Source organism: Mytilus trossulus, chromosome 4 (genome assembly GCF_036588685.1).
Source record: "Mytilus trossulus isolate FHL-02 chromosome 4, PNRI_Mtr1.1.1.hap1, whole genome shotgun sequence".
In the NCBI taxonomy this organism is placed as follows: domain Eukaryota; kingdom Metazoa; phylum Mollusca; class Bivalvia; order Mytilida; family Mytilidae; genus Mytilus; species Mytilus trossulus.
This window is the reverse complement of record NC_086376.1, coordinates 94,644,333-94,776,416: the sequence shown is the minus strand read 5'-3', so window position 1 is coordinate 94,776,416 and position 132,084 is coordinate 94,644,333. Positions and strand designations below refer to the sequence as shown.

Here is a 132,084-nt window from a genome sequence, read left to right as displayed (position 1 = left end):
GGCAATTAAACGAACATGAGTAGAACATCAGTAGACTTTCTTTAGATTTGTCATGACTTTACATGTAATTGTTAAAACTGGATTACAATTTTCAATTTTGCCATAATTGCGTGATATATAATATAATATACTCACCCTGTCGTTACGTCGGGTCTTTCTACGAATGACATGTTTATAAATGTAGAGGTATACCCTGTTGCCGATCGAGTTTGACATGCACATGAGTGCTGTATTTGTAACAGGGAGGCAAACCCTGTCGTAGCGTCTTGTCAATCCTAGTTTGCAGAAGGTGTAACGGGACAGCATACACTGTTTTTTACGTCAGGTCTACCCACGAGTGTTGCGCATATCACGTAGTTGCTTCTCGTATACACAGGCAAAATTTGCTCACATGAATCTCACATGAAATTCACATAAAAAATTTCACGTGAGATTCACCTCAATCGAGCTTATATACATGAATCTCAGGTGAAAATTTTCATGTGAATTGAGACTTACATGAGTCTGATGTGTAATTTTTCACATGAATTTCACGTGAAACTAACAACAACAAAATTTGATATTTTTCATGATTTTGATAAAATTTGAAAATTTGGATGCTATTTGAAATACTCTATTTTAAAAATTCATGTGAATTTCACATGAAAAAATCTAAGTGATTTTCATGTGAAATTCATATGAGATTCACATGAAACTGAAAAAAACTGATTTCACGTGAGTTTCATGTATAAGCTCGTTTGAGGTGAAATATATGTGAATTTCACGTGAGATTCATGCACATGAATTTAAATTCACGTGATATTGATGTGAGTTAATTTTGCCTGTGTTTGCAAGAGTGAATTTACATAACGAGGCAAACATACATAACTCCGCGTTTGTTAATAAACAAAATAGTCACATTTGTACATAACTATTAGTCCAGCCTATTACATTTTCATGAAGTACATGTAGCTACATGTAAATATATACTGCCAATTTCACAAGCAGAGTTGTGTTTTCCGATAAACTCTCTGAATTCTCAAAAACCAAAACACAAACTTTTCTTTCTTATTAAATGTGTTCTTGTTTTCATCTTTACTATTTTGAAATAACAGATGCTTGTATGTTGTTCCTCTGATACCGTTAATTTTATCATTGTTTTATATGCCTATTTTGAGGTAATTGGCGCTCTAAACTTTTTTAGAATGGCCTTATCCAGATGTGATAGACAAATTAATACAATGAGTAATCAGATGTCTACTTCTCAACTGAATAAAACGTCATTTTACTTTCAGACTCTTCTTTGTGCCACAATAGTCCTGTTTATTCCATATTGAATGTAACAGGTAAAACATGTTATGTTTATTGACAAAAGTTCCAACAGGTATTTTGATTCAAGCGCAAATCAGTGAATTAGCTCATCATATATAGCAAGATACAAATTTGTACGCCTTACGTGCGTTTCATCTACAGAAAACACACCAGTGAAACTCGATTAAAACAGATTAAAATGTATAATAAAGTACCAAGCTAAAGAGCATTGAGCGTCTACAATTTCGATAGGTTTAGCCAAATACAGCTAACGTAATCTATTCCTTGGGTAGAAAACCTTTAGTCAGTATTTTTTTAAATTTTTTTTGTAATCATATCATTTATAAATATAAACACATCAATACTAATGCATGCCAACACATACGTGCTAACTACTGGGCTGTTAATACCATCGGGATGGAAACAATGGCACCGACCAGCAGTTGTAAATAAACTCATTAATGATAACAGGATTAAAAATGTGTAAGCCAGACAAATGAACTCGAATAAAAAGATAAAAAGGCCAATCTCATGTGATCTATGGTGGACAGTTGTCTTATGGCCAATCAAACAACACCTTTTAAAAAAAAATATATATCTATTGAAGAGAATTGTCGACCTATAACTAATAACTTTGTGAAAAAGTTCTTAAATGATATTTCTAAACAATACCAATTGGAACTGGCGAAATCAGATAATAATTGATATTGGATCGACCGATTCATTTCCTAGTGCCTATGTTTTCAATAACACAAATACAAAGAAGACGAATGAATGAATAAATGACCTTTATTCTCATAAACCATATACAAAGTTATAGAAAGGACGATATTACGATGATAATAAAAAATGAATATAGTATCTGTCAAATACAAAAGACTGAACATTAGTAATATCCTAATATATATTTAGAGAAAAGATTAATAAACACATAGACCTAGTTTTTTGTAAATTACAAAACGAATTCACTGTTTGTATTCTCTTTATTACACAGCCACTTTGACAAATTGTTCAATGCATATATCAGTTTACATTTTATGTGGGGATCATACTTATCTATTCCGAACCAAAATCTGAAAATTCCATGTGCGAGTTATGTTTTTCCCTTTCGGTTTATAACCTCTTCAATTTTTGAATATATTGAATTTTAAAATATTTTGGCCTGTATCTTCACTTGTCGTATTGGGCACCTGACATTTAAATTAAACCTGACGACTTTGTTAACTAAACGTCAATTTATAATTTGGGGCTGTTAAATTATTCTTATCAGTATTACAACTATTTCTTTCTATTGTTTTATTCCAGGAGTTTCATTCGAAGCAGTTATTTAAAGTGTGGGTTAAGTTAAATCTAGGTTTTGCACCCTTCTATTGAAAACAATAATTATGATGTCTAATTTTAATCAATGTCTGTAAAATAACTGCCATGCTATATTATTTGATTGGAGTTTGACATTGACCAAAGAAACAGTCTCTCAAAGCACATGTCTCTAACTGTATCTGTTAGTTTCCTCTTTTAGAACATTATTGTAATTTTAATTTTAATGTAATTAACAAGAGTAAAGGCTATGTATTTTATTTTCAAGGTTGTAATTAGAATTTGGCTTTACAACCCTAGCATTTTACTTATCGTACACAGCATATTATAATTCCGCTGACTTCCACTGCTATTTTATTGTTACAAACACATTTTCACATTTGTTCCCATGATTAAACTACTGCTTCATTAAGCGTATTAATTACATATTTATCTAGGATCTGAGTTTACTGGCTTTTTTTGTGCTGATCCGGTTTTTTTAAAAGCGTCACTTACCAACCAATTAATCTACCTACGATCGGATGGAAACAAACGACAACAGCATGCTCATACAAAATGACAAAAAAAAAATAGAAAATAGAAAATGAACATCTCATTGTTGTCTTTGAATAAGTTTTATAATTATATCCCTTCATTGATTATTTCTGTTTAGTCATTAACGTCAAATAAAATAATAAAAAACAGTATTTTTTTCAAGAGACAAATCACTGACGAGCAACAACGTTGACGAAGGCGTAACTCAGTAGAAGTATTATATATTGATTCCACAAAGTCGAAACTTTCTACATTCCTAATTCAAAATACATATGGCCTTTGTATTCTTCGTGATTATTTTCATATTAGAGTTTCCATGGAATTTAAGTGTCGATTCTATAAGTTTTGTGAATGACCAGTTCTATTCACAGGAAATACGAAAAGGACGGTGCATGGCCAGGTGTTATGCACAGGTAAGATTGAATTATTTTTAAAAGTATTCTTATTATTGTCAGAAGTCCTTTTATAGCTGACTATGCGATATGGGCTTTGTTCATTGTTGGAGGCCGTACGGTGACCTTTAGTTGTTTTAAAATGTTTGTGTCATTTTGGTCTTTTGTGGATAGTTGTCTCATTGGCAATCATACCACATCTTCTTTGATATATTTGTCATGTGAAATAGCAAGATGAAGGATTTTTTTTTGCCAACTGTTATTCAGATTTTTTTTGTCATGATGTATTGTTCAGATATACGTCAATTCTGAAAACATTCGGGTATTTTATCACCCCTATAGTTAGATAAAGAAAAACATTTCGGAGTCATTCTATTTTTCGAACAGGCATGTAGGAATTCTGATATTTTATTTACTTCTATTACGCACAAGCAAAATGATTTATCAAATATAAAAATTTCATTCGGCTGTTGTATTTTCTATGGTCGGGTTGTTGTCTCTTTGGCACATTCCCCATTTCCATTCTCAATTTTATTTAACGCATAAATCACACGACAGTACAACCTTTTTCTTCATTTATGCATTTTGTTGATATTGATGGGTATTTTTCAATATCTACCTTTAGTTAGGAAATAGTTTTCTTTTCTGAAAATTAAATGTTTTTACTTTATTAAGCACGGATAATGCCATTCAATCGTCATAAATTTTTAAAATGAAAAAAAGTCAATCAAATTCAAAAGAAGAAGAAAAGTCATGTCAGTACCGAAGCACTGAATATTTAATTAAGTATATTATAGGAAATACAAGTTCAAATACATAAGACAAAAAGTTGATGACAAAACTTGAAATTCACGAAGTATATATTAATGAGACATGTTTTTCAATTATACATTTGACAAGAAGCCTAACAAACATCGATCTTCAATAGTTTAGGAATTAACTTTCTAACCTCCTCAACACATATCACAGCCTAAGAATGTTTCTCCACATCCCTTTACCGATAATCTGATGTTATAACACTACATCACTTCATAAACATTGACTCAAATAATGTATAAGAATTTTAAAAGCAAGAACAAAAACACATCTTCTGAAATAAATAATTAATACCATTGATATGTAGTTTTGAAAAAAAAAGATGAAGACACTTTTGATTCTTTGTGTATGAGGCTGAGTGATCTTTATAAACTGTTAAGCTAATGATGAAATTTATCGCTACTTTGACACAAAGGAACAGAATGAAATAAACCGACAATTCACCCCTTCCTCTAGTAAGGATAATGTTGCGTTAAGAATTAGGTATTAACAAATGGTGGCCTTTTTGTACATTTATTTCTGAAATTAAAAAAAAAGTTTTAACTCCCTAAATCAAAACTGACGCTAAATCCAGAAAAAGTACCTCGGATGAATGGAATTCATAACATGTTTTCATTTTTTTTAGTAATAGAGATAGAAATTTGATTATCAACATGTAAAATAAAAATATAAGAAGTCATCTTTCAATCTAAACTTAAGATAAATAGAAAAAAAAATGGAGATCACACACATTTATAGTAAACACTAATTTAAAATTAAATCAGAGTAATTTTTGCTCATATATAAATGAAAAGTAATAAAAATATATATCTATATATTTTCCAAACAAAATACAGTTATTAATGATAACACAATATATATTTTCTTTAAACAATTTGGTTTAATAAATAGTAAAATAACAAAAATACCGAAGTCCAAAGCAAGATCAACACGAAAAGTCCGTTATCAAATAGCAAAATCAAAAGCTGAAAAACATCGAAGAACGAAAAACAATTGTCATATGGATAATTCCTGTCTTGGTACTGAACTTGTTTGCTATCTTTAAAATGACGGACTGAACTTGATCATTTACTATAATGACCATACTATAAGGTGTTATTACGCAAACTAATGATTCCTTGGTGTTGCAGATTCTTATAAACACCGCCGACAGCAGACGATATATTAAAGAATTCTTGATATCGCACGTTCGTCATGTTATACGCTATTTAGTAGACTATTTCAGGATATAATTAATTTCTGAACAACACTATTATTTACTTTTAAATCATACCTTAAGGGTTATTTATGATGTATAATGTATAGTAGGGTCATGATTGTTAAGAGTAATATTTTTATACAGTGTTTCCTGGATGTTGTTTGTCTTTCCGTGTTCTTTAGTACATTGTAGTATATTTTAATTCAAGGGATGGTTTTTGCTCAATTAAAACATTCACGCACCTTGAAACCTTCTATATCTGTCCCCATTAAATAAAGTTTTATTCATCGTCTATGTTACAAAATATCTCATTTAGAAGATAATGCTATATAAAAAAGTGAAATAACAAAAATACCAACTCTGAGGAAAAAACTCAAAACTGACAGTCCGCAATAAAATGGCAAAATCAAAATCTCAAGCACATCTAACAAATGGATAACAACTGTCGGTTTCCTAACTTTGTACAGGAATGTTCTTATGTAGAAAAAGGTGGATTAAACCTGGTTTTATAACTAACTAAACCTCTCACTTGTCATGTATGACAGTCGTATACAATTCAAATATATTGACAACGATGTGTTAACAAAACAAACAAAAATGTTAAGTTAACATATAAAAAATAGGAGTACAGTAGTCAACATTGTGTTATAATCTTAACCACTATAACACAAATAAATATGTAACAAAGAAATACAAAAAGACATTTGTAGACGAGTTCATTTGATATTCATGTATCTAGATCACTGCGTTTTTATACCTACATTTCCAGTGTCAAATAATACTAGTAATTGAACGTTTTAATGGCAGTCTAAGACGTATAAATAAATAAAGACCACGGACCATGTGGTTAGATATAATTAATCATCTTTGTTATATTTCCGAATTGCTCACTTCCTTTCACAAAATAATAGATCCCACCAATGGCTACCTTTTATTGGCTAATATCTCCCGCCAACTTGTCATGTGACACGTGACATTATTACATGTTACGGATTATCTGCTATCAGTGACAGATTTTATTGGAAGCTCGTATTATCCCGCGATTTAGTTTGATAGTTTGTTCGTACGACTTTTCTCTCGAAATACTTGTCTCTCTTGATTCCGTTTGATTGGTTTGCGAGGTTACTGACTTCCTTATTTTAGTGCAGATGTATTGTGTATCTTGTCACTAGTAATGACACATCTATCATGTTATTCTGGTGATCTCATTATTTATTCGGTTTTTCCAATCATGGAACTCTGTGATGACTTTGGATCAAATACAAACTTTCTGCATAACTTCTTTTTTTCAAAATATCTTTATAAGGTTATTTACATAATATTAATAGAATGATGAATGTCATTTCCTTTTCATACCAACGAATTCTTCAATAATTTGTTTGTCTAAGTGGTTCACCAAATCAATGCAAAATAAATAAGGTAGTGGTTATTATATTAGATGTTGTCAAGTGTAGATTAAGGTGCAAACCGACGTACTATTGTATTTCAGAGAAATCAGAATACTACTGTTAATCACGATTATTCTTTTACAATTCATTAAATACCACTGCAATAAAAAGGACTCAGTATATACATTAAGGATGTAACTGTTCGAGTAATCACTAGGGCCTTATAATCTTATTGCACATTGTTGTGTATTTATACATTCTAAACATATTTTCGCCGGTTGGTAAGAGTAGTTGTTTGGAAACACTACATTTCATTGCATGGTTGCAGTCTGAGCAGAAAGTTGAGGAACCAGGGGTATGTCAAAGACCGTTTCGTCCTTTTCCTAAAAAAAAACCATCGGAAGGGATCAAGACCTTGTTAATAAATATTCCGTATCAATTTCACAAATAATATTCGATGGTCTTGGTGTATAGATTCTGCGAACTGACTTTTTTTACCATCTTATAACGTGTTATATTCCTCTTTAATTTGTCTTTGTTCAATTGTTAATATTACTTTTACTATTAGGCCTGGTTTTAGTGGTATCCGTTTGACGTGGCTCAGTACTTATATATATGCATCCCGTCAATGTGTTGTTTGTATTATCTTTCATTGTAGCTGGTGAACATTGTACGTGAGACTTTTTAGTGTTTCTTTGAAACATTTGACGTGGCTCTGTACTTTTAAACATCTCGCCATTATGTTATTGTTCTATTATAATTTAGAAAATACTTTGAACGAAAAAGCGAAAAATAAAAAAATCCAACCACTGAACCAGAAAATACAATCTTTTTGAGAGAAATTAGTAAGAAGTTGTATACACTGAACTTTGGTGGGGTTCTAAAATGCAATTACAGAATGTTGTCAAAATCAGGTGGGACTTCAAATAGGAGAATGAAAAAGTAATCTTAATTCGTTTGAATCAGTTTAACTTCGGCTTGTGAGCTTGAATATCTCTTTGGTATCTTTTGATTCCCTTTTATGCTTTTAACCTTGAACTAGAAAACGTTTCTGAGGCAACAGAACAACAAATTTCAATATCTGCCGGACTCGACAGAGTATGACAAACGGCAGTAATTACAAAACATTATATTATTGTTATATAAAAGATTAATTTACTAATGTATTTATCAAAGTTGTACAAAATCGAACATGTAAAGTTGTTGTTTATAGTTAACACGTGTTTGGGTAATTATAGTAAGGTCGGTTCGATTGGGATATTGAGTTCATGCACGAATGAACTCAGGTGGTTTAAAGTCATTCGAGCCATTGCAGTCAAAGTGTACAGTAGCATTTTATTAGTTTCTCTCCAACTTGTTCTTTTCGTAATATGGCAAGTTTTGAACGTGAAGATCCTCTATGACATTATTGTACTGACTTAATAGATAGAGACATGCTAACCAAAGTTGCAGACATAACCTTGAACAATTTCTTGAGCGGAACAATTTATTACGATTGCTGATAAGTCACCAGCAGGAAGGGATACAGCTAAAGAATACCTGTCATACGAGCTTGCTTAGGTTTCCGATGACGAGAAGAAGATTAGGTCCGCTGCAACACGGACCTTGACGCACCAAGTAAAACAAGTAACACGAGCATGTTAAACATCAAGGTGATAAGTATTGTTTACATAATGTATAGTTTTTCATCATATTGAATATAAAATTATATTTAGATACAATTCAGTACATGCCATTTGAATATGAAAAAGATTCCCTCTTCATGATCTGTTTTGGGAAATGAGAAGAACATATATATATATAATATGAAAGATAAATTATATAAATTCATTCGTTTTAGACAGGATTGATAATGGTTATTGTATCCCGTTTATTATGATTCAACCAGTTTAACTGTTATATTTATCAAGAACTATATAAAAATGCGGAATTTGTTTCAGAAGCTTATCCAGAGAAAGGATTTGTAAAAGGGGATAATTTTTTACCTACATGTAGTTAAACAACACGTTTGGGAATATATAATTTAGTTCTCCTTTTCATGGTATCCAGTTCAGTATACATCAGATTTTTAATGAGTACTAACTATTTAAAAAAGTATAGAGTTAACATGAGCTTTAACTAAAATATTATTATACAGTACCCAAGAGTTTCAATTTGATTATTGTTGCATAATCTACCACTGGGAATGATACTAGTACATTTCTTTTAAGTTATTACTTTTTGAGTAACTATTTTTCTTAATTGCTGAGCATATTTGAGTTAAATCTACTGATAGTTATATTAAGGCACTAGACTATTAATAATTTAATCCACTGGACAGGTTGTTATTTGAGCCGCTGGGTTAGTTGTAAGTGAAGCCACTAGGCATGTCGTAATATTAGCAACTTGGCTATTGTTATTCAAACCGCTGGACTGTTGTCATTGAAACTACTGGGCGGGTTTTATTGAGGCCACTATTCGTGTTGTTATTGAAGACATTGTACAGATATATGTGTTATTGATGTCACTGGGAGTGTTTTTATTGACGCAACTTGGCGTGTTATTAATGACGCCACTGGGTATGTTGTCATTGACGCCGCTGAGCGAGAAATTATTGACGCCACTGTGCGTGTTGTTATTGACGCAACTTGGCGTGTTGTTATTGATGCCACTAGGCGTGATGTTATTGATGGCACTGGACAGGTTGATATTGACGCCACTGGGCGTGTTGTTATTGAAGCCACTGGGCAGGTTGACATTGAAGCCACTGGGCGTGTTGTTATTGAAGCCACTGGGCAGGTTGACATTGAATCCACTGGGCGTGATGTTATTGACGCCACTGGGCGTGTTGTTATTGAAGCCACTGGGCAGGTTGACATTGACGCCACTGAGCGTGTTGTCATTAAAGCCACTGGGCGTGACGTTATTGACGCCAAGGGACAAGTTGTTATTGACGCCACTGGGCGTGTTGTTATTGAAGCCACTGGGCAGGTTGACATTGACGCTACTGGGCGTGTTGTTATTGAAGCCACTGGGCAGGTTGACATTGACGCCACAGGGCGTGTTGTTATTGACACCATTGGGCGTGTTGCTATTGAAGCCATTGGGCATGTTGACATTGAAGTCACTGGGCGTGTTGTTATTGAAGCCACTGGGCAGGTTGACATTGAAGCCACGGGGCGTGTTGTCATTGAAGCCACTGGACAGGTTGACATTGACGCCACTGGGTGTGTTGTTATTAAAGCCACTGGGCGTGATGTTATTGACGCCACGGGACAAGTTATTATTGACGCCACTGGGCATGTTGTTATTGAAGCCACTGGGCAGGTTGACATTGACGCCACTGGACGTGTTGTTATTGACGCCACTGGGCGTGTTGCTATTGAAGCCAATGGGCAGGTTGACATTGAAGTCACTGGGTGAGTTGTTATTGAAGCCACTGGGCGTGTTGACATTGACGCCACTGGGCGTGTTGTTATTGAAGCCATTGGACAGGTTGACATTGAAGCCACTGGGCAAGATGCTGTTGAAGCCACTGGGCAAGATGATTTTGAAGCCACTGGGCAGGTTGTTTTTGACGCCACTGGGCGTGTTGTTATTGAGGCCACTGGGCCGGCTGACATTGAAGCCACTGGGCAAGATGCTGTTGAAGCCACTGGGCAGGTTGTTATTGACGCCACTGGGTGTGTTGTTATTGACGCCACTGGGCGAGGTATTATTGACGACACTAACCGAGGTAGTATTGACGCCACTGGGCGTGATGTTATTGACGCCACACGGCGAGGTATTATTGACACCACTGGGCGTGTTGACATTGACGCCACTGGGCAAGATACTGTTGAATCCACTGGGCATGTTGTTATTCAAGCCATGGGCTAAAAGCTAATCCATTAGGCATGTGGTTATTGACGCACTTGGTTTGTTGTTTTAGACGCCACGGGGCAATTTGGTATTGAAGCAACTGGACAGGTTGTTTGTTACGTCACTGGGCAGTTTGTTAGTTTGTTATAGTCGCCACTTGGCAGGTTGGTATTGAAAACATTGGACAGGTTGTTTGTAAAACCACTTGGCAAGCTGTTAATGAAGACGCTTGGCTGATTATGGTTGAATCCACTGGACTGGTAGTTATTGATGCCGATGGACAGGTTGTTGTTGACGCAGCTGGTCGTGCTGTTATTGAAGACACTGGACAAGTTGATATATAAAACCACAATGCTGATTGTTAAATTAAGCCACTGGGCATGTTATTATTGACTCCACTGGCCATGTTAGTATTTACGCCACTGAGCATGTTGTAATTGACACAACGGGGGAAAATTATTATTAATGACGAGGGAAAGGAGGCGGTTGAAGTCACTCGGCAATTCGTAATTAAAGCCATGGGTTAATAGTTATGTGACGCCACTGTGTAGGTTGTTATAGACGCAACTGAGCGGAGTGGTATCGAAGCCGCTTGAGGTTGTGTGTGAAGCCAGTGGGCAGTCTGTTGGTGAAGACACTTGGCTTGTTCTTATTGACGCCCATGGGCAGGTCGTCGTTGACGCCACAATTGAAGCCATCGGGCGTTATGTTATTGAAGAAACTTCAGTCTTGGCAAATTGTAGTTAAAGCCAATGGGCTGATAGTTAATTAAGCCAATGAACATGTTATTATTGACGCAACTGGACATATTTTTATTTTTACATATCGGCATGATGTCATTTGAGCCACTGGTCATGTCGTTTTAAAATATAGGCTGATAGTTATATTAAGACACCAGGCATGTTATTAATGCCACTGGACAGGTTGTTTGTAAAGCCAATGGGCCGGTTGTATTTGAAGACATTGGGCACGGTTCATTTATTTTACATAAATAAGGCCGTTAGTTTTCTCCTTTGATTTGTTTTACATTGTCTTATCGGGGCCTTTTATAGCTGATTATGCGGTATGGGCTTTGCTCATTGTTGAAGGCAGTACGGTGACCTATAGATGTTTATGACTATGTCATTTTGGTGTTTTGTGGATAGTTGTCTCATTTGTCAATCATACCACATCAGTCTTCTTTTTTATATGTTCTTATTGACATCAGTGGGCAGCATGTTGTTGAAGACACTTGACGGGTTGTTGTTGAATACACTCGGCATTTAGTAATAAAAGTTACTAGGCTAATAGTTAGTTATTTAAGCCACTCGACATGTTGTTATTGACGCCATTGGCCAGGTTTTTATTGAAGATACTGGACTTGTAGTTATTGCAGACTATTGGGTAGTTGTTGTTGAAGACACTGGACTTGGTTTTGAGGACATTGGATTGATAGATGTTGAAGACACCGAGCTTGTTGTTGAGGACATTGAGTTGATAGATGTTGAAGACACTGGGCTTGGTGTTGAGGACAATGGGCTGGTTGATGTTGATGACACTTGCAGTGGCTTGGCTTGTTGTTGTTAAAGCCACTGGGCATGTTGTTATTACAAACACTTGGCGGGTAGTTATTCAAGACACTCGGCATGTCGATGTTGAAAACACTGGGTAGGTTTTCGTTGAAGACACATGGCAGGTTGTTGATGAAGACTCTGTATGTTGTTATTGAAGACACTGCTGACTGTTGTTGAATACTTTGGACAGGTTGTTTAGTTATTGAAGACACTGAGCTGGTTGTTCAAATTCTCGGCTGGTTGTTAAAGATACTAGGCTGTTTATAATTGAAAACACTGGACAAGTTTTAATTAACGGCACTTGGCTGGTTGTTGTTGAAGACACTAAGCATGTGGCTTTTGATGAAGCAACTAGGCTGTTTATTATTTAAGTAACTTAATTAGCATATTATTATTTAAGTCACTAGTCCGAATGTTTAGACAATACTGATTGTTATTGAAGCTATAAGGCTGAATTTCAGACATGTATATTGGTATATTATTTAACAAAATTAATTTCTTTGAATAGTTATATTAAAGATGCTGCTATACACCTTGATTGATATCTAGTTAGAATAGCTTTCAACAAGTAGTCAAATGTTCATAGGTTTCGTCTCTCGTATACAAGAGCCAGTGCTAACACCTGTACTTCTGATAAGATCTTTTCTGAAACATAACGGGTTAAAACAGACCAGAAAAAACGATGGTTACGTTAGAGAAGACGTTCCCGCACAGTCAGTTATCTGTTCATAGAAATTCAAAAATTAGATAAATATTCAATGCTATTTTCCCGTTCTTTGTGTTTCGAGAGCACTTGTCTCTGCAAGTGGCGTCTCCCATGTAAGAGTTTGTGGTTATTTGATAAATATTTTATGTTCGTTTGAGTTTACGAATTAGAATTTAACTTATTATATTTAAAGTTTGATTATAATCTAGAAAATATGTCAAGGCCTCGCTTGAACATTTTGAGATAAATACTGACGTAAACAAAGCAATACATTTAAAAGAAGGTGATTTGGTGTTCAATAGGTATCAAATTTACTTTATTTGGTCACCAGCGAATTAATTCAAGACGTGTTTGTCATTGATTGAAAGTACGGGATTTATATATATATATATTAGAAGGCTATTTAGGAAATGCTTGCTGACCAATATTTCTTCAAACAGGAAATCAATTAAGAATGGCATATGTTTATGTCGAACGCTGGACATTAATCAAGTGTTACTTTCTTTTACAAGCACTTGGTCGATACCACATATGGTGAAATGATAGTTTCAGAGGGTATAACCACAACCAATAATTATGTGCTTCGCTACTGCATTGATTTATAAAAAAGTATTTCGTAAATTCTCCTTTGATAAATTTACCATTGCTGCCTCGTAATATTTAAAAATTTAGCCTCACATGTCTGGTCTTAACCCGCGTCTGGCGTACTAAATTACAATCCTGGTACCTTTGATTAGAAGTATACCAAAACGGTGATTTATAATTTAATGTGTTTTTAAAACCATAGTTAGGTCTAAAATTGGACATCAGGAATCATTCTAGAATACAATTTCATACGTACATATAATTCTTTTTTTTGGAAATCTTAGCCAAAAAAAAATTAGCAAACTATGTGGTTTGTATAATGAATGATCTTTATTATATATAACGAACTGCGTCACTTCCCTGTACAAAAGTAAAAAATGAACCCTCATTTTACATTTTATTAGCTTTTACCGTAATATAATTGGTTAGGTGACATATGTGAACATGCATCCTTTAGTCTTCCGGACGAACTTAAATCAATCTCAGCTTTTGTTTGGAGCTTATAATATCCAAATACTCAGTTATATATTTCGTTTACAAATTTTCCATAATCGTTCTTGTCTCTCTTGATTGGTTTCTTTGGTTTCTGAATGCAATGCATGTTTTGGTGCAGTTGGAGTTTTGTTTTGTCAGCGGCTATCAAAAGTTTATCATTCTGTCCTGCTGATCTCATGATTTATTCAAAAGTTCCAATTACAGATCTCTGTTATAAGTATGGATCAAATTACAAAGTGTTTGCATAACATCTTAGTAAGACAAAGTCATTTTACATAACATTAAGAACATAATGGATATCAGTCCCCTTTTTCTAACCATTGAAAGCATTATTTTGCTTTTTGAGGTACGTCAATTCACTGCGTCATTACAAAATATGGACAAACACAATAGTTATTTATTGGATGGATTATAGAAGTGTGATTTGGGAGCAAAAGTGTCATATTGCATTTCAAATAGACCAGTGTACTGCTTTTAGTAAAATTTATTCATTTGCAAATAATCAAAGAAACGTTGTCTTCAAATACATCTTCAATAAAATCAACGGTACTAATTTTCTTGCACCAGATGCGCATTTCGACAAAATATGTCTCTTCAGTGATGCTCGTGGCCAAAATATTTGAAATCCAAAGCTTATATAAAAGATGAAGAGCTATAATCCAAAGGGTCCAAAAAGTATAGTCAAATTCGTAAAAGGAATCAGAGCTTTGCATGAGGGAGATACATTCCTTAATTTATAATAATTTCTAATATTTTGTAACAGCAAATTTTAATAACACAAAAAATCCGTATTTTCATGCCAGTACCGAAGTACTGGCTACTGGGCTGGTGATACCCTCGGGGACTAAAAGTCCACCAGCAGAGGCATCGACCCAGTGGTAGTAATAAAATCAACGGTACCAATTTTCTTGCACCAGACGCGCATTTCGACAAAATATGTCTCTTCAGTGATGCTCGTGGCCAAAATATTTGAAATCCAAAGCTTATATAAAAGATGAAGAGCTCTAATCCAAAGGGTCCAAAAAGTATAGTCAAATTCGTAAAAGGAATCAGAGCTTTCCATGAGGGAGATACATTCCTTAATTTTTAATAATTTCTAATATTTTGTAACAGCAAATTTTAATAACACAAAAAATCCGTATTTTCATGCCAGTACCGAAGTACTGGCTACTGGGCTGGTGATACCCTCGGGGACTAATAGTCCACCAGCAGAGGCATCGACCCAGTGGTAGTAATAAAATCAACGGTACCAATTTTCTTGCACCAGATGCGCATTTCGACAAAATATGTCTCTTCAGTGATGCTCGTGGCCAAAATATTTGAAATCCAAAGCTTATATAAAAGATGAAGAGCTATAATCCAAAGGGTCCAAAAAGTATAGTCAAATTCGTAAAAGGAATCAGAGCTTTGCATGAGGGAGATACATTCCTTAATTTATAATAATTTCTAATATTTTGTTACAGCAAATTTTAATAACACAAAAAATCCGTATTTTCATGCCAGTACCGAAGTACTGGCTACTGGGCTGGTGATACCCTCGGGGACTAATAGTCCACCAGCAGACGCATCGACCCAGTGGTAGTAATAAATAAAGGCAACAGTAGTATACCGCTGTTCAAAACTCATAAATCCATGGACAAAAAACAAAATCGGGGCAACAAACCAAAACCGAGGGAAACGCATTAAATATAAGAGGAGAACAACGACACAACACCGAAACGCAACAGCACACAGAAACGGACCAAGCAACAGACAATACACCACGAGAATAACAAATATAAAATCAAAACCAAATACATAAATATGGGATAGACAAGTACCGTGCCACGTCTTATCTCAAAAACAAGAGAAAACAGAAAGGACCCAACGTTAAAATGCAACACACACACAGAAACGAACAATATTATAACAATGACCATCTTCCTGACTTGGTACAGGACACTTTTAAAGGGGAATAAAAGTGGTGGGTTGAACCTGGTTTTAAGGCATGCCAAACCTCGCACTTTAATGGCACAGTTAAATATAACATTGAAATGAAAACAAAATATTACAGGACTACAATACAAATAAAAAGCAGAACATATAAGACATAAAAGCATGATTAATAGATAACAAAAAGCATCAGGTTTAAAATTCAATACGCCAAAAACGCGTCTAGTCCACACGAGACTCACCAGTGACGAAAACAATACAAAATTGTACAGCACTGAAGATCAAAAGTTGAAAAAGTTTTGCCAAATACGGCATTGTTTGTATGCCCAGGATAAGAACATTCATATTATATAAAATAATTCACACTATTGCAAACAATAAAATAATAAATAATAATAATAAAATCAACGGTACCAATTTTCTTGCACCAGACGCGCATTTCGACAAAATATGTCTCTTCAGTGATGCTCGTGGCCAAAATATTTGAAATCCAAAGCTTATATAAAAGATGAAGAGCTATAATCCAAAGGGTCCAAAAAGTATAGTCAAATTCGTAAAAGGAATCAGAACTTTGCATGAGGGAGATACAACGTGTATCAATGATTTCATACAATATGTGTTATAAACAAAGTACTGCATGTTTTAAATTATAAAAAAACACCATTAACAATAATCTTATATCAATGATTTCATACAATATGTGTTATAAACAAAGTACTGCATGTTTTAAATTATAAAAAAAACACCATTAACAATAATCTTATGTAAAAATATAAACCACTGTCATAAAATAAAAACATTTTTACCTCATTGATCCTGGATACAAAAACACTCAAGAATTTGTTAGACATCTACAAAAGACAAACATTAACAATAAAATAATAAATAAAACATACTGCGTATTTTCAAATTTTTTGAATGATTTTTACTTGAAATCCAACAGAAAATGCAGTTACGATATTTATAATCTTACTGGACGTGCTTTCGTATTTATAAGCCAAGCTGCCTTTAGTAATATAATTTGGATCCTCAATACTCTTCAACTTTGTACTTGTTTGGCTTTATAATATTTTGATATGAGCGTCACTGATGAGTCCAATGTAGACGAAACGCGCGTCTGGCGTTCTAAATTATAATCCTGGTACATTTGATAACGTTTGTCCGAGGACATCACATTGTAACAACAGAGAGCATGGATGCGTATGTATATGCATCAAAACAGTTCTTAGAAATTTAAAGTTCATAAGCTGAAAGCATCTCTTTTGTCGTAAAGTTTTGATTGTAACGTTAGTCTAGACGTTATGAACTATCGAGTTGACCTCCAAAGACTACTGATTCGTCTTTATATAAGAGTTAAATTAAAGGTCACATGAATACAGATTAAATAAGGTCGAAATATTCACTTCCAAGTGAATATTTTATCATTGATGTTTGTTAGCTTATATTTAACAAATTGAACCATACTGGATGTTAATACCGATTTATTAATCCACTTTCATAAACACTATACAAAAACATATTTCGATTTTTTAAAGATCTTGTAGCTAGTATTCCTTTAAGAATATCGAGTATTTTGTGAAATTCACCTTTAAAGAATTAGGTAAAATATTCACATTTGTTGTAGATCTTGGTGTGAAGATGTCTAATATTGAAACAAAAAAAATGTTTGTCTAATATCGAAAGTAGAAAAGGTTTTTACAGTTTCTTATATTATTCACCAAGTATGTTAGCTTCTGAAAATATGTGAATAAATAAATAAATAAAATCAAAACAGAAATAAAAACATATCTTGTTGAGAATATTGTAAGAAGTTAAAAATTTTAATTTAATTCAGGGACGTTCTAAACATTTGTTATTTGTTTTTTTTATCAACATCATAGGGGACTTCAGATTCCGTTTTTTTTTATCGTAATATGCAAGGATGTATTATTGGAGAGAAAAGTTAAAAAATATTTTACATTGAAAGAAAATCTAAAATCTGAAATGGGCCAATATAAAGGAAGCAGCACTGAACAGCACAGTATAACCTCGATTGATATGAATCTAACAGTTTGTGACATCAGCTAATTTTCCTGAGCAGCTTACAAAACATTATCTAGTCATTGTTTGTGATATAAAAGATTATAATTCTGCTTTTGTTTGTTATCAAGAAAACATGCCAAGAAATGATCGAAGGTATAATTGTATAATTAATAAACTGAAATGTCAGAAAGGCTTAAAACGTTTGTGTGACTAATTCTGATGCAAAAAGTGCAACACATTTAGATAAGAAAATCCAGTGTTGTTTTGGTATTATTTTGTCGTAAAATTCATTATTCATGACGTGTTCTCCGTGAAAGACATGTTATAACACGCGTATGGCGTACTTAATTATAATCCTGGTACTTTTGATAACTATTATAATACTTATTGGCTATTTCAGCAATGGCTTCCAACCATATTTTTAATATATTGTACGCAAAAATTTAGTCGAGCATTATTTTTAGTTACGATACCTAGATCGATAACACTGCTGTTTGACTGGTTGTCTTAAAGGATAACATCAACTCAGAGGGTCAGTGTTTCGCTACTAGTTGGACATACAACTTAGTACTGTGGATCCTTTAAATTTCGTGGGTACCAATTTTCGTGGATTGAGAAAAAAGTCTTTTCGTGGATATTTAATTTCGTGGTAATAGCAAAATCGTAGTTCTCCTGTACCCACGAAATCCACGAAAATTGGTATCCAACGAATATTAATGAATTAACAGTATTCTAATATTCTCAATTCATAAAGTAAGAAAAAGTCAAAGTCATAAAGATACTGAACTCCGAGGAAATTCAAAACGGAAAGTCCCTAATCAAAAGCTCAACACATTAAACTATTGGATAACAACTGTCATTTTGCTGACTTTGTACAGGCATTTTCCTATGTAGAAAATGGTGGATTAAAACTGATTTTATTGCTATTATAACATCTCACTTGTATGACAGTCGCATCAAATTCCAATTATTATAGCCTCAGGCAGTGTAGATCGTAGATGAGTTTAGATATACCTTTTGTTCCTTTTGGTCCTATAGTATTTCACTTGGTTCGATTTTATACATCTTTGACATTCAAAGTTTGGGTTTGAACGTTCCGGATGAAGTTAAATTTCCAAAATGCGTTTCGAACGCACGATATAAATGCAGTTTTGTTTTCATTTCATATCGATAAATCAATGATGAAAACCTTGTACAAAGAGAAGATTTCTCAAAAATGTATTGTTGTTTTGTAACACAAACAATGTTTTACCAAAGTGTTTACACCTGAAATCAATCTGGAATAATTTATTAATTTGTGTCGAAATGGTAGCAAAATGACGTTTCCCGTAATTGTTAGAAATTGTAATTAAAACTAGTTATTGGTTGGGCTTTAAACAATGCTACCTGCATATCAATTTCTTAATTTCTTTTGTTACTTGTGTTTTTAGATGATCAGATGTAGACTCTTCAACTTTGTGAACTTTTGGGTCCTCAGTGCTCTTCAACTTTGTATTTTTTTTGCTTTATAACTATTTTGATCTGAGCGTCACTGATGAGTTCTATGTAGACAAAACGCGAACTTGGCGTATTAAATTATAAAACTGGTACATTTTATTACTATCTAGACCAATTATTAAAGAGAAGTTTAAAGACCGATTCATTAATATATATATAGATAAGGGGCAAGAGTATATTATCGATGTTCAAACTTCGTAAAACTATTTTAAATACTAGTGAACAATCCAAATGACAACTTAATGAGGCTCTAAATGTAGCGCGACTGGATTAGGCGACATGCTAACGTACTCTTTAAAAACAGTATTAAGATTAATTATACACTTTAATTCATTAATAGAAATAGTTTTGTATCAATAGATTAAGATGTCCAAGTTTTAAAAAAACATACAGTAGTTAAACGTAATTGGACTTATATCTTTGAATGCTAAATGTCAAATGGAGTCTAAGAAAGAAGATCGTATGTAAATTTAGTTTGCCAGAGATAAATAGATCAAAATACATGAAAGAACAGCAGAGGCTTGTGTAGGCAAAATGTAGTACTATAGACTATTTAGTTCCTTAAAATAAACAAGTCATCAATTCTTTAACGTCATTTGATGGTATTGAAGACAGAATAGTGACAGCATTTACATAATAACACAGTGTGTCTTCCGCTTACGTTGTTTTTTGAAAGACATAACATACTAAACTAATCAGGTTAATCCAAAGTTTGAAAACCTTAATTACTTTTGCATAATTGAATTTTTGTTTCGCATATACATTTTTTGTTGGTTATTGTGGATATAACAATTTTGTTTCGAATCATTTGTTTCCTTTTTTGTACACATTTGATATAAAACGAGCTTTTTCCAACATTCGTCTTTTGAGTTATTGTATTGCTTTTATCTTGGTCTTGCTGCTCTTCTATCTGGCTAATCTGTGAGTGATCAAATTCATGTTTCACAGTGAAATTAGTATATGACACACTTTTTGTTAACACACTATGTATCGGCCCTACGTATTATTATTTTTTATTGACATGCTATCGAAAAGATAAGACATCAATGCATTTATTATAGAAAATTATTTGAAATTTGTTGATCGGAAATTGTTTTGTGTTTGAGCTTTTGTCATTGCCATTTGATTAGGGACTTTCCTTTTTGAAATTTCATCGGAGTTTAGTATTTTCGTGATTTTACTTTTATCGAATGACGTAGTTACTGCGTTTTATAATGTGGTTAAAAAATACTCAAACTAAATGCGTTGTTGCCCACGAATTATGTAACGGATCTGACTCCGGAAATCAAATAGTCTTATATTCCAAACACTCCTTTATTTCTGCCGAGATGTAAATCTGCTCGCCTAACATATAATCATATCCTCCTACATCTATCCTGCCTGGGGAAGCAACGAAGGGGTCTCGTTTTTTACAGGCTCATTTGTCGGGGAAAACATAAATGAGAAAAAAACCTCCCATTTTAAATAATTATATAACATCTATCTTTATAAATAACATCTATGTACATGTTATATAATCTAAAATGTATACTTAAAAACTTTAAACACGTATACATAATTACGAACTTTAAACACGTATACATAATTACGAACTTTAAACACGTATACATAATTACGAAACAAGATTCCCTGTCAATTCAGTTCGCGACAAACTTGTTGCACGTTCCATCGTCTCCATAAATATTCGGGAATAGTTCGTAATTCTTTTGTTTCTGTTGAAAAAGATATTTTTCATCTTTATATTCCTGTATAATTGTCTAGCAAACCACAGTACTAAGAGTATAGTTTAGCGTGTGACGCTGAAATCGTACTCAATGGTTGGATACTCATTGGCAGAACCTAAATGCCCATAGGTAACACCAACTTTCAGACGACTAGGATCTAGTACCTTTCTGAATCGTGTGTCTATTCTGGTAATTCGAGGATTTACTCTGTTCAAAAAATTACCCTGATCAGCCAATTCGATACACAGCAGTTGGATTGAAGATTGCAGAAGTAGGTTTGCTATGTATGTCCATTATTTAACAACAAGTAGATGTTAGTGCATCCGCCGTTTTCATATCAACAGAAAGTCGTTTTGAAATTTTTGCGTATAGAACGTAAAGTCGTATTAAAGACGGCAAACATTACGAATGTTTTGATCATGTTCAAAGTTGGTCTTTGATCTCTGCATCATAACGACATCAGCTCGCCCTAATTACGACCACCACGATCATACTATGACTTTCACATTTTTTTTAATAATTTCTGAGGTTTAAGGGGGTTCTTTGTCCAAGCGTGATTGGGATATCAAAGATCAAGATAAACATTATCCTTTTAATAATTTAGAATCAAGATAAACCATACGCTTTTACACATAATTTTGGATCAAGATAATCCATACACTTAATTCATACTTTAGGATCAAGCATAATCATTCACTTTTACGCATAATTTAGGAGTAAGATAAACCACTAACTTTTCCACATATTTTAGGAAAAAGATAAACCACATACTTCGAAATATTAAAATCAAGGTAAATCAAATATTTTAACAAATATATTTCCCTAAACATATTATTTGAACACAGAATTAAGAGAACCATACACTAATTCATAAATGGAAATCGTTTTGTATCGATATCGTAAGATGTACAAGTATTTAAAATACATAGTAATTGAATGTTATGGTATTTATATTTTTGTTTGCTTAATGTCAAATTGAGTTTACTAAAGGAAATCGTAGGTATTTGTTGAGGTGACATTAGTTTGCGAAAACTACCAGCACTGGCTCGTGTAGGCAAAATGTAGTACTATAGAGCATTATGTTCCTAAAATAATCAAGTCATCAATTCCTTAACGACATTTGTTGGTATTAAAGACAGAATGGTGACATCAATTACATAATAACACAGTGTGTCTTCCGCTTAGGTTATTTTATGTAAGACATAACATACTTAATTAATCAGGTTAATTCAACAGTTTGGACAGCTTGATTACTTTCCGATAATTGAAATACTTTTTCGCGTAAAGAGTTTTGTTGTTTATTATAGATAAGAAAATTGAGTTGTCGATTATTTTTTTTAATTTTCCGTGCACATTTTATATCTAAGGTCAGCTGAAGGAGTATTATTGTTTGTCTGTTTGTCTGTCATTTAAATGTTATCATATACAGCTCATCTTTGAACACAGTAAAAGTAGGGTACGGCACATTTGTTGTTGGAACACTATGAATCTACTCTGCTTATCAATCAAATTCTATACTTGTGACATCGAACAGATTAGCAATCAATGTAACTGTTATAGAAAATTTTATTCCAAGTGAATTTTATTTATCTGAAATCTTATTAAGCATTTATAGAATTGAACATTTTCGTAATTTGAGTGTATGCTTGTGATACCATTGTCTTTTTTGTTATTTGTGTTATTCTAATTGAACTAGGATGAGTGAATGCAAAATTATCAAAGACTTGTAGTTTCATTTATTTTTTATAACTTACTTTATTGTCATTGATAATTGTAGTCATCGATATTTAAATCACCTTAAATATTTCAAAGATCATGTTATTACAAGACTCTCACTGCCAATGAAAGGAAATACAAAATAACATTTGTTCAATACCCACATGAATTGTGAGACTAATTTACCAATGAATATATTCAATCATTTATAAACGAATTGGTCCTACCGAATTTTATAGGAATTGCTTTTTTGTGTAAAATAAAGACATCAAGTGATTAGAGAATCTCATAACCACAACGGTATCGTGTGATTGAATCAAGGACAGTTTTTGAATAAGCAAATTAAGTCTCAAAATATAATTAAAATTGAGAATGGAAATGGGGAATGTGTCAAAGAGACAACAACCCGACCAAATAAAAAACAACAGTAGAAGGTCACCAACAGGTCTTCAATGTAGCGAGAAATTCCCGCACCCGGAGGCGTCCTTCAGCTGGCCCCTAAACAAATATATACTAGTTCAGTGATAATGAACGCCATACTAATTTCCAAATTGTACATAAGAAAATAATACAAGACTAACAAAGGCCAGAGGCTCCTGACTTGGGACAGGCGCAAAAATGCGGCGGGGTTAAACATGTTTGTGAGACCTCAACCCTCCCCCTATACCTCTAACCAATGTAGTAATCTTTGTTTAAATTGCCTTAATGCTGAATTTTAGATTGAACAATATACATGTAACCTTCAAATCAAATTATTTGATCAGTGTTTATATATCTTAATCGGATATACATGTTTCGATCTGATGATTAAGCCTCTTTGAGTTGCTGTTTATATTTTGTCCTTATACTGTGCCATTACACCACTGTTCAAGGACAAGAGAGTATTATTTAACCCGACATATTATACATGTGCCTGTCTCAAGTTAGAATCCTGTAATTCAGTAGTTGTCACTTGTTTATGTCTGTCATATTTGTATTTCGTAAAATGGTTTTTTAATAGATTTGTTTTCTCATTAAATTGTTTCATATTTTTCATATCGAGGCCATTTATGGTAGACTTTAAGATACAGTGCTTATGTCATTGTTCAAGGCCGTATTGTTGCTCAATTCGTTACATCCACTTTAATTAAATAAAAGAGGACAAAGTTAAATCACGTTACATAATTCCTTGTTTATTATAATCTGGCTTCGAGATAGACCAGATGTGAACATTTTATCTGTAAGAACTATTGATGCTTCAATGTTTAGGAAATCAATAAATCTCGAGCATAGCTGATTAAATTGTCCCGGTAAAACTTGTCATGCACACTGGAATTGATGTCATTCATTATACCTTGACTTTTCAAAATTACACTGCTTGAAATGAATTTTGTTTTATCATTATTTTGATTGTATTGAAAAAGTCAACATAATAATAAGAAACCCTGTTTTGTCCTCGTTAGTGTACATGAAAATAATTAATAACGTATAAACAATATTTATTTGAAGTTTTGAAGTAATAGAAAAAGTGAGCAATCATCATCGGTGGAAACGATTTTTATCAATTTATCAATTGCACACAGTAATAAAATGGATGTTTATGTTTTTGGTCGAACCTCAAAACTAAAAAATCTCCACTAAACATGATATGTCAGAAAGTCAAAAATCAGTCCTCATTTCCTCCGTAGTGACAAAAAGTGTTGTAAACCTTTAGTCATTCCATGTTTCATGTTTAAGCCAGTTTTAGGTGAATCTGACTTGAAAATGATCACTTGAATTTCATTTTAGATTTATATGAAATGAACGTGATCAAACATTGTCCTGTCTACTTTTTGTCTGAGTCTCACTTCACTAGCAGCATGTTTTTGCGGACTTGTATTTATAGATATCAATATATTCGTTTGTTCTGTGATGTTTATGTATTTTGTTAACAGTGAAGAATGAGAAAACATGCTCCATAAAAGAACAAGTGGTCGGTATGCTGTGGTTTCCCATTGATTACAGGGTTGTTAAGTTTGTCAAAGAGTTATCAGCGTTCCAATAGAAACGAACTATATATGCGCTTCTCGTTGAGGACCTCTTCCTATTTTCATATGAGTGGGAGTTCTTCCTTCAAGACACTTGTCAAAAACAAGAAATCAAAGAAACCCCATCACTTAATTTCACTTTCAGATATAGATATATCTATGCTGTTCTTTCCATTAATATATCCCCAAAAACTAGAGTTTTTAGATACAGCAGACACGACTTCTTCCGCCTCAGTTTTCATCTCAATACAAGAATCTATGACAAGCGAGACGATTTTAATTTTTATAATAATATTTTCCACATCTGAGCAGCAACACACTAACTTAACCTGTATACATTTGTATATGATATACATTTGACATTTAATTCTATATTCAAGAGCTTGCAGCTAGTATTCAGACTGTATAAAACGTCACCAGTTTCAAGCAGAAATTTGAAGAGCCACGGTTATGCCAATCCACGACTCGTCCTGCTTCATTGGAAGATATCAGGACCTTTTTGATAAAACAAATCAAAACAGCTTCACACATATTACGTGATGGTTCTAAAGTATAGATATTAGGTAATGACGTTCTTTGTCGTCTTAAGAATTTGTGTCAAATGTTCGAACTCCTTGTTTTTTCCCATGCAATAAAATGTAAAATAATCTGCACCATAACACCAATTTTTTCATCATTTCATATAAGACTAAATACCTCATTAAGGGCCATTTGTCAAAAGGAGAAGATCCGGTAAGACCCTTTTTTGGCCCCAAAATATGGCAGTTTTACAAAATTGTTAAAATGTAAACTTTTAGTTATTTATTGGATAGTAAAATGGTTCTGCTACATAAATATGGTCTGTTTTTGACAATACAATGCACATATATTGGGTACTTGCACCATAAAGTCATGCTAAATTACTGAAATCTTAACAATTCCAGCATTTTACCTAAATTTTAGACGGTTTCCGTGTAAAACGAAAGTGGCCGCATCCGTGTTCATCCAAAATATTGAAATGGAAGTTGTATTTGATGATAATACATAACATATATAAAGGTTGAGGATGAACACGGATGCGGCCACTTTCGTTTTGGACAAAAACCATCTGAAAAGTTACATTTTTTCGCATATTTGGTAGATTTTTCATATTTGAGCTTGACTCGGGTCGTTTTTAATGACGAAATAAGTTAAAATCTTTCACATAAACTAATCGAAACATATGAAATAGACACTTAAGTGTTTAAAAATTGGTCAAAATCTTTCGTCCGATGAAACTGAAATTTGAGGCCAAAATCGGTCCTTACCGGACCTACTCCTTTAAGCAGATTTTTTTTCTTTTGATTTGAGACCCAAATCATACCAATGCAAATATAATGTAAAAGTCTCAGTCGGCTTTTTCCCGCCAAATTATAAAAAAATTCGTATATCAGGATAAGGAGCACCATGACCTATCAATATTTTTAGCCTTTTTTTCTCCCTGCTCTTTTGACTAACAGTATCATATTTAACCTCTTGATTCTTTTTAATTTCAAAAACTCTCACCTAAGTACATCCTTGTATAATTACTTGTATATATTTCAACTTTAACTGTGAGTCAATTTTGGATTACATACTAATGACGTGAATCGGTACTTTCTTCCAAATTAGTTTGTTAAGCTTTTCATTTAGTGAGGAAAATTATCACATTCCAATCAAAATAGAATAGATTTAAGAATTAAAACGGGAAACATTTCAAAGAGACGACAATAAAGGGCCGAAACAGAAAAGGCTACTAACGGGTCTTCAACGCAGCGAAAAATCCTACACCTGGAGTCGTGGAAATATTTCATTGTTTATACGAGGGACTGTATGAAATCAAAACATGAAATCAAGACTCTAAATAAAAGAGGGATAAAAGATACCAGAGGGACAGTCAAACTCAAAGATCGAAAATAAACTGACAACGCCATGGCTAAAAATGAAAGAAGACAAACAGACAAACAATAAAACACATGACACAACATAGAAAACTAAAGAAAAAGCAACACGAACCCCACCAAAAACTAGGGGTGATCTCAAGTGCTCCGGAAGGGTAAGCAGATCCTGCTCCACATGTGGCACCCGTCGTTTAGCTTATGTTATACCAAATCCGGGAAATAGTCTAATTCGGTAGGTCACATTCATGAAAGAAAGAAGATAGTAGTTACGTAGTGAGGAACATATCCGATATCATTTGTGAAACGGTTATTCTATAACGGTCAACAAACTCGTGATGGCGTCCTAAATATACAAAGGAATGATTTCTACTTTATCATTTGGAAGTCTTGGTTTTATAGCTTCCTTGTGAGCAGCACTCCTCTATCAAGAAAATCATGATAGGAAATGCAAGCACGGGAATATCGTGTCAATTTGGAGATATATACACCGTATGCAGGTGCTGGAATGTTGCTACTTAGAAATTGAAAGTTCACAATTGGAAAGCTAAAATCATCTCTTTTGTCTTAAAGTATTGTTTTCACCCGACCCTCATTGTCAATCTATAGATGTAATATATACGTATGTTGGAGGTCCGAACCTGTTTCATGTTAAACCCATTCTGCTGTCTCGTTGTGTTTGAGAATTGAACTTTGTATTTAATCTTGAATATTGTGATAAATATGGAAATAACTAAGAGCAACCTTAATTTTATTTAAGAAATTAAACACAATTAGGGATTTTACCCATTGGCATTGCGTGGTAATTGTCATGTTGCATAATTCCTCTAATATGAATGCTCAGTTTATTGATTGCGATCTAAAATAATCGAATATATGATTACCAGTGATAATTAACACTTAAGGACAAAAGAAAAATGTTAACAAACCACAGGTCACTGAAAACCCAGCCTTTAAATATGAATAAAACATACGGTACAGTAAGATGAACTCGATAAGCCGACCGTGCAAGGGCTGTATAGCCAGTCAAGGTAGTTAAAAACTTACATTGGTTGTTAGTATGTACAAAACTTACACTAGTTGTTAGTATGTTCAAAACTTATATCAGTTGTTAGTATGTTCAAAACTTTCATTAGTTGTTAGTATGTTCAAAACTTACATTAGTTGTTAGTATGTTCAAAACTTACATTAGTTGTTAGTATGTTCAAAACTTACATTAGTTGTTAGTATGTTCAAAACTTACATTAGTTGTTAGTATGTTCAAAACTTACACTAGTTGTTGGTATGTTCAAAACTTACATTAGTTGTTGGTATGTTTAAAACTTACACTAGTTGTTAGTATGTTCAAAACTTACATTAGTTGTTAGTATGTTCAAAACTTACATTAGTTGTTAGTATGTTCAAAACTTACATTAGTTGTTAGTATGTTCAAAACTTACACTAGTTGTTGGTATGTTCAAAACTTACATTAGTTGTTGGTATGTTCAAAACTTACACTAGTTGTTAGTATGTTCAAAACTTACACTAGTTGTTAGTATGTTCAAAACTTACACTAGTTGTTAGTATGTTCAAAACTTACACTAGTTGTTAGTATGTTCAAAACTTACACTAGTTGTTAGTATGTTCAAAACTTACATTAGTTGTTAGTATGTTCAAAACTTACATTAGTTGTTAGTATGTTCAAAACTTACATTAGTTGTTAGTATGTTCAAAACTTACATTAGTTGTTAGTATGTTCAAAACTTACATTAGTTGTTAGTATGTTCAAAACTTACATTAGTTGTTAGTATGTTCAAAACTTACACTAGTTGTTAGTATGTTAAAAACTTACATTAGTTGTTAGTATGTTCAAAACTTACACTAGTTGTTAGTATGTTAAAAACTTACATTAGTTGTTAGTATGTTCAAAACTTATATCAGTTGTTAGTATGTTCAAAACTTACATTAGTTGTTAGTATGTTCAAAACTTACATTAGTTGTTAGTATGTTCAAAACTTACACTAGTTGTTAGTATGTTCAAAACTTACATTAGTTGTTAGTATGTTCAAAACTTACACTAGTTGTTAGTATGTTCAAAACTTACACTAGTTGTTAGTATGTTCAAAACTTACACTAGTTGTTAGTATGTTCAAAACTTACACTAGTTGTTAGTATGTTCAATACTTATATCAGTTGTTAGTATGTTCAAAACTTACATTAGTTGTTAGTATGTTCAAAACTTATATTAGTTGTTAGTATGTACAAAACTTACATTAGTTGTTAGTATGTTCAAAACTTTAACTAGTTGTTAGTATGTTCAAAACTTACATTTACACTTACTGCCATGCATACAAAAACCGTTAGGTATTCATCACATTCGCACGAAACTGTATTCATTACCCCTTTCAAAACTTCATTCTCTGTTCAATTTATGTTTGGAATCCACTGTAACAAACCCTCATTCAAACCAATACAAACTACAAGCTATAATTTCGGATATTGCTAGTCACAGACTTTTCAAGCCAGTTCGCATTGGAAAAGATGAAAAAGAGAAAAGATCTTTTCTAAATCTTTCCTTTGCCAACAAAGGTCTCGATGGCGTCAATCTAGGCAATATCCTTCATCATAAATTAGTTCAATCGAAAATACCTCCTTATTTCAAAGACCAGTCTGTACCAATAATTTCTTATACCTATACCAAACCTATTGCAACTAAAATTTTCAATTACAAACGCGTTTTTCAGGATCTCGATATTGACGACTTCAAGTCTAAACCTCCTGATTGCACTTGTGCTATTTCCCAATTCACAATCCTGCTGGCCACGTTATTACCGGCGACCTAAACATTGTTAATAACACTTCTCTACGAAACGTGTTATCGAAAGGTCCGAAATATCGTGAGCCTAAATCCATCAATTGGAAAACACAACTTTAAAATTTTGATGGATTCAGTCGAGGATTATGCCAGGCAATGGGCTAAGCGCGAGAAGGAAGACGTAGACACTCTATCCGAATGGATTAAGGCAGTGAGGTCGTTAATACAAATCAGAATTAAGAAACTGAATGGGTCCATCAATGCCCATGCTACGTCAATCTTCAAAGATCCAAACGTTACTAAACACCTATCTGACCTCCATGATGAATATGTTGTTGTCCCCGCAGACAAAGCCCCAAATAACATCGTTTTTATCTGTAAAAGTCATTACATTAATTGCTTGATAAACGAATTAGGTATAGACAATTCACTTGGAAACAACATATACCCTCACTACACTTACCAAAGAGGAAATCCTGGATAATCATAGGTCTGTTCTTTGTTCCTTTGGTATTTCAACCAAAGATGAAGAACTGGATCTTCCATCACTGTATTGGATACCTAAACTACATAAGTGTCCTTACAAACAACGGTATATTACTGGGTCTTCCAAGTGCTCCACGAAACCCCTTTCTAAATTATTAACATCCATTTTATCAGCAATCAAAGACGGGCTTCAAAGTTATTGTGAAACTGCCTATTCTAGAGGTGGCGTGAATCAGATGTGGATACTTAAAAATTCCAAAGATCTTTTAGAGTACATACAATCTAACTCTCTTTCATCTTGTAACAGTATTAAAACATTTGACTTTTCTACTCTTTTCACAAGTATTCCACATTCCAAACTAAAAGACAAATTAAAAGAGTTGGTATTACTTTGCTTCATAAAAAAGAATGGCCAACGTAGATACAAGTATCTTGTCTTAGGGAGGGATAAATCATACTTTGTAAAGAACCATTCTGATTCAAACAAAAAATTCTCTGAAACCGATATTATCAAGATGCTTGATTTCTTGATTGACAACATATTTGTTACGTTCGGAGGACGTGTTTTTCAACAGACTGTCGGCATCCCAATGGGAACAAACTGTGCCCCTCTACTTGCTGACTTGTTTCTTTATTATTATGAGGCTGACTTCATGCAGGAACTTCTTAGGAAGAAAGATAAGAAGTTAGCAATATCCTTTAACTCTACTTTCCGCTATATAGATGACGTTCTTTCACTAAACAATTCAAAATTTGGTGACTATGTGGATCGCATCTATCCCATCGAATTGGAGATAAAGGATACTACAGATACAGTTAAGTCGGCTTCATATCTTGACTTACATCTAGAAATTGACAATGAGGGTCGGTTGAAGACTAAACTTTACGACAAAAGATATGATTTCAGCTTTCCAATTGTGAACTTTCCATTTCTAAGTAGCAACATTCCAGCAGCACCTGCATACGGGGTATATATCTCCCAATTGATACGATATTCCCGTGCTTGCATTTCCTATCATGATTTTCTTGATAGAGGGTTACTGCTCACAAGGAAGCTATTAAACCAAGAGTTCCAAATGGTGAAGTTGAAATCATCCCTTCGTAAATTTTACGGACGCCATCACGAGTTGGTTGACCGTTATGGAATAACCGTTTCACAAATTATATCGGATATGTTCCTTACGTCGTAACTACAATCCCCTTCCCTTTCATGAATTTGACCTACCGAATTAGACTATTTACCGGATTTGTATTCACATAAGCAACACGACGGGTGCCGCATGTGGAGCAGGATCTGCTTACCCTTCCGGAGCACCTGAGATCACCCCTAGTTTTTGGTGGGGTTCGTGTTGTTTATTCTTTAGTTTTCTATGTTGTGTCATGTGTACTATTGTTTTTCTGTTTGTCTTTTTCGTTTTTAGCCTTGGCGTTGTCAGTTTGTTTTAGATTTACGAGTTTGACTGTCCCTTTGGTGTCTTTCGTCCCTCTTTTACATTAGTTGTTAGTATGTTCAAATCTTAACTTAGTTGTTAGTATGTTCAAAACTTACATTAGTTGTTAGTATGTTCAAAACTTACATTAGTTGTTAGTATGTTCAAAATCATAGATGAATATAAGCTCAAGACAACATACCGTTCATCAAAGGCTTAACGTCATCAAACTAAAAAACGGGGATAATTACAATTTATATGAGGTAACGTTACATATACGCAAATACTCAAAAATAGAATCTAAAACTTAAGTAAATAAAATGATAATAATTCAGTAATAAAAAATGAATAAAACCATATAATTTGGAACAACATTTCAAAACTAACAATTACGTAAGAACAAATAAAAACCAATCAAAAATACTAAATTTGAGTATCCCTTGATGTTTTAAGTGACTTTTTTCAAAAACAATTGAGAATAAGATATACTAAAAACTAAATATATGAACTGTGACAATCAGTAAAGAAATATTCCCAATTTTTTAGCTTGTCGTATTGTAACTCATCCTCAAGCGAAAAGAAGGGGCAATGTACAGACATTTATGACAGAAAGAATAGAGTATAAAAAGAGCCAATAAATGACCGCTCAATTTCCAAACATAGTGAGACTATACCAGAATTGCAAAAGAAATGTTTATTTTACCAATAAATTAACATGCTAACATAATCTAGAACTGTGAGTGCAAAAAATCAATTTTGAAGTCACTATGGTGTCGTAAACATGTCGAAATTTACTTTACTGTATATTGTCTATTTTCGCACATGTTTTGGACCGAATGGATAAACAAAAAACATATTTTAGTCACATTATGATTTGTGTTAAAAACATATTGCAATATATAGTTTTGCTTAAAGCTGCTGCTCATTTCCAAATATATGAAACAAAACATTAAATAAAGGTTGTTTTCATAAGTTTAAGGATGTTTGCTTGTCAGGTTTTGAAATTTTTGTCAGATTTTCGAAATCCTCTAGATTTATCCATTTGAATGACTTAACAAATTTTGCCAATGGACCTCCATTTTTCTATTCATAAATCTTTTACATGTATAATTATAAGCCATTTTTAAAAGTCTTTTGAAACCTTATTTATTTTTTATTAGTTTTTTGGAACTTTAAATGGCCATTGGTAAAGCTATGACAAATCAAGAGAGAATATTATCCCGATGATTATTTTGATGGCTCATATCTCGGAAACAAACACATTGACCCCAATATATTTTTGTTGCTTTTTTGACTCCTCAATTAGTCCCTTATCAATATAAACTGGTGTCACGGAAATTTATTTATTTTGAAACTGAGCAGCAAACTTCCTTATTTAGTAATTTCAATACTATAAATACTGATCGTTGTCCAACATATCTTACAAACCTTTGAAGGATTTTATTTTGTAGATTATGTTAAAGATTTTTGAATCCAAAAAAGGATTTTATCAAACATTTTCCTTTCCAACTGCCATTGTTGCATTTCATTTCAAACAAGAGTAAGGCCATCAACATGAATGAGAGCATTGAGGTTGACATTTGATCACATATACAATTTATCTTGACAATACCTCGATCCCAACTGTAAAAGTATTATGCAGGTAGAAGGTTTAGCTAGCTGTCATACTAGGTTGTTAGGAAATTGCCTGTAGAAAGACATGAATATGACAGTAGGCTTTCACTTATTCCATTGATTGAGAGCATTTTTTGTCAACTTTTATTGAGTTGTCTCTTTGACAAGCATACCACGTCTTCTTATTTCTATAAACCCATTATTTACACCTAGTTTTTTGGTGGGGTTCCTGTTGCTTATTCTTTAGTTTTCTATGTTGTGTCATGTGAACTATTGTTTGTCAGTTTGTCTCTTTCATTTTAAGCCATGTTTTTGTTAGATTATTTTTGATTTATGAGTTTGACTGTCCCTCTGGTATCTTTCGTCCCTGTTTTGCACCTCTTTCTTGAAAATGCATGTGTAAAGTCAGAGTTATGACAGTATTATTTTCCCTTCGTTCCATTGGATGATTAAGTCTAAAGTTTGATGTGTTCAGATTTTAAATTTTATGTGTTTCCATCGTTTTTGGTTTGTGACCCGGATTCGTTAAATGACTATGGAGCAGCGGTATACAACTGTTGCTTTTATTTATAGACAATTTTTCACTTTGTGAACTTGTCTAGGAATTCGGTAATTTTGTTTCTTACTTACAGTTTCTAAGTAATTTTGCTACATCAATACGATATTATATTTATACAAAAACGGCTCTAAAGATTATCCTTATTAGCATTCTTCTGCCGTTTTCTAGATAAGACAGACACCACGCTAGTAATATAATAATACGAACTTTATATTCAGAAATAATTGTATCAATTTGGAAAAAAATGGTTTTGATGGAACATAATGTTTCCCACTATATAACTAATTGATTGATGAGTATGCGAATTACAGGTAATTTTGAATCTTGCCACTTATCTTTAAAATAGATTTATACGTGTATCCTTTTGTCCGGGGTGGGATAGGGGGGGGGGCAAAATAACTTTAGTAAGTCTCAAGCGACTACAAGTAGACAATATTTCTCATTAATGTATTGATTTATTCATGTCGTTGTCACTTTTTTTCGACTTATAGTTTGATTGTCCCTCTGGTATCTTCCGTATCTCCTTGACTGTAATTAAAGGTCATTGTGTCTGAGTGACATTTTCAAGACCATTCATTGCCTGACATGATTGATCATAAACACTATTGGTTAAGATGTCATAGTGATTTAAGAAAGTACTACGATCTTATAACGATTTACATTATACTTAATTGTATAAGTTTTAAGTATGTCTCAATCTGAACATTTTGTAAAAATGCAATTATCATTATATTGTCACTAAAAAGAGATTTAGTTTTAGTGAGTAATTATCGTTTCTGTGTTTTAAGTTTGAGCTTATTTTCAGAAAATTATTTAAAAAAAACTCAGTAAGAATGGTGTTAAATTCTCTGATTTATATGAAGCTTTTCACTGATGTTCTTCCTCACATTTGATTTCTAAGCAGAGGAGGAAATCACATTGAAAGTGGTAATATCAACCACGCTTTGTCGATATTTAATTACAGATGTCGGTCAAGTCTATGACGTCAAAATGCAGGTTTTTTAAATATCCATAATATCTTGTTGTACACGCAATAATAGATCTAACAATATATCGTTTGTGGGTGTGCACACATGCATTTAAAAAAAAATGCCTTTATTCATTATCAATAATTATCTGAGGGGTTTAGTTTACTTGCTAACAAAATTTTGCAACTGACAACAAAAGAATATTCACATACAAATGTTTTAAAAAATACAAACTAAACTACAGCTAAAGCAACAGCTCCATTCGTTTTTAATCCGTTTAGGTGCAAATCGAGCTATTGTAAGAAATCGGTGAAAGTGGAATTGAATAGGGACATTTAACAGTTCTAATATGAGTCAAATCAACGTTAATTTTTTCCCATAATAAAGTTAACTCCTTCCTATACCGCTGTCTGTCTTACTTTTTAACACTATACAGCCATGGGACAAGTGAGTTCTCACTAAAAAATGTTCTATTATTTCAACTAAAATCGATATTTTTCAAATCAATATTACCAAGCAACTGAATGAGCGATTTTTATAAAATAGATACCAAAAGATGTAAAAATGTCTGAAGTGTTATTGTATATTTTTCTTTATGTTCATCTTGTCAGAAAATGAAAATGAGCATGAAAACTACTATAACCTAATAAACAATAAAACTTCAGACATTTCTACATCTTTTGGTGTCTATATAATCGCTCATACAGTTACTTCGTAATAATGTTTTTTGAAAAATATCGATTTTAGTTGAAATTATCATAAAATTGAGAATGGAAATGGGGAATGTGTCAAAGAGACAACAACCCGACCATAAAAAAAACATAATTTTTTTTTGACTGGGAACTCACTTAAGTCCAATGACTGAGCAACAGAAAACAAAAACAATCATACAAAAACAAGAAAAACACTTATGCCTTACACATATCATATCCTATCAGATTGATGTGTAAAAGGGAAACAACCGAATAAATGTAGAATCAAAATACGTAGAATAATGTTAATATTGCACATTTTTCTAAAACAAAGTTTATACATTTAAAGACTTATAAAACTCGAAGAAAACGTTTGCATTAATAAAAACTGATGTATTCGAAAATAAAAGATCTGTAACAGATATAATTAAATACAAAATGTTCTCCGATATGTTACTAGAAAACAGATTTTTAATTGACGCAGAAATAGCTTTTTCTTGTCAAAACTGATTGAACCGTCGGTTCTATTAGAATTTACAATCCCATTAAAGTTTTCTTAACTGTATTTAAATTACTCGAGGGAATTTTTATTTCTTTGACCTAGAATAAGTTGATTGGTTTATTTTTTATGAAGTGTTTAATGAAGTACCTTCTTAATTAAAAATTATGATTATCAGTATTTATTATAACAGAAACATCGTTTAAAATTTGAAATATATTTCGAAAAAATATAGTTCATCACATCAGACATTCGACAAGAATAGATTTGAACTGTAAATTGATGTACATTAAAAACAAAGCAAACAGGTAATATTGATTTGAATATCAATATCCTGATTATAAAATGTGTGAATTTTAATTTGTTTATTGATGTTGTTTAACGAAATGTTAAGTACTATTGGTTATAGTTTTTGGCAAGTTTTATTGTTGGATTGCCTAATGAAAACAATTGACAATAGGCAGGCAAACTGAAATTCTTTTCAACTAAGATCCTAATCGAACGCATCTACTTAAAATGGAATATTGGACCACACTTTCGTTGCCTTTAAGTTTGTTCATTTTAGGTGATCATATTCTTCTGTTGTAGTTGATGTGTTTTCTTTGGTTTTGAATTGAGACCCTGATTTTATTTTCGGTTAATCGAGTTACGACTATTACACAGCTGTTTATATATAATTACTAATACACTCACGATATAATTATTTCATTTGATAGCACTAGGTCGATAACACTTTTTTTCTACAATTTTAATTGCTTATATCTTTCCATTTTTCACTTCAATTTGAACAAGAATTGGAAAGAAAAACGTGTTTTTTTTCACAAAAAGGACGACTAAAGATATACACAACAAGGACAGGAAAAAGATTACCATGTTTAATAAATCAATTCCAGAAAAAGGTTTCTTTACATTGCCATAATCATTGAGCTTGATCTGATAAGGAACGAAATATTTATAAGGTTTGTTGGACGGATCTTGAATGGACAAACAAATATTTTCTCAAGTCTTTTTTTACAATCCGTATAGGTCAGACTCATATTCCTTTTATTTTATGTACCGGTTTAAAGGCAATACCTCACATTTCGATCGCAATTATTACATACAATTTGAAATATAAAAGAACAAAAATACAGTTAAGAGTCCTATATCAATTGTGATATTCATTCAAAAACTGTCAGCTGTGATGAAGAGAGATTATTGCTTACGACAATGAAGATAATCTGAATTTTTTAATCTTAAAAGAGGGGCGAAAGATACCAGATGGACAGTCAACTTTGCATCATAATAGTAGCATTTGCATATTAGGTAGAAAACTCAGAATTGATATCCTATTCTTGGGCATTATTTTTCAAATACTACTGACATTATTTCACTAAGATCATCGATGATAATGTTAAAGTCATCTGTTCGATAGTTTTAGACATATTCTTTCAATCAGTTTAATTATGGTCTGGACCTGGCATATCAGTAACTGCATGTAGTCCTTTTTTAATTTATGTTTCATTGCCATTTTACTTAATTTCTTTTGTAACCTTTTCTGACCTCAAATCGGACTCATCTTAAGCTGAGTTTTACTGTGTGTATTGCTATGTGTTTGTTTAAACTACATTGGCTTGATGTTAAGATAGGGGTTGCTATCGCACAAAACATTTTGAACCTCGATGCATTCATGCGCCCGTCCCACATCAAGATACCCTGGCCTATGTCAGTCTAATATGTTGTTTTAATTTTAGTTCATTTATATGTTTTTGAGTTCAGAATGACGTCCCTTTTCATTGAACTAATACACTTGTTGTTTAAGAGGCCAGCTGTAGTCCCCTCAATTGATTATTTTCCACACATTCAAGATTAAATTAGGCTATAGTTATCTGCGACCGGCTTGAATATTTTACTATTTACATTTTACCATGGACACTTTAATGATCCTACTAAACAACAACATTGTTGAATTGACCTTATGTTTTAGTTTTTATTTGTTCTACTGGATTATTTCGAATTGTGAATCGATTTATCGTCTCGTTTTCTTTTCTTTTAATTTGATTTATTTAATAAATATGTTCAAACCTCTTGTTTCAATCCAAATTAAAATAAATCAAATGGAAAAGCGATAAGATAAAAGCGAAGATTGAGCTTAATCGTGCTGTAAAACATATATGTACTTTCTCATTTTTTGCTTGATGGCAGATTGTTTCTCTTTTAACTGATTCCAAGCATTTAATTTCGTCTATATGTCATTTATAATACACTTTTCTTTAGCATAATTCGATATGGTATAAATGTCAATGACACAATTTTCTACAAAGTTCAGTTTAGTAAAAATAATAATTTCTTTATTTTTCAATCAATGAATGACAATCTGTATTACTTTATAGCATAACTTTTATTATATTCAAAAACCATGCTATATCTAAAGTACTAGTGTGAACTAATCCAATGGTAACATACTTGAATTGTTTGACACTGTTCTGAAATAGACGAATGAATTCATTTATTTTAAATGGAATTAAAGAACAGACATATGTAAATTCTGTGTAAAAGGTCTGACACAGTGAATTATGTATTTTGAAAATAAATCGCAATAATGACTATAAAGTCTAACTTAATGAAACCTGTATTTTAAAAATATCGCAATTACCAGTATGTCTAACTCAGTGAATAATGTTTTTAAAAAAATGTATTGAATTATTGCATTGGTTGAAATGAATAAAACTGATTTCCCAGTTAAATAAAAACCGATAATTTCACATGTGAAATAAACGTGGTTATTTCAATCTCTGACGTCATACAACAATAAGCGTTATCAAGACGTCGATAACGTCGGATCAAAACATGCGTATGAAAAACAACCGAAAAACACTGATAATTAACTCATGCGCTTCGCGCATTCGTGAATTAATGTGTTGTTCGGTCACTCGTTGAATATTTTTCTCTATTTGAATTCTTCGATTAGTTATTCTATAAATAATGACCTCTTTAGAAACTGGTTGTCTATATAGTTCTGCTATTGACCGAGAAAAATACTCTTAATCGACAAATTTAGTGTACCGGAATAACTCACGACTAGAAATTGTTTAAAATGATATAATATTATCTATTTTTAATTTTTTGTCTGGTCGTAAAAACTGTCTTTTCCGATACATTAGATCCATAAAATATTAACTACAACGTACATCATCGGTTGGAATACTTGAATGATTACACACTTTTTGATTGCATTGAGAATAGTTGTCTGTCTTAATGAATAGTAAAATAGAAATGAAGTCCCATTGGTCTGATTTCATAAAATATGACATCAGAAATCTGTCACATTGATTCATTTAGAGTATTTAAGACCTTCATTACGTTTTCATACTTTTCACATAACAAAGTTGTGAGTTGGCTACATGTATGATAACAATGCTGCCATCTTGAATATTTTAAATTCTACTATTTACATCCGACTATTGAACACATAACGACCCTACTTTATACACCAAATGTGGAAGAAAGATACAGGAGGGACAGCCAATCTCATCGATCGAAAATTAACTGACAATGCCATGGCTAAAATAAAAAAACAAACAGACAAAAAATAGTTCAGAAGATACAACATAGAAAACCCAAAGACTAAACAACACGAACCAACAACATTATTGAATTGACCTTATGTTCTAGTTTTAATTTGTACTACTAGACTATAACGAATTATGAATCGTTTTATGCTTGTTTTGTTAATTTCTTTTTATTTGATTTATCTATTAAACGTGTTCCAAACTGTTGTTTCAATCCGGAATCAAAAAAATAGAATGGAAATATGAGCAGATCAAACCGAAGGTTACCTTTAAACGTGATGTTAGAATTATGTGTACTTCATTACTTTTACTTGATTGCAGATTGTGTCTCTGATTGCTTATAATAACCGTAAAAGTTCGTCTTTAAAATTCCTATTACATTATGAATATGAACATAATAAGAAATGGTATGGTTGTGTAATATCTACAAAAGATTTTATAATTTCTCGTCTATCAAAGATGATAAAGTTACGAAAATCTTAATAGCCTTATTAAATACCTTATCATATGTATTCCAAAACGATTGATAGGTAACATGGTATAAGTGTTAACTAAAGAAAAGATATTGTACTTGACCTGTAATGAATTTTACTGAAATAGGTGAATGTATTAATCGATGTTAAAAGAAATCATAGGACGTCTTTAAAAACTGGTTGTTTCTAAACTCCAGGTTCAATCCACCATTTTCTACATTTGAAAATGCCAGTACCAAGTCAGAAATATGACAGTTGATGTCCATTCGTTTGATGTGTTTTGTCATTTGATTTTGCCATGTGATTAGGGACTTTCCGATTGAATTATCCTCGGAAATGACATTTTTAGAAACTGGTTGTCTTTACAGTTCAACAGATGACCACTTTGGAAATTGGTTGTTTGTTTAATTCTATTAATGACCTCTTTGGAACTGGTTCTCTATAATACTGCAACTGACTTTAAAAAAGGCTCTTTTGAACTAGTTTCAGGTACCATGATAAAAGAGAGACGAAAAATATCAAAGGGACAGTCAACAAACGACTAGAATGTTTTATTTTAATTATAGTATAATATCTATATTTCAATTTTTTCTGGTCGTTAAAAGTTGAAACTATTTAGTACCGTCGATTTCTGGTTTGAGTATTCACTTTAAAATAAATAAAAAATAAATGTTTTATATAAGTACAGACTTTCGATGCTGGATGCACATACCACTAAGGGTACTGGTCATAGGAATGCTAAAATAGAAAATTTAGTGCTTTTTTTTTATAACAGGAAAATATATATGTTTTCTTATTTTTAATGACTAAAATAAGTATTGAGATACTGCATGCATATTACAATGAATTAACTCCGAATAGTTGAAACTTCTCTACTGATTCTTTTAAAAACTTTATTGTTTTCTTTCAATCACTTTTATATGGCTTTTTTTCAAATTTGTATTTCGTTTTCTTCAGTAACTTCTAGTAGTTTAATTAATTCGGGATGATTGTCAAAACGCATTTGTAATGAGTCTGCCAATAGGTCCACTAAAAATCTGCCCAAATTACTTAGAATAAAATATTGGACCACGCTTTTGTGGTGTCTATGGATATTGGTCCTTGTTTTTTTGTGATCAGTTCAACGTTTTTGTTGTTGTGTGGCTTCCTCTTATAAGTGGGTTTAATTTGTAAGCCGGATTTGTTTTTTGTTAATTGATTTATGACTATTAAGCAACGGTATACTACTGTCATGCATTTTTTATAAGCTATTTGGACACTCGATGTTTCTTCATTTACTAGTACTCAAACGGACATCATCGGTTAGAAAATATGTAATAAATACTCAAACAATAAATTGTGTGGTGAATTGTTTGCGTTATACTTTGGTTTAACTGTCTTAGTAATTGATAAAACAAGATTTAAAATGTCACATTGGTATAATTTCGTAAAACTTGACTTCAAATATCGCCATGTGGTGTAATGGCATTTTGATATTTTTTATATACTAAGGCTTTTCTACATCAGGCATATATTACCTTAGCTGTATTTGGCAAATCTTTTAGGAATCTTGTCCTCAATGCTCTTCAACTTCGTACTTTATTTGGCCTTTTTAACTTTTTCGGATTCGAGCGTCACTGATGTAGACGAAACGCGCGTCTGGCGTATATGCAAAATTTAGTCCTGGTATCTCTGATGAGTTTATTTATGAACACAATACAAATATTTGAATACTTTTCACACAATAAAGTTTAAATTTTGCTTGCTTGTATATTTGATATTCCACTCATTTCATCCAACAATAAAATAGAGAATGGAAATGGGGAATGTGTCAAAGAGACATCAACCCGACCATAGAGTTTTAAAAAAGCCAAAGGTCACCAATTGGTCTTCATCACAGCAAAACAATCAGCTGGCCCCTGAACAAAAATGTGTACCAGTTTAGTGTAATGGGTGTCATACTAAACGTATAAATTTAATCAATTAAAAAAGAATATACAAGACTAACAAAGGACAATTATGAATGAAAATGTGCATTACTTTATTACATAACGTTTTATCATATTCCAAAACTATTGCAATTTTTAAAACTCTAGTGTCAACTGAACCAATGATACAATACATGAACTGTTAGACACTGTAACGTAAATGGAACTAAAGAACAGACATATTTGAATTCATTAATCCTAAAGTCTGACACAGCGAATATTGTATTTTGTAAATATATTTCAATAATGACCACAAGTCTAACCTAGTAAATAATGTATTTGAAGAATTCACAATAATAACTATAAAATCTAACTTAACTTAGTAAATACTGTTATTTAAAATTACATCCCAGCTCCTTTGTTCTAACAGGGATGATCTTAGCCAGATTACCCCTACCAGATCACCCCAGGTTTAGATTCTTTGTTATGCATGATTTCCTTTGTTCTGTAACATTTTGGCGGGAATGTCAACTCCACTATAACACTTTTAATTAATTATACGGTAAAGACTATCCATCAAAATTCACGTAGAAAAAATCCAGTGTATATGCTGGGATTCGAACTCAAGACATTTAGCAATTCAAGCCACGACACATACCACTACACCAGATGACTGGATACGAACTAATAGTAATTTGACAGACTTAAAGGAAGCCACATATTTTTATAAGTGGGGCAATTGTCAGACCTTTATTCAGTGGGGGTTAAACCTTTTTTGTTAATAAGTCAGTTTTGAGACTGATTTTCCAATTTGATTTTACACTTTTTTCAAAAGCGGGGCAAGTCGGTAAACAAGAGTGGGGCGATTCGTTTTATAAATTGGCGATAAAGTGTGGGTCGATTGACAAGTGTGGCGAGTTGACATTGTTTGATATCTACTCATCGTGTTTGGGGGTCAAAAAGGGTATACATCATAAAGTAATATGTAATAATAATAATAATAAATTCTTTATTTAAAGAGGGTAAACTCAGTTAGTTACAATAAACTAATCTTCCCTGAGGCCCTCAAATCTTACATCTTATGTAATGGTTGTGTGGCGTTCTACCGGATTTTATGAATTGTAAATGGTTGTTCGTCTAATACAAAACAGCCGGGATGTAAAATAACAATCCACCTCGGACTTGGTGTGTCAGTATTAGATCACCCTCTGGCCTCCGGCCATCGGGGTGATCTATCACTGACACACCGCGTCCTTGTGGGATAACTATTAAAGTTTATCGCAATAATGACCTCTTTAGAAACTGGTTGTCTATATAATACTGCTATTGACCAAAAAAAGAAAGACGCTAACTCAAAGAGTTTAATGTACCGGAATAACACAAGACTAGACATTGTTTAAAATTATAGTATTATATCTATTTTAATTTTTGTCTGGTCATTAAAACTGTCCTTTCCGATCGATTAGAATCATACAGTATTTACTGCAACGTACATAATAAGTTAGTATACTTGAATGATTATTCCACCAGTTGATTGAATTGTGAATAGTTGTTTGTCTTAGTTAATGGTAAAATAGGATGTTTAATTGGTATAATGTCATGAAATATGACATCAGAAATCTTTCAAATTTGTATTACAAATTATGTATTAGCCTTGTATACATATTTATACTTTTCACATAACAAAGTTGTTAGTGGGCTACATGTATAATCATAATGCTGCCATCTTGTTTTAGATTCTACTATTTACATCCTACCATGGAAGGTTAACGACACTAACAATATAATTGCATTGATCGTTTGTTTCTAGTTTTAATTGGTTCGACTGGGCATTACGCATAATAGATCGTTTTATGGTCTCGCTTTTTTTTCTATATATATCTAGTTAATCTGTTCCAAACTTTTTTTTTCAATCCGAAATGAAAGAAATTGAATGAAAATTCGATATGATAAAACCTAATACTTATCGTGATGTAAGAATTATGTGTTCTTTTTAACTTTAACTGGATTACAGATTGTCTTTTCGATTACTGATACTAAGCGTAACATTTCGTCTTTAAAATTTCTATCTCTTTATTGATAAGACAAGAGTAAGATTGCCTATAAGTCATATATCAACCAAAGTTTAGATAGGTGGAATGATAATTTCTCGTATGTCAAGGACAATAAAGTACGAAAATCTTAATAGCCTTATTAAATAATTTATTATATATATATTTATCATATATATTCCAAAACGATTGATTTGTAAAAGGGTAATAGTGTCAACAAAACCAAAGATATCATACTTGAACTGCAAAGAAATGTACTGAAATAGGTGAATGTATTCATTGTTGTCAACGGAAATTAAAGAACCACTTCAGAAAGTGGTTGTCTCTATATTTCTACAACTGCCACTTTTAGAAACTGGTCGTCTTTATATTTCTACAAATGCCATCTTTAAAAACTAGTTGCGCAAATAGTTCTACGAATGATTTCTTAAGAAATCGGTTTTCACTGACCTCGAAATAGGCGCATAATAAACGAGTTTTAGATACCAGAATAACAGACGACTAGAAATTGATAAAAGTTGTAGTATGTTGATGATTTCTATATTTCAATTTTTTCAGGTCATAAAAAATTTAAACTATTCTGACGGTTTAATGGGTATCCCTCGATTTATGGTTTAGGAAGCCACTTTACAAAAAGTAAATGTATTTAATTACAGGCTTTAATCGTTTGAGTGAACATACCATTAAGGGTCATCGTAATGCTTAGATAAATAGATAAACTATTCGTAATCAATTAAAACACTTTGCGTGTCTTTAAGTGTGAAATTCAGCGCATTTGTATTTTCTAAAAAAAACTATTTTGGTAGTTTCGAGTTGATTGTGTACACTATTTTTGATTTATTGAATAGTTTCTTGTGTTTTTGATCATATGTTTCTTTGTTGTGAAGTGTGCGAAAAACTTAAAACACACGTGTACCCACAATATGTGGTATTTTGACAATAACTCAATTTTTTGTGTAAAACAAAGCTTTAAAAAAAGAGATCTAACTACACAAATATTATAATGATGCGTACATGAACGAAATGATTTATCCATTTTAAATATAATTCCGATTGTATATACTTTTGTTAACAGTGGTGTACTAACCTGCATGCATTTAGAAGCATATATACAAAAATCAACACTTTAAACTGAACATGATATTGCTTGTTAGTCTATCAAACATTATGTATCGGTTATTTTTACACAAAAACGCCTCCGCTACGTATCCGTCTGTCGCACTTCGGAGTACCTATCAGTACAATCTTACGAGACTGTGCTCTACATTTTATTCAAAAATGTACATTATCAGAAAATAATCAATAAATGTGTTTTAAAGTTACACCGGATCAATTAAATCCAAAACATGCACTGCTTGTGAACTGTCATTTAAATGTCAATTTCCTACAATGACAAAAGAAATTACATTGTGTACATTCCATCTCTATAGATGTTGTCTGTTTAACGTCCCCACCTAAAATAAAATAAAAAGACTATCTTTTCGTTATTATAAACCCGTGTCACGTGATGTGGCGCGCGCTGTACCTAAAATAAAAGAAAAACTTTCCAAACTAAACATGAAACTTCTCCGGTAACAATAATATAGACCCCATACAGAAACAAACAAACAAACAAACAAACAAACAAACACAGATTTTGCTAATGCTTGTTAAAATGTTGAAATCTTTGACAGAATCGACACGAAAATATTTTTATAATATGCTCAAATATCGATGTAAATTTTTGTCAAATTGTACTTTGCTATCAGAAGGTAAATCCTTACAATATAGAACAAACGTCAAAGCGAGAAAAAACCGTCTATAATTCATTGATTAATCCCGTTTCGATGCTGCATATACGCAGCTGAGTAAAAACAGTCTAACATACATGTTTTTCCACTCAACTGTTTCAAAAATAAATTCTCTGAAGGGGTTGCATGATTTCCCCAGCACAAACGAAGAGGCGTGATGGCGAATGATTCTAACTACAATGATAGCTGTAACGCCTTTAAAAGTAAAAACAAAAAATGGGTCGTTTTGTGATAGTCTCCACAAACATATTTCATGTGTGCATTTTCCCTAATAATAAAACACACACAAAAACTGCGGTTCCTGGACAATAACCAGCAATACACCCTTCTTGTGTACAGTTTTGCCATCAGTTTATGCATTTACAAGTTGTGACACCACACCGTCAATAATTGAAAAGAATAACAATCATCCTTGCTGCAGAGTAATTTTGATCGTCGTTTGATTGATAATATTTAAGAAAACGACGTTGTCAGCAAGATATTCATTGCAAGGCTTAAGAATGAAAGCCACATTTTATCACGGTTGTTGAAAAAAACCTCAAACACGAACAGACGGTACTAGAATGTTTAAAAAGCCCCTATGGAAATCATTTTCCTGCAACGTATTTTGAATGAACTCATCATAGGTACCATGATCCAAATTGTATAAGCCGGACTCGGGTTACGCATGCAAAAGACTCATCATATTTTAAGATTTTTTGCAGAACAGGATTTGAAACTTTTAACAAACACAAACGCCACAACATTCTAATTTCTACAGACCAACCTTTTCATTTCTACAAAATGAAATGCATTGGCCTAGTCTAGAATACGACAATATTTACCATTCGTTTGATGTGTTTGAGCTATTGATTTTTCCTTTTGATATATGAATTTTCGTTTTTGAATTTTCCTTTGAGTTATTTTTAAAATGAATTTACATGTAATAAGTCATTACAAATGATTTGCAGTTTTCTATAGTTTTGCATATGATAACGAGATGATTTGCATCATATAAATATAAAAAAATTTTTTTTATGTAAAATAAATGGCATGGCTTGTCTTCAAAACTTTCTCGCAAATCTTTTATCTTACATTTGTGATGAACTATTTATTAAAAAATAAAATCACAAAACGGAAAGTCCATAATCAAATGATAAAACACATCAAACGAACGGACAACAACTCTCATATACCTGACTTGGTACAGACATTTTCCAATGTAGAAAATACTGGATTATACCTGGTTTAATAGCGCTGAACCTCTCACTTTTACGACAGTCACATCATTTTCCATTATATTGACAATGATGCATGACCAAAATGTCATAAATAGGAGAACTAAACATGGACGTCCCCACAAATTATGGATGATTTCAAGTGCTACTGAAAGGGACAGAGATCCCGCTGCAAATGTGGCACTCGTCGTGTTGCTCATGTTGTTACAAATCCGGTAAATAGTCTAATTCGGTAGGTCACATTCATAAAAAGGGAAGGGGATTGTAGTTACAACTTAAGGAACATATCCGATATCATCTTATAACGAATATTCCATAACGTTCAACAAATAATGAGGGCGTCCGTAATATTTGGATCTCGTGGTTTCAAATTGGACAGCTGAAATCATCTCTTTGGTTTTTAGTTTTGTTTTCAACCGACCCTGATAGTCAATTTCTAGAGTCATATTCCTGACTTGGTACACGCATTTTCATAAGTAGAAAATGGTAGATTGAAACTGGTTTTATATTGCCAAACCTCTCACTTTACGACATTTGCAACAAATTTCGTTATTTTACAATGATGTGGGAACAAAATAGGCATTATAAGTAAAAGAGTCACAATATGAGCTATGTGAAATCTATGATTAAAATCTTAAAACAAAGTCCTTTTGCTTTTGCATTATTTTTCAAGGGCAAATGTCTTCAAATAAGTTATAAGATTTACTTTTACTCGTATATCAATTTTTAGTCTAAAACGGTCATTTTGATCGGACATCTCTTTTAAGACTAAAAAATAAATTATTAAGTTAACGTCGTATTTTGATCAATTTTCAGACTTATCTCCTCCGGTAAACTCAATACTGTTCAGTCATTTGGCTGTAGTAAATTAGTTACGTTTTAGTCTATAGTCAGACAGTTCGATATGTTCTGCATTACATAGACGCGTAATAGATACATTGACGATTTCAGAATGATTCACGTCTATTTTAGACAAATTTTCTTCCCGGTTGTATCATCTACCCAGTAGTCAGCACTTCAAAGTTGATATGAAGTTGCATTGATCTGATGAGCCTTTTTATAGACGAAACGCGCGTTATTATAACATCTAAATATATGATGAGTTTATGGTCATAATTATAAAATATATCATAATACATTCAAACACATTAGTCTAAAATGAACTAAAATGACATGGAAAAAAAGACAAAGACAAAAAGAAAAAGAAAAACATAAAAAATCAAAACACTGAGCAACACGAATCTTAAGACTGAGCAACACGAATCCTACCAAAAAACTGGGGGTGGTATAAGTCAGTGGAGTCAGGATGTTATAGCTCGCTCAAACCCTCAATTATATATTACGTCAGTTATGTTGGTACCAAGCAGGTAATTGATATCCGGACATCCTTTTATGTTCTGATTGTGTTTGGTTTCTTTTCTTTGAATGACTCATTAATTCGTTGGTACATTGAAGAGAACCTAAATGTTGAAATGCTAATCTGGTGCATATTTATTTAAAAAAAACTGTTGTTAATATCACTGCATCGAAACCTCGGCTGAAGACTATAAGTCTCTGAAGACATCACCAGCCCAAGTGGTCAGCAATTATGGACATAAAAATAACTGGATGGTATCTTATTTAATTTGCTGTTTTAAATCTGGAAAAATGTTTTTAAATTTAGTAATGCATAGCCTAGATTCCTTTCACGTGTTTGGCTATACTTTTCTTGTCGAATATATATATATATATGCTTTGTATATTGAAGTATGTTGATGTCGAGCATTAATGAACCGACACAAATTGGTGAAAATTCTTGTCAAATACAGTCAACTATTTAGGATACTATTTGTCTCTTGGTCAAGTTGCTGCGCATTTTTAAAGTTGCTTTAGAGCTGTTCGTATTTTATCTCAATTTCAATTATCATATACATTTTGTGCAATAATGATAGTGATGCCAATTACTGTTTCAGTATGGACAGAAACTGGCAAAAAGTCTACAAGATGAGTTATACCATGTTTACCAAGCTAATGATTGTAACAGTTTGGAATGTAAAAAGGTATGTTTAAGTTTTATCAGTATTCACTCAAAACATCTACACATATATTATATAAATAGTATTTGCGAATACGTTTCCATTCGACTTTGCAGGCATTGTTCTTGTGTATTCATGTAAGCACAGATCAAAGTGTGACTTATTCGATGTATTGTTTGGTAAATGAATAGAGTGTATACCCGGTCATCCTTTCCCCAATTAGGAGTTTTGTATTCTTAAATGAGATAATCTTAAGTAATGTAGTCCTCTTGGTCTACAATATAACACAGTTTAGCAAAACACAACCGATTTTAAAGTATACTTATCCCAGTGCCAAGGCTTTAAAAGGTATTATGCGCTATATGATACAACATGATAAAGAAATACAAAGGAAAACGTATTTGAATTGTTTTATTTGCAAGTTTCCATATAGCAAAGAAAAGATTCCTCAAATATTCAAATTCAAAATGTTTAATGTTTGTTCAATTGCACGTTAAATTTACATCTGTTCTATGCAATAAGAGTCAACGAAAATATACACACCTAGATTTGTGATTTCAACCAAAAGAATACATCAAAAATGATATCCAGAAATTGCTGAACGTCAAATTATATTTGCTGAGTTTATATGATGGATTATTAATTCAGCACACAGTTGATATAACAATTGTGTACACCTACTTTCTTGCTTATTCTTGTGCACGTTTAGGTGGAATTCATCCAGAGAAAAAAGAAAAAAAGCGTTTTGCAAAGTTCTTAAAGTTTGTTTTAACATATAGGAATGATTTTATGTCTCTCAATAACTCTCATTTCAATGATTGTTTATATCTTATCTATCTCAGGGACTTCAAAATAAAGAAAACTCACTAATGTACGAAGGCTATATGTTTTGCACCAGTCCTGTCCTAAGTCAGAAATCTGATGTACAGTAGTTGCCGCTTGTTTATGTAATTGATACGTGTATCTCGTTTCTTGTTTGTTTTATATAGATTAGATCGTTGGGTTTTCGTTTGAATGGTTTTACATTAGTAATTTTTGGGCCCTTGTAGCTTGTTGTTCGGTGTGAGCTAAGGATCCGTGTTTAAGGCCGTACATTGACCTATAATTGTATATTTTTAAAATTGTTATTTGAATGAAGAGCACTCATATAACATCCTCCTATATCTATGTATGTCCTATATAAATATATATCTTAGGGATTGACATATATGGACGATTTCAAACTAGTGTTGGTGGTGGCCTTACGGTGATCTATAGTTATTGATTGTTCCATCATTCAAACTAGTGTTGGTGGTGGCCTTACAGTGATCTATAGTTATTGATTGCTCCCTCATTCAAACTAGTGTTGGTGGTGGCCTTACGGTGATCTATAGTTATTGATTGCTCCATCATTCAAACTAGTGTTGGTGGTGGCCTTACGGTGATCTATGGTTATTGATTGCTCCATCATTCAAACTAGTGTTGATGGTGGCCTTAAGGTGATTTATAGTTATTGATTGCTCCATCATTCAAACTAGTGTTGGTGGTGGCCTCACGGTGATTTATAGTTATTGATTGCTCCATCATTCAAACTAGTGTTGGTGGTGGCCTTACGGTGATCTATGGTTATTGATTGCTCCATCATTCAAACTATTGTAGGTGGTGGCCTTAAGGTGATTTATAGTTATTGATTGCTCCATCATTCAAACTAGTGTTGATGGTGGCCTTACGGTGATCTATAGTTATAAATTGCTCCATCATTTGGTCTTTGTTGGAGAGTTGTATCACTACCATTCGAACCACTTTTTTTTATCTTTATATTGAATATATAACAAACGTAATAATTTCGATGATTCAATTGTCAAAATTGACAAAAAATAACCCTAATTAAAACTGATTACACGACCGAATCTTGTGAAGAAAAACATATGACACCCACCAAATGTGGTTAAACAGATAAAACCGCTGAATCATTTGTAGAAAAAACAGATTACACGACCGAATCTTGTAAAGAAAAACATATCACACCCACCAAATGTGGTTAAACAGATAACACTACTGAATCATTAGTAGAAAAAAACTGATTACACGACCGAATCTTGTGAAGAAAAACAGATTACATTAACCAAATGTGGTAAAACAGGGTACACCACAGAAACTGGTGAGGATAAATATTCATACAACGAATCAGGGGAATTATAAATCAATTTTGAATTTACATCAATAAAAGTGTATCATTATCATTGTCGAATCTGTAACTTTACGGAAACGAGAAATAAGTATCCTGAACTCCGTCGTCGTAGTCGGTGACTTTAAAATTTGAGAACATTTATTGGCACATTTTATAAAACTATATGTTAATCTCGACCATGTTCTTTTGATGGACAATCGACTTTTTTTACAAAGATGTATATAGTTAAAAGTAAATTAGTTTTTCGTCGTTGAAAACGTACGTATATTTTCGGATTACATGTTAAGTCATCAATGCCTTGTTAAAACATTTTCTTAAGATTTGAAGTAGATGATTCCATGTGCTATTTTGATTCATTTCAAATTCTTTGTTTTACTTTGGATTACATGAACGGCAAACCTGTTTGTAAGAATTTGCATTTTTCTTCTTCATAGATATGTTTTATATTCTTGCTTTTTGAAGTCTTAACATTAAATCCCTTTGTGATTTTAATTAAGATGCAATATATTGTTGTTTCATTCAACGTGTTAATTGAACAGAAATCGTATAATCTTTTATTTCGTGTGATTTATTAACATTATGTATTCGTCTTTCCTTTGAATTCGGGATACATGTAATACTATAAACGTTACTAAAATGAAATGGACGCCCACTTTTATTTCATTAATTACTAATTGAATATTGTAGAGTAAAGGATAAATATGTAAATATGCCATTAGGTATTTTATTCCAAATATCAAATTACCATCTCCCAAAGAAACAGAATAACAAGATCTGGCAAAGCTCCCAAGTTTTAATTTCTCAGAACTGCCATACAAAAGTGTGCGTTGGTTTTATATTGTAATTGAAACATGTCAATCGTGCACGTTCATATTACAATGTCTTAAATAACATGGGTGTTGTAAAGAAAAAAAACTTAATTCATTTGTCATGTCGGGTCTTTTATTTTAGCTTGCTCAGTGTTGAAGGTCGCAATCTGACCTATAATAGATAACTTAGCAGAGAGATACAATTGAGAATGAAAATGAGGAATGTGTCAAAGAGACAACAACCCGACCAAATAAAAAACAACAGCAGAAGGTCACCAACAGGTCTTCAATGTAGCGAGAAATTCCCGCACCCGGAGGCGTCCTTCAGCTGGCCCCTAAACTAATATATACTAGTTCAGTGATAATGAACGCCATACTAATTTCCAAATTGTACACAAGAAACTAAAATTAAAATAATACAAGACTAACAAAGGCCAGAGGCTCCTGACTTGGGATAGGCGCAAAATGCGGCGGGGTTAAACATGTTTGTGAGATCTCAACCCTCCCCCTATATCTCTAACGATGTCTAGTATGCAATTATACTAAATCCTTGTTTTTGTGATGATGTAAACTGTAAACTAACATATTATGATCTATTACGTGATGTGCATACATAGTCTAGAGTCATATTGCGGGTATAGCATACGTTGCAGGAGACGCATAGTTTTCACTTCGGAGGACCTCGTGACGTTTCGAAATTATCCTAGTTTTTTTACATGGTTTTCATATTTTCGGATTGAACCATTATAAAACATTGTTAAAGTACTGTTCCATCTGAAGCATGGAGGTATGGCTGTCGGAATTTCATAAAGGTTTCACTAATAAGTCTTGTGAAGACGAAATACCCGTCTTGAGTAAACAATTTCTATCCTGTTATTTATGTTTAGTATATATAGTATTCCAACGCCAGTTTCAGAATTATACGATAAAGTTCAAAAAGTATTCCAATATCAAGGATGCATTACAGAGAATTCGTAACGAGTTTCTATATTTGAACATTATACCAATCAACCCATTCGTGAGTTGTTTTCAATGTATTTTTAACATATTTAAAAACTTATAAGAAGCCAAAAGGTTGCACAATAGTAATGTCTAGGTGTTAGATTATTATGAACAAATAGTTGGTAAATATTAATAACAACCATTTAACATTGTCTTATAATGATGATAACTAGAATCTTAAATTGTAGGATTATTGTGTGCGTTTGCTTTGGAATGAAAATATGTTTTTTTTACAATTTGAGACAAAACTCAGGTTTCAATGCAAAATCTAGTACTGGTAATTTCTATTCTTTATCGTGATATCTATGATGAACTTATTAAGTGCTTGTAACATAGAATATTTTTTATTCCATCAAGGAATTGATACCCCATTCCATCCGTTTCAAAAAATTAAATTAATAATTATTTTACGCTTGTTAGAATATTGTTATACTATTCAGGGAATAATTAGAACATTGAGGCCCGCATTGCTATGTTCTGTCAATCCATTGTTCTGGATCGTAGTTATCCAACTTAACGTAGTTTAAATAATGAAACTGTTACCAATATAGCATTTGCCATTATATAAAGATGAGATTGAACACAAAAAGTGATGGATTGATTTACAGCTATAAGCCCTCATGTGTTGCACAATATGCGCATTAATTACATAATCATTAAAAAACCAATTGAACATTCTTCATGTAGTCGTTACCTGTAGCACGATTTCCTATTTCAATCCTTCTATTTATTTTCATCAGTATGATGCTGTTGAAGTATCAATAACGTAAAGGAAAGTGATTATACAATTAGGGATACATCTTGTCGCTACTTCATCTTTTATATATGCATGTTTACTTTGTCTAGAAATTACATGATGTGTTGAACTAGATCTTTCAATTTATGAAATATAAAGTCGCTCCTCACTATCCTACTACCTGGCGATACATTCAGGAATCTGATGTACAGTAGTTGTCGTTTGTTTATGTAATTTATACCTGTTTCTCGTTTGTCGTTTTTTTATATAGCTTAGACCGTTGGTTTTCCCGTTTGAATTGTTTTACACTGATTATTTTGGTGCACTTTATATATTGTTGTTCCGTGTTGAAGGCCGTACATTGACCTATAATTGTTAATTTTTTTAAATTGTTATTTGGATGGAGAGTTGTCTCATTGGCACTCACACAACATCTTCCTATTTCTATTGTCAGTTAATAAGGTAGTTTTACATGGTTTTGAACAAATTTTCAGAGCTGCTGTATGAAATATAGAATCATCTTTAACCATGTCTTCAAAACGACTTTCGTGCAGTCTTAATATCGCTTCTTTGTACCAAAAAATTCGGAAAAATTTTTGGTTCTATGGTGGGAAAAATTCTTCAATACTTTTGGTTTACATAGTTACTTGGCTACCAACTGTTACAATGCATGAAGTCATGGGGATCTGTATTGATTCTATAATTTAGTGCACTTTTTTGTAGACTAAGTATGTTGGTGAAACCAGACAAATACTAACGACAGAATGAATAATCACTAGTCGGATTTTGATTATCCCGAAAACAAATACATTTATTTTATGAACACTCCCTCAAGCTCGAAGTTTCTATAAAACATAAGATTGTAGTGAAAAACTATCATTAAACAAATAATCCCAAATTAAGTAAGCCATATCGATTACATGTACAAAGAAAATATTCTGTAACAGAGAACTAGGAACAACTATCCTTACTTAACAATTGATAGTGTTGGTAAAATATCTAGTCGAAGGTGAAGTGATATTAATACCTACATTATCTAACACAAGTGTTGAACGCAATATCGAATTCTCATGTCCATCAATAGACAGAATAACTTCTGGTAACTGATAAATGAGTTTGGTACTGTTTTAGAAAATGATTCAAGAATGAGTAAGATAATACAACAATTTGAAAACTCATTCGAAAATCATTGCTATTTGGTCATGAATTCTAATGATGATTCAAATCTTAGATTAACAATGAGGTCACAGCTTTCTGACACTATAAAGAAGCCTGAAGTTATCGATGCTTACCTTTCTTCATGATTCATGATAGATATGTTTTGTTCCAATATTAATTTATTATTCAAATTTCGGTGTTATTTTTAGCAATAAGTTGTTAGAACTTTTTATGCCAGTTTTTACTTTTTTTTACAAACATGACTAGATAAGAGTTTTGTTAAATATCTGTAATTTACGATTAAGTTATTTTTCTGTAATTGTTATCATATAATTTTAATTATTCTCTGTTAGTAAAAGCTATTCTATGATTTTTAAGTAAAACATGTCTGCATTATGTTATGTGATATATTTGAAGTTGATATAATAGATTTATAAAAAAATGAAACAATATGTTTTAAAGTTCATGCATCCAAAGTGCTTTCCATGATTAACCTTCATCAGGAATGTTAAAAGCCGAAAATTTCAAAGCTATGAATGCAGGAAAACCGAAACCGTTGAAGAGCTTTAGAGCTAGAAAAGACTTTAAAAAATATAATTTAAACTTAGGTATATTTTGGCTAAAGAAGTTTTAACCTTAGTTTTTTTTTTTATTAAATTTCAACATTTATTTTACAGTGTTGTCAATAACGGAAGGACAAATACCCTCAACTTTCAATATTTAAAAGAAAGCTCACATTTTTCAATTTCAGTGTGTCATACCGTGTGGGAATATAACGTTTATTGAACAAAGCAGAACCTGTGCGGACGAATGTGTAAGTACTAAAACATTCTCATTTCTTATTTTTACAGTTTGAACATTATTATGTCTGTGTTGAAGTTTCATCTAACATACATTGAACTCACTTGATCTATTATTCTAAATGTTAAATAGTTAAAGATGCGATGATGTCTGATATGAAATGTAGATTATACTCAAAAAACATTATGTTGTGACATTTAAATCGTATACATTTATGAAATGTCAATGAATTATTAGAATTAAAGCATTTAGAAAAGTAAACTAGGACACATGCGTATTATATAAACATGTATGGCACTTAACAACTTGTGTTTCAAAGCGAGATATAAAACTTGCAGCATGAGGAACATCTTTTTACATACACAATCAATAACAACTGATAACAACAAAAAACTGAGAACAGATAGTCTAAACCTTTCATCGTGTTGGGAAGGGTGTATATTTCTATCTAGGGCTAAATGGGTTAATATCACCTGATTGAATTTATTTTAAAAACAAGATAACTGGAGGTCAATGCTAACATAATCATTAGGAGTGCAACGGCTTTACATAATATCCTTTAATAATCTTTTTAAGTTGCCACATGGAATCATCTGTATGAGTAGCTGTGAGTTTGCCCTAACAACCGGAAATACCTCTGTGGTATCTGCTTTTGATAATGGTAAATATATTGTTAATGAATCAAACACTGTGTTTATACAAACTATTTATACTTTATTGTCCAATTTCTGTTTTATTATCATTTATAAGGCTTATTACATTGGTTGCAATGACGTACATTGATTTTCCCGGGACATAAAAGCCATCCATGCACTAATGTGGTGTTCGGTCACTTGTTGAATATTTTGTCTTATTGAATTCTTCGATTAGTTGTCCTATAACTGTGCTATAAATTATTTGTACTGCATTGATAATAACAAAAAAATGGATGGTTCATTATGATGGCAATCCAATGAACTTGAGTAACTGATTGCTATATCCGAAACATATGTTGACTCGAGCGGTCTCTATTTAATAAATGATATCATTTTTGTAATTGTTATAAATATTAAGTCATTGTCTGAAAATAAATTGATATGTGAAAGAAAATCTTGTATTTTAACGCCGTGATTAAAATGACTGAATTTGTTACTTTTTAAAGATAGGCGAAAGATGAAAAAGGGACATTTAAACTCATAAGTCGAAAATAGACTCACAACGTTATGGCTAAAAAAGAAGAAAATGAGACATGCAGGCAAACAACAATACAAAACAAAAGTAAAATAATTGCTGAATTTCGAAGAAAAATTAAAATGGAAAATTCCTTATGTATTAGTAAAATCAAAAACTCAAACATATCAAAAGAATGGATGACAACTGTCATATTTCTGATTTGGAATAGGCATGTTCTTATGTAGAAAATGGTGGATTGAATCTGGTTTTATAGCGCTTAAGGGAGGGGGGTGATGATATCAGTTGGAAAATCCATTGTCTTGTTCCACCGATGTTAGTAAAAACCCGATAATAAGTCTAATTCGGTAGCTCACCCTCGGGGAAAAGGGAACGGGTTCGAAGTTACAATAGTTGGAACATATTCGCTATCATCCGAATAGTCTGTACCAATCAACCAACACGTTATTGCGTCCGTAAAATTTACGAAGGAATGATTTCAACATCACACCAGGGAAATCAAAGTGTGAATGCTTCCTTATAAACAGCAACCCTCAGTCAAAAAAACATGATAGTATCTATGAATTAACACACAATAATTACATAATTCTTCATTACTCATGCCAACGATGTACTCACAACTGTCGCTGACTTAGTTTGTTAAAATGTCATTATATTTTATTACTTTTAAATCTCGTATTATTACGTTATAAAAGCTCCATGGAATATACACAATAAGTTAAAGTACATGAGTGCTACGTAAAATAAAATATTGGTTATAAAAAAGAAAACATTTTCCCTTAATCTTTTCATGATAAATAACTTATGTAATCGTTACTATGGATATTATCTGAGTTAAAGATGATTTAAGGTGTGTTATTCATTAGAGTTTTAATATGCTTTTTCTTCCATCGTATATGCATATTAACAAGACTTATAATTCAGTACACACTGTTACGGCCAGAATCACCTTCAAACTGTTGACAACAAAAGACACAAATCAATAATAAAATTTAAGGATGTTTTTGGAATGAGTGTCAAATGTTCGAACTCCTTGGTGTTTTCCCATACAATACAAGGTAAAATAGTTTGCCCCATAACTCCTATTTATCAATTAACCTAAGACTTAATAGCTCATAAAAGGTCATTTGACAAAATTTGAGCAGATTCTTGATTTGTTTCTTTTGATTTGAGACCCAAATTATACCAATGCAAGTATAAAGTAAAAGTCCGAGTCAGCCTTTTCCGCCCTATTTTATAAATCAAATATCTTTAAAAGTAGCTCCGTGGCCTATTAGCCTTTTTGATCTGTCGTAATACTTTTCCAGCTAAACGAAACAATTTTGAATTCTTGATTTTTAAAATTTTACATCCTTAACTACTCTTTTTATACACAAGTTTACAAGAAGTATTACACAAAAAGAAATTTCAACTCAATTGTCCAAACATATGTCCGATCTTTTATATTTTCTTTATCCGGAAATCTTCTCGGTAATCCAATTAGAATATTACATCCAATACGTCACAATCTAGTATGATGTTGTTTGTAAAATAAAAGTGTTAATCCAACTGCTGCAAATATAAATGTCTATCGATGTCTATCGATGTCACACACAGAAACGAAGAAGTATAATATAAATATTTACAGTAAAAAATAAGTGAAAACAAACGACACAACGTTAAAATGTAATACACACCGAAACGAACTATACTATAAAAATGGCCATATTCCGGACTTGGTACAGGGCAGTTTTTTTTTAAAGAAAAACAATGGTGGGTTGAACCTGGTTTTAACATTTGAAAAAAACTTCTGGTACTGTAAATTCTATTGCACTTCGAATAGTTCAGATACTATGTAGAATGTAGAAGTTTATCATTTTTTTAATTATTTGTCTTTCAAAAAATAGGGGCCCATATTAATTCAATTAGATCAACCTGCCAACATATCGCTGTCAAAGGAACAGTAACTTTGTATCTTTATTGGAATGTTCAGCTCAAATATCATACGGATATTGTTTTTGTTGTTTCTATGATTCGTGGACAATTATCGAAGACATGGAAAACTCTTGGACAGGTAATATATATCTTAGTTAATTTATAGTTAAAATTTATCAATATATATATATGTATACGTGAAATGAGAACGGATAGAAAATACAATTGTAAGACTCCCAACTTTTAAATTTGCCCATCCCAACTCTTAGACTCGTCAGTGACTGCTAATTCTTGACTTGGATGTTTTTTGTTTGAGAAGTTGGTGTTGATGTAAGTTAATTGATATATAATGTTAAATAGATTCCTAATAATTAAGCTAAACAACTCATAAACATGTTAAACCCCGCCGCAATTTTCGCCTGTCCCAAGTCAGGAGCCTCTGGCCTTTGTTAGTCATGTATTATTTTTTTATTTTAGTTTCTTGTGTATAATTCGGAGTTTAGTATAACATCCATTATCACTGTACTATTATACATATTTGTACGGGTGCGGGGATTTACGCTACAATAAAGACTCATTGTGGCCTCCGACTGTTGTCTGCTCTATGGTCGGGTTGTTGTCGCTTTAGCACATTCGCCATTTCCTTTCTTAATTTTATCAATTGTATGGAAACATTGGAACATGCAATTGATGCATTGCAGATGCTGCAAACCACTGCATATTAACAGCAACTTTTTATATTGTCCAGATAACAATAATTGTGTATAAAAAGTTCGAAGCTTCGATACTCCGTCTTCAGTTTAATTGTTATTGGAAACGGACAATACCAATGAAAAACGTGAGCTTAAGAGAGTCAATAGTTATCAAAGACACCAGGATTATAATTTAGTACGCCAGATATGGAACGCCAACACTGTCTTGTTATGACCATTTTTTTTTATATAATGTGCATTTACCTTTAAATGATGTGCATTAACCTTTATATGCTGTGCTTTTACCTTTATATGATGTGCACTTGTCATTATATGATGTGCAAACACCTTTATATGATGTGCAAATATCTTTATATGATGTGCAAATATCCTTATATGATGTGCAAATATCCTTATATGATGTGCAAACATCATTATATTATGAGCAAACATACTTATATGATGTGCATATATACTTATATTATGTGCAAGTATATTTATATGATGTGCATATATACTTATATGATGTGCAAACATTCTTATATGATGTGCAAACATTATTATATGATGTGCAAACATTATTATATGATGTGCAAATGAACTTATATTATGTGCAAAGATCCTTATATGGTGTGTACATATCCTTATATGATGTGCAGTTTTCCTCATATTACGTGCAAACATCTTTATATGATGTGGTTGTGTCATTATATTATGTGCTTATAATCTTATCTTGTGTGGTTAGGTTTACTTCATTATATGATGTCGAAACATCATTATATGATGTGCTTTCATCGTCGTTATGGTCAATGAACATGATTACGATTAGAATGATTACTGTCTACGTCATAACTGATTCCGATCTGCTTCTGTAAACTATTAACCCGGCTCAAATATGTATCTATCGCTAGCGAAAGTGCAATTTATAGGGAAAATGAGACAAAGCAATTTAACAAAATCAACGTTTCAAACATTTCGGTTGAAGAACAAGATAAGTTAATACAGGAGCTAGTTGAAGAAATTCCCGGCTGTGGAGAAAATGATAATAAATGTTAGAGCCTTTTATAGCTTGCTATTCGGTTTAAGCATAGTCTCCGTGTTGAAGGTCGTACTATGACCTATAAAAAGTAAAAACACAAAATACTGAACTCCGAGGAAAATTCAAAAAGGAAAGTCCAAATTCAAAAGGCAAAATCAAAAGTCCAAACACATCAAACAAATGGATAGCAACTGTCATATTCATGACTTGGTACAGGTATATAATTGTTGCCTCTAACAGATTATGACTTGGACGAAGAGTTGTCTCAGTGGCTCTCATACCACATCTGCTTATTTCTATTCATTGCAAAAGACACCATTGAAATCACAGTCTGTTTCAACAATATTTCATAACAATAGCTATAAAATTATCTACTGATGCATAATATGGCGAGATGGTTTGTTTTATAAAATGTTATTGAATAATATTAATCTGTAAATGGTAAGATGTATAATGTAGTATTGAATATGTACAATGATATTAAATCTAGTATATCATATAATCTATGCCACTAAAGGAAGAGACCGATTTCATTGAGCCGCAACTTCTCTAAAACCATACCAAGTAATATTTGTGATATGACGTTTACATGTAGTGTTTTTTTACATCTAATTTGTCTTTGAACCAATCCTTTTTCCACAGAAAACGCCAATTATGTGAGAAAATACTTAATTTCGGAGATTGAAAGCTTAGTCGACGTAGTGCCCGCGAAATGCGCAATGGCTATGTGGGTAATTATAAAAAAAAAAGAAAAAGTGGTATCTTTGCTAATGAGACAACTCTCCACAACAGACCAAATGACACAGAAATTAATAACTATAGGTCACCATACGGTCTTCAACAATGATAAAATTGAGAATGAGCACATATTGGCATATACAGATTGTTTATTTTCAACTTATTTTAATGGAGATTTTTTAATTGCTAATAAAATTCTGAAACATGAGTACTAGTATGTCAACAGATTTGGAGTAGCATCAACGATTTCTGTGATACAAGGCAAGGGGTTGATTCCTGATGAAGTGTTTAAGATTTAATTTTTCGTCCGATTACATCGGATTTTCCCCATTGTGGTAATGGCAACGAATTTTACGTAGACGATACAGTTATTGAGTTAAAAGGGGAAAAAAATACTGAAAATCACACTTTGCCACACTTTTTCCAATTTAGGGTATTTAATATTTTTATTTTCCAACCGAGATGAATGGGGTGACGCCCGTCTTTTGCATTTTGTTCCTCTTTTTCGTCTCCTTAAAAAATAGAATAAAAAGGAATAACTTTGTCATTACTGTGTCAACCTTATTAATATGTCATCACTCTTTGTATCAACACTTGCCCACTCGCTGGCATCTCCGTGTATCATCGGTACAGCGGATATAGGTACTAACCAAGGGGTCGTGATCGATTTTTCGTCTGACACGGTACGAAAATCTTTGTTTTGTTTACATTATATCAATGTGCAATTCAATTTAAACATATTTGTTGTTTAAAGAAATGATTTGGTCGTAGGGTGGTGATTAGAGAAGTCTCATTATTTGCCCAAAACAAGAACCCTTACTAAAAACATGTGCAAATACTTGTCAAAGAAGTTGGCGCTTGTCTCATCCGTTATGATTCGATATTCATTGCAACTCTTTTTCTGATAGAAGGCCACTGTTTGTGCGTAATAAGTATAGCTGTTTCAATAATTGGCATTGAAATATTTTGTACATTATTTATTTTTCGATATTTTATTCCGACAAGAAGCGTTGTGTATAGCTGACCAAATGAATCCTTCTGTACGGTGCATAGTTAAATGAATGTACAGTATATAGTTTTTCACGCTTCGAAGTACCTATAAAGCTATATCCGCTGTACCGATGATACACGGTAGTAATTATAATTTGGAATACTTTGCTTGCTTGTGACAATGGTGTTAGACAAGGAGAAAACTTATAACCTTTCCTATTTTATTTACTTTTGATTGACTAAATTAATTTCTTAGTGACTAAAAATATTATAGGACTAACAGAACCATACCAGAAGATCTGGAAAGAGAATTAGAAATATATCTTAAGTGTTTTGTTATATTGTTTGCAGATGGCACGGTGTTGTTGGCTGAAACAGCACAGGACCTGCAGACTCAACTCAATGCTTTCCACGATTATTGTAAGGCTTGAAACTTGAAAGGAAAGTTGACAAAATTAAAGTCTTTGTGGTTTTTTTTTTGGACGGAAGCCAAAAAATCTCAGATTTTCTTACAATGATACTAACATTAAGATGATAAAACAATATAACTATTTGGGAATTGTTGTTACTAAAACGGGAATTTTAATATGACAATTTTTTTTTATCCGATAGCCATGTACGAAAACATGAAAACAGGAAGGATGTATAAGATTTCTGTAAAATGTCAACTTCAGCTTGTTCGTTTATAATTTTTTTTTATATAAACACGTGCGTTTGTCCTCCTGAGCTGGCTTAGTAATTTTGAAACCTCTCTCTCTTGTTTTGTATATACTGTAAATAGTTATTTTTTTATCTCTGTATACTGATGTCATACATTGACTTTGTGAGACCAAATATATAGATTTAGAGGCTATAAACATACCGGTATGGATTATTGATTGACTGTTATTTAGCGCCACTTTCAACACTTTCATGCTATTTCGTGGCGGTGAGTTTATATTGGTGGAAAAGCCGAAGTGCCCGGAGAGATCCCCTGACCTTCGTTTGGAAAACAGACAATTCTGGTCAATTAAGATTGGAATCGAGCTTAACTGCCACGTGCGGAATTTGAAATCGCACACCTAAGTGTTGACATGCTAGTGATACAGCAGTTCGACTACTTATAAAAAAGAAGATATGGTATGACTGCATTAACAATTATAGGTTACCGTACGGCCTTCAACAATGATCAAAGCCCATACCGCATATTCAGCTATAAAAGGCCCCGAAATGACAATGTAACCACTCGAAAACCGAGCGCCCATCACTTTCACCCGAAATGGATTAAAGGATATATGGAATGAAGCTGAACTCGGTGCATTACATTTACGTGCAGCCTTTTATCATGTTTTGTGCATATATTTCACAGTTTCAACTATAGATGATTATGGGTGGATTCCTGAGGTCCAGCGGCAAATTGATATATGCATATTCGTACAAGAACATGTTAATGTGATATGAATACCCTGTTTTGTACTAGACCGACACCCTGAGCCGGATTTTTTAACATGGTAGTTCAAAAGGTAGCATTCCGAAGGAAGACATTATATCACCTTACCCGGACACATTTTTCTGATTCCGAGCCGACCAGCTTTTTCTCTTAATCCTTAATCCCGCGTGCTTATATAATTAACTGGGAAGCAGCATGTAAATATGAATTTTAAAGTCTTTGGTTTTGACCCGGCCGGGGTTCGAACCCACGACCTCTCTCACTCAAGGCGAACATGCTACGACGAAAAAAGGGGGGGGGGGCAAGTTGTTTTGTAAATGTTTGATTCTAAATTTCTGGATAGAGATTTTATCTATTTCAGAAGAGAAGCGAAATAGTTTGTTTCCATTTAAAATGAGGAAAAAATAAAACAATGATGAAACTTAAAAAAAAAAATAAACCATGTTTTTTGTGTTTTTTTTTTTTTTTTTTTATTAATTTCGAACAAGGAATACACGTGCTCCTTCCCTCAAACTAGAGTCGGTGTCTACCACATTTATTAATTAATATATAATTACAGAACATCTGTCTAAGCTTTGGGTAACTGAGATCTGACAACACGTCATTTTATTTTCTGTCCTTGTATATATTACATCAGCCAATGAAATTTCAGCCTTCAAATTCATGAATGTGTGTATCAATCCAAAAAAACCGGAGAATTGAGCGTTTTTAATCTGGTGTCTAAATGAACTTAAAACACTGCATTTATTTATTATTTACTGAGACCTGTTGTTCTCTTACAGATAGAGAGTGGTGTTTTGAATTTTTCAAAGTGAAGATTTACGGCAGCGGCTTTTAATTTTTTGCGTTTATCCTGGAAACATAATAGATTTTAAAAAAACAAATAGTGCAATGTGTCTGAATTTTACTCTATAGTAAAGGTTCTTTTTGGGCAATTTTGGCTTTTCAGAGTTTTGTTGTCTTATTGGCTATTATCTTGATAACTAATAATAGAGAAACATTTTCTTGCAAGGTATTGACAAGAACATATATAATCAAAGTACTGAAGTATGAAAATTGTTTGCAACTTCAGGGAACTTAGTTTGGATTTGCCGTTTGTGGTTTCATTAATTTTTACCACGCCTTCATTCAATAATAGCTACAGATAAAAAATTCTCTGCTAGAAGAAATTTTTGAAACTAAATTTTCAGGTTTTAACAATTCAGGTGAGCGAAACGAGGCGTAAAGATTGATGCCTACGGTTGACGAAGAATTCGCCATAACATTATACCGCGGCAAATTAATAACTATATAAAATTGAATGTCACTTTTCCATTCCAAAAATGATAAAATGAAAGGCCCCCTTTATTTTTTCCTATCCCCTCTTTTTTTTTTTGGTTTCAAATGACCGGTTCCTTATATGAATCATTACTCTACCAGAGTCCGGTTTTTTCCCAATTGTTTGTGTCTATCTTGAGAATATACAAAGAGAAACTCCAACAGCTAAAATGACCAGAAAGGCAATATTTAAGTTACATAAATGACAATACTAAACTTCGTGTATTATCTTTTAAAAATAAAGAAAAAATGCTAACGTTAAGTATACTGAAATTGACAAATATAATGCCTTCCCTCGTTAAAACGTTCAAAGAGCATGACATAAAAATATTATTTATTAAATTTAATAACCTTAACCGTATTGTAGACTTCGTATGAATATGTTTATTATTAAAGACCCGTCGATTTAAACAAAACTTTGCAATTCATATATATTTTTACAATTTTCCAACAATATCAGATGTGATTTTTTGCATCTTAAAACGAGGTACTAACATGACAAGGGTTATCTCAAGTCTCAACCATTTTCTAAACGGTAGCTACAGATTTGATCCTAATTAGTAGTAACAGTAACTCCGCAGAAGCAGATCGGAATCAGTAATGACGTAGACAGTAATCATTCTAATCGTAATCATGTTCATTGACCATAACGACGATGAAAGCACATCATATAATGACGTTTCGACATCATATAATGAAGTAAATAAAACCACATAATATAAGATTACAAGCACATAATATAAGATTACAAGCACATAATATAATGACACAAGCACATCATACAAAGTTGTTTGCACATAATATAAGGGAAACTGCACATCATATAATGATATGTACATATCATATACGTATATTTGCACAGCATATAAGTATATTTGCACATCATATAAGGAGCTTTCAACATAATATAAGTATATTTTCACATCATATAAGAATGTTTGCACATCATATAAGTACATTTGCACATCATATAAGTACATTTGCACATCATATAAGAATATTTGCATATCATATAAGTATATATGCGCATCATATAAGTATGTTTGCACATCATATAATGATGTTTGCACATCATGTAAAGATGTTTGCACATCATATAATGATGTTTGCACATCATATAATGATGTTTGCACATCATATAAGGATATTTGCACATCATATAAAGGTGTTTGCACATCATATGATGACAAGTGCACATCATATAAAGGTAAATGCACAACATATAATGAAAAATGGGCATAACAAGACAGTGTTGGCGTTCCATAGCCAGACGCGCGTTTCGTCTACATAAGACTCATCAGTGACGCTCATATCAAATATTTATAAAGCCAAACAAGTACAAAGTTGAAGAGCATTGAGGATCCAAAATTCAAAAATGTTGTGCCAAATACGGCTAAAGTAAATCTTATCTTCAGATTATTTATTTTTATTTTAAACTTGTTGAACGGTCGAGTTGACTTAGGGATTTCAAATTAACGGGTACTTAAGTATAAGATAAGAAAAAAATCTATAAACGATTTCAACTGTAGATGAATTTCTTGACATTTATCTCTTAATTGTCACTAGTAAAATGATATTTAATAAAAAAAAATAAAAAAATCTCTTGACTGAGGATTAGAATTTCCACATATATCTGGTTTTAACTTGTTGTTACTTCTAAACCATACATTGATTAATATGGGCGAAAGTATTTCAAAAAGAATATTGAACAATGATTTCTGGAAACACGTGAATAACTTAACCAAATACTTCATAATTCCGCATTAATGCATGCATTGATTTGGCGCCATCAATACTCAAGTTAGTTGATCTCTTTTGTTTGAAGCGACTGAAATATAATAAAAACAAAAGAATCTCATTAACAATGCAAACCAGGATTTTAAACAATTCCAATAGCTTATTTTAGTTCATAAGATAAGTACAGAAGAGAATATATTTAAATCTTGTTTGACTCTGTCAGTCAATATTAAACCTGAAAAATGGAAGACAAAATGATTTCACTATTACAACATAGTTTAAAAAATGTCTTTATCAGTTTTTCTATCCCTAGAAAAAATTAAATAATTTAAATAGAAAGCTTTATGAATGATGTATTCATATACAAAAATATTCAAAATATTATTTAATAAAATCCCTGTGTCTGAATTATAGGAAGCAAAATATTAACTCGCAATAAAAAGTTTAAGTGATGAAGAAAAACAGATTACACAGTTTTTTAATATTAAGGAAGTTTGCTGCTTAGTTTCAAAATAAATAACTTTCCATAAAACTAGCTTATATTGATAGGGGATGAACTGAGGAATCAAAAAAGCAAAAAAAAAATATAGGGGTCAATTTGCTTTTTTTCTCTAGATATTAGCCATTGGAATTTTGGCGGGAAAATCTTCATTTTTCAGAGCTTCATCATTGACCTGTTCAAGTTCTCAAAAACTATCAAAAAATAAAAAAAGCTTTTATAAGACTCTTACACACGGATTATAATTATGCATGTAAAGATTTATAAAAAGAAAAATGGGGGTTCATGGACAAGTCTTTTAGGGCATTCCAATGGATAAAACCAGATAATTTCGAAAACCCCATTTATACCGTGTTTAATCAATAGCACACTATGGAACTGATAATATTAACCACATTATAGAAAAGTCCGTAGTTTTTGTAGTTTGACTAATACTTAAAATACATTATCGATTGCGAACTCCTGTCATATTAATTTGAATTCATGAAAAGATTCTGAGTCTTAAATATCTTTTCTGCGCAATTATAATATGGTATATAGGGTATATAAATGTCGATCATTTAACATCCCACATCATATTATGAATGGAAAAAATCTAAGTCGTACTACGCATTGTTTAATTATTAACAACATTTCTGAAAGACGTAAACTATTTATGCTTCTGTATATTCCTAGAAAATGAGTTCATTAATGTTAGTCATGTCTGAAGATGAAAGAAACATTTAATTAGGTAAGGTAACGTCCTTGTTTCATTTATCACTATACCGCTCACACAATGGTCTTTAGAGTATTTATCCTAGGTACTGATGTTGTTTATCATCTTAATTACGTGTTATTGTGTTCCTGTTTTTATATTTGTTGCTGTCTATCATTAACTTTTACCGTTTAGGTTAGTTTCAACTCATTTTGACGTGAGTTATAATAGTCAAATGATAAAGAAATAATGAATTAATGATAAATAATATATAAAAGAGGGACGAAAGATACCAAAGGGACAATATACGACAAAACTATAAATTTAATCCTGAAGAAACCATGATTTTGAGTGCCTAACATACAGGAATCTTCATTGATATAGCAGTGAAGAAATCTGCAAAAAGCATATTCAAAATTGTTGGTAAAATGTTTTATTTATCCTTTGAGGGATTTCGGACAGAAGAGGAAAAGTCTTTCTACTGGCAGTATAAGTGACCTCACGGTGTAGTGACGTATCAGTATTGACGTTTTTAATTTCAATGAACATAATCTATACACTTGATAAATTATAAGTCAGATTCCGTTACCACACGTTTTTCACAAAGTTCTTCCATAGATGCAAAACATATGTTTTAGAGTTAGGTTGTCCCTGTTGAATTGTCATAACAAGCGAGATATCATATATCATTTTCGGTGATATTTGCTATAGAGCTCGTAAATTCATAAATGTTCCTAGATAACTTACAGTTTTCACATGTAGAGCAGGATCTGATTAGCATTCTGGAGCACATGAGATCACCCATAGTTTTGTTTAGGAAGGGATTTGGGATACTCTTGCTTTAGTTTTAAGTGTTGTATTTTGTTGTTTTTAACGTTTTAATGCTTGGTATTAAATACACCGGTAACATTATTGTCTTTTCTTCCTCATGAACCACGTGTTTCTATTTCAAATGATCACAGTCGATCAAGTAACAGGGTTATACAATTTACATTATTGATGTTTTATTTTGTGATGTCTTACGCTTAGATAAGAGTCAATCGCCTTATCACTTGATATTACTTTATAGCGAATTAAATAGAAAAAACATGATAACCTCTTTTTTGTTGTGCTGCTCAGTCTTAAGATTTATATGTTGTGTGTTGTGTTTAGTAAAAAAGTTGTATGTCGTTTTTGTCGTTTGACGTGATTTGACATGGCATTGTCAGTAATTTTTACCAGTTCTCGCATTATTTTGTTTTGATAAGTTTAGGCATAACTGAATAATAGTTCATGTATACAATCAATGATCAACATACTGTTTATTCTGCATACTCATATTTTGGTGTTAAACAATGCATATTTTTTTCCGGCTGTTTGTGACGTACATACACTTAATCCGTTATATGTGTTCTTACTTTTTTCTCGGAGAAAGCGATCTATTTTTATATTTTAACTAGCTTTCAGTTTACCCATTCACGTCTTTTATCTACATTCTAGTTTTATTTTTGTCTTCGTTATGTCAATCTGATACGTCAGGTCACTTGCATTTGACCCTTATAACTTTTTTTTATTCTAACGTCACTAATGAGTCTTTTGTAAAAAAAAAACGTGCATATGGCACAAAAAAAACATTCCTTGTATCTATGATGACCTAATTTATAGCACATTTTAACAGTCAATTCGTATGGTCCGCTTTTCCAGGTTACAGATTAAAAGCTAATAAACATGTTTAACCCCGCTATATTTTAAGTCTTTCCCTATTCAGGATCATATACATAAGTAGTTGTCGTTGATACTTTGCTGTTAAATTGTTTGTAAGGCATTGTTAGGTCATAAAAACTAATAAAAAATACTAGTCACGTTGTATCACGAGGGGCTTTTAAATTGACTATACGATATGTAATGTAGGTTTTCTATGTTGAAGGTCAAATGGTGAACGTTATTTTCTTAAATCTATGTAAGTGTGGCCTTTTCTCCATTAAAATCATACTACATCTCCTTTTAATGTATTCTTATATATAACAAAGGCTAATTAAGAAAAGTAAACTACTACACTTGCACTTTATACATATCCATTTAATCTAAGGAGACTGCGTAAATCTTCCTTATCCTTTTTTTGCGAATGCATAATTGCATCAACTCTTATACAATTTACGAAATCTTACTATTTCACTGTGATTATTCTGAATTAAAAGGCAAATGACTTTGATAATTTTGTAATGGAAAATATCCGTCATGTAATTAACGTTCATACATAAAAAAAAAATTCACATAATTTCCAGATTAACCTGTTGAAATTGTAAAATTTATTTCGTAAACATAATAAGATTGCATAAACACAAATAGGACGATATTGTTCGATTAACCAAAGATTGTATCGAATGTCACCTGCTACCACCGGTTTCCAGGAAATTCATTATGCCTGGTCTTTTGTTTTCTATGATGTGTATTGTGTAATGTTGTTTGTCTCATAACCGTTTTAATTTTTTTGCCAGGTATTTTCAGTTATTTTGCGACCTATATGTTTTTGATATCCCTTTTATATTTTTTGTCTGTCTTTCACAGTTCAAAATGGTCCCCAATTTGTAAATTTAATTTTGTGAGAACGACAATGAAATCCTCCCTAGGTGGATTTCTATTGATAAAAATGCGAATATATCACATGGTTAAATTATTAGTTGGAATTCCCTTTGAACTGTATTTCATAAACTTGAATTAATTTAAGATGTTTTTAGTAACGATGTTTGTGTATTAGTTCTAATCTTATTTACTGATTTTTTTCTAATGTTATGATCTAACAACACAGGCTTAAGGATTGTTGATAGATCAGTGCTATCAAACATGTTTTGACCCAGGTACATTTTTTATGCGCCCTTCAAATGCCAGATGCCTGTAATTAAGTGGTTGCCGTTTGATGATTTCTGCCTTATTTGTATTAATGGATAGCTTCTAGAGTAAATAAATATTTTGGCAACGCTTCTCGTTTGTTGTTATCGTTAAAGTGTGGGAAAAGTTACATTTCTTATCACATGTTATCAAACAATAAAAGATTTCCATATATATACAGGGCTTTCCTAAGATATATTATATCTTGAATCCTTACTTTGTCACGATACTTTTTCGGCGAACACATTTTCGTAAGTTTCGCAGATTTATTTTGGTACGGTACAACTTCGAGTGGTATCTTTTTATATGTCAGCCTGACTTATAAATTAGCAAATACAATCTGCTTTTAGTGGGGCTATGATTGCAATGTTAGATTAACGCTTTTATAATATAGTACTCTCAGTTTGTCTATATTAGTATTCTATCGAACTTTACTTGATTGACTTGAACGACACGACTGATATAACAATTAGAACAAAACATTTTTCTATTTTAGTTTACATTTTAATGTTTATTGAACTTGACTCAATTACATACTTATAGTCTGCCTAATTCGTGACATGAATTTTTCACCCAAGCCCATCTTTCTTGGCGTTTTTCCATTTCTTTAACAACTAGTTCTCTAATAAATTTGTGGTTTTCCTTTTAAGTTGATTGCGGATGGGTGTGATATTTTAAATTGAAGTTAGTTCATCATTACATGTATACGCAATTAACGTTGCATCTTAATGTATTTCTTTGTAACATATGTTATATTTTACAGATCACACGTTCCGTAGTGCCCATCCATGGGTTATCTTTTGAAACTGATTACAAGTTTAAAGTGACAGCTGTTAGTAGAAATGGTGTTATTGCAAACGCTTCAGTTGCCAACTGGATCACGACTATTAAAGGTAAATGACTTTCAACATATTATTCATTAATATAATAATGCACCCAATATTCCTTTCGTTTGCGTAACTTATTGTCCACCACTATCATGTTTGATCAAAACCTAGATACGACATTGATTTTCAAATTCATTTAGAAAATGACATTTCAAGGACATATCAGTTAAAAAAGTCCTTATCCTATCATTTCCCGAATTGAACTTTGTACATTCATGCATAATTACTAGGAGTGTTTAAATGACCAAAATCAGTCGACTTTGTGCATTGATGTTTTTCCGATGCAATATGATCGAATGGAGAAATTGTATATATGGCAATGGAACAGCATCAATAACAAAATATTTTATAGTGGTAAACACAAACTAAATCAACGATCTACACGATAGATATCAACTTATACAAGATCTCCTCGGGTATAGCAACGTGAACAAATATCTATTCTCAATAATTAATTCTCTAAAGAATAAACATGTAGATGTTAATAAAGAATACTATTAAAAATCTCTTTACTGTGTCTGCGTACTGAGTTTTCCCCCTGATATTTAAATAGACCATTGTTAACCTCTTCGAATAGCAAAAACAAAACCAAGTCATTATTTATTTCCATTGTTAAAGTACATTTGCCACTGTTCGACTTTTCCATCGTTTAATTCTTTTAGCGTTAGCAATTATTCATTAAAAAGAGATTTTCTGAATAAATCTTACCAAATTATCTTCAACTTACAGAATTCTGTACTTTAAGGAACTTGAAATGTGATTGACCGAATGATTTTCTTAAAAAACAATGAGAAGTATTTCCTGAACATTCATACCAAGACAAAAACAATAGTCTTTTTTTTCAATTGACATTTGCTTTTGAGATAGCGTTCACTTAACACTAACACGAGGACTCCTAAATTGGTACTTTTTGTCTTTTCTCAATTGATAGTTGTATTGCGCTTATCATCATTTTAATAAGTCAAGTGCCCAACCTATGTTTCACGTCTGCACATCTAGAATTAATTTACGTTTGTCATCATGTGTCCTATATCGTTTTATTAAATGTACAATATTCGTTTTGCTAACTGTAGTTCATACTAAAACCTGTAGTGGTGTATGTCCCAGAAGCAAGACCAGTCATATTAGTTTTTTCGTTTGAATTGTTTTACATTGTTATTCCGGGCCCTTTTATAGCTGACTATGCGGTATGGGCTTTGCTCAGTGTTGAAGGCGTACGGTGACCTATAATTGTCAATGTCTGAGTCATTTTGGTCTCTTGTGGACAGTTGTCTCATTGGCAATCATACTACATCTTTTTTATGTATTCATTTTCATTGTATACATATTATAAGTCTAATAGATTAGATTTGCTAGTTGTTTAAATCGTAACGGAAGGCTTAAAATGAGAACGCCAGTAAAATTGAAATTTAAATGGGGCATAAAGTATGGATTGCAACAGTTCACTTCTGGACTATACAAATAGCATAATACTCCTTATATACAAATTCAGATTCCCTCGAATTTACTGACGTGAAACAATTTTAAAAGTTATACCTCAAACGGCGCTATTGTGTTAACATAGGTCTGGTTAAATGTCAGTCAACCACTTGGTTATCGATAGAACGTGTCATTCGAACGGAACAGCAACAAAACATATCAAACATCAGAAGTAAAATAAAAACTTTTCAAAAAGATATCAAACAATCGATTCGAATTGAAAATGCTGTAAACAAAAACAATAAAACTCTTCTTTTAAAGGCAACAGAACAAATCAACTGTTATGAAATTTTAACTTATAAAAAATGTTTAGCTATAGACGCATTTTTTAACTTTACATGTTTCGAGCATACAAAAAACTATAGTAAACTATATAAACTATGTTTCCGTGCCTCTCTAATTATTTCATTCAGAAAATAACTAGATAATAGGTGCAAACAGAAGCACACTTTACAACAATTCAGTTCTTAAAATAAATTTACTCTAGTAAACTATTATGATCGACAGCTTCAAGTTCACTACAAAACTATATTGCATATAAAATATTAAAGAATGGTAACACATAAAGTATAGAAGGGTTCGCCATCTTAGATCAAAAGTTAAATAACAATAATACCGAAAATAAGATAAAGTTTTGTAAATAGCAAGTTTAGACGAAATAAGTTTGTTTTCCTTGGACTTTTTATTTGGGTTAATACACTTATCTCGTTTTATTTCATGCCTTTAATTTTCGAAAATCATAAAGCCTTTTTAAAAAATCTTAGACTTGGATTATTAAGGACACTTTTATTTTGACAATGAAATTGTCAAATAGTTTTTGCAGCAAATGGTTTTTAAAGAATTTCTTTAATATACAATGATTTTGTTTCACTTTCTAATAGTACATGCTATGAAATATCAGCTTGTAAATTGCCATATTTTAATGATTCAAGGTGCATGTTTTAAATGATTAATGTCTTTTTCATATGATGAACTTTCAAAACGGTATTTCACAATGTGAACAGGATTGTTTAAGTTATTGAATATTATATTATGTTAAAAATGGGCTTTTAAGTATTTGCGTGAACATGATTAAATGAGACAAGGTCTACGAGATGAGAGAAGCATCACAATAACAGATGATTTGATTGGTATCTTGAACACACGCGAAGACAATGAAACCAAAATTGGAACCTTTGTGATAATATGATTTATTAGTCTGCTTCTTTACTTTTAATAACTCTGGGAATCATGAAAATTATTTTGCATCAAAGAAATCTATAGTCTCAGCATTGTTATGTAATATTTATGTAATAATTTTAAACAACCAACTTATCATCAAAGATGGAATTCTTTTGTATATGTCACACCTTGTAAGGTTTGATTAGCTCACTATCTATAATATAACATTGATAAACTGCATTCTGTAACCACCTTATGTCTTAATGCAAAAAGGTCGTGTACTTCGTTGGTCAGAAATGTAAAGTTTGAATATTGGAGAGGAAACAGAGGTACAAACACATGGGAGCACACCAATATTATGGTTGGATATACATTTCAATTTGTCTGGAACAGTTTTAATCTGAGTTGTAGTTATGTTCACAATCAGTGGTATTGATCCTTTTGAGCGAAACAAAAAATTAAAGTGGAAAACCTGTGTGTATTTTAATGTATCTTGATTTATTCAAGTGTTCAACTGATCAAAATAAAACAGGAGTATGAGCGAAATGTCTCAAAGCAAGTTATAGACGGTCAAATAGATGACATTTGCATGTGTTTGTCTTGAATTCATATCTAAATCAAGTACCTCTTTAGAGATGTAATCCATTATGTTTAAGTCCGAAGTTGAAGAGCATTAATGACCCAACATTTCGAAAGGTTTGGCTAAAAACAGCTTTTAATTGTTCTTTTCTTTACTCACGTCATTTCAATATTTATTCATTTTTTTTCCTTATGGTTGTTGCTCGTAAACATGTTGACCACTATTTGACCTTGTGTGTCTTTTTGGCCTCTTTTCTCCATATTGTGATTTATTCATGTGTAATGAGATTTATATTTCCTCTTTAGAGTTAAACCATTATTGCCTTTTCAGAATACTTCGAAACGACATCCGAAACTAAACATATCAAATAATGTTGTTAAATGTTTCTAGATTGTGAGTCATTAAAGTATGGATGCGTTTATCATTTAGACAAGTATTTCCATCAAAAAAATATTAAGCATGAAATTGTTTATTCAAATTAGTTCAATTAGTTTTTTTTTTATAATTTCTATAAAGCCAGCAGGGATAAGAAAACCAATATATTGCTGTGAGAAAACCATATTTTAATAACGTTTCATGTGTTAATATAAATGTAAGTATAATGCGAAGTTTTAGGATTGTCAATGAGACAACCATCAACCAGATTTCAAAAGGCGTTGATAAAAAAAAACTATTATTGGTCCTTGTACAGCCTTTAAAAATGAGAATAAAAATACTGAACTCCGAGGAAAATTTAAAAAGGAAAGTCCCTAATCAAATGACAAAATCAAATGATAAAACACATCGAACGATACTCAACAAATGTCAAAAATTTCGCATCGGTCTAGAACTTTTTTTTATGGATATATTATCTAAATGTAACACTTTTAAAGTTCGTAAGGAAATGAGAATATTTGGATACAAGTTGCCAATATAAAAATTCTCTTGAAATAACTTCTCTAAAAAGCCTGAAGTACATTGGTTATATTTGAGACCTACAATTACGAAGATCTAAGAAAAGTCTGCTTCATATCGTGACTTGCATTTAGAAATTTAGTTGAGAAATAAACTTAACGACTATAGATATGGCTTCAATTATCCTATTGTTAACTTCCCATAAATTTTGTGAAGGAACAATCAAGCATCGTCTACTAGGGAAAATATATTTCACATTCGATCTAGGCATTTTACGACTTTTTTGCTTTCAATACACGTAAAATACGTATAAATTAAGTTTGGTTTACTTTTCAAAAGGTGACTTCCTGATGTAACACTATAGGATTTGTGCTTCTGTCAGACTATGAGATAACCAAATTTGTTTTTGTCCTGCAATTGGGTGTCTTATCATACATATACAGATATTTATTTACTTTGAGCGATATATGATTGTTTACCATTCGAGATTCATTTCTGCGAACCCGTCTTCATCTGAATGTGTGAATTTGATATAACTACGCGGGCCTCAAGGGAAAGATAAAATCGAAAATAAATGCAATAAATAAGATTTTGTTTCTGGTTTTAAAAGAACTAACAATATACAGAATTAATTGCAGAATAAAGCTCGCATAACACCTGTTTCGCAGCCTACACAAGGAAAAAAGTATTACAACACCAAATTGAAATTCAAATTAGAAAAACAGTCTTTATTTGTGTGTGATATAATTTGTTGAAATAGAGCTAGTTACACATTATTTTAATCTCACCTGTGTTTAATCAATACATATCGACTCGATAAGTTCTTATCTGCACATACAGCAACAGTACTCGTAAACAATAAAACAGATGTTTTTATTCTCCTTGTTTTCAACACTTTAAATAACCAAGTTCATAAAGTTATGTGATTCATACCTTCTAATTGGTCATCCACAACTCATTACTGCAGCAATTTGGCAGATTATCAGCATGAGAGAAGCGGGTATGTCACTGTGACAATTTGCACGTATTGTTGGTCATCACGATTCCACTATAAGTCTTTTTAAGAATAAATTCAGGCAACAAATGATGTTAAAGACCATCCGAGATCAAGTAGACCCCCTAAAACATCTGCTAGGGAAAACCAAGCATAATTAAGGCTGGTCAGAAGCAAATCCATTGCAAACAATGCAATCCTAAAAAAAAGTATGATGCCCATACAGGAGCCTTAAAACAAGAACAGTTCAAGATCGACTCATCGCTACTGGTTATCGTGCGATAAGACCATTTCGGGGACATTTGCTTACGAATAGACACACAGTTGCCCTTATCAAACGTAGTGCATAGCTCACTAAAGTTGGAGATAAGCATCGTGGGGGAAGATATATTGTTCCAATGAAATTCTGTTTATCTTCCTTAACTCGATCAACGCCTGGATTTGCACCATATCGTGTATATATGGAACACAAATATGCGTAAAGTGCGCGAAAGGACACCCCAGTTCAAGTACGTATTGAAATAAACAAAGCCCTTCATGAGGAATGGTTGCTGCTACGTTAGCAACAAACTAGTCGACTTTTAGCAGGAATTAGAAGACGTTGAGAGGCGTTTATCCGTTTGAATGGAGGCTGCGCACTAAGTACTAATTCTTTGGCGTATAACGATCAACCATGATGTAAACAATCATCTCAAAATTAATTGTGAAATGTCTGACATTGTAAAGTTCAACTACAGTAAAAGTTGTAAAATACATTTTTTGTACAAAAACCACTTCACTTTGTTATTAAAGTTGCGGTAAGATAAAACATTTTTTTTCCCATACATTTTGTTGGTGTTGATGCCAATGTTATCAATAACTATGTTTCAATATGATTTTACAATTATTGTACCATATTTCTTCCAAAATCAGAGGCTGATTTTTTAAGTTTTAAAAAATCAAGGTGTTGCAATCCTTTTTACATGTGTATATATTTATATATGAAGTCGAATTTTTACTAAACCTTTAAAATAAACTCTTCATAGATACCAGAATTGAAATTTGTATTTGTATTACAGATACGCATTTGCACTTCCTTGTTATGTAATGACCAAATACCTGTAGTACAAAGTAGTTCTTACTTTGGGTTTTTTGGTGTTGCTAAAAGTAGAATTTCCACACATTGTTGTTTTCATTTCGCTTTTATTTGTAACACTTAGTAGTGATCTCTCCCATCTGGTGACATATTTGTGTTATGTGTTAGGAAAGTTGTTGATTTTACATACCCATGACTTTCATGTTGTATATATATTTGATATATATTGTAGATCTTGTTTTTTCTAAATGAGTGGCTTGGTCAGATATTAAAATTTCTATTTCTCCTAACTGCTATGTTGATTTATCTCTTTACAACTGATACACGAGTTTTGAATCTGTTTTGATAGTACACTCTTTATTGAATGGATTTTATAATGATGTTCTTTAGAGTAGCAGTTAACGTTTTAAGCATATTAACCTGCATTTATTCGTCTTAGTTTGTCAGTAATAGAATGTCCTCAGCATAAGACGGGCAGCCAGAGAAGTGTGTGAACCAATATTCAGAACTACATTTGAGTCTTTCAGTTGCAACTTATTTATATGTACAAGTATTCAATCAACATACAAATTAAAAGGTGCAGTGGTTTTTCTTGATTTTTTTCCGGTGAGTCCATTTGTGTTTTCGGATTGTGCTTGATGTTCGTTCGTGATTGTGGCATATGACTGTTGATTACTCTGTGTATTCCTATATTCATTTTATCACTTGGTCGTTCAGATACATGACATAATCTTAAAACATTATTTGGCTTTAGAAATGAAGTGGTCAGGAGCTTTTTGTTATTTGCTTAAATTCCACTGTATAACGTTTACCTTGTGTTTCTAGTATGGTAACCTTACTGACTTCAAATAGTTTTTTACTCTTTAATTCTATGCAACATTTATAATAGTATTTTACGATTGTACGTTGATGGTGGTGACTCCTTTATAGTGTGTGAACAAAGAGATATATATATTGAGACCAAATTCCTTCATTTTCAGTTATAAGCAAATTGTTATCATTGTATATCAAATGAAACAATTTTCATGACACATGTTCTTCTTAGGAAATAAAGGTGTAACAACGTTTGGGTGTGTGTTATAAAACTGTAAGTTAACATTGAGAATTGTGTTCAACAAAATATTGCTCTTCTTTATTTTTTTTTAAATGTTGTGTGGCTGGAAATGCAAAGAAATTATCTAATAAAATGTATAGAATAGTGTTAAAGTTGTGTGAAAATGGTAATTAAGATATTCTCTAGTTCGATAATATTTAATCCTTATTTGATTAAACGTGTTTTAGTGGCATATTATAATGAAGAATATGTAAATCCGGATTGTCTTTTATGGTTAATAGAATTCAGACTGGAAATGAGAAATGTGTCAAAGTGACAACAACTCGATCAAAGAACAGAACAAATACCAATACCACCTATGAGTCTTCAACACAGCAAGACCACCCTGCACTCGGAGGCTATGTCTACTAATAGCAACTTTTTTTTCTTAATTGAGATATATTTATAGAATTTCTAAAAGAGAGCGAATGTTGGAGTGATACGCGAAAGTCTGAAAATTATGCAATATTTGTAAACCCGCTGTGAGAAATAAGTTGTTTTTTTATGTTCTGTTGTGGTTTTTCCAAAAGGTTGTTAAACTCTTCTAGATTATAACTGCTAAATGCACTTACTTCATAATCTGTGTGCCAATACCAGTACATTTTTATACCACGTGGTGATGTGCATGAATTAAACTGAGTGCACTAAATGCATAATATGGTGATATATCAGTTCGTTTATTACATTTGTGAAAATTATAAAATATAAAGAATAACGACAACAAATAGTAGATATCTGTCAGAAAAAAACTTGAAAATGTAAATATAAGATCATATCTACTCATTCGGTCATTTATCGATAGGCCACATTGTAAAAAACCTAAAATGAGTTAAGACATGTTTAATCAACTCATAGAAAAAACAAGATGTAGTTTGATAGCCAGTGAGATCACTTTCAACAAGTGACCAAAATGACACAGAAATTAACAACTATAGGTCACCGTACGGCCTTCAGCAATAAGCAAAGCCCATACCAGATAGTCAGCTATAAAAGGCCCCGAAATAACAATGTAAAACAATTCAAACAAGGAAAAATTAACGACACTTCTTTTGTCCTAATATAGTAGTCCTAAGACTCCTTCAAAAATTCAAAGTAGACTAATAGTGTTAACTTTCATTTGCAGTTTCGATCATACTGATTGATTCATTGGCTTAGTTAATAAGAACTTTACTTATAAACATTTTCGTTTCACTTGAATATAACCTTGCAGAGGCGGGTCCCTTTTCTGGTGGTTGGCAATCGTGACAAAAAAAAATCGTCTGATTTCCTGCTTTAAAAACAAAAATATATATTAAGAATCTTCAATTACGAACTCGAATTTCTTAAATTGTTTATCACGAGAAAAGCACACGATTTTAATATTTGATGTAGAGTTTATTAATGTTGGTATAATGAGCCCTATGAGTTGAAATTAAAAAAAAAACCATATGAACATCACGAAGCATTAAACTTTTGATGGTATGACCTAAATAAATAAAGTCAGCAAAGATAAACATTGACTGCTTTCAACATTTGTATCTTTGCTTGATGAAACTTTAAAAGTGAACCTTGGTTCATTATAAGTATTTCTAAAACTTTGATTTGAACAAAGATAAATTGATTGAATAAAGCTTATTTTATCTGAGAACCAGCTGGATTTTTATTGGTTTAATGTCTTAAAAAACCGTGATTTTTACCAGTATATTCTGTGATAAATTGCCTTTTGAATTGGGATTGTAATTGAAGTTTAGTTAATTGGAAAGGATTTTCGTTTTACTATGACGTCTTTTTTAAATGCAGTCGCATAATACATCTTTCTGTTTGAAAAAAACATTCATGGTTTTCTTTCTGTGTCATTATCGTTATATTCATGTCAAAATATTGTTTTGACCTTTTAGAATTATGAATATAAGAAAATCAGCATTACATAAATGTTAACGAGAATGCTTAATTATGTCCTCAATGGCAGCTGTTTCGTAGATCATTAAATTTATCTATGAGGTTGTTCTGAAATTTATGATGGTATTCTCAAAATTATAAAAATGCTGAACTTCGAGGAAAATTCAAAACGAAAAGTCCCCAATGAAAGGGCAAAAAAGAATAAGCTCAAACACATCAAACGAATGGATAACAACTGTCATATTCCGGACTTGGTACAGACATGAAACGTTTATGATCTGTTATCGTTAGATTTATAAATATGTTCTCTTATTTTCGTTTCAATCAAACTCTACAATTTTTTAGCTTTTTATCAAAATAGTTTTGGTGTATTCTTCATATAAGAATTTAAAACTTAGTATCATAAATACAAAACTCTCAGGAAGTTCCTTATCAAATAGAAAAATAAAAGGCATCTTGTTCATGATATTAGTTATACTAATTTTGTTCCGCTAATAAATACTTTTGTTGAATCCGCCATGCATTACAATATTTTATGAAAAAAATGATAAAAATACACAGCGAAAAGCCTTTTCATAGCATCAGCCTCACATTGAACTCGGCTCATTAAAATAACAAGACGTTTTTCACATAGGAAGTGATAATAATCTGTGAATTTAATCGTTTACTTTTATAAGCGTTGGTTTTAGAATAATGATTTTAACAACCATGAATAAAATGTAGTATGTTGTGAATTTATTTATACGATGCCAATTGACAAGAATCAAGGAAAAATTATCATTCACATAAAACAGAAAATGATCTTAAAGTGTATTTATTTTATTCACAAAATTTTGAATTTGTCTTGATATTTTCGTCAACAGCAACGGACCTTGTTCAGAGTCCATCAGGCGTAAAAATTGAAGAACAAAAAGTCCACAATGGAATGATGAGTGCCTTGTTACACTGGAATATTGAGAAAGGTAAATCATTTCTGATATCACTAAGAATAAATATAAAAGCAATATACCAATATTCACTTAATAATTCACAAGTCAAGGTTTGCAGAAAAAGAAATAGCTCTTATATTAGGATTGAAGGGAAGAGATATAACCCACTACCCGAGTTATAAAGTAAGAAACATAACTTATAAGTCAGGGTCAAAGCATAAAGGTGGAGAAACAGCTCGAACTCAAAGTCATAAAGAAGCGAAAATAACTAAAGTCAAGGCATAAAGCAACGAAAATGATTAAATTCAAGGCATAAAGAAGCAAAAATAACACGACTCATGGTATTAGGGAGGGGAAATACCTCACATGTCAAGGCATAAATCAACTCATCATAGATCTAAAGATTGAAATTGTATACACTAGATTTGTGAAATAATAGTAAAACATGTCATATTCCATTTTAGAAAAACTTTACAAGCGTGTTTTTTTAATAACATGTGAAGATATTTTACTGTAAAAATACGACTATCCTCTCGAATTCAAGATTTGAATTGAGTTTGTCTTGGAAATTATATTTTTATTAATTATTATTAATATATTCAAAACAAAAGAGAGCTATATTCTTTAATGGTGGAATTTCTTATCTTTAGTGTTGCATTCTTTGTCTCTCGTTTCTCTTAATCGTGAGTGTTTCCATGGCAAACATAAATCAAGGAACTACCATGTTTTTTCACTTTTATTATATATATTTGTATATTTCAGATCCTTCTTGCTTTTATGAACTCCACTTGATGACAAGTAATCCACTGAACTCTGAACACAAAAGTGATAAACTAAGGGTAAAACTCATCTTATATTTATGTATCTGATCTATCGATATGAAAATAAAAAGATGTGGTATGTATATAGACAACTCCCCACAAGAGACAAAATGACAAAAAAATACCAAACGGGCTTTCAAAATGACAAAAAAACCAAAATAGCATAATTCGCTATCTAATGTACCGAATTGACAATTGTAACACAAATCAAACGAGAAAAATAACGACCTGATTATTGTAAAACATCCCATTTTCTCATAGTTATTCCGTGCAAATTCTATTTTAGCGTTTTAATTCAAGATAAAAATAATGGAATGTTAGTACGTTCAGTAACTTTTTCTAAGACAATATGTCTTTTGATTATCCAAAACAGGTTTTATTTTACTTCAGGCACCTCCAATTTCAAAATACTGGATTAATAATTTGCACTTTGGAAGTAATTATACCTTACATATGAGCAGTTATCCCAATTCAGAATTTACCGCCGGAAGTGTGGAGATAGTCACGTGGTTCGTCACTGCTGATTGTCTGCAAGCTACCAATTATAACTATCATCTCTGCGGTATGTATTTAATAAAATAAATGGACAGAAATATAGGTTTAGGAACTTCTAGCTGTTATCTATTAGGAGCGGCAGTAAAGGTTAATTCGGAGGTGCTTGTTCGTGATATGTTTTAATGTATATGTAGCAAAGTAGTATCTTTCATGAAACTTATACATAAGATTAAAAGAGATTCCATACTATGTTCATTGACTGATTTTGATTTATTTTCGCTTCGACTTCAAACTAGGAAATTTGGCTGTGAAGCAGATACACAAAAAAAGACTGAGTTTGATTTTCGTTGTTGTTGAAATCCTTTTTGTTATTTTGTTACATCATGGGCTTGATTTTATTCTCCGTATATTCACCTTTCCATTGGGGTACAATAGAAAATATGGTTTCGTGTGGAACTCTTGTATTGTAACTTTAGACGGTCTTTCTATTTGATTAAGTTATTAACTGCCGAACCCATGTATTAGAAGTGAACGATCTCTCGTACAATGAGCTAGGGCTTTCTGAAACTCTGCATGTCATTTCTTCAATTTCTTTGTGTTTGATTTGTATCTTCTGAACAGATTTTTTATATTTGAACTTCGGTAAACAACTGTTACCTCAATGGATAAATGTTCATAAAATAACTCAGTGAGCTGATGTCGCATATCTGTTGAATTCATCTGAATGCACTGTGAGCTATTTGTTTTACTCCACGGTTATAATATTTGCACTTTTCAACATTGTTCTACGTATGCCGTTTCTTATTCAAGGTCCAGACGAACCCAGAAACGTGACAGGTGAACTCATATTGAATCCCGATAATACATCATCTTGTTCGGTGAATGTATCCTGGATACAGCCTCGTTATGGAGACGACTATACTGAGATGTTCTCATACCTGATTAAATGGTACAAAATAATCCCAATACACCTCAGCAAATACCACAAACCACATCAATCATCTACACAGGTCAAAGGGGTAAGCATGTCATAATTCAGACAAATTGGTACTTTAAAAGATAAATCAACGACTGTTTTAATTTAGTTATATGTATAGTGTATATAGTTATTAGAAGATGCGATATGAGTGCCAATGAGACTTATATCTAAGTCAAAATTTGTAAAATTATACCATTATAGGCCAAAGTACAGTCTGCAACACGGAGCGTTGATTTATATCAGTAGCCTTTACATGATATTCTTATGTATGATATTTCAAAGTAAATTGATTCCATTTTAAGGAGTAACCAATACCTGTTATCTATAACTTCTAATGGACTTCTATCCAGATGTGCCACAATTATAATTTGTAAGGAAGCTTTATTCCATCATAAAATATATCGAAGGAAGAATCCGTTGTCTTCTCCTTATGCTACACTTATCATATATTTTTATATATTTTTTTATGGCCACAGTGTCCACATTTTTGGGGTACAATGTCCCACTTCACCTGGATGGATATGTAAGGCATAAGAGACCGTTCAATATTTACCAGATGGATGGGCCGGTGCATTCTTAATATTGTTTCATTTAAAAAGTTAATGCCCATCCTTTATTTTCTGAAAAAAATGCCCCTCTAAAACTATAAGACAATCAAAAATGATTTAGCTTCTTTTTCTATTTTAAATCTTTTTAAATTTTTATGTCTTGAAATAAAGAATAGACTTTGATGTTAATACAAAATTTAAAATGTTCTAGTTAATTCCATATATATGTATATATTTATGTGTGTATCAGAACTATACATTTTATTGTTTTTTAAAACCAGTATGAAAATACATGAATTGGTTAGATATTATATGTGCAGCTTCAAATACAATATTAATTTAAAAAAAAAAGGGAATAATTTAAATTAAAGGACCATAACTTTTGGACTAGTAAACATATTATCATATGCTGAATTACTAATTATTGTCCTAATAACATAGCATGTTTATATTTCAAATATCAATGTCCCTTTATCTATTCTACTTTTCAAAAAAGAAATTATGGTCTTTTTAGAAATAGGCAGACATGTTTTTGAATTTGATTGAGCCTATTTCGCCTATTAAATAATTTCCTAAATTTGACAGCTAAACACCAAACCATCAAACAACCTGGCGTTCTGTTAGATCAATATATAAATGAGATAGCTGTAGAATTATATGAAAATCTAAATTGATTTGAACAAATTGTAAAATATTAAAGATGACTATCTGAATTTAGCCTAAAATGAATATTTGAGTTTTTTTTCTTACCTATTAACTAAATCCATAAGTTTAACAGTAATACACTAAACTACCAAACAACCTGGCTTTCTGAAAGATTAATATTTAAATGATATAGCTGCAGGGTTTTATTAAAATCCAAGTTTATTTGAAAAATGTTAAAAAAAATTAAAGTTGACCATCTGAATTAAGCCTGAACAGAAAATTTGAACTTTTATAATTAAATTTATAAATTTACCACCAATACACCAAACTATTAAACAACTTAGTATTCTATAAGATCAAAATAACTTAAAAGGTAGTTCGAACAGAAAATTAGAGCTTTTTTATTCCTTGATTTAATCTTTAAAACTGACAGAAATGAACCATGATACCAGTTTGTTGAGACATGTTTTGTGTGCCCGCAAAAAAAGAAATTTCCTACACACCAATAAAATTGATAGCAATTGTTTTCCTATAAAACATGTTGTGACCCCTCCACTAAATATTTTTTTTTAAAAGTTCTCGCACATCCAAAAATTTCCACAAAAAAGTGCTTGCCCCGCCCCATTTTGCACTGGCCCATCCATCTGATAAATATTGTCCCTACGTGAATGATGCAGATATCCAACATCAAAAGAACATACGCAAAAGCATCTGGCATAATTCGTAGAAAACGTATATAGTTTATTGTGTTCATATTACAATAATACGAATGGATAACAAGTGTCATATTGATTTCCTGACTTGGGAAAGACATTTTACCATATAGAAAATAGCGGATTTAACCTGGTTTTATTGTAAGCTAAACTTCTCACTTGTATGACAGTCGCATATAATTCCATTACATTGACAACGATTTGTGAACAAAACAAACAGACCTAATAGGCATACATGTAAAATAAAAATAGGGTACAGCAGTCAACATTGTGTTATAACCTTAATCACCATAAAAAAGAACAATGATTATATATATAAACAAAAATTTACCACGGCACAATAACAAAATGATGGAATTAATAATTACAGAGTCACGTCATTTGTAACAACAAAGAAACACAAAAAGTCATGTAGACAATGCATATTAGAAAAAATGAAAGATAAGAATACAAAAATTAACAGAACAATGAAGGGGTGTATAAGTACAGAGCCACGACATTGTAACAAAGAAACACTAAAGTACTTAACATAAAACAACACTATATTTTATTGAGAATTCGATGTTGTTATATGATTTGTGGCCATGTTGTACAGCAAGCATTCACTTTTTCCAAAACCGACCGATCCTGCTTTTCCGAGAAGGGACTGATGTTCTATATTCTTAATCACATAAAAGAATGTTTATACCCCTATTTTGACATTTTTATCTATCATGTCTGTTTGTTTGTTTCACATCGTTGTCAATATAGTTTGAAGCGAGTGTCATACAAGTGAGAGGTTAAGCTAGCTATAAAACCAGGTTTAATCCACCATTTGTTTACATAAGAAAATGCCTGTACCAAGTCAGGAGTATGAAAGTTTTTATCCATTCGTTTGATGTGATAACGCTTTTGATTTTGTCATTTGATTAAAACAGTAAAACAAATTAAATTCTCTAGGAAAGATATTTGTATCTGTAGATACTACAGAACACCAACAAAATTGTCGTAGTTAAACGTAATTACAATGTGATACGGAAAACTGAGATTAAAACTATTTCTTGATTTTATTACAATCTGGTAAATACTTTTACGAGATTTTAACAAAGATATAGAGATTTTTCAAGGAAAAAAATTAAGCTAAAGTTTTTCTGAAAAAAAACCGTTATGTTAATTACGGTACTATTGTCTACAAAACTTTAAACATTTAGGAATTGTCCATTTTAAAAAATCTTCGTTTTTGGTTTAATAGACCTATTAATAAGATTGTTGTTGTCGTTCAGTTATTGTGTCTTGTATATTTTTGTGTGAAAAGCTGCTATCATTCAATTCGTTAATTTATAGATTGAAGACTTAAGTATATTGTTTTATTTATCCATTCCATTTGAATCTGTACATACAAATTGCTCAATAGACAGATGTATTCTTTTTAATCAATGACAAAATAAAGTACGGAAATGAAGAAAAAATACTTACTTTAAATAAATCAAGATTTTCCTTGGAGTTCAGTATTTTTGAAATCCAAGATCACTAATATTTATTCAAAATTCAATATTTACAGAATAGGACTTGGGTTGAAGTACATGATATCCACTGGGACTATAACTATAGTATCAGCGTACAGGCAAAATCTACAAAAGGCCATAGTAAACCAGTTATACTTATTGTAGCTCATGGTAAGTTCCCATAGATTTAAAATAAACCATTTATACTTATTGTAGCTCATGGTAAGTTCCTTTTGTATATTTTTTTCTGGTTAATAGGCCTGTGTTTGTTAGTAATCAATGAAGTTTTACAGCTCTTTGCAGAGTCCAATAAACTAAACAAATAAAATTAAAAATGGAAACGGGGAATGTGTCGAAGAAACAACAACCCGACCACATTTACCTTATGCCATCTTTTTTATGATATTGAGTTGTATTTTCAACATCTAAAAAGTATATTTCTGATGTTTTTGGATACATTATAGAAAGCACACTGGTGACCCTAGAAACCAGCATGATTTATCATACTGATAAAAAATAAAAACCGTTTTATAATGTGATTGTCATGTTTTACAGAAGGTTGTCAGTGGACAGCTCCATTAGAATTTACAGGAGGTAATCGCTCAAATTTGAATTTAATACTCGGAGGTAAGTAATTCTTTAAAATGACAAGGAAAACTTTGATGATCTCCGGTTGTATAAGGAGCGTTAAGTCTGGTGATAACAGTGTGATTATCATACTGTATTTATACACTAAATAATATACCCTAGCCATAATATTTTGATGATCCACATGTGACCTTTTACAACACGAAGTCTCTGCCACTGTTTCATGGAATTATTTGAAAAATTCAATAGTAAAGAAAAGTCATCATTCTCTAAATTATAAATCATAGTTGCAAAAACTGTACTCCTTCTTTTGGTAAATATTTAAGATTTTTTAGCCTGTTTGTTTAATTCGTATGACAGATTTTTCAGATATAATAAGCCATTTTTAAATTGTTGAATATTTGAATGTGTTATGCATTGTTTTATAGGATCAGCTGGTATATCTGTGATCATCATAGTTCTGTTGAATATTTGAATGTGCTATGCATTGTTTTATAGGATCAGCTGGTATATCTGTAATCATCATAGTTCTGTTGAATATTTGAATGTGCTATGCATTGTTTTATAGGATCAGCTGGTATATCTGTAATCATCATAGTTCTGTTGAATATTTGAATGTGCTATGCATTGTTTTATAGGATCAGCTGGTATATCTGTAATCATCATAGTTCTGTTGAATATTTGAATGTGCTATGCATTGTTTTATAGGATCAGCTGGTATATCTGTAATCATCATAGTTCTGTTGAATATTTGAATGTGCTATGCATTGTTTTATAGGATCAGCTGGTATATCTGTAATCATCATAGTTCTGTTGACTATTTGAATGTGCTATGCATTGTTTTATAGGATCAGCTGGTATATCTGTAATCATCATAGTTCTGTTGACTATTTGAATGTGCTATGCATTGTTTTATAGGATCAGCTGGTATATCTGTAATCATCATAGTTCTGTTGAATATTTGAATGTGCTATGCATTGTTTTATAGGATCAGCTGGTATATCTGTAATCATCATAGTTCTGTTGAATATTTGAATGTGCTATGTATTGTTTTATAGGATCAGCTGGTATATCTGTAATCATCATAGTTCTGTTGAATATTTGAATGTGCTATGCATTGTTTTATAGGATCAGCTGGTATATCTGTAATCATCATAGTTCTGTTGAATATTTGAATGTGCTATGTATTGTTTTATAGGATCAGCTGGTATATCTGTAATCATCATAGTTCTGTTGAATATTTGAATGTGCTATGCATTGTTTTATAGGATCAGCTGGTATATCTGTAATCATCATAGTTCTGTCATTAGGTATTTGTCTTCGAATAAAATTACAACGACAACAGAAATGCAATTCTAACGAAGGCAGAGAGGAGGTATGTGCATTAGACTGGAAAACAAAGTGTAAATAAATACTTAGTGTTATCCCTCCGGGTCTCCCCTGAGAGTTCAAAGAGCGAATACTAAAGTTTTCAAACCAGAATTCTGACCACCTGATACGTTTTTGTAAACGCTGATTTTTGTGAAAATTACTTTAAAGCAAGCTAAATTTCTTTGTCAATTATAAAGAATAATCCATAATGGAAATATGATAAACAAGTTGCTTAAATCGATGTTTTGTATTGTAGTCACTTACACAGTAAATCATTTCTGCTACAACCAGAAATACCCTTATGAATAGCAATAATAAATAATAAATACAAAGAGGATAGTAAGTCTGTTTTATACTCCAATAAACTTTAATGAGACAGTCACAATACGTCTCATAGAGGATAGTAAGTCTGTTTTATACTCCAATAAACTTTAATGAGACAGTAACAATACATCTCATAGAGGATAGTAAGTCTGTTTTATACTCCAATAAACTTAAATGAGACAGTAACAATACATCTCAAAGAGGATAGTAAGTCTGTGTTATACTCCAATAAACTTTAATGAGACAGTAACAATACGTCTCAAAGAGGATAGTAAGTCTGTTTTATACTACAATAAATACGTCTCAAAGAGGATAGAAAGTCTGTTTTATACTCCAATAAACTTTAATGAGACAGTAACAATACGTCTCAAAGAGGATAGTAAGTCTGTTTTATACTACAATAAATACGTCTCAAAGAGGATAGTAAGTCTGTTTTATACTACAATAAATACGTCTCAAAGAGGATAGTAAGTCTGTTTTATACTCCAATAAACTTTAATGAGACAGTAACAAAACGTCTCAAAGAGGATAGTAAGTCTGTTTTATACTCCAATAAACTTTAATGAGACAGTAACAATACATCTCAAAGAGGATAGTAAGTCTGTGTTATACTCCAATGAACTTTAATGAGACAGTAACAATACATCTCAAAGAGGATAGTAAGTCTGTTTTATACTACAATAAATACGTCTCAAAGAGGATAGTAAGTCTGTTTTATACTACAATAAATACGTCTCAAAGAGGATAGTCAGTCTGTTTTATACTCCAATAAACTTTAATGAGACAGTAACAAAACGTCTCAAAGAGGATAGTAAGTCTGTTTTATACTCCAATAAACTTTAATGAGACAGTAACAATACATCTCAAAGAGGATAGTTAGTCTGTGTTATACTCCAATAAACTTTAATGAGACAGTAACAAAACGTCTCAAAGAGGATAGTAAGTCTGTTTTATACTACAATAAATACGTCTCAAAGAGGATAGTAAGTCTATTTTATACTCCAATAAACTTTAATGAGACAGTAACAATACGTCTCAAAGAGGATAGTAAGTCTGTTTTATACTACAATAAATACGTCTCAAAAACGATAGTAAGTCTGTTTAATACTACAATAAACTTTAACGAGACAGTAACAATACGTCTCAAAGAGGATAGTAAGTCTGTTTTGTACTCCAATAAACTATAATGAGACAGTAACAAAACGTCTCAAAGAGGATATTAAGTCTGTTTTATACTCCAATAAACTTTAATGAGACAGTAACAATACCCTCAAAGAGGATAGTAAGTCTGTTTTATACTCCAATAAACTGTAATGAGACATTCACAAAACGTCTCAAAGAGGATAGTAAGTCTGTTTTATACTCCAATAAACTTTAATGAGACAGTAACAAAACATCTCAAAGAGGATAGTAAGTCTGTTTTATACTCCAATAAACTTTAATGAGACAGTAACAAAACGTCTCAAAGAGGATAGTAAGTCTGTTTTATACTCCAATAAACTTTAATGAGACAGTAACAATACATCTCAAAGAGGATAGTTAGTCTGTGTTATACTCCAATAAACTTTAATGAGACAGTAACAATACATCTCAAAGAGGATAGTAAGTCTGTTTTATACTCCAATAAACTTTAATGAGACAGTAACATATACGTCTCAAAGAGGATAGTAAGTCTGTTTTATACTCCAAGAAACTTTAATGAGACAGTCACAAAACGTCTCAAAGAGGATAGTAAGTCTGTTTTATACTCCAAGAAACTTTAATGAGACAGTCACAAAACGTCTCAAAGAGGATAGTAAGTCTGTTTTATACTCCAATAAACTTTAATGAGACAGTAACAACACATATCATAGAGGATAGTAAGTCTGTTTTATACTCCAATAAACTTTAATGAGACAGTAACAATACGTCTCAAAGAGGATAGTAAGTCTGTTTTATACTACAATAAATACGTCTCAAAAAGGATAGTAAGTCTGTTTAATACTACAATAAACTTTAATGAGACAGTAACAATACGCTCAAAGAGGATAGTAAGTCTGTTTTATACTCCAATAAACTTTAATGAGACAGTAACAAAACGTCTCATAGAGGATAGTAAGTCTGTTTTATACTACAATAAACTTTAATGAGACAGTAACAATACGTCTCATAGAGGATAGTAAGTCTGTTTTATACTCCAATAAACTATAATGAGACAGTAACAAAACGTCTCAAAGAGGATAGTAAGTCTGTTTTATACTCCAATAAACTTTAATGAGACAGTAACAATACGCTCAAAGAGGATAGTAAGTCTGTTTTATACTCCAATAAACTTTAATGAGACAGTAACAATACGTCTCAAAGAGGATAGTAAGTCTGTTTTATACTCCAATAAACTTTAATGAGACAGTAACAAATACGTCTCAAAGAGGATAGTAAGTCTGTTTTATACTCCAATAAACTGTAATGAGACAGTCACAAAACGTCTCATAGAGGATAGTAAGTCTGTTTTATACTCCAATAAACTTTAATGAGACAGTAACAATACGTCTCATAGAGGATAGTAAGTCTGTTTTATACTCCAATAAACTGTAATGAGACAGTCACAAAACGTCTCAAAGAGGATAGTAAGTCTGTTTTATACTCCAATAAACTTTAATGAGACAGTAACAAAACATCTCAAAGAGGATAGAAAGTCTATTTTATACTACAATAAACTTTAATGAGACAGTAACAAAACATCTCAAAGAGGATAGTAAGTCTGTTTTATACTCCAATAAACTTTAATGAGACAGTAACAAATACGTCTCAAAGAGGATAGTAAGTCTGTTTTATACTCAAATAAACTTTAATGAGACAGTAACAATACGTCTCAAAGAGGATAGTAAGTCTGTTTTATACTCCAATAAACTGTAATGAGACAGTCAGAAAACGTCTCATAGAGGATAGTAAGTCTGTTTTATACTCCAATAAACTTTAATGAGACAGTAACAAAACATCTCAAAGAGGATAGTAAGTCTGTTTTATACTACAATAAACTTTAATGAGACAGTAACAATACATCTCAAAGAGGATAGTAAGTCTGTTTTATACTCCAATAAACTTTAATGAGACAGTAACAAATACGTCTCAAAGAGGATAGTAAGTCTGTTTTATACTCCAATAAACTTTAATGAGACAGTCACAAAACGTCTCAAAGAGGATAGTAAGTCTGTTTTATACTCCAAGAAACTTTAATGAGACAGTCACAAAACGTCTCAAAGAGGATAGTAAGTCTGTTTTATACTCCAATAAACTTTAATGAGACAGTAACAATACATATCATAGAGGATAGTAAGTCTGTTTTATACTACAATAAACTTTAATGAGACAGTAACAACACATATCCTAGAGGATAGTGAGTCTGTTTTATACTACAATAAACTTTAATGAGACAGTAACAAAACGTCTCATAGAGGATAGTAAGTCTGTTTTATACTCCAATAAACTTTAATGAGACAGTAACAATACGTCTCATAGAGGATAGTAAGTCTGTTTTATACTCCAATAAACTTTAATGAGACAGTAACAATACGTCTCATAGAGGATAGTAAGTCTGTTTTATACTCCAATAAACTTTAATGAGACAGTAACAATACGTCTCATAGAGGATAGTAAGTCTGTTTTATACTCCAATAAACTTTAATGAGACAGTAACAATACGTCTCAAAGAGGATAGTAAGTCTGTTTTATACTCCAATAAACTTTAATGAGACAGTAACAATACGTCTCAAAGAGGATAGTAAGTCTGTTTTATACTCCAATAAACTTTAATGAGACAGTAACAAAACGTCTCATAGAGGATAGTAAGTCTGTTTTATACTCCAATAAACTTTAATGAGACAGTAACAATACGTCTCAAAGAGGATAGTAAGTCTGTTTTATACTCCAATAAACTTTAATGAGACAGTAACAAAACGTCTCATAGAGGATAGTAAGTCTGTTTTATACTCCAATAAACTTTAATGAGACAGGCACAAAACGACAAAAATAATATATCAGGCAAACGCACGGAGAATCATAGGTGGAGCACGATTCAAACCTTTTAAAGCGGAAATAAAGTATAAAAGTAAAGATCTTGATTTACGGAAGGAACAAATTCCCGAAACATTTTGTTAAGTACGGCTTAGGAAAGGTGTTTTTAGTGTAGAACATCCTTTTTAAAAGAAATTTAGAGGTCAAATCAGTCTTCTTTTTAACAAAAGTTCATATAGTATAAAGACTATTAATACATGTTTTGTTTCAGGCTTACTCGAACAGTTTTGTGCATACATGTTTTTTGGTTTTTTGTTTATTTAGGAAATGAATCCTTTGTACTATAGGGGTACTGACTACATTACAAAAGTTGAATCCGATGACTGTTACGAAATAGACTTTTCATCTCTGATCCTACTAGAAGTACTAGGAGAGGGTGCCTTCGGAAAAGTTTACAAGGCTAAGTTGAAAGACAACAAACTCTCTAAAGAGAAAGATTTTATTGTAGCAGTCAAAATGCTAAAAGGTATTTTTTTCCCTTTGATTGTAAACATGTCGATGGTTTCTCTGGGTTTTTTTTCTAAATAAGAATTGTTTTAAGACAACATTCTTGGAATTTTAAAATGACTTATTTTTATATTACATATACAGAGCTGATTAGATATATCTGATAAAAGGCCAATAAGAAAGATGCACAAAGTATATATATTTAAAAAAAAAAAAAAAAAGGAAAAAGGAAAAGCGTAAAATGCATACAAAACCTGTATACAATCTTTAAAAGCATTACTTAGCTGGTGATACTTTGAAACGGAATAAATCTAAATACATTGCTGCTCTCAATGAATATATACTGGCACATCAGCACAATAAGTAATTCATCAGAGTTTCTATGGAATTTTAATTGTTATGTAGAAAAAATATCAGAATAAACAAAGTTGGGTTCAAACATTGATATATTAATGTAAAATAGATAGAAAACAAGTAAATTTATACTTATGAAGTCTTTCCCATAATATGAATATGAAAACATACAGTAATACCATAATGACCATGCATACAAAGTAAAGTTATCAATTCAATATCATATCAGCTATAGATATATATAAAAGAGGCGTATATTTAGAAGTCATACAATTAATAAACAAGTAAGACATGACTTACAACTGGTCGATGCCTCTGTTGGTGGACTAGTAGTCCCCGAGGGTATCACCAGCCCAGTAGCCAGTACTTTGGTACTGGCATGAAAATACGGATTTGTTTAGTTATTAAAATTTGCTGTTACAAAATATTATAAATTATTATAAATTAAGGAATGAATCTCCCTCATGCAAAGCTCTGATTTCTTTCACGAACTTGGCTATGCTTTTTCGACCATTTGGATTATAGCTCTCCATCTTTTATATAAGCTTTGGATTTCAAATATTTTGGCCACGAGAATCACTGAAGAGACATGTATTGTCGAAATGCGCATCTGGTGCAAGAAAATTGGTGCCGTTAATTTTATTACAATAAATTCACATTAGTAAATAGATTTTCGTATCTACATATTTTTTTTGTATATTTTTCTAGATTATCATGATTTTCTTGAAAAGAAGAGTTTATTACTGGAGATTGAGTTTATGAAACGTTTAGGAAGTCATCCTCATATAGTTAGTTTTATAGGATGTTGTAAAAGAGACACCATTTGTTTGTTGATGGACTATTGTCAACTAGGAGATCTACGTTCGTTTCTCTTACGTTACCGTCGAGGTTTACAGGTAAGAACATACCATACAGTATTGATGGACTATTGTCAACTAGGAGATCTACGTTCGTTTCTCTTACGTTACCGTCGAGGTTTACAGGTAAGAACATAGCATACAGTATTGATGGACTATTGTCAACTAGGAGATCTACGTTCGTTTCTCTTACGTTACCGTCGAGGTTTACAGGTAAGAACATACCATACAGTATTGATGGACTATTGTCAACTAGGAGATCTACGTTCGTTTCTCTTACGTTACCGTCGAGGTTTACAGGTAAGAACATACCATACAGTATTGATGGACTATTGTCAACTAGGAGATCTACGTTCGTTTCTCTTACGTTACCGTCGAGGTTTACAGGTAAGAACATACCATACAGTATTGATGGACTATTGTCAACTAGGAGATCTACGTTCGTTTCTCTTACGTTACCGTCGAGGTTTACAGGTAAGAACATACCATACAGTATTGATGGACTATTGTCAACTAGGAGATCTACGTTCGTTTCTCTTACGTTACCGTCGAGGTTTACAGGTAAGAACATACCATACAGTATTGATGGACTATTGTCAACTAGGAGATCTACGTTCGTTTCTCTTACGTTACCGTCGAGGTTTACAGGTAAGAACATAGCATACAGTATTGATGGACTATTGTCAACTAGGAGATCTACGTTCGTTTCTCTTACGTTACCGTCGAGGTTTACAGGTAAGAACATAGCATACAGTATTGATGGACTATTGTCAACTAGGAGATCTACGTTCGTTTCTCTTACGTTACCGTCGAGGTTTACAGGTAAGAACATACCATACAGTATTGATGGACTATTGTCAACTAGGAGATCTACGTTCGTTTCTCTTACGTTACCGTCGAGGTTTACAGGTAAGAACATAGCATACAGTGATGGACTATTGTCAACTAGGAGATCTACGTTCGTTTCTCTTACGTTACCGTCGAGGTTTACAGGTAAGAACATACCATACAGTATTGATGGACTATTGTCAACTAGGAGATCTACGTTCGTTTCTCTTACGTTACCGTCGAGGTTTACAGGTAAGAACATACCATACAGTATTGATGGACTATTGTCAACTAGGAGATCTACGTTCGTTTCTCTTACGTTACCGTCGAGGTTTACAGGTAAGAACATACCATACAGTATTGATGGACTATTGTCAACTAGGAGATCTACGTTCGTTTCTCTTACGTTACCGTCGAGGTTTACAGGTAAGAACATACCATACAGTATTGATGGACTATTGTCAACTAGGAGATCTACGTTCGTTTCTCTTACGTTACCGTCGAGGTTTACAGGTAAGAACATACCATACAGTATTGATGGACTATTGTCAACTAGGAGATCTACGTTCGTTTCTCTTACGTTACCGTCGAGGTTTACAGGTAAGAACATACCATACAGTATTGATGGACTATTGTCAACTAGGAGATCTACGTTCGTTTCTCTTACGTTACCGTCGAGGTTTACAGGTAAGAACATACCATACAGTATTGATGGACTATTGTCAACTAGGAGATCTACGTTCGTTTCTCTTACGTTACCGTCGAGGTTTACAGGTAAGAACATACCATACAGTATTGATGGACTATTGTCAACTAGGAGATCTACGTTCGTTTCTCTTACGTTACCGTCGAGGTTTACAGGTAAGAACATACCATACAGTATTGATGGACTATTGTCAACTAGGAGATCTACGTTCGTTTCTCTTACGTTACCGTCGAGGTTTACAGGTAAGAACATACCATACAGTATTGATGGACTATTGTCAACTAGGAGATCTACGTTCGTTTCTCTTACGTTACCGTCGAGGTTTACAGGTAAGAACATACCATACAGTATTGATGGACTATTGTCAACTAGGAGATCTACGTTCGTTTCTCTTACGTTACCGTCGAGGTTTACAGGTAAGAACATAGCATACAGTGCTTTTGGTTTTTACAGTGCAAAGATACGGGCAGATAACTTATGTAAATCAATATTCATAAAAAAAGGAGTAACTATTGTTGTCGTCTGGTGTCTGTAATAATATATATACAATACGAGTACCACCAAAGAGACTGACACATCACATTTGTTTAAATTGTTCAAAACTTATCCTTCTTCATTAATGCCTGTCATTTGTTCATCTTTATTTTAACATTATATGGTATCTTAATAAAACAATGATTGAATAAGAGTATTTGAGCACTTTTCAGTTTATTTCATAGTTCAAAATAGCTGGGTTTTTCTTAATCTTCCATGCTCTTTTTGCGTAATATTTCGTTCCTAATATCAAATCAAATGCACATTTTAAAAAGTGAAATAAATGGATGTGTTTTTGGGGGGTTTGTTTTGTCATTATTCACAAACATTTTGACCTCGTTAAGGTTGTTTGAACAGAAATTGACTATTTGTTTTACTTTGAAATATCAGCAACAAGTTCGTTATAAGATAATATATATGACTCAGACGTACTTATATATATAATTATAAGATACTTTACGTGTAAATGTATGACAAAAGCGCGGCAGATTTATTCATTTAAGCCATATTTGTTTTTATGATGTTTTATCGACTTGTATATACTTATCACAAATAGATCAGAAAATCTATTTTAATAAAAATCGTGGAGTTTTTTTGTATTGAATAAAGCTTTGAAATATTCCCGAAATTTGATACAAACAATATAGACATTCAATCTAAAAAAATCAGCGTGTACTGTCAATACTGTTGTAAACTGTTCTCTAATTTCCTGATTTTGGTTCACATTTGAAAGGCTGCAACCGCAGAGATGAATAAATTGCTGATTTCCAACCTTTCTAGCGTAAGGACAATCACGACTTCTTTTGACCTACTTGAAATCTTTACGGTTTCTTAATAATCCACTTAATGTTAAATATGTTGATGTACGGATTCTGAAATTTGTAATAATTACAAAAATGAAGCTGTTTTTAATGAACATGATAGGATAAACCATAGCTATCTAAGCTGAGTGTCTTGTATATGACTGTTTTAGTAATTTGAGTATGGCGGGAGAAAGAATGACTTCTTTTGGTTTATGTAAAATGATTATGTTCCTTGATGAGAGTTTTGATTTGATTCATAGGTTCTTTAAATGGACAATAGAGTACAAATATAAAAAAGCTATATATATATATATATATCAAGCAAGCCATTCTTATTAGCCCTTCCTTCGGTCATGACAAGCTGTAAACGATATATAAGCTATAGATTTTGTTACCAACTAAAAATATGTTTGCAACACCTGTAGGAGAAAGGTGGATTTTATAAGATTTGGACTGTTCAGTAAAGTTTATTTTATTTTATATTGTTTCGCGTTATATAGTTTTATATATCCCAACTTGTTCGTGTTATCGTAATTGAAAACACATGTGCATCAGACACACTTAATCCGGAACCATAGACATTGAAACATTCAATTGGTTTTGTTCCAATATAATCATTGCTTCGTTGTTGACCTAACCTTAAAAATATGTATGTTTCCTCATCTGTGTATTTCCATTTTACGAATTTTGTTATCGTGCTAGAACTTCAGTAGCTCCATTTAGCAAAGTTGGCAAAAGACTAATTTCAGCTGCGTTACCTTCAGTCAAAGTTGAATTTCAGCTGCATTACCTTCAGTCAAAGTTGAATTTCAGCTGCATTACCTTCAGTCAAAGTTGAATTTCAGCTGCATTACCTTCAGTCAAAATTGAATTTCAGCTGCATTACCTTCAGTCAAAGTTGAATTTCAGCTGCATTACCTTCAGTCAAAGTTGAATTTCGGCTGCATTACCTTCAGTCAAAGTTGAATTTCGGCTGCATTACCTTCAGTCAAAGTTGAATTTCAGCTGCATAACCCTTATGCAAAATTGACCTTAGAAACGTTACGACTTTAACTTTTTGGTCAAAGTTGACCTTAGACAAATTTTGGTTCCAACTTCCTTGGGCAATATTTTCGTAGACGAATTTCGGCTGAAACTACCTTAGACAAAAATGACCTAAGCCGGCTTTTGTTAGATCAGTTTAGATCTTTTTAGATTAAGTCAATTTATATTTTGCCTATGTAAACTTTCAATCTCTCAAAAAAAAAAGGTTTAGAGACACATGTCTTGCACATTAGATAAATATTATGTATACTATTTTTCTGAAAAACATTCGTTTGCCGCTGTCTGATGTATTGAAAGACGACCATATTGTTTTCTTTGTAGACTGATTATAGAACATTCCGACTTTCCTCAGACGACGACAGTGGTATGAATTCTTCAGGGGAAAGTGCAACCTCATGTAAGTGTTTAGTTCATACTTCATTACGTAATTAAGATGGGGTTTGCTCCTTTTTTCTTCAACGAGTACTATATTGTCGAAGAACCACCGATATATTTATTCATTGTTATTCACGACAATTACTAGATGTACTCTAGTATGTATAGCTTACTTTCGTTCAGGTTTATTTGTTCGTCCAAAGAAATAGCAGTTTTTTTTTTATTTTTTATTTTGTATTTATCTTATTTTTATGGCGTTTAGTTTTAATTGATCATTTACTTATTCATATAAATGACTCTCAACCGAGAACGAGAACACCATCTATAAGATTCTTGCAGATATAATAACAGATATTTTCAGTATAAAAGTACAGTTTTTTTCTGTACTTCCTATAGCTCAGTCACCAACAGAATTACACCAGACACGTTTACTGTCCTACGCCAGGCAGATTGTGTTAGCGATGGTGAGTTACTTTATAATCATTGTAAGTCAAACATTGTTTTCGTCTCTTTAAGTGAAGATGCATTATGCTATTAGCTTATCTAGCAATGAGTGTCCATTGGGAATTTACAAAAAAAAAAATGATATAACAGACTCAGTGTCAAACACAAAGTTAATTAAAAATTTAGGCATCTTTTTTTCTCTTTCTTAAATATACATTGAGGTCAATTCTCTTTGTAATTACTGTAATTGAATTATCTTTACTGTTCTTGTGACACATGTCTCTATTTCAGGTCTAGTATAAATTGTCCTTGGTTGTGTAAAATATTGTGTAAAGGAAACGTTAGAGACATTCACTTATTTAAATTATAACATAATAGGAATTTCAAACACAAATTTATTGAAGGAGCTTCAGTCCACTATTTATAAATTGGAGCAAGACTAAAAGAATGTTTTGTTATAGAGTTAAGAGATATTAACATTTTTCCACACCTTTCTTCAGTTTTTGAAGAACGACCATGTGAAGACTGTCTGAGGTTTTTTTTAAATGTTGTTTGATTGCTGTCTCACTTACTAATTCGACTTGTGCAGTACACGAAATGGAATATGTTAGCCAAACTCTTCAATTGTTTTTCTTCCATTAGTGTACGTTATTCTTACAGTAGCTGTTGATTTGTTGATTCAATATGGCGTCTTATTCATAGTTCTGTTTAAATTAAATTCTTTTCAGTACAGGTTTTTGATGATCTCATTTTGTTTATACAGTATCTTTTTCAAAACATGTTGGCATTCTTTTGAATCGTGCGTCTTTTTAACAAAGTTTAAGCTGTTCTCACATAATATCTGTACTTTAATCAGATTTTGGCGTCCTTTTAGAATGTGTCTTTTAAAAAAATATAGTTGTTGGTGATTTCAAGTTGTTTATTTCATCAGGTATTGGCGACCTTTTAGAATGCGTCTTTAAAAATATAGGTGTTGGTGATTTCAAGTTGTTTATTTCATCAGGTAATGGCGTCCTTTTAGAATGCGTCTTTAAAAATATAGTTGTTGGGGATTTCAAGTTGTTTATTTTATCAGGTAATGGCGACCTTTTAGAATGCGTCTTTAAAAATATAGTTGTTGGTGATTTCAAGTTGTTTATTTCATCAGGAAATGGCGACCTTTTAGAATGCGTCTTTAAAAATATAGTTGTTGGGGATTTCAAGTTGTTTATTTCATCAGGTAATGGCGTCCTTTTAGAATGCGTCTTTAAAAATATAGTTGTTGGGGATTTCAAGTTGTTTATTTCATCAGGTATTGGCGACCTTTTAGAATGCGTCTTTAAAAATATAGTTGTTGGTGATTTCAAGTTGTTTATTCCATCAGGTATTGGCGACCTTTTAGAATGCGTCTTTAAAAATATAGTTGTTGGTGATTTCAAGTTGTTTATTCCATCAGGTATTGGCGACCTTTTCGAATGGGTCTTTAAAAATATAGTTGTTGGTGATTTCAAGTTGTTTATTCCATCAGGTATTGGCGACCTTTTAGAATGCGTCTTTAAAAATATAGTTGTTGGGGATTTCAAGTTGTTTATTTCATCAGGTAATGGCGTCCTTTTAGAATGCGTCTTTTAAAATATAGTTGTTGGGGATTTCAAGATGTTTATGTGGTTTTCACAAATTATTATTGGCGCACTGTTGACGTGTGAGTACTTTAACTATGGTTGTTGATGATTTAAATAATTATGCGTTTATTTTATTTATTGGCGTTTTTCTGTAGTTATCGTCATTTATTTAAAGTTATTGGTGTTTTTCAGTAGTTATTGGCGTTTTCTTTTACTTCAAGAGTTTTTTTTTTATTCGAACTTTATTACGTGATGTTGGTTGATTATTTTCTACATTCTGTTTCCCCATTGTAACATAGCTGGCTTGGTGTTGTCTTCCTGGTTTATTTTCAAATTTACCACTGGCAGCAGTTTGGTAATCAATTGATAATTGCCTGTCTAGATAAGTTAATGAACAAATCCTTGGACTGTTTTTTTTATTTTCATTTAAGGAATACATGGCATCAAGGAAGTTCATCCACAGAGACTTAGCCGCCAGAAATATATTAATGTATGACGAAGAGCGAATAAAAGTGTCTGATTTTGGTCTGACACGAGATATTTACGAACGAAATCTTTATCAACCTACCTCAGCCAGGAAGTTGCCATATAAATGGATGGCGCTTGAAGCCATCTTTGACCAGGTGTTTACAATAAAGTCAGACGTGTAGGTATACCACGTATGTTAAGCATTAATTGAATATATACTCGCAATATATGGCGTGTACGTTTCATAACTTGTAAGGTTGCTAGATCATTTTCTAATGAAGATGACTTTCCAACGAAAGTGTGCATTTATAAAAAAAAAATCAATTGTACAATGTTATTTATTTTAATCTGTAAATATAATGTCTCTATCAAACAAATGACTGTTGTTCACACCTTACATTTCATTGTAGGGTGATTTGAAAACCGAATTATTAAAAAATATATAATAGATACAATTTTTATTAACCTTTTAACAAAAAGGACGTGTTATACTCACCAATTCAGTTAAACTGCTTTTCCTTCTAATGATATGATGATTCACAAAATACTTGCTGGTTGCTAAACAGTATTGGAAATATCAATTACTAGTACATTTTAGAGAAGTTGGATAGAAGAGAGGGATCATAGGAATGAGGGGCAGAATGTAGGGGTCAAGGGTCGGGAATTTCGACTTTGAATATAAAAAGGGATATGCTTGAAAACTTTTATTTTGTCTGGGAGTAAGGGGTAGGAATTGGGAGGATGGGAGAGGAATTAAACCTGGAATACAGTAAGAAGGGAAGTGGAAGATGGGGGATAGGGAAGTAGAAATCCAGTACCTCATGCACCATTTCATTTTAGGAAAAAACTCAGGACACATAATGTAGGTGTTGTTTCTGGTTTTTTTCAGGGGTATCAAACCAATAACTCTTGTTAATGTTAATGCTGTTGTTTATAGCACCGTGCATTTTTTTCTTATTTGTGTTAGATTTAAGACATACGCTTTAGACAGTGAAGAAAATTGCAGCAAGGAAATCGATTGTCAATTATTCTATTTTCACTTCAACAATCAAACACTGTTGGCAGCTAAATAATGTATTCACATCAATTTTATGATTGAATAATTGTTAAAAAATACTTTTCACTTTGTAAAGGTATGAAATGATTCTGAATAGAAGGGACGAAAATACAAATACTTGACTCCCGTATTTTAACTGAAATAATTGTGAATAAGACTCAGATTTTTTAAATACATATTTCTAAAAACGTATTTCTCTTGATTTAATTAATAAATCGTTTCCGTTGAAGGTTAACTACAAGTTATTTAGCAGTCGTGCCTACACTAATTTAGATATGGTTACAAGCTAACCCTGTAGCATCTTGAAATTACAATTTAATGTAGTTATGAATAACCTGACTACAATGTAATAGCTTTGTTCTGAAATAGTCGGAAATCAATTTAAGGTGGTTGGGTGTCTTTCGCCATCTTGGATTATATAAAAAAACAGAGAATCTAATGTTTAGATTTTCAATCAAGTTATCAAAATTTGATACAGGAATATATTACTAGTATGAATTTTCATTTAAAAGAACAAATTTATAAGATTGTTACTTATGAACATAAATACTTTTACAATTGTATATTATTTTTTTGCTTGATTTTATATGTTTTTATAATTGGCATTTTAAGGAAGATAACTCTTACATAGTGTATTTTTGGGAGGAAAACACACACACGGCGACTTTTGATATTCTCAAAGCATTTTCGAAAAGCTATCATTGAGTTAAGCTTCTTATCATATAATGATGTTTTTTCCTGTATAATCCATACAAAATGTGTCATTTTGTCACAACCTGTAGCTAAGGAAATTCGTAGTGACCTATCATTTTTAGACCCCCATACCACCTTTATAGCAATTTTAATTTACTATTATTTATGTTAATACTTTTCAGGTCCGTCTCTTTTTTTTTGCCTCTACCTATAGTTGTATAAGTAGTTACATTTTTTTTACCTTTCTCATCTGCTTTATGTTGAGTGTGGGTGTGTATGTGTGTACGTGTACACAACAATTTTATAACATTTCGCCTTGTTATAATTACAACCATGCTGTGATATTATAATGATTGTATAAAAATTCGCATTACAATCCGTATTGTTTAGACCACTTGTTTATGTCCGATTATTTGGTTCTAGTAAATAGAAGTAAATAACAGCTACCAAATACTCTAACAAAAAGATTAAACAGTTAATTTAAAACTGTTTTCAGAGCCTCTCATTTCAATTTCAAACAAAGATGCATATGTTAGCTTTAAACGATTTTATAGTCTTGTCTTTACTGTTTGCAAAAGTATGAATTATTCTAAATAAATAAAATGTTCTAAACTTTTGGTCCTCAATGCTCTTCAACTTTGTACATGTTTTGGATATCGAACTTTTTTATCTGAGCGTCACTGGTTAGTCGCGCGTCTGATGTATTAAATTATAAATCTGGTATCTTTTGATAGCTATTATTTGTGTGTATCTCTGTCCTTTATGTTCTTCCATTTATTTGTGTTGTAGTCCTGTCATGTAATGTTGTTATTTCAATGTTATATCTAACATTTCCATAAAGCGGGAGGTTTGGCTAGCAAAAAAAAAAGTTTTAATCCAACATTTTTTTTCTTAAAATGTCCGGTACCAAGTCAGGAAATTGGACATCATATATTATAGTTCGTTTCTGTGTGTGTTACATTTAAGTGTTGTTTTTCTGTTGTGTCGTAGTTCTTCTTTTGTTTTGACGTGTTTCTCTCAGTTTTAGTTTGTTGCCCGGATTAACTTTTTTCTCAATCGATTTATGAATTTCGTACAGCGTAATACTACTGTTGCCTTTCTTTATGAATCGACTTGAAGTCATCATTAAAGCTACTTTTTTTAGTTTGTGTATTTTAATTTGATTGAAAAACATTTAAAGACAAAACTAAAGGCGTAGTGGACAAGGCTTACAAAATAATATACCATCTTTTGAAACCAATTAAACAAAGAGAAATATTTGCTTTGTAAAACCCAAAATATGGTTCGTATCAAAATCGAATAAAAGGTACATTATAGCAAAAACCTGGTAAAGATATTGATTTTGTTAATAAATTTCAATAAGGGGTTAAGGATGACATGTGTTTGCAAAATGGGTATCCCTGAAAAAGCAAAGACTATCAAATCCAACGAGAAAGTAACATATTATTTCAAATAAAAACAGAATATCATTTGCACAAATGTCATTATAATAAAGTAAACATTTCAGTTAATTCTTTTGGGTATTTGAGAGACAACACTATGTTTTGTCAATATAAAGATCCAAGTTAATGAATGTGAACTTTTATAGCTGACTATGCGGCATGGGATTTGCTCATTGTTGAAGGCCGTGCGATGACCTTTAGTTGTTAATGTCTGTCTCATTTTGGTCTCTTGTGAATAGGTGTCTCATTGGCAATCATACCACATCTTTTTTTATATTAATGTGAACTGAACCTTACTGTAATTTCTGTTTGAATGAAATAGTAAACAGATTTTTCCGATTCAGATACAATGTCATAGGTATAATGCTTCGCATGAAAAGTATTTAAGCATCTTCAAGATGAACGCTTGAGAAAACCCATATTTCAGGCAATTAAACTTCTAAGGATGCATACTGTGATGAAATGCTCTTGATTTAAAAATCTGTAGGTTGGAGTTTTTAAACATTGATTTGTAATTTATCATATTTGATGTAAGACAAATGGCACTACACGTACATTTTAAGTAAGGACCAGATTTTAATAGATTTGGTTTAAGAGTTTCTACCATCATTTCTAAAAGAGGGGCAAACGATATCAGAGTGACCGTCAAACTCATAGATCGAAAACAAACTGAATACGCCATGGCAAGAATTAAAAAGACAAACACACACATAATAGTACACATGGCACAACTAATGTGCAATTGGTATATCATAACTTAATAGAAACGTTTTTATCAGTGCATTTTTGTCCTAGATGAACGTCCAGATTGATGAAACACGTCTCATATACACACACAAAAAGTTTAAGTTATACCCTTGGGATCAAAAACCGTATAAAAACAATTCCACTGTTTGGCGTATTGTGATAAAGAAATTATACGAATAAAGCATTCGAAACCAGTACCGATAAAAAAATGAAGAGTTATGCCTCTTAGGAAGCATAAATTACATGAAAACTACTTTGTTGCCGCTCTTGCATTTCAAGTTCTTAATCTGTTTTTTTTTTTTTATGTAATATGTATACAGGTTTTAAATCAACAATATATCGAACGAAATTGCAGCTAGTTTCAAGTGTGAGTAGTTATGTCCTTAAAAATATAAAGTATATAAAACTGACTTTGGAAGTGTGTTTTCCCTTACAGCGCTTAGAAGAGTTTGAATTTAAATTCATGTGATACTTTTTATAAAAAAAAACACCATGTGTATAAACATATAAAAACAATTAGTACCTGTAGAAATTTTTACAAGGAGTTTTGTCCCTTGTTATGCGTCTTTGAAATTGGAATTGTTGGTTAAAATATTGAATGAAAAACTCGACTCATCCCTGCAATTTTACGGATCTTATGAATTGTTTGCAAATATAACTTGATTGATTTGAAAGAAAACAAATATTAAAAAACAATATTAAAAAGCTATAGGAACTAAGAATAGTTTTGAATCTTATAAAAATTGTCATGTACGCTCTCTTATCCATGAAAGTCTTAAAAGCTCCTGATATATTATTGTGACAGATTTTTCAACTTTAGTTGAGCTAGGAAAAATTAACCTGTTAATCGAAACCTTTGTGACATTCTTGAAGGTTTTTGATAACATATAAAATACTATTTTAGCATTTAGTTAAGTGATGAAAAACTACTCATCGAAACCGCTATAGAAGAAAAGCCCTGGGCCTTTAAAATATGCTGCATATAAAATTATACTCATATATATCTAGAAACAGAAATTTGATAAAGTGATGATGAATAAAAGAACTACACCACGGACTGTCTACTTCCGTGTGGCATTCTATATATAATGTACCATAATCCTTGTTCAATTAAAGACCAACAAATTTCTTAAGGCTTCATTGTATTTTAGATTAATCAGAAAGACGTCTTAACATACTTTTTTTTGTTTGAGAATTTTACTTTGTGGGCGCTGCTGGCTAGTCTGAACTTATTTATAACAAGCTAATGATGGAGCAAGATGATCTTGCGTAATTATTTTTGTCCTAAATGAACTAATATGAGATTTGTTCATATGTGTTATAAATTGACAATCAATTATCAGCAAATCTCGATGCATTAGAAAAGATTACCATACTGGCTTCTCGGTTTCCTTTGGATCAGTACCATTATGTCAACACCTTTGAGTGATTTTTCTTACAAAATGATAGGCGTCGCACTTAAACAAATGAATATTAAAACGCATTAGTCGAAAACAAACTGTACTATCAAAGCAAAATAAGAAAAACTATGAAAGAACAAAAATATAAACAAAACACACCATTGACAACCTAACACTTAGCAACACCACCAAACAAGGGGTGATTTGAGGTGCTTCGAAAGGGTAAGCAGATCTTGTTATCTAAATAACTAAAGTGGAATGTATTTGATAAAAGTGCAAGTGACGGGAAAACATTGATTAAAATTTGTTGTCGGCTTCTCTCGTCTGTACGAGTTATAACATTGTCGGTTTCTCTCACTTGTACGAGCTACAACGTTAGCGGTTTCTCTCACTTGTACAAGGTACAACGTTAGCGTTTTTTTTCACTTGTACGAGGTACAACGTTAGCGGTCTCTTTCACTTGTACGAGGTATAACGTTAGCAGTTTCTCTGACTTGTACGAGCTACAACGTTAGTGGGTTCTCTCACCTGTCGACTTCTCTCACTTGTAGTCAGATACGAGCTACATCGTTAGTGATTTCAATTACCTGTACGAACAAAAACGTTAGCAGTTTACAATCAATAATAATAATAATAATAATAATAATAGTAATAATAATAATAATACAGATAAAGTATTTTTAATCTACTATTACACAGATATCAACGATAGATGTATAAACATACACACATATAACATCAACAAATAAACAAAACAACAAACAATCAAACAAACCTTTAGTATCCTGTGTGTTCTAACTTATAAACTTCACACGAAGATATACTTTTTTAAATTGGTTGCAATGATTTACATTGCTTTCCCAGTGAAATAAAATCGACGTGGTTATTTCACTCCCCTGACGTCATACAACACTAGACGTTGTAATGACGTCGGATGAAAACAAATTGTGAAAGCTTCGAAAAAAGATCTACTTTAATTTCAGAAAAAAGTTTTTCAATGTAATGAAAAGAGTACCTAATCAATGGATTCAAATATCGAAAAATATTCGACTCGTACACAAATAAAACTGATAATTAATTGATGCGCTACGCGCATGCGTGAGTTAATGTGTTGTTCGGTCGCTTGCTGAATATTTTTCTATATAGTCCAGTCATTCTATGGTTATACCTCAAACTAATTGCAACAGAAATGTTTTTTGTGGAATTCGTGAGAAATATAACGTATAAGAAACATATAAAAAATCGAGAAAAATCGAAATAGGGGAAAGTCGTCAATTTTGGCCCCAAAAATATCTAGATTTTACTTCATATATTATGGAAAGAAATGGCGGCCGTAGATTAAGAATGACGATATGGGAGACAACTCGTAATCGTCAACTGCAGACGACGCATCTAGGTTCCATCCTTTTCATTCTGGTAAGTTAATATAAAACTTGTATATAAAAGTTTAATACGTATTTAACATTTTTAAGAGTTAACGCTACCATGCAAGGTATGTGGGATGTTTTTAAAAGACGTAGATACACGGGAAACGTCAAAATGTAGTACGCGGCAGAAATGAGCTCATTTCGGTTTGCCGAGGTTTCTAAACCAGAAATCACATACAAAACAGCTCTGTTTTTTATATTTGGACTACAGTATATACATTAAATAGTCCCGAAAAAAGGAAATTTTATTCTTATTGCCAGGAGTTGCCGACGGAAAAAAAACCTATGGAACGCTGATAGTGCCAAAAAGGTTACAATCTAATCCAATTTAATTCATGGAAAAATGAAGTTGTACCGATAATCAAATACAAAATCGATGCAGACAAATTGTGTTATGGAGCTACCATTTTTTTTTTCATGTTAGTATGGGGGCTAGGATGAAATAAAACAAAAATAGGGAGGACAGGATGAGACAATTTCAAAAAAAAAATCAAATGATAAAAAATGAATATTTATTAATCAACTAACAGAGGGAAATTAATATTCAACAAAAATACCATTATACAATTCAATTGATAACAGATACTACATCGGAATAATTTATTGGCTATAAGTCAACATATATCTTTTTTAATATTGTATTCAAAACAAATCTTATATCATAAAAATGATATGAAAGAAAAAACAAAATAATTGAATCTCATCTTAACATTTTGATCTTCTTTTTTTTTAGGTAATGATGGATGCTTGTGTTTTTTGTCGGGTGTTGTCGGGTGTCTCTAAAAAATGGTGAAGAAATAACACAACTAAGAGAAAAGGGATGTAACACGGTTAACAGGACCAGCCAAACCAGAAATGATACAATTGTCACAACTCCAAGACAAAAGGTTCATCAGAAATGTAGACGTGATTACATTAATGCTAACTCAATCAAGAGGGACATGCGAGAAAAGGATGTATCGATACCCGAGCCAACTCGTGACTTAAGATCTTCTACTCCTGATTTTGAGTTCCAGAAAAACTGTTTATTTTGTGGATATTTTGCAAAATTTTCAGAGAGCAAAAGGGGAATTGACGTGTTTCCTGTTAGGACAACAGATTTTTCTATCACCCTTAGAAACATCTGCAAAGAAAGAAATGACGAATGGTCCGAAATCGTTTTGAGGAGGCTCAACATTGCACCATCAGATTTGCACGCGGCAGACGCAATATACCACCAAACATGTAGTGTTAATTTTAGAACTGGTAAGCAAATCCCCGTCTCGAAGCAAGCAAACAAAGAGGTCAAACGAACGACACCAGGACGACCAAAAGAAGATTCATCAGAGAAAGCTTTCCTGTAAATAGTTAGACAATTAGAAGAAACACAAGACGAACTTGCATCCGTAAGCGATCTTGTTCAGGCTATGGAAGACATTTGTGGAGATAAGGCGTATAGTGTGGTGCACATGAAAAAGAGACTGCAGACTTTTTTTGGATCCGATATCATCATCACGGAAGTAAACGGAAAGCCGAATATAGTCACATTCAGGAGAACAGCATCATCTATACTGAACGAATTTTACAGAAGATCATCATCTAAGAGTCCAGAAGAGGAAAAGCTATCAATGATAGAAACAGCAGCTAAGTTAATAAAAGCTGATATTATGAGTCTTAAAGATTCAAAAGCTGTGTATCCGTCTTCTGTGGATATAAACTCAGAGCAAAACATTATATTTGTCCCAGATTCGTTACAAACATTACTACGTGCATTATTTAGTCAAAACGACTCTTCTGTTAAGGTTGCATCTGTTGGTCAAGCTATTATTCAGGCTTCCCGAGCAAGAACACTTATTGCACCGCTACAAATTGCGCTCAGTGTACAAATGCACCATCACTTTGGATCAAGATTTTTATTGGACACTTTGAACACTCTTGGTTTCGCTTCTTCATACACAGAGGTTCAACGATTTGATCTTAATGCTGCTGCTGCTGCTCATGACAGAACCAACACACAGTTTGGGAATGGCACTTTCGTTCAGTACATAGCTGATAACGTGGACCATAATCTGAGAACTTTAGATGGTCATGGAACATTTCATGGTATGGGCATGATTGCAGCTGTCACTCCGGGATTCAGACTTGACAAAGCTGTCCCTAGGCTGTCTCCCACACTAAAGGAAGTCTCTGACCTAGCAAAAATTAACATAGAATATTATAAAATGCAATATAAACAATCGTTACAGGCAGAATTCGCAACCATGCATTATGAGCCAAATATGATCGATACAACGTGGAAGTTAGACCTTTTGTCAAAAGTATGCTGGCCTTTGACATGCAACCGACCAAGTTGGCCAGCAATTATGCACAAAGTGATGGACGGTGACTACCCAGGAAAATCATCTGTTGTTTTTTTGCCAATGATAGACATGAATCCTAGTGATCTCACATGTATAAATTCAACACTTAACTTCATAGGCAAGCACGCAAAGGCTCAACATTGTGTACCGATTTTGACATTTGATCAACCCCTCCATTGGAAGGCAATGAACATAATAAAAGATGAACCATTGAACAGTCCATTAAAGTCAGTTATCTTGAGACTTGGAGGCTTTCATTTAGAAATGAGTTTTGTAGGCGGCATTGGTCACTTGATGGAAGGATCCGGAATTACTGAGCTACTTGAAACAGTGTATGCACCAAATGCAGTAACTCATATGACTAGCGGAAAGGCTATTATTTGAATTCTTCGATTAGTTATTCTATAATTCACACCTTTCTTTTTGTAATAGTATATAAAGGTTCTTTCTCAACAGAAAATATAGATATTTTTTAGATACTTGAAATCCAGCATTTTAACTGAGATAAAAGTGAAAATGAGTAATTTTTTTTTTAAATTTAAAACTGATAAATCGTTTAATTTGAAGGTTTACTACAAGTTAGTCAGCCTTGATGCATACTGTAATTCAGATAATGTCACAAGTGATAATTTACCATCACAATTCAATGATGTTTAACAAGAGCCTGACAACAATAGCTTTGTTCTGAAATAGTAAGAAATCAATTTAATAGCAATTCCAATCTACTTTTATTTATTTTCTATACCTTGTTGGTTTGTTTTGTTTTTCTTGCCTCCTCTTATTGATTTAGTTACATTTTTTGTGTCCTTTCTCATCTGCCTGATGTTGAGTGTGAACACTTCGTAACATTTCGCATTGTTATAATAACAACCCTGCTTAAATCGTATAATGATTGTATAATTTGTATTCAAACAATCCGTAATTTTTTGGCAATTATTTTTTTCTCTCGATTGGTTAGATTTGAATTAAATGCAAGTAAATAGGTACTTGGGTTATGATATAATATGCCAGACGCACGTTTCGTCTACATAAGACTCATCAGTGACGCTCTGACAGATCAAAATAATTAAAATGCCAAAAAAAGTACAAAGTCTAAAAGGCTTGAGGACCTTCAATTCCAAAAACATTGTGCCAAATACGGCATCGGTAATCTATTCCTCATATAAACAAATCCTAATATTTTCGAAATTTTTTTACGCTTTTGGAAATTTATAATTGATATTCATGTCAACACCCAAGTGCTGACTACTGGGCTGGTGAGACCCTCGGGGACGAAACGTCCACCAGCATTTGCATCGACCCAGTTGTGTAAAAATTTATCAAAGGTACAAGGATTATTATTAAGTACGCCCGACACGTGTTTTCCCTGAAAAGATGGAGACTGGGCTAGGGGTTTAAAGTAATTGTTATGAAATTCTCTCTGTATTAATAAAGGTTATGAGATTTTATAACTGCTACATTATACTCAAACAAAAAGATTAAATAGTAATTACTTGTTTGTGGGAGTTCGCCGATCAGCATCCAATATCCGCGTTGCAATTGTCAGCACATTGATTGAAAATTTAACAAACTGTTTTCAGGGCCTCCAATTTTAGTTGCAAACACAGATCATGCATGTCTTAGCTTTAAACGATTTTATAGTCTTGTGTTTATCAAGAAGCGATTTGAAGTCATCATGTAATGCTACTTCATGTGTTTTTTGTATCTTAATTTTTTTAAGGAATAATTAAAGACCAAGCTAAAGGCAAATCTTGCACAATGATACTCTGCCATCAATTTCAATTAAAACAGAGAATTGATTTGCTTAGGAAAACCCTACATTTAATTCTTATTGTTATCAAGTAAGGGGCACATTATATCATCATATGCTTAAGATATTGATTTTTTTCAATAAATTTGTATAAGGCACTAAGGAGGAAATTCGTACGCAAAATGGGTATCACCGAATAAAGCAAAAACATAATCAGCGATTTTTTACAACTTATTTTTAAAAAAAATTAGAAGATGCAAAAATGTCATTTAAGGAATGACTGTATTATATTTACTATCTATGAAGAAATCTCATCATGAATAACTTGCGTAGCGTGTTATGTTAAAATGAGCATCACATTTTTGATGTTATTTCGAATAGACAGAGGTAAAAAATTACAGTCATTCCTCATATTTTAATCAAAATTTTATTTAAGCCGAGGTAAATTATGAAAAACGTTGATGACGTCAAGGTCACATGTCAATAGTATTGTAACGATAACCGAGCGGTCAGGCTTTGGTGTTAACTATAAATATTGGAACCCTTAGTGTGTTGCTATAAGACTGGAATATGAACTAAATTTATAACTGGAGACTCTTCTTTGGTAACGTGGCTCTCTGGTATCGTGGTATTCGGGTAGATCTACAGTTGGTTCTGTATAGGTTTTGTGGTACGTTGTGGTATTCTGATAGATCTTAGTTTGGTTCCGTTTAGGTTTTTGTAAGAATAACAGACTCGTCGAATAAAAATCAACTTGTATTTATGTGCAATAAATATCAGCAATTCGTACACATAATAAATAACTTAAGTAACAGTATTCTAGTTTAACAAATAAATACCTTACTTTATTAGAATATCGTAAAGAAAATGGATAGCGGAACTATAATACATAAATACCTAGAAAGTTTACGAACAAGATAGTTTGGTAATCGGCAAATTGTAACGGAAATTCAATGTCAAAAGATAACGTTTCTCTCGAGAAGTAATTCTCTAAATACAACTTGTTATGGAACTAACAAGCCAACATTCTACGGAAAAAGTCTGGTTATTACTTAATCGCTTGGAATTAGCGTGTGTCACTTGCCCAGGGTAAAGTCGTACTGAAGCCTTTTTGGCTTACTCCACTGTATTTATACTATGGTAAAATATTACCTAAATGGTTTACCATTTACCAGTGGTGAGAAATACCTAAACTACCAAAACCGGAATTGGTAATTACCAAAATAATGTTCGGAACGATTGGTAAACGTTTGTGTACTTCATTTGATATGAACAATCGAGGGGAGTTCCGAATATAAATTCAAAACATTGACGTTAAGAATAATAAAAAGTTAACAATGTTTACACAAAGTTGTACAATAAATATAAAATAAAAAACAGTCAATAAACGGTAAGGTTTTAACAACATCATCACACAATTTTAGGGAAAACAAGTTCCATTTCAAAGAACCCCCATTTTGTTACACTCTCCCCACCTTTGAAAAATAATGTTTGCCCTCAAACATGAAAAGCCTTTCCCTAAAATTTAAAACAAGTTCTCCAATATTTTTCATTTAAATATTCTATAACATACATATTCAAAATTATAAAACAATATTTGATCAAATATAATACAATCTTCTGAGTTTTCATTGTTCATTTTCGTCTTCCCGCAAAGTTGACTTCCGCACAGTTCTTTAGGATCCTTTAGTTTTGTAAATGTTCATATAGCACCAACATCTCTTCTTCACATAACGATTGTTCATAAAAACGAGTTCTGATTATTTTAACGAATGTTTATAGAACACAGACATATCTTCTTCACTTGACAAATGTTCATAAAACACCAACACATCTTCTCATTACGAAAGTTCATAAACTAATACGAGTTCTGCTTATTTTAACAAATGTTTATATAGAGCACTGACAAATCTTCTTCACATGACGTTCTAGACGAATGTTCATTAAGCAGCAACACTTCTTCTTCTCGTTATGCATGTTCTTGCATCAGAAATAATTCTGTGTATTCTGACAAATGTTTATAGAGCACCATCAAATATTCTCTGCGGGACGAATGTTCATATAGCGCTATTTTACAAATAATTTTCCTGAAAACAAATTACATATTACACAACAATCATCAAATGTACACAATTTCAATAAAAATCTGAAATAAAATTACATTTAATCTACAAAAACTCTTTCCCTTATCCAATAAATACATGGACTTTTATCTATAAAATCAAACTCAATAATCATTGATACCAGTATATCTATGTCAGCAATAATGAGACACGATACCGAGTATTTATTAGACTGTGTTGGTAATACAGCAGTCCCCATCGGCATAACTACGCTTCCATTAGTAATGCAGGGGTATCCCACTACGTGTATTGGTTAACACTGTCTTCACAATCTTGGACATGGTAATTAATAAAAAAAAACTACCCACATACAATGGACCTGGTATCAATCAAACAATTCAATTCTATGTCAAAAACATTGACAATTACATATAAACTATCAGAATATATTTATCTGACTGAATTTCTCAAAATTATTGGACTCTCCTATAAATCATAATTAGTCTCAGCTGAAACTTGGTACTCAGTTTCAGTTACTAATAGTTTCCCCGACCAGTCATTTGGTCTACCACTTTTTTTCTTGGAATTAAAAATTGTTATTTCTGTTATATTGAATTTTTGAAAGACGACCTGAAATGTCATCAAATTGTTCAGACAAATAAATTTCCCTATCTAAATCAGAATTATTATATATTTATTTACAGTATTTACGTCTGTTGTTTTGGAAGGCTTCATATTCAAGAGCTACTTGAATTGCGTTGTCAATACTTTTTGCTTTGGCCTGGAAAATGGCCCATTCCATGTCAGCATCATTTAGGGAATCAATAAAACAATCACGTGCTAAGATTTCCTTAACCTCCATTGGAGCTGATGGATACGCTAATCTTACTAGACGTTTTATGTCTTGGCCTAAAACAGGTATTTGTTCCGTGCGACCGCGTATTTTATTTTTCATTTGCGCCCTGTACAATTCTGCTTGGTTTTCTGGTTGAAAACGTGACGCTAAAGCGGCAGTCAGTTGTACAAAATTGGTCCGCATCTCTGGTCTTAAATTGGTTAAAATACTTTGGGCGGTACCTCTTAAGCTAGTAGCTAATTCTAAAGCTTTCTCTAGGTCAGACCATTTATTAATTGCTGCAATTAATTCAAACTGAACTAAATAGTCTTCCCAATTAGTCTCTCCGTCATAAAGCACTGGTTTCTTTTTGTAAAATTTTGTATTTTGTAAGTTTATATCATAATCATGGTCAAAAATTGGTTTATTGCTAATGCCAGAATAATTTAAATTATTGGTCATTTCATCAGTACAGTGTTCATGGTCGGTCCTGTTAACCCCAACTCTGAATCGTCCGCGGGACGTCAAAGGTAATGCTTGGTACGTTGCCCCCATATTATGGAGAACGCCCCGGTCCAAAGTCCTAGGTAAATCTCCCGAATCCCATCTGGATTCACAAGACGTTGCGCCTCGTCTTGTATTCCCGGAGTCTCCCTCAGCAGAACCCTTTGCCTCTGCAGTAACCTCTGCCCCGGCATAACCCTCTACTATAGCAGTACCCTCTGCTATAGTAGAACCCTCTGCTTTCTGACTCCAAAACCCATACCTAGACCTGGCAGCATGGTTATAAAGAGTGCTTGACTCTTCACCAAGATTCTGTTTTACCGGCCACGTCGCATTTGGTTCCAAATGCACAACCGTTGCCCTATTTGAAACTTCCTTATTTTTCGCTTGGTCAATGGCCACTTTCGTTGATGGTGATAGACCTCCTGACAATGGCCTTTTGTCAGTATGGTGTATACCATCCTTTTCGTATCTATCTGTATTCTCTTGTGAGGGCCATTGATCTTGGTTCACTCTTATGCTTATCTCTCCGGTCGGCGTCAGATCATGGAAAGTTTCACAGGACCGAGATCGGGGGAGTACTGGTCTACCCTGGGCAGTTAACCTAGGTGTTTCAAATCTATTTTCCGCGCTATCCATTTTACTTATTTTATTTATGCCTTATCTTAAAATTTTATTCAACTTATTGTAAGAATATAAAAATGTAGGTACGTGCCTCCGCTGCCACCACTGTAACGATAACCGAGCGGTCAGGCTTTGGTGTTAACTATAAATATTGGAACCCTTAGTGTGTTGCTATAAGACTGGAATATGAACTAAATTTATAACTGGAGACTCTTCTTTGGTAACGTGGCTCTCTGGTATCGTGGTATTCGGGTAGATCTACAGTTGGTTCTGTATAGGTTTTGTGGTACGTTGTGGTATTCTGATAGATCTTAGTTTGGTTCCGTTTAGGTTTTTGTAAGAATAACAGACTCGTCGAATAAAAATCAACTTGTATTTATGTGCAATAAATATCAGCAATTCGTACACATAATAAATAACTTAAGTAACAGTATTCTAGTTTAACAAATAAATACCTTACTTTATTAGAATATCGTAAAGAAAATGGATAGCGGAACTATAATACATAAATACCTAGAAAGTTTACGAACAAGATAGTTTGGTAATCGGCAAATTGTAACGGAAATTCAATGTCAAAAGATAACGTTTCTCTCGAGAAGTAATTCTCTAAATACAACTTGTTATGGAACTAACAAGCCAACATTCTACGGAAAAAGTCTGGTTATTACTTAATCGCTTGGAATTAGCGTGTGTCACTTGCCCAGGGTAAAGTCGTACTGAAGCCTTTTTGGCTTACTCCACTGTATTTATACTATGGTAAAATATTACCTAAATGGTTTACCATTTACCAGTGGTGAGAAATACCTAAACTACCAAAACCGGAATTGGTAATTACCAAAATAATGTTCGGAACGATTGGTAAACGTTTGTGTACTTCATTTGATATGAACAATCGAGGGGAGTTCCGAATATAAATTCAAAACATTGACGTTAAGAATAATAAAAAGTTAACAATGTTTACACAAAGTTGTACAATAAATATAAAATAAAAAACAGTCAATAAACGGTAAGGTTTTAACAACATCATCACACAATTTTAGGGAAAACAAGTTCCATTTCAAAGAACCCCCATTTTGTTACAGTATGTCTATAAGCTGATAGACAACACACTGTCAGCCTTTCAGAAGACGCGTTATCTTCAAAATTAAACTATCATACATGTAATATAGAGAAAATATGGAGATATTTCAGTAGAAGAGTCAGTAGGATTCTGAGAAACGCTCTCAATGTTGTGTCATGCCGTTTTTTTAGCAGCAGCGAAAACACAAATTGGTAGAGATGATGTACAGACGAAGTCTTTCTGGTATTTTATCGACAATATGTATTATAAATATCAAAATAACATTTTATAAATTTGAACTTCACGTGAACTTAATCTTAATATATTTCTATGTCTACATCTGTTGGAATGATCTGCAGTCTTTTTTCGTACAGATACAATGTCTTAGTTTCACTCAATTGCGGATCCAGAATCTTTTGTAAGAAAGGGGACATTGACTGACCTGAGTCATTTCATATATAATCCCCTATTTTGTCCCACTTAAGGGAAAGGCCGGGTTAGGGTTTTAAAGCAAACTGTGGTGAGTTACTTTTGTAGACTTTCCTGTATCAATAAGGTTTGTGAGATTTCATCAGTACATTGTTGTCAAATGATGAACGTCTGTATTGATGAAACACATTTGCATCTCAAATAAAAATTAATGCCCTTGAAAAAAACGCCATATAAACACAATTCCAATAAAATTAAATGTGCTCTTCTTCGCAAAGTGTTGCGCATTTTTTATAGTATTAAACCAGAACCGATCAAAAAATTGAGAGTTTTGCCTCTTAGAAAGCATAAATTACATGAAAAAATGCTCTGTAATCGTTCTTAAACAGGTTTTAAATCAACAATATCTCGATCGAAATGTCAACGAGTTTCAAGTAAAAGTTATGTCCTTGGAAATCTAAAGAATATGTAAAATGACCTTGAAAGTGGTCTTTATATTAAAGGAAAGACTCGGCGATTCATCCCTTCAATTTTACGGATCTTATCACATTGTTTGACAGGGGTACAAATGCAATTTATGTAAATTATGATCTTCGTGTCACTGATGAATGAATGAATGAATTCTTTATTTGCAAAGCAGTAGTTACATGCTATAGCAACACAAACATATTTACATTGTGACACACAATAAACAACAGAGAACAATTTCATAAGATAGTACAATAGAAAAATGATCAACTTATTAAATGTGATCTAATCTGCCAGGCAGATTTCAAATAATTACATAATTTTCCAACTAAAGATCTAGATTTGGTTTGATACAAATACATAAGTTTAGTCACATTTGGCCATGAACAGTAATAATTTGGTAAAAACTGCAGTCGTACATGCCTATACGCAGGACACACTAGAGTAAAATGGTACTCATCTTCAACACTTTTCATATTACAGCAAGTACATAATCTGTTTTCTCTTAGTATATTTGTATAACGGCCTATCTCAACATTTAACTTCATAGTACCACTACGTAGCTTTGTGAAAAAATGTGAATTATAGTTATAATCTACGTAATCTTCAAAACAAAAATCTAATTTTAAAATTCTGTACATAGTAAGTTTCTCACAATCCTGCATAGATGCAGACCAGCTTTGAATATATTGATCTTTTAATCTAGTTTTTATTACATCTAATGATATATTCATACCAGACTGCTGGTACCATACAAAGTTTAAACCAATACTAAACAATAGGTCACGAACATTAGAAACCCAATTAGTTTTACCAGTATTTGCATCTCTGAGTAACAATATATAGATATCATACACAATAAGTGGTTTATGAGTTACAATTTTTAACCAGTATTTTAAAACTTTTTGTTTTCTTATTACATACATTGGCAAACGCCCTAGTTCGCCATATAAAAATACATTTGGCGTACTTTTACCCAGTTTCAAAATAGATCGACAAAAACGGTTATGAATAATTTCAACATCATTTCCACGATGGAAACCCCAAATTTCCGAGGCATAATTTATCACAGACGCAACCATACTATCGAACAAATCGCATTTCTTTTTCTTCGTCAAGTATAAACCATTTGTAGAAATATTCAGAGCTGCCATGAGTCTTGTGTATACGAAACGCGCGTCTGGCGAATTAAATTATAATCCTGGTAGCTTATTATGAATTATTTGAAGAAAATAAATTTAATCAAAAATATCATAAAAAAAATCCACTGGATCTGTCTACACAATATTTTGTAATGTAACTTGCAAAACCCAGAATGTTGTATACATTGTTTAGTGTCGATGTGGCTAAGCAATTGGTGCTGTAGTGTATCAAAGGTGTGAGTTCGAGTCCCGCTGAGTGACGAACAAAAAATTTGTCAGTAAAAAATCTAACACTGTTTGGAGTAATTTTCAGACTTATATAAATATTTGTATTAACCATGTATCTCTATCAGGACCAGGAGTTGTCTCCCATAGACCTAGTACTATAAAGAATTATGTAATTTCTCCAGGTCACAGTGGCACCCATAACAACTATGTTTTGTCAATAACTTGGTTTATATCAGGTTAATTAGTGTAAATGTGTATTCATGTGTTGTTTTTGTTTTTTTGTTTTTTTTGTTGTCTAAATGTACTTTAATCATTCTAATCATTTCCTGTGCTTTATTTCATTTGATTGTATAGCTCAAATTTTGGGCACCATGATTGGTTAATAAAAAATTATCTTATCGTATCTTATATATCACCCTGAGATCCAGTGGGCATATATATTGTATGGTTTGTCACTTGTTTAGACTTGTTTGTATGATATACTTATTTCTAGTGACTGTATAATGAAATGAAATGAATCATGATCCCATATGATATATAAAAATTGTTGAGTTAGATTGCTGACATATGAAAAATATATTTTGTATAATAATAATATAACATCTACACACGCTTAAAAAACACGTATCTCGTGTCTATCTCTAGATTAGCCTTCCGTGACAAGGTAACACTACGACTATTGAAGTTATATTTTTATATAGCGGATGTGGTCGAGTGGTCTAGAGCGCTGGAGATGAGGCTAAGCGATTGGTGCTGTAGTGTATCAAAGGTGTGAGTTCGAATCCCGCTGATGGACGAACAAAAAATTTGTCAGTATAAAATCTAACGCTAACACTGTTTGGAGTAACTTTCAGACTAATACATATTTATATAAGCAATCAATTGCATAAGCTTCCAAAACGGCTGATATTATCATATTCAATAGAAAGAGTACAGCTAGTCGAACAACAGTCCACATAAAACTACAGAATACGTAGCACGAACCCTTTCGCAAACGTGGTGAACTCAGATGCTTACAGGAGGAAGTACTTCCATTGCACTAGTTACATCTGTCGCGTACTGTACGTTGAAATCAGATGTTAATATCGATTATTAAGCACTATAAATACTGATACCTCGTGTGACTTGTTTTACCTTACGACTCCTCTTCCTCTAAAAATCATTGATGCATGTAAATATACTAACCCTAACAACTGACACCACCAAATGAAAAAAAAACAGCAGAAAAGAAACTGAAGAACTCTAATATAGATTTTATTTTAAACAAATCCATGTCTTACCATATTCAGTTCTCTTTTGCTAATGCTTTTGCCTTGTCGATTTTCATGTTTTCCCTTTCAATGATATCTTTTGATTTTTGTGTATATGTGTATCCTATGCGGCCTGTGAAAGTTGATGTCTTTAAGGATTGTTGGCAGATTCGGGGGAAAATGGTGGACCGAATTCGTGTAATCAACTCCTACAACAGTTTTCAACCCATACCATGAAATTTAACACGATAACTGCACATCTATTTCATATGTGCAACAGTTATCATGTAATTTTTTTCTTGTTTTTCTAGACTTATGAACCTTGTCGTTCTTTAAATATTCAAATGTTCAATCTGTGATCTTTCATTTTCTATTAATGATTTACGATGGCTAGTGAATCATTAATCTTCTTCAATAAAATAAATTGATCCTTTGTATAGTTTTTCTCGCACAGATTTATATTTGTATCGGTTTCAGCGTAATACCTTTTTCAAACAATTCCATTAGTCAACAGCCTTAAGTATATATTCGTAATTTAAACGGCTCGTAAAACATATTATGTTCAATTTTATTAATTTTGAAGATTGCACACAAACCCTACGGAAGTACTATAACTGTTATTAGAAAATAATACCAATCTCTGTCATTTACCGCATCATATATCAGACTTATTTTGAAGTAAAACCTGATTAACAAAAATAATTATCTCTAAAACTTTTTTGTTGTCCGCCGCAGCGGCTCTTTTCACAAAAAAAATCCTAAGAGTGAAATTACCCGTAAGTCAAACATACTTCAGTATAACATCAATTTTAAACGGAATATTTTTTGGTGAAAACTTGTTTCTATTGTATGTCTTATTAAAGAAGTTTGTTTTTAAATCTGTTGGTTCTGTAATCAAATTAATCAAATTCACTACAACAATTATTCGTGTTGTATTTCATTATTAAATGTAATATGGAAACTTTTACTATATACTTATTTTCAAATTGTATTATATTCTTTCCTAATATTGTCACGGAGCTTGATATATTTGGTTTGTGGTATTGTACAAACACGTATAACCGCCAATTACATAAGAGTTTTGCCTCTGAACGAATTGTCTCAAACTGGCTATCATTGTGTTTGGCTAGAATGCCTGAGTTGGAAAACAACTTAATTTTTATTGAATATTCATTATGGTATTTCAATGTTCAAATATTTATTATTTTCATTACTTTGTTCTTATTCACAAAGAGATATATTTTCTGTCAGGTATTCGTGAAAAGTATACATCAATCCATGACCAGTAGTTTAATCAGACAATTTTATTGATCGCCTTGTTGTTTGAAAAAGGTCATTGAGATGAATAAAATAATAGATAATTACTTTTAATCTACAATTTGAAACACTATCCAATATCGTCCATAATAAAACAAAACAAAGCCTCTCACAGAAATAACAATATCTCGTACTATTGTGATTATGCACGGTTCTATATAAATAGAACTTTATTTTAACCGACAATATAATTGAGACTTTGTAAGGTAAATTTGGATCAGTTTAAGTCTATGTCTGGCTTTACCATAGCTTACTGCAATCGAAGTCGTGCTTTACAAATTTAGTTTTTTGAAAGGTTCAGTTGACCTTTATCAAGTTTATATTTGACCAAAATTGTTGAAATATTGAATTCGTGTATCCTTATATCATGTTATACATTTATTTTTAGCTGGTCGTTGGTATAGTTTTATGGGCTATTTTTATATCATGTTGTACTTATATTTCTAGCTGGTCGTTTGGTATAGTTTTATGGGAGATTGTTATATCATATTATACTAATATTTCTAGCTGGTTGTTTGGTATAGTATTATGGGAGATTGTTATATTATGTTATACATTTATTTCTAGCTGGTCGTTTGGTATAGTTTAATGGTAGATTGTTATATCATGTTATACTCATATTTCTAGCTGGTCGTTTGGTATTGTTTTATGATAGATTGGTATATCATGTTATACTTATATTTCTAGCTTGTCGTTTGGTATAGTTTTATGGGCGATTTTTATATCATGTTGTACTTATATTTCTAGCTGGTCGTTTGGTATAGTTTTATGGGAGATTGTTATATCATATTATACTCATATTTCTAGCTGGTTGTTTGGTATAGTATTATGGGAGATTGTTACATCATGTTATAAATTTATTTCTAGTTTGTCGTTTGGTATAGTTTTATGGGCGATTTTTATATCATGTTGTACTTATATTTCTAGCTGGTCGTTTGGTATAGTTTTATGGGAGATTGTTATATAATATTATACTCATATTTCTAGCTAGTTGTTTGGTATAGTATTATGGGAGATTGTTATATTATGTTATACATTTATTTCTAGCTGGTCGTTTGGTATAGTTTAATGGTAGATTGTTATATCATGTTATACTCATATTTCTAGCTGGTCGTTTGGTATTGTTTTATGATAGATTGGTATATCATGTTATACTTATATTTCTAGCTTGTCGTTTGGTATAGTTTAATTATAGATTGGTTTATCATGTTATACTTATATTTCTTGCTGGTGGTTTGGTATTGTTTTATGGGAGATTGTAATTTCATGTTATACATTTATTTCTAGCGGGTCGTTTGGTATAGTTTTATGGAAGATTGTTATATCATGTTATACATTTATTTCTAGCTGGTCGTTTGGTATAGTTTTATGGAAGATTGTTATATCATGTTATACATTTATTTCTAGCTGGTCGTATGGTATAGTTTTATGGTAGATTGTTATATCATGTTATACATTTATTTCTAGCTGGTCGTATGGTATTGTTTTATGGGAGATTGTTATATCATGTTATACATTTATTTCTAGCTGGTCGTTTGGTATTGTTTTATGGGAGATTGTTACTTTAGGAGGAAGTCCCTATCCAGGAATTCCAAACAAAGACTTGTTTAAATTGCTCAAAGAGGGATATCGTATGGAAAAACCAGAAAACTGCAGTTTGGAAGTGTAAGTATTATGGGAAAGTAATTATGTTTGTTTTAATCTGCATAATGTCTTTGATAGACTTATATGAACCATAAATACAACTTTAACAGAAACCCACTTAAAACTATACATGCAAATATCGAGTTAAGAGAATCTCAACCAAAAATTCAAACTTCCCGATATTGATCGCAAGGACAAATCAATCTATCATGAATATTATAGATGTGGTATGCTAAATGCAATGCGATGGGAAACGACTTCAGGCTGGTATCTTTAGGAGGAGCGATTTTTGACACCTATTGTGAGATATAATGGAATAAATTGCACGTATATGGAAACTAACCCCTATACAACCAACTAAATAACAATTCACCTAACTTTGTTCCAGTCTGTTTTGACAGAGGGAGATATGGCTTCGTTTCCAAATATAGGACCAAGTAGCATAAACAATACGAAGACATAGAAATGAAGCAATTAGTTATTTCAAAACTACTAAAAAGTTAAATCACAAAAATACTAAACTCGAGGAAAATTCGAAAACGGAAAGTCCCTATTCCAATGACAAAATCAATGATAAAACACATTAAACGAATAGACAAGAACTGTGATATTCCTGACAAAAACTTTGACCAAATGTTTGTTGTTTAACCAACATAAAAATGGACGAGCGGCATACTGTTTCCCATGTACATACATATCTTGATATGTCCTATTTGACTATATAATAAGACTGAAAACATGAATATTGTTCTATTAAAGCATTTCTACAAGTGGTATACAAATTCCCAAACAACGTATGAAATAAAACGAGACGAAGTGCAATGGCCTCATCACCAATATTGTAAACCATCACTCACAGAATTAAGAACGAATAAGAAGTGATCTGATTGCAGACAAAACCATATATAAACTTTACGGTTTAAATATATAAAGATTACTATAAATCGCCTTCGTTAAAGAAAAAACAATAACTATTTTTGCTAATCCACAAGAGCTTTAAAGAATTACGATATTTTCTGTCGACTTGATAGAAAAACTTTAACGTATTTGCAAATATCAGCTAAAACATAAGTCAAACCCAATTATATAAAAGGAAATAACAATAGGAAATGAAATCTGTGACGAAAGCTTATAAAAACTGAGACTGAGAATTAGAAAAGGCGTTTAATTTCTAAACCTATTACTTAGTGTATTGTAATCTATGACTTAGTGTATTATATTTCATCATTCCAGATACCAATTAATGTTGTCTGTGTGGCATCCTAATCCGTACTGCAGACCCTCATTTACAGAATTAAGGAAGAAGTTAGAAGCGATGTTGGAACAGACGAAACCATATATAAATTTGTCTGTGGCTGTTTCTAAAGATTACTATGAATTGTCTTCTATTAGGTAAATAATGAATGTTTATTTGATCCGTACATTGGTATATTCTATTTACTATAACAATACGAGACTTTAGTGATATATCCTATTCATCTTTTATCAACATTTCACTGGACTGATTGTCGTCGTCAGATGGTTTGGTTTTGTGTTTAGGCGGCGTTAAGCTAACACCAATTAATATATCACTGCTCTCAAAGTTAATACATTTGATATGTAATAAGTAAATATCTGTTTTAGCGTACACTGATCAAACTGTTGCGACTTCGAAAGCAATTTCTTTCTGCTTAAAGTACAAAATCTTCTTACGGTGACAATTACTTATGTAATGATTTAACCGACATACAATTTTGTAGAGTAATTTCATATCAACATAACAATACTATTTAAATGATGTTTTAATCTTGAATTTAAAAAAAAAATCTGGTTATTTTACTTCCTTAATTAGTTATTAAAAGCAATGTTGGAACAGACAAAAACATACATAAATTTGTCTGTGGCTGTTTCTAAAGATTACTATGAATTGTCTTCCATCAGGTAAATAATGAATGTTTATTTGATCCGTGTATTGGTATATTCTATTTACTATTAGATGCTTATGTGATTATTCTATTCATATTTATAAACATAGCACCGCACTGATTGTCACGATATAGCTTTTTTGTGCTGAGGTGGTGTTTTAGCTCACACCAATCAATATATCACTGCTCTCAAAGTAAATATTAAATGTGTAATAAGTAAATATCTGTAAAATGCAATTTCTTTCTGCTTAAAGAACAAAATTACTTTACGATGACAATTACTTATGTAATGACTCCACCGACATACAATTTTGCAGAGTTATTCCATATCGACATAACAATACTATTTTGAGGATGTTCTAATCTTGAATTTAAAAAAAAACGCTGGTTATATTACTTCCGAATTCTAAATTCGTCATTAAGGTAATGCAAATTGTTTTTGCATGATGCATGCCTAACATTATTGGTTTGATTGACATTAACAGCAGAACGATTTTGTTCCATTCAAAATGAGGCTTCCTTAGTAAAATTACTCTTGTAATTTGGAGACAAAAGTGGTTCAAGTCTATCATATGTTCCCTTTTCTGCGTTGAGACATATATTTATAGCGGTATGATAAGGGAAAAGCTTTATTGAAGCCTCAATATGTAGAAATGACAACCGATGTTGATTTGAGCGTCACTGATTAGTCTTTTGTCCGGCGTAATAAAATTTTAATCCTGGTATCTATGATGAGTTTATTTTCTATATTACAGTGACCATTCTGACAGAGGATCATTAGATACAACCGAACATACAACTTATGTTGAAATGTCAGCAACAGACAGTATACTAACATACGAGACACCACTAAATGGATAAACTAATAAAATAATAACATTCGCCTGCTTCAAATGGCAGCGGTAAATTGATCAATATAAAAAACGTATTGGTGTAAAATTGAAAATGTTGTATGGCCTGGTGAACGATAAAACATATTTTTAAACTGACATTTTCGAGGAATAGTTTGAATTCAATAAAACATTGAAAGTACCCAATGTATAAACCATAAAACAGAATAAGTGAAACTATAATTGTAATATCGTTAATCTGGCTAAAGGTACACTCACAGTTGAATGTTGTGTAATAAAGAGACAAGAACCATGACAATCTGTAGTTTGTTATATTTTGTTTGTAACCCTAACAAAGTCAAACATTTATGGTCCATAATATTTCTAGAATACAGATCTTAGATTCATGAAAACTCAGATATTTGTAAAAAGTGCAATGTTAATATTGTAACAACATATTATCACATATTTTGTACTGATATGTACGTTTTTGCATGGCCAATAATAGCCGGAAGTCAAGGCTGGTTATCAGCCCTCGGGGCCAATATCGATATCAGCCCTCGAAATCCATATCAAGCCCCCGAGTTTAACTTCCGGTAACCTGTCAATCAAAGACTATTTGTAAACAAGTTGAACACAATGAAAAGAAATTTAGAAAGTTACGAATTAGTAAAAATTAACAGTGAAAATCACAAAAGTACCCGTAAAATTTTGACATCATAAAGAATTTAGAAAATATATGACGCCACACTGGAATGAGTAGCGATATTAGATTCTTCCTAAGCATTTTTTAACATTTGAAATGTAACACCTTAAAGTCGTTTAATATTTGCAATTCTTAGAATTAATATATTTATTGTAAATTATTTCTGAAACTTTTCACAAAACGTTGTTTACCTACTGTGATACGAACTTTCAACTCACAGTGATACATTTTTAATTTTTTTTTTGGTTAAATGTTTTTTTGATTTTTGATGAAATATCAAACATAATTTGGTGTAAGCTTTTTATTTTCTCTTGCTTGAAAATATGTGATAAATAGATTATTACATGGCATTTTCCATATGGTCCATGGTATCAGCCCACGACCCATATCAAGCCCTCGGGCTAAAGCCCTCTGGCTTGATATGGGAGTCTAGGGCTGATACCAGGGCCATATGGAAAATGCCATGTAATAATCTATAAATATGTCTATGAATGACCGAGTTTTACCATCAATCATAGTAGCAGCATGAGATTAAGACACTATACTGTTGGTGAGCTGCACTTTTGTTTTGTTTTACACTATAACTGGTTTTGCAGAATTTAACATTTGATAATTGATTTCATTGGAATTAAATAACGGATATTATTACATTAGTTGCAATAAATTACATTTATTTCCCAGTTGAATAAAAACCGATAATTTCACATTTCACATGTGAAATTATCGTGGTAATTTCACTCTCTGACGTCATACAACAATAGACGTTGTCAAGACGTCGATAACGTCGGATCAAAACAAATTGTGAATGCGTAGGAAAATAATATAGTTCCTTACATTTTCTGCATTAATGTCATAAAAAAAGCCATTAGCCAATGTAATAAAAAGTATAACTAATCGCCGTATTTGAATACCAAAAATAAGACAACGCGTGACCGAACGGCGCGTGGATTAAACGAGTACACAACGTACTTCAAACCATACATAGCATATAGCGAATTATGCATTATCTGTATACACAACGTACTTCAAACCATACATAGCATATAGCGAAGTATGCATTATCTGTATACACAACGTACTTCAAACCATACATAGCATATAGCGAAGTATGCATTATATGTATACACAACGTACTTCAAACCATACATAGCATATAGCGAATTATGCATTATCTGTATACACAACGTACTTCAAACCATACATAGCATATAGCGAATTATGCATTATCTGTATACACAACGTACTTCAAACCATACATAGCATATAGTGAATTATGCATTATCTGTATACACAACGTACTTCAAACCAAGCATAGCATATAGTGAATTATGCATTATCTGTAGACACAACGTACTTCAAACCATACATAGCATATAGTGAATTATGCATTATCTGTAGACACAACGTACTTCAAACCATACATAGCATATAGTGAATTATGCATTATCTGTAGACACAACGTACTTCAAACCATACATAGCATATAGTGAATTATGCATTATCTGTAGACACAACGTACTTCAAACCATTCATAGCATATAGTGAATTATGCATTATCTGTAGACACAACGTACTTCAAACCATACATAGCATATAGCGAGTTATGCATTATCTGTAGACACAACGTACTTCAAACCTTCGGAGATTGTGTCGATTGTCTGTTTGATTGAATAAATTGTTTCTTGGAAACAAATTGTATGTAGATTATGTCGCAATGAAACAACTACTTTAATCATAAATAATTTAAAGTCTGATATGTTTTGCAACAATTCGTACAATGTGCTTCACTGTTGAAAAAAACTATCGAAAACGAGTAATCGTTATGTTTTGTCTTGTTTCATCTTGCAAATTGCAATTGTTGAATTGTTTTATTCTATAACCGTCACATATATTTACGTTGATAAGTTGCAGAGTTGAGTGGAAATTATTGAATGAAAATTCATTTTTCATCATCTTCTCTGTGTGCAGTTGCAATTGGTGAAGAGATTCCAAAATTTCGAGGCAAGACCAGGCATGACATAACAGAACAAATGAATACTACATCTATATAAAATTGAAAATTAAATCTTTATGTATGCTTAATATGCTAAATTAACCCGTAAAAACAAGCCTCGGTAAACAACCTTTTGGTCTATGAACTCACTTTCTGGCACATGTATAATGAAATGTCAGCTATGACAGCTAATTGAAGTTCAAACGTTTATTGGAGCATTCATAAAAGTGCATGTCTGTTTAGAATATCAAACCATTTATTCATCAATCTAACTTTGGTCTAAAACATCTGCATAGTTCATTACAAAGTTATTTAACAGAGTTGACATACAATATAGTAACTACAATTGCTACAATCTTAGATTTTATATAATTTCAATAAACTAACAGTAATTACAACAAATCATTTAAACAGTTAGCGATCAAACATTTTCAATGAATAATTTATCTAGTTGCAAAATATTTAAATCATTTAATCTGTTATCACAGCTGATAAATATTGGAATTTTACAATACTAATTAAGATAGCCTTTCTGGTTCAAATTTATCGGGCATTTTCGTATATTCTTGCAGGCTTTTTTTTTTTATATATTTCACTATAAATGCATCTTTGTTTCTACCGTCATTCATAGAATTTATATGGAATGAAAACAGAGTTTATATTAAAGAGAAAACAACCCTACCAAAGAACAGAAGATACCCAAAGACCACAAACAAATCTTCCAAGCCGCATCTCCCGCATCCGAAGGCAGATATAAACTATCCCCTAAAACAAGAACGTATCCTAGTTCATCGAAATGGACGCCACATTAATCTCTAACACCTACAAATGGTCCAATTTAGAATTTTAAAAAAACATGACTAATAAGGGCTTGTGGTTCCCAATCGACTTGAGAGAAGTGAAAAAATGATGCGAAGTTAAACGTGTTTAGTTAAATCTCCCCCTCTCCTATACTTCTAGCCATTTTGGAAAAACTAACTCAGCAATACCTATAGTAAAAATCAGATTAAATGAATTCCGAGTTAGATGGATATAATTTAGAATAGGTGACAATAGAAACAAAACCTATACATAGAAAAATTTACACCAAGTGTCAAAAGAATCAAACGCCTTACAAATACATACGCCACCATGGATAAAACTAAAAGCGAAAAAAAATATTATTACAGAGAAAACTAAATATTGGGCAACATAGTCCATATCAAAGTTTGGAAATATGAATACTAGTGTCGGGAGAAGGGTAGTCAATAACATAAACGATACAAATCGTAATGCAAAAATTTTTCAAAACGCCAAACTTGTTTGATCTGATTACATAATGTGTTGCCTTTCTTATAATCCTCTCCCGTTTACGTAGGGCTCGTATTGGTCAGTCTGTAGTTTATGGTTTCTGTGTAGTGTTCTGTTTCCTTTTCTACATTGACTAGAGGTATAGGGGGAGGGTTGAGATCTCATAAACATGTTTAACCCCGCCGCATTTTTGCGCCTGTCCCAAGTTATGAGCCTCTAGTCTTTGTTAGTCTTGTATTATTTTAATTTTAGTTTCTTGTGTACAATTTGGAAATTAGTATGGCGTTCATTATCACTGAACTAGTATATATTTGTTTAGGGGCCAGCTGAAGGACACCTCCGGGTGCGGGAATTTCTTGCTACATTGAAAACCTGTTGGTGACCTTCCGCTGTTGTTTTTTTCTATGGTCGGGTTGTTGTCTCTTTGATACATTCCCTATTTCCATTCTCAATTTTATTCTGTGAATTAGTTTGACTATGCATTTTCCTTAAACTAATGTCATGGAGTCTACAGTTTCTGTAATTTGATACGAGTTGAATGTGGTGTATTTCGCCTTCTAAAAAAATATAATTGAGTATGATTGAGTTTAAACAATTATTCTCAGTGTACCCCAAGCTTGGAGTTCTATTTTAGCTGTGGATTTATTTAAGCAGTAGTATCATAACCATATGTTTGTATTTCAATTAACATTAAAAAGTCATTTATCCCTGAAACAAATCGGTTGATAAATACTCATTTGCACTCCATTGGTGTAGTACATTAAACCCCTGGTCT

At 32.1% G+C, this 132,084-nt stretch overlaps 1 protein-coding gene across 1 annotated transcript; it reads left to right on the top strand.

Annotated features, from left to right (window-relative positions):
• Positions 1-11,014: 11,014 nt before the first annotated feature.
• On the top strand, positions 11,015-127,611 carry LOC134716922 (angiopoietin-1 receptor-like). Its single transcript, XM_063579941.1, has 19 exons — positions 11,015-11,107; positions 12,114-12,296; positions 48,890-48,976; positions 71,479-71,608; positions 81,620-81,718; positions 82,448-82,524; positions 82,897-83,068; positions 83,812-84,020; positions 87,427-87,541; positions 87,926-87,997; positions 89,227-89,333; positions 93,971-94,172; positions 95,216-95,403; positions 99,601-99,676; positions 100,051-100,118; positions 102,131-102,345; positions 124,470-124,607; positions 125,820-125,978; positions 127,246-127,611. The coding sequence occupies exons 1-19, from the start codon at positions 11,015-11,017 to the stop codon at positions 127,349-127,351; spliced, it is 2,496 nt and encodes an 831-aa protein (XP_063436011.1). The 3' UTR covers positions 127,352-127,611.
• Positions 127,612-132,084: the final 4,473 nt, after the last annotated feature.

Coding starts and splice junctions, on each gene's coding strand:
- LOC134716922 (XM_063579941.1), top strand. CDS start 11,015: ATGGTTGAATCCACTGGACTGGTAGTTATTGATGCCGATGGACAGGTT. Junction 11,108..12,113: donor TTATTGAAGACACTGGACAA/GTTGATATATAA, acceptor GCCATTGGCCAG/GTTTTTATTGAAGATACTGG. Junction 125,979..127,245: donor TATGAATTGTCTTCTATTAG/GTAAATAATGAA, acceptor TCTATATTACAG/TGACCATTCTGACAGAGGAT.